The sequence below is a fragment of the Trachurus japonicus genome, chromosome 21 (genome assembly GCF_045865225.1).
Source record: "Trachurus japonicus isolate A0001 chromosome 21, Traja_1.0".
Lineage (NCBI taxonomy): Eukaryota > Metazoa > Chordata > Actinopteri > Carangiformes > Carangidae > Trachurus > Trachurus japonicus.
Window position 1 is genome coordinate 27189284 of NC_140927.1, and position 142691 is coordinate 27331974.

Here is a 142691-nt window from a genome sequence, read left to right on the forward strand (position 1 = left end):
GGATGTGAAACTACAAAAAGGACAAATGGTCTCTGGTTTAGTGGGAGAAAGATGATAATCGATCAAAAATCTCTCATTTGGGGGTAAAAAAAACCCCACAAAATGAAACAAACCCAAAGCAGCAGGATGAGATTTGTGAACTAGTTCACGACGTCATCGCTTTAGGAAGAGGGGTTGATAAGTTTTCCACCATGACAACGGCGGCGGCAGCGGCGGCGGTCGTGGCTGTTGTACACAAGTTTACACGGTGAAGTGATGTGTCACCGGGAAACAACACGAGTGGGAAAGCACCGGCTTGGTCCCAGGAAAACGCTCAAAATAGAGAGAGAAACAGTGATGGGAAATCCCCCCCCTCACAAAACGCACCCACGAAATCCAGGCTGCACACGAGGAGCTACGACTACACACACACACAGACACACACACACACACACAGACACACACAGACACACACACACACAGCACACGCATCATCTACCAGGAAGTCCAGGGTGGGACTCTGGGACAAAAAACTAAAAGAGAAAAAGGCACGACCCCCCAGGAGGGTTTCAAACTGTAAAAGTTGATCATGTGAGGGAGGCGGGAGTTTGTAACCGCAAAGGTGCCGCCGCCGCCGCCGCCGTCGCCATGGAGATCTGGACGGGATTCAGACGAGGACGCCGCCACCGCCTCTGTTGAAACTCCATTTCAGCTGCTGCTTAGTGTGTGTGTGTGAGTGTGTGTGTGGTTGTGTAGCTGTGTGTGTGTGGTTGTGTAGTTGTGTGTGTGGTTGTGTAGTTGTGTGTGTGGTTGTGTAGTTGTGTGTGTGTGGTTGTGTAGTTGTGTGTGTGTGGTTGTGTAGCTGTGTGTGTGTGGTTGTGTAGTTGTGTGTGTGTGGTTGTGTCGGCATCACTGCAGCTGGACTCTGTATGCACAGATGAGGAGCTTCACCTGAGGAAAAGATGGAAAAACAGACACAGAGTTAGAGAGTGGTAACGACAGTTTGACTTTCCTCCGGCGGGAAGCGGCATCGAACACGTCGTGGAGCCTCGAGACGATTCCTGGATTCTTATTGGTGGAAAGTTTGAACATGTTTTCTCTCCTGCACAGTGAATGATCCACTTTCAATTCACAGCTTTCGGACTTTTCTCTATGATTCAGATTTGTCTGAGTTCACAGGTTCCTGATCTTCTCTTCTTGATGTATTACATCCTACTTATGTGTTATGTGCATGATTCTCTTCTTGATAATGTTAATCCATTTGTACTGTGAGTTCGGTTGTCCCATCCAAGGTGATCACAAATGTAATTAATATGCTCAACTTTAACTTCAAAACATGATTAAAATGTAAAAAAAAATAAATATCAAGAGGCGCCTCTATTGTTTAACTTGATTTTTATGACGGCCAGTAGGCCTGATATGTCTTGATCTAATTATATGATGGAGTTCTTTGTATTTTGATATATTATGGTATATTTTCTATATTTCTATATGTATATTTTCTATGTCCTTTTCTATTTTTCTACTTAGCACAGGGTTTTTACCGGTGATAGCATTTTCCCTGATCGGGTGACTCATCATAAATAAAATGTGGCGTCCTATCCACCACTTTATTTTCCCATGATCCATTGCGTTGGAGTCAGTCTGAAGAAGAGCAGCACGCTCGAAACGTTACTACTGATATTGTTGGATGTGCTAAATAAAAGCATATAAAGGGAGCTTGAGTGTGCGGTCTCCTCTTTTCCTTTTTCTATGATCTTCATCCATTAAAATTCATGAATACCATATTTTCCGGACTATATTGTATGTTGCACCGGAGTATTATGGCGCATTTCCACTAGCACGGCTCGGCTCGGTTTGGTTGTGTTTCCATTACAACTGAGTATCACTAGTGCCGCCGTGACGTCATTTACACGGCGCCGAGCAACGCTCTAAACTCTGTAAATATATAACTTTAGCAACATTTGAAACATTTTCAGGCGAGAAAGTAGTCGTTTAGATCCCCAACGTGTTGAAAACCTGACTAAATACCAGCTGTTTACAATTTTGTTTCAACGAAGTCGGCGTTACTAAAGCTAGTCGTAGTGAGCAACGCACTTCCGGTTATTTTCACAAAATAAAACACCCGTAGCCTTTTATCATAAGGAAAGCCATTACGATAGAACTGGTGCTTTTACTTTGTAAACAGGAAGTGAACCTACCCTCGCTGTAGCTAGCTTTAAACCGCCGTTTTGACTGCTCTCGTCCCGTTAACGGCATTTAACCGTTCAATATGCTTTACCGGAGAGTCTTGCCAGCTCTGAGATCGGCCTGGTTCATTGTAAAACATTTATTTATTGATGTAAATGTGGTGTTTTCTGTGCGTACAGACCCCAAGGCAGTGCTGCTCTTGTGTCTCCACCGGGGCGAGGCTCGTAGGCTGACCGGCGGAGCTGCTGCCTCTGTGATGTCGCGGTCGCTGCTCGGACCTGGAGCTTCACTTCTCCGAAAAACATCGGGGCAAACTTCTAAACAGCCGTCGTTTGGATAAACTAACCGCACATGGGGATCTAAACAGTTACTTTCTCGCATGAAAAAATATTAAAACTTAATAAAATCACGTAATAACAGAGCCAGTCTAAATATTAGAAATTCTCTGGTAATAACAGGCTTCAGGCTTCAGCAGGAACATTTCTGTTGTTGGTTGTCGCTTCCAGTGACGACACTCATCGGCCAATCAGTGGAAGGCAGTCGGCTGACGTCACATTTTAGTAACGCTTCGGCTCGCTTGGAACCAGGGCTGAGGTGATACCAAAAGTACCTGGTTGCAGGTACTACGTGCTAGTGGAAACACGCAAATAGCGCGCCGAGCCGAAGCGCGCTAGTGGAAATGCGCCACTAGTCGCATCTGCCAAAAAATACGTCACGAAGAGGAAACAAACATATATAAGTCGCATTGGTCTATAAGTCGCATTTATTTTTGAAACATCCTCTGCTTCAGAGAGGGACGCTTTGCACTGTCGGACCTGAGTCTCTGCTCCGTGTCCAGAGCCCGGTTGGGACCGGAGAACACGCTGTGAAAATGCTCTGATTGACTTGAATGGGAGTGAAGCGCTATGGCGCGACAAAGACAGAGACCCAGGTCCGACAGCGCAGCGAGGAGAACAGCACATTAGGAAGATGAAGATGAGCTACTGAATGGATTTAGAAATAAAAGCTTCCCTGCCCTCTTGTGGTCATAGATGACATAGCGTATATTTTTGATATATAAGTTGCTTCTAAATATAAGTCGCATGCCGAGCCAAACTACTAAAAAAGCGCGACTTATAGTCCGGAAAATGCGGTATTAGTGTTTTCTTTAATAATGCAAGTAAATTATGGCCCAATATGGGATTTTAGGGGGCTGATATTGATCTTGATATTAGGGAGTAAAAGTTATGATAAGGGATTAATCAGCTGATCTTCTTCATGTTTACACGGACAAACATGTTTAGCATCGATCCCTCACTTAAAGTTCAAACACTTCAACATTTTACTGACGACCAATAATATAAACCATTATTATTCCAAATGACCTCAGTGCAACTCTGCATTAAACTCATTGTGAATGAAAATAAAATAAATAACAGTGACTTCCACAGCCTGTCAGTTCTACGGTGTTGTGTGGAGCAAACCTGTAGAAATGAGATAAAACCACAACTTCTCTGGCAGAGTTTGGAGGCACAAAAAAAGTGATTAGACTTGTATCACTTTGTGTGTGTGTGTGTGTGTGTGTGTGTGTGTGTGTGTCACCTTGGCTGTCGGTGCTTCTGACAGACGGATGAAGAGTCTGTTGATTCCTGGGATTGGACTGAAGGAGTAGATGAAGTGACTGTCCTGAAGGGTTGAAGACGAACGAGGACAAAACAAAAACAATTATCAACTAGTGTAAAATATTCAATAAAATAAATGCTGTTTTTAACAGTGACGCTGAAATAAATGAATGTACACAGTTGTTTCCTGAACTGTTTCTGTTTTTTTATTTGTTCTGATGAATCTCTGGAGTTAAATATTGTTTTTCTTTGAGAACACACCAGGAAGATCGGCAGCTGGAACTTGTCGTTGAGAACCACGGCGTGAACGCTGCAGGGTCCGCAGAGCCTCGCCGTGATCTCATTCAGGAAGTTAGCGTGGAAGATGAAGAGGAGGATTCCTGAGCCTGGAGAAGAGGAGGAAGAAGAGGAGGAAGAGGAGGAGGAGGAGGAAGTCGTGGGAGGGGAAGGGTAGAGAGGGTTGAGCTGATTCAATTTAAGACTTTTACTACCATTACACCACACTGCACCACATTGTGGCATCAATTTCCTATTTTAATTGTATGTCTCCTCCAACACACTGAGTCTTTAACTTCACGTTACTATGAGTAGAATTTAACATGGTCAAAGAACGACAGAGAAACTGCAGGTACAAGTGACAAAAATCATCATAAATAAAAACAAAGATACTGAGCATCATGATAATTAATGAGCGTCATAAATACTTAATTAATCTATTGTAGATTGCAGTAATAATAATAAAACAATAAAAATGATAATAATCAGTCATACAATAATCCCATAAAATGATTAAACAGCTTCCTACATGTACAATCCACTGATCTACATTCATTTTGTTCTGACAAGTCGGAAACACGCAGAAATGAACCTTAGCATTAGCGGTAGCAACAAGCTCAGAGATGACATCATCCAGGTCAGAGGTCAGTAGGTCAACCTACAGACCCCGGATGTTGATAACAGCTAACCCCGGACTCAGAGGGGAATAGCACTAGCCTATCAGAACTAAATCTTGGTGAAATGAAGGAGTTTCTCAGCAGATAATGTGTTATTTAGACCCTGTAGACTCCATCATACGGATATACGCGGCTCTCGACTGGAGCTCATTTCATCACAACCACTTGTAATGACACCAAAGTTATCTGGGTGAGTAAATGATCGTATTTCATGCTAGAAATACGGTCCAGATTGTAAAAAACGGCAATTCCCCTTTAAGTTGTGTTTTTTATTTTATTTGCTAGGACATGGAAGAAACACAAAAGCAGTAAGCACCGCTAATGACTGAGGGAAAAAAAAAAAAAGTTTTCCCCTCCGAGGCAGCCGGGGCATAAATGCGCTCATTTATGAGTCATTCTATTATTATTAAAGTAATCAGTTACTCGAGTAAGAGACCAGGTTAGGTTACTCAGTTAGAAAATGACTCGAAGTGCCCATCCCTAGTATTTAGTGTTTTTTACCTTCTGGTTGAGGCTGCGACTTGAAGGCGAACTCCATGGAGAAGTCGGGCCCCTCACAGAGTCTGTGGCAGGCCAGAGGGAAGACGGGCTCCAGCAGCACCAGGCGGGACTCAAAGTACGCCCGGATGGTCTCCTCGGCAACGCTGGACAACCTGAGCAGCCGGGGAAGAACCAACAGGAGTTACAGGATTTATACAAACTGGAAAAATCTCAAAAAAACAAATCTGACCCAACATCTGCTCCCTGTCTTCTCTGCAGGGTCGAGGTGCAGCACTCACACGCTGATGTGGTCCCTGATGAGGTCACACACCACCAGGTTGTTGCTGAGCTTGGCGAAGTACATGGCCGTGTGCTTGTGCTTGGACAGGATGTTGCAGTCGGCGCCGTACTCCAGCAGGAGGCGCACTACGTCAGCGTTCCCTCTCTTACAGGCCTGAGGTCAAAGACAGGAACAGAGACTAGTGGATTTATGAAAATTCAAGATGCAATAAGTGGCCTGGTCTTTTATTCCTGAGACCAGAGATCAAGATCATGTGTCTGATTTAAACTGTTCAGGTTTAATGTTCTGTTTATGAAAAGCAGCTTCACCTTCATCAGCGCCGTCTCTCCGCTGAGCGTCTGAGCGTTGAGGTAGGAGCCCGCCTCCAGCAGGATGGCAACCGTCGTCAAGAAATTCTGATTGGAGGAGAGAAATTTAATTACAGTACATGTGAGAAAGAATAAATCAAAAGTAATGACCGTCTGCATGAATGTGTGCAAAAAAAAAAAAATGATGCAGTCATTCAACGTGGAGCTGAAACTGAAAATGTTTGTGTTGTGTTGGTATCAGTATTATTGCTCCTAATAAAATGCTCAGTGAATGGATTTCTGAAGAGCATGGATTAAAACAATAAAACAAAAGACAAAAGATTCCTTCCATGTTCTTGTTCTTACTTTCTTTCCACTTCTTTTCTCCTTTCACTTTAATACTTTCTATAAAATGAGGGATCATCAACTCTGGTATTTACTTTAATATTATTTTAATAAAAATGTAAAACTAACTGATCACTCATGAGGTTAATATATCTTGTACAGTTGTCCAGTTTACCGTCACATCCAAACATCACCCAGTATTCACCTCAGGAGATTCTCAGCTTCACTGAGTCTTAGTTACATTCTGTATTAACACTTCTTTTTACAAAGTTTATTCTTTCTAATCCAACACAAGGTCCAGATCTTTAATCCAGAAAAAACATTTGGTTTACAGTTAATGAGTCGTTTTTCTTAAAATATAAATATTCGTTAGTTTTTATTGGACTCTCAAAATAAAATCCAGGGGGTGAAGGTCAAATAAAACTCTCTGGTGGTAAGGGAAAATTTGCAAATAAGATTTTTAAGATAATACCATCAACTTCTTTTATTGTAATGTTTATACTGTTTTACTTTAACATGAATTACAGTTTGCATCATCTGTTAATTGTTTGTGTGATGTGTTTTCAGAGCCAGAACCAGTTGTAAGTCAGAAGTCAAACCTCCGTCTCTGCTGTTTTTGTGATTTAATTTAAATTTCCAGATGAAGTCTAATGTAGGTACAGTACAAGTGTCGTCCTCACATCTCGACTCACCTTTTCAGCAGCGTGCATCAGGGCTGTGGTGCCGTTCTTCTGACGTCCGTTCACCCTCACCCCCTTCTTTATCAGCAGCCTGAGGATGTCGTCCTGCCCCCCCGCTGCAGCCAGCATGCTCAGGGACATACCACTAACGTCCTGTGGACAGACACATGGACACAGAGCTACGATGTCACAGACGAAGGCCTGAAAACAACCTGCTTCTTATCTGAAAAGAGTTTGAAGAGTCACCGAAGATTAAAACCAACGTTTCACTAATAGGTTCTTTGTAATCTGATGTTTTACAGAATATACAGCAACCTTTAAAGTTACAATATATGTAAAAGCTGTATTTGGGTAAGATTGAGCTGAGTGAAAATTCAAAACAAATGTCTTGGACTTAGTAAAGTTAAATTATAAATAAATGCAAAAAACAGGTTTAAAAGTTGGACAAAAATGCTGAGAATCATTGATTTATGATGATTTTATAAACGTGTCCAACACTAATACGTGTGCCAGAGTTTATTTCCAACAAAATGTTTTTTCTGAGAGAAGTATCTTGACAACCTGAAACATTCATGCTTTCCTGAGAATTAACTGTAAATACTTTTATCCTCTGACTTTCATCATCGGGCTAAGTATCTGCAAAATTAACAGCATCTCATGAGCCTTCGGGCAAAATTAGGATTATGAACACAGTCAACATTAGACCTACTGCACACTGGTATGTTAGATCCTGACATCAGTATTTTGATCAAAGCAGAGCTGTAACTAGGGACCTGTAACTAGGGACAAAAAAAATCGACAATGTCTTTTTCATGGCAACAAAATATTCAAACTTTAAGCCAAGGAACATTTTATTGTACAAGCAGGAGTTATAAGTTCCTTACAATACTTAATAAGAGGCATTAACTGAAGGCAACATAATTACAACAGGATGAGGAGTAACACGCATGGTGTATACAAGGGTAATGAAAGAAAACAATCTACTATAAAAGAACAAAAGAACAAACTTTGCTTTGCAACACCAAACAGCAATGGTAGTGTCTCAATGCTCTCTACGTCTCATTTGTAGAACTTCCACAATTATTTATATCTGGAGTGCGACTCTTAATGTACATACCCTAACACAGATAAACCCCGTTCACACTGAAGCAACGGCACAAGAAAAAACATTGGTGTGACTGGTTAAAATGGGTGAAGAGGTTGAGGGTTGAAAGGGGTGAACACTGGTTTAATCTATAGCTGCTACTGAGGAAAAAACACAAAAGCTTCACTCTTTGACAAATAGCAGCAGGTTTGTCTGAAGGACTCGACTGTGAGTTTTTCTGCTCCGTCTGACTCTGACCACAAAGAAACTTCTGAGAATAAACTGTACACTGCAATTTTCTTTTTCAGACAACTACAAAGTCGACTGATCCAGCCAAACAAATAAATAGTTGCCAGAGTAAAAATCAATACTGCAACTGTGACGAAATCACTTAAGTTGACTGGACGTCTGCTTTTGGTGAAAGCAGGTTCAGTTTTCAGTCTGTAAGGGACAGTTCATCACTTTGGCCAATTCGCTTAGGGCCATAATCCCTATTAGGCGGGGCAGAGACGCGAGCTGCTCAGCTAACGCAACGGAGGCTAAAACTAAATACACAATCCAACAACTCCAAAACGCTCTCATGGACAAGTTGTGACCTGCACATTCACCATGCTATGATGTAATAACGTATAATTATGTAACATTCCACACATGAAGGAAATACTCTGAACTACTTTTGCTTTTGAAGTCACTCCGCCCAGCAGGCGTGTCTGGGATGAAGTTCTGGCTACGCATTTGCCTCGAAAACAAGTCCGTCTTGTAACGCTCCATTAGTTGTAGTTGTTGGATTGTGTATTTGATGAGTTTGATGAGGGAAAGCCGGAAATACTGTGCACCGTACAGAGCTCACTTCTCTGCCCTGCCAATCTAAAAACAGCTTGCACCGACAATTAAAAGTAATAATAGAGACTATAGGGATTATGGCAATAGGCGAATTTGCCAAAATGTTGAAATATGCCTTATAACCTTCAAAAAGGTTTGCAGGTAAAAGATATAAAGTAACTTCTACTTAAATTGAAACATGCAAATCTGAATTTAGTGAATCATCTTATTTCAAAGGGAAGTAACTAAACTTTTCATCCACTAGCATGTGTCTGATGTAACTAACCCAAGTATAAAGGGCATACTTTTAATGGCTGTAACTGTAATAAATCTTGTTTGTTTTTACCAGCCCAGGTTGTTAACCGAGACTACCAACTAACAAGTATCAATATTGTACTTGCTATGTCATTTGTGAGATGCAATAAACACGAATATATAAAAATCAAAATAAGGCAACATGATCTTGGCAAATGGATAATCAAATGTCATAATCATTCAGATAATAAAAGCTTAAAACAAAGTAAAACAAATGAGACCAACGCAGTGTATTTTACCTCAATTTAGAGTACATCAAATACAATAAAATACTAAAAAAATGTCTATACAGTTGCAGTATAGAGATACAAAAATACAACCAAACCTTTCTGCAGCTTATCAATACACATGAAAAAGAAAACAAAAAGCACATATAAATGAGGATAGAGATGAGATTTTAATATTTAAGTTCCTAATACTCTAACATCCATGATGAAGGTATGGCATTACTGCTGCAGGCTATCAGGGGCCCATCTACAATTTAGGCTACTGGCTAAAGCAAGAATATAGTACACTTGGGTCAGGCATTCAGGAATCATGAAAAGCAAAGTCTATCGTTGGAGGGATTGGCTGCAAACAATTGCTGGTAGGTTTCTGATCATCAAATTAAAAAAAACAATGCTACTGAAAACAGAGCAGGCAGAAAGATTGATGTCTACGTAGATTTTGAAGTTAAGAAGATTAAAAATCCCTCAGGAAATGTACAGTCACCGAGGCTACCTGTGCTCAGTGCAGGGTGGGTTACTGGAGTCCAAAACAATTCAGCTGTCACCATTTTCATGAACACTGGGTTAAAAAAAAAAGAATAAAGCTTGTTTGGATGCCACAGCCCACAGCCAATTACTGGTGGCGGGGGTTGCTTATCCTGCAAAAATGAGGATCACGTTTACTAAATGGTTCACGTACTGAATCTAAATTAAAACACTTCCTAGAGATAACCTGTGATGATCGGACAAACTGACAATTATATAATCAACTGTGTTACATACCCACACGTAATCTAATCATATTAAACATTAACATCTGCTTTTTCTGACCCAAAGCTACAGTACAAATATCCTTAGTTCCACCCATTTAGTGTATATTCATGCAACAGAACACCAATAGCTTGGTCTGGTGAACTTATTTCGCAATACTCCAGGGTCTTTTTTTAAAATGTGTAGTTTAAAGAAAGGCCGGGGAAGTCTGTAAATGTTGTCAAGATCTGTATAGCCACAGTACATTTGACAACAATTTCTAAGTGCTGAATTTTAAAGCCCCAAATAATATGAGGTTAGAGCTTCACACACCTCCAAAGTCTGGTTTTATAGCATGTCCATTACAAATATTTACAGGGACAAATAAACAGGACCATCCCAATCCGGGTTGGGGTTATGAGTCTCTGGTTCTTGTCCTCCACTTTGTTTGGAGGCAACCACCTGCCCTCTTCTTTTCATTGACTGAATTGAGTTATGTACAAAATACTTGACTTCCCTCCACGTCCTGCTGTTCAGGGCAGGTTCAGCAGCTAAACATGCATCACAATCCTTTTTTCCTGGCACTTTCACCAGTTTACAGAAGTCTCCGAGCTGACGCCTCACCGCTGCCTGCTCCTCCTCGCTCCACAGCCTCTTGTTTCTCTTTTGAGGCTTGGCAGCTTGAGTAGCTTGTTTTCCTGCAGGGGACATGGGTTTACCATCCTGTCCCACTGGTGCTCTGTCAGGAACATTAGGTCCATGGATTGTTGGGACAACTTGTGCAGTAGTGGGGGCCCTAGGTGAGCCTGTGGGGTAAGCTGGTGTGCTTGAATGGTTCAGGGGTGTGAACGAGGAAACAATAGGCCGAACTCTATCGTTAAGTGGAGAAAACCCAGGGAGCATTGAAGTATTTAATGTTGTGAATGTAGGAAGCATTGAGGTACTAGGAGCATTCAGTGGGCTAAACGAAGGAATCATTGCCGAACTTGTAGCGTCCTGTGGTGCATACACAGAATGGGGTGGCATGGCTGTGACATTCTGCACATACGAAGGAGACATTGACAAAATTTGGTTGTTCTCTGAAGTGTATGCAGGAGGCATAAGTGCATTTGTAGTGTTGTGTGGAGTAAATGTAGGAACCACTTGTGTATCAGTAGCATTCAATGGTGTGAAAGTCGAAATCAATGGTTGACTTGCATGGACCATATTTGCACTGGTGGAACACAAGGATGCGTAAGTGGAAGTCATCTCGTGGGGGAATGGTGTTGATGATTCTCTCAGGTTTGTGGGCGATGTCATTGTCATACAACAATCTGAACTTTCTCTGAGGTGATCTGGATCCACTGTCGTGAGATTGCAGACATCGTTTGTATCTTCCAACTCTTTCTTTGTGGTTTGGACTCCAGCTTTAGGACTCTTTGGATTCAAAATGTTTACATTCCCATCAGACTTCAGCTGGTTGCTTCTCCTCCGTATCGTCTGTAGTGTGTTGTGCACATAGTTTTTGACATCTGTCCAAGATCTTCCACACAGATCTGGTTCAGCAGCTATGCAAGCGTTGCACTCCTTTTTGCCAGGAACTTTCATACTTGTGATAAATTCGCACAAATAACGTTTCACTGCAGCTTGCTCCTTCTCACTCCAAGGCCTCCTCTTTAGGGCGGTCTTCTGTGTAGATCCTAAATGATAAAAGCGTAAAGAGCATGGTTATATTAAGAATGCTGTAGTATCTCAATTAAAAATGTCAAATTCAAAATCAAGGACAAAGGTCTTGAGTAGAGATTTTTTGTCTAACCTGGTTTCAAATGTCAAAAATGAACCAGGTTTAGAAAAACAGGAAGTATGATCATCTCTTATCCCATGACAACTATGAAAATGTAATACACTGATAAAGACTGTGTAGAGGTGAACAAGTAGAGATTGGTTTCTTCAATGTAATCAGTACTTTTATCCAATTTCTAACGTTGAAGAACCTATCAATGCAAACGTGATCCAAAGGAACAAACAATACTCACCATCCTTTGCAGTGACGAGTGGACTCGATGGTAGAGTTCGTTCCATTTTGAGCAACTGTTTACTCACTTCCTCCAGCTGTAAAGCATTTTGTGAGAGTGTGTAACACTCTTCACTGGTTTGTCCCACTAGCTTGGCTACTTGGTCCAATTCACGCTCACTTAGGCTCATTAGCTGCCAACAGCAGGCAATTTGTTCTCTTAAAGATGAGGACAGGAGTGCTTCTGGGTTTTTTACTCCACATTCCATCGCAGCCCTTCGGAAACAATCCAGTCCTCTGATAAAAGACGGGCCTTCAGTCCGTGCAAACAGGTACGGGTTACTTTTTGACACACCTGCTTGTTCACGATTTTCAATGAGTAAGTTGATTGACAGAACCATCCTTTCTGTTAGCAGAACCAGCATGTTCCTTCCATACTGACCTTCTAGTTCCAGCCTGGTGAAACTGGCACCAAGGTCCAGCTCCAGTTTTGTGCTTTTTCTTATCTGATCTGCAGAGGGCACAAAGGTTCCACTTCTCTTCTTGCAAGTGTAAGTTTGCAAGAGCATTCTTCCAATATTTCCTACCCTTCCTCTGTTAAACAGACAAACATCTGCTAGAGTGGCCTCACTGAGCTTTTTCCATGTCGATAAACTAGGACTTTCTTTCAGCTCCTTCCTGGCTTCACCTTCTTCCCCTGTGATAAACCTGTGGAGTTTTATCAAATCTTCTGTCACAGTTGATTTGTCTACCTCCTCTTTTTTGACATCTTGCTTGAGAGACAATGCAAGAGCTTTACGAGAAAAACACCCAGTCCATTTTGTATCAAGAAGCTGTATGAACTTTTTCACTTCACTTTCAGTTTCACAGTCCTCTGTCATGCGACTTTCCCCAAAAGCTATTTCTGCAGCTCGTTTCAAGGAATAGCCAATCTTTGAGACAAGAGAAACCGTTTTAAACTTACTGGAACTGGGATCAAAACCGCTAACTTTTTTGGCTCCTTCAACAGCCAAATCAAATTTGGAAGGTAGACATACTTCATGCAAATACCTCACACTCTTGTCAAGCTCATTAACAGCAAGTACAAATCTACCTAGCTCCCGCATCTTTTGCGCAATATATGCAAACTGAGACTTGTCATGTTCATACTTGGCAGACAAGGCATTGCCATATTTACAAATAAGTGGGTCATTTCTGATATGTCTTGAGATGTCATCTTGATGCATGATGTGAATGATTTCCTCACAGCCTCCAGTTAGGAACTCTGACATCGGAAGCAGCCGGGAGGAGGCGGTATAAACTCTACCTCTTTTCGTCCTGTCAGTGGATTTCTGATCTCCCTTTCTGGCCTTACATGACCGCTCGTGCCTCCATAAATCTGTTTTGCGATAAAAAGCAAAGCAGTGCTGGCAGGGTAGGAAGTCACGAACAGATATACTGGGGTTTTTCACCTGTTTCTTAGTCACAATTTCACCCTCACCACTTTTGAGAACCTGGCAGTTATGCTCATAATCTCCTTTATTTCGAATTTGATCAAGCATAGACTGTCTGACTTTGGAACCTTTGGGAAAGTGTATTGCATGGGCAACATCTGTTTCCTCTGCGTGTTTCCTTTCCAAGTGCTTTGTGAGTTGGGTGAAAGCCATTTTACAGTATAAACAGAAATGCTTCTTGCATGGCTCCTTTTTCTCCTCTTCCACAGGGCTTGGTGGCATTTCAAGTACTTTCTTACAAGTCCTAGTACTGGATCGTGTCGGCTCTTTCTTCACCACGGTCCTCTTGTGGCGCCACGGTTGCCTTCTCTTCTCCATCTCTTTCAAGGCCGATTCAGACAGAACTTGATCTTTGCTATCTGAATGACCTGCCGCCACATCCACTGCCTCATCATTAGAGTCCTTTGCTTCCCCGGGGGAACTCTGTTTGTCAGCTATGTCCTTTTGCTCCATTCTTTCATCATCCCTAGTCAGATACCCTTCTGCATCCGTGGTTGGATTTGAATGATCAAAGTTCAAACTCATTTCACTTGACAAACCAGCTCTTGTGTAATCTGACATTGCGTCGTCTTCTGCTTGCCTCTGGTCTTCCTTTAATCTACTTTCCTGCTCTGAAGCTGAATCACAAACAGTATCCTTCCCACCTTTTAGAATGTTTTCATATTCACCCATTGTCACTTGCTCAGTGTTTGTACTGGCAGGGAAGAATGGCATTTTTTCCATTTCTTTTGGACCATCCAAATCTTGCGGGATATTCAGTTTCTCTCTTGGAGTACCCTCTTCATTTCTTGCACTGTCAAGGTTAGAAGTCAACCTAAGAGCATCATTCGAACTCCTCTCTTCAATCAAGCTCCTCTCTCCTTCAAATGACCTCTTCTCACCAATAGTACATGCCTGTAAAAGAACAAGTATATGTAAGACTCATCGCCAAATCAGATCTCATGAATAATTTGATTATATAAGCTTGAAACACACACCAATTAGGAAATAAATGCTGGGGTAAAAAATAAAAAAAGCTAAAATTTGGGTTGAATTTTAGTTGGCAAGTAGTGGTGATAGGTCAATAATTCATTTTTTTTTTAACACTCTTTTCAACTCAATAGCACCTTGGTAATGCCCCATCAAGATCCAGGCTCATTCAAACAAATGTCAATGTGATGGCCACACATCACTTTTTAGCCCAACGTCGGTTTGAATAAAAAACCCCTGACATCTCTGAAATGTCCAGTACAAAAACCACATGTGACCCATTCAAGAACAGTTAATGGCTTTATTGGATCAAGCAGCGTTTTGACATTGTAAATGTCTAACCAAGTATATGTAGTCATGGGGTGTTGGATGAAATGCTACATGAGAACAGAATATGCACCGACACTAGACCTACATTATTGTCTTGCAATCAAAAGAAATAATATTGTAAATTTTGATGTTATATACAAAAAAAACTATGGTTTAGCATAGCAGTATTTAACAGGAAAATCTCTGAAAGTGGTAATTTAACACAACATGCTCTCAATGTGGCTGAAAAACCATCTAACAGTGTCTAGGACCAGGCCAGATGAAGAGGCATAACATAAAGGTTTTAAATTAGATGTTATATATGCTTTAAAAATATTGATGGTATGATTTGAAAAGTAAAAAAAAAAAAAAGATGTTAAATAGATAGTTAACTGGTGCATGCTGCAGGCTGCACATGTTGCTATGTTGGTATGACAATGATGATGATACATGTTCTGAGAGCATTTACAGTATGTACCTGCTTGAAAGGTTTCATCTTGTTCCATAGCTTCTTGTTTTCAGTGTCTTCTTCCGTTGGTTTGTTCTCTGCAAGACAAGACGACACCATGGTCTCTAATGTGCACACATTATAAAGAACATATAGTTATGAATTAATAAAATGTCCATGGTACCAATGTACAATCACACGTAACATTAAAGAGCCATTTTAAACTTAGGACAGTAGCATGCACAAAGTGTGTGAATAACCAGGACTTTTACTTTTTAGTTTGGCTATGCTATAAAAGCACTAATGTATTTATTTATTTTTTGTATCATTTCAATATAAAACAATGTCAGAATAATTAAATAGTATTATTTCCAATCCCAATTCTGATGTAAAACAACTGAATGATGGTTATGGTTAACACAATACAGTTTATATTCAACATGAGAAAAATGGCCCTTTAATTCATAGTATCTATTACATAAACAACTGCTTCTGCTTCATAGTACAAAATCATTGAATACATTGAATTAAATTACTGTATTAGAAAAACACATATTATATACAACAGATTATTTTTAATTCCATAAATCTAAGTAAGAAAACAGTTAATGTCACACTCTTACCTGAAGTTGTTGGAAAAGATGCTTTGGAGATGCGAAAAAGATCTTGAGGCGATGGTTAAGTTATGAAACAGTTAAGTTTATCGGTGTAGATCTTGAGGAGAATACAGTCCTTAGTCCAAAAAACTTGAGCTGTTCATTTATCAATAATGTATGGGTTACCAGTGGAGAGTCTTTAAATGCATTAGCTCTGTCATGTTGCCCTTAGGAGCCTGTGTCCTAGTGTTAAACTGCACATTTAGTTAAAGGTTCTCAATAGAGATCTACAGATCCTGAATTTAATTAAGTAATTAAACAGTAATGTATAATATCAAACATCACCAACAGCTCTAACATTTTGCTATAAACAGATAATGTATAAAACAATAACAGCAACATTATTTATGTCAGATGCCTTACCTATACCTATTTCTTACCATGTTGCTTTTTCCGTTGGCAAAATGAAGTGTAATTTTTTTTTAATGCATTTCGAGATGCAGAGGACAAGTATTCATATTCACAATACTCTGTTAAATTGCTCATCCACACTTTTCTCATACCTGTTCACACAATTACTCCCACACAAACACACTGGGGCAACCAAGGTGCAAACTGTGAAATTTGATTTTGTCTCAGAATCAAAGCAATCAAAGAAAATCTTCAATTAAAAATAAATACAAAATGAAACATGTCAACAGATAGTAATTGGCTGTTGTTTTTGTTTTAAATAAATAGATTAAAAAAGGTACCTCTTGATCCAGATTGTAGTCCTCTTTGGAATTGAGTGCCAGTTTTACAGCCATGTAATCTCCACTTTTCACAGCGTCTCTCAGCTCACCTGAGAGGAACAGAGCAGAGCCAAGACAAGCTTAGACAAGGCACAGTTTATAACATAAATCTTATCATCAAACACATTTTACTAAAATATTGAAAAAAGTTAGAGAAATAAATGAATACATAAATATAAAAGGCAACATTTTTTACTCAAACAATCGAATAATCTTGATAAAAAAAAGCAAAAAAGGTTATGATGATGATGCAAAATCTGTCTCGCTGCTGTGAGGGTAGAGTTGAAACTCCAAATGCTCCTGGTGTGTTGATTGATGTTTGCCCATCAGCTCTGTGACAGCTTCTGGGTGGCAGTGATACTGAGTGATTAAGACGACAGTGAGTTAATGATCCGAGGCGTGAATGGAAACACTCACTGGGTGACAGCGGTGGACCCGACAGGATCTCATCCTCTCCGTTCAGATGTTTCTGGAAGTCGTCCAGACTCATCCAGTCCAGGTTCAGGTCCATTCCCAGGCTCAAAGTGGCTTGGCCTCGGTCTGACGGACAAAAACAACACAGAGAGAGGGTTCGTTTATTAGCTGGCTGGTTAAAACCCTGAACCTTTAACACCTCTTATTGCGAGAAAAAGGGGGTTGAGGAAGCGCTGCGTGGACGTTAGAGTGGAAAACTGAAAAAACAGGTGCTCTTTGGTGAGGGTGTCGAAAAACTGAATGATTTGAAAAATACCATGGCAGCTCTATTTTTACAGAAAATTAAAATGCCCTTATTCAGGATTCCTACACATTTGAAATTTCAAAATTGCACACTTTTTCCAGACCCTAATTTCCAGACTTCTCTGTAAAAAAAAAAATCAAATAATTTGTGTAAGTAATTATAGATGTGTATCATGTAAATAAATTATGCAATTAATCATTTGTTTTCATTATTCTGAATTTGTATGCCACTATATCACCAAATAATTTCCAGGAGATTGTAGCTAGGTACAATAGCTCATACAAAATAATTAACCCAAATAACTTCAGATAAGACCAAATCCAGGTAAGTATTATTAGAAATATATTTCTATACAATAGTTTCGATTTTCCATACTTTTCCTGCATGGCCAGGTACTAATATAAAAGAAGAAAAAATAAGAAGAAAAAACAAAGACCAACGTGTTTCAGCTCAAATGAGCCTTCATCAGGGTTGGAATCAGCAACCTTGATCTTTTAATCTTTTATATTTGTAATAAAGGCTTTTTAATTTTCTGTAAAAACAGAGCTGCCTTGGTATTTTTCAAATCTTTTGTTTGAACATCTTATTTCAAACCACAATTGAACTGTGCAGAAGAAACTCCATGAACAACCAGAGTCCAGTGTCCCGTCAGACACCTACCAGATTTGTCAGCGCCCTCTGGTGGCTCCTGGTTGTCTTGATTGTCATCACAAGCCATGAAGAGTTTGGGCTCGCTGTCCTCTCTCCTCTTCCTCCTGTCGTCCGTCGGCGTTCTCCTCTCCCAGCTCGGCCGCTGCGCCTCCTCCGGCCTCTCCCTCCGCTCCCGGGACGAATCCTCTCCGCCCCTGGGCTTCGCTGCGCTCTCCTCTCCCTCCCTCTCATCGCTGTCCAGGCTGAAGCCGTAGCTCTGACCCGGTTTGGAGACTTAAAAAAAAAACCCAAAAAGACATGTCATGAAGCCTCTGTCACAGCTGTCAATCAAACTTATGGACATCTTCAGCTGCTTTTATCTTCAGGATTATTCCCCAGTGTTTCCCTTTATAAAAGTGGCCTGAGATCAACTGGTCACGTCATTGTGTTTGGTTTGTTTTCACTTGGTGTTTAATTGAGGATGTAAATGTTTAAACTAAATGACAAAAGTGTTTGATTCCTACCATCTGATTGTTTGGTCTTGTCCGCCTTCTCGGGCTCTGCTTTCTGAGCTGGAGACTCTTTGGTTGTCCTGGGGATCTTCTCAATCTTTCCTATCAGCTAATGTTGGATCAGAGAAAAAGGGAAGGGAAAAAAAAACAGCACAAAACTGTAAAAATATTGTTATTTGCCAAGAAAACTGCACGGAGATTAATATTGATGAAGAAAATGATGCTAAAATGTTCATCATTTGACACAGACAAGTCGTAGTTAATCTAGAGTGAGAAAGAAGAGAGCTATACAGTATAAGTATCTACATGTACAATGTACAATATGCACAAGCACACCTATTCGGTCAGAGATAAATGGAGGAGCTAATGTGTCTATTAAGCTCATTACTTTAAATAGAGCAGAGAAGGTGGAACATAGAAAACAACCATTAGCCTACAGGCAGAAAGAAAGCCGGTGAATCAGATCAATAAAACTTTATTTTTCTGAATGTTTCACAATGGTTACGTTCAACAGTACAAATAAACTCCACAGCTTAAAAATGGACATTAGGGTTTTGTTTTGTTTTTTTATGGTTTGTTTGGAACATTTGTTAACGGGCAAAATATAAATTCCCAACCTGAATTATTGTCCAAAAAAAAACAAAAAACAAAATAATTGTGAGTAATTTGCTCCAAGTTATTTGGAAAGAGAGACAGAGAGATTGCTGTTCTGTTTTTTCTGGTTTTCATCTATTGATATGTCAGATGTTATGCTACATTTTAACACAAATATTTGTGCTTTCTGCTCCTTATATTTTCCATAACAGGCTTCTAGAAAGATGAAGTCAGATGAACTGCGCCTCGTCATGTCAGACAGTTTTCTGCAGCTTTCAAAGGAGTTTTACATTAAAAAAAAAGAAAAAAGATGGTGACGTTATGTTGTGTTGAAATAAATAATCAGAATGTCCCGGCAGTCAGTCTCCTACATTCAGAATCATAATCTGATATAATTCTATTTACTGGAATTCAGACTTCCCAAAAAATATATGATATGTACGTGGTACATGGTTCAAATACAACGTTTTTATTAAAATAATCAACAGGTCTATAGTACAGTGCGGTGGGATATTTAAATCGGAGTGTGTCCCTGGGTACATTTGCGTGGTGTGCGCAGGAATTCATTGATCTTATCAATGCAGTCTTTCAAGTCCTTCATCTTCAGCCCAGGAAATCTTTGCTTCAGTGATTCAACCACGAAGTTCTTTACATTTCGCGGCAGTTCTTGTTTGCCCCTTGATCCATCCCAGTTGGTGGTTTTGGTCCAGGCTTTGTAGTTCTCCTCCGAAATGATTTTCCTGAAAAGCAGGCATCCATATCTGCCCACTTGGCCGAAGCTCAGTCGGTGGAGTCGAACATGGTCATCTGGTCCGACATAATGCAACCTCACGTCTGAGTGTTGATAGTGTTGACGGCCGATACGGATGCTGTCGTTAAGGGGGCAGGAAAGGGCCAGTGGAGACATGTGTGCTTCTGAGGAAGACGATTCAGTCTTCAGAGTTGAGGGGCATCGGGGGATCACAGGCGTAGCAGAGACCTGGGTTTTCTGTCCACGTAGAGCCGCTTGCAGTTCTCCGAACCCAGCTCTCACCTCTTCCATAACGGCGAGTCCCCCTCTCTGGCACTCAAAGTGGTTGGTCTCTCTGAGCATTTGGTTCTCCTGTCTGAGGTTGTCGTTCTCCGCTCTCATGGCTTCCAGGTCAGCTTTCAGACGCGCAATCTCGGCGTCTTTCTCGGCAAGCAGCAAATGCATCACGCTGGCCTTATCGTCGCACTGCTCGTCATCGCGCGGAACCACATTGGCTGCCTCTACTGCCTGTAATTTGAAATATTAAAAATATTTTCATTTCTTCTTTAAATGTAAAACTGCTTTGAAAGCTGCAGAAAACTGTCCCACATGACAAGGTTGTTCATCTGACTTCATCTTTCTATAAGCCTGCTATGGACGTTGTTATGGACGCTCCATTCACGTGAATGCAGCATCAGTGTAACGCTCCATTCCTCCTCACTGCGTTACCGCGGTGACTTTTCACAGACGCCACCTCCACCTGAGCCGACAGCTCCGGTGAGTTTCCATGGTTTCCTACCACTGAAGGTAAAAACATGGCCACACCACATGGCAGCCAGCACCGAGCTTACCCGCTCCATGTATTTATGAATGATATGAACGGCTCATTCAGAGCTTACCCGAGCACTTCAGTTTGTTGATGGGGGTGATTACACTGATTAATGAAAAACAGACTTTTGAACCAAATAATCGATTTTCGTGAATAGATAACAGAAGGAGAAGTTACACAATGTCCTTTAAGTCATAATCATCACAATTAAAAGAGATAAAGACATGAAATACTTCAGTCTGTGTGTAATGAATCTATACAATATATATATATTTCACTATATGAATTGAACTACTGAAAGAAATCAACTTTTCTGTGATTTTCTAACTTATTGAGATGCAGCTGTTTATGGACACAACGCCTGTTATTCTGTACTGATGTTAGACCAGAACAAGATGGTGGATCTGTTGTATTGAAGCTGTGATGCTGGAGACATGTTCTCATCAAAGATACTGAACTTTATCACTACACTTTCTATGTGTGTGTTTTTTATCTGTGTTTGTCGACCCTTGACTGTTGTTGCCTTTCAAAGCTACTTTCATGCTCTTTTTAAATTGCCTCCTGGGGACAAATAGAGTTTTTTAATATTATTATTTATATACATTTTATAAAGTGAATTGAACTGAATTATGTTTGTGTGTGCACATCTGTACAGCGGTGTGTTTATAGATATATAGTGTGTGCATGTCCCTCTGAGCCGTACCTTTGTGGGTTTGCTGTTGGTCTTCTCTGCAGGGGTCTGGTGGACCGGTTGGCGGCGAGGGGCCCGGTCCTTGGCCTCGCAGTTGAGTAGGAACTTCTCAAACAGGTTGGTGGAGCCCGCGGCGTCTTTCTGCCCCAACACCTCGTCTTTCACCACCACCTCCTCCTCCTTCACCTTGGCGCTGCTCCCGGCTGCTGTCACAGAAGACGAGGACGAGGACGACGCAGAGGAAGACGGGACTTTGGGTGCTGCTGCGGCGGCGGCGGCTGTGGCGGCGGCGTTCTCCTGCCCTTTGCTCTTCCCTTTCTTGTGCAGGGTGGAGCTGTCGCTGGAGTCGGAGTGCGGGGCGTTCTCCTCTTTGCTTCTGGAGGTGAGGCTCTTCAGTTTTTGGAGGCTGCTCTCTTTCTGCGCCGCATCGGGCTTCTTGCTCTTTTTGTCGTGGATGAGGTCCTTGATGCCCTGCAGCTTCACCTCCCAGTTGCCCTTCCTCTGCTTGGACTCCACTCGAGCCTTGTCGGCCGACTTCGTCAGCGTCTCCGATGATGTCGTGTCGTCCATCTGGGACTCTGACGGGCCGTCGCTCGTGTATTCCTCCACAGGTGCGGCGGCCTCATCTTCAGAGGTTTCAACTTTCCGCTCCCTCTTCCCCTTCTTTTTCTTTCCATCCTCTCCCTTTTCTTTCTTATGCTTTCCTCCCTCTTTTCCCTTTTCCTTCTTGTGTTTTTTGGTGGGAACGGGCTCGTCGTCCTCCTCGTCAGAGTCCACCACCCTCTTTTTTGTGTCAGTCTTTTTCTCCTTGACGAGTGAGGATGGAGTCGGAGGCCTCTCTTCTTCCTCCTCCTCTTCGTCCGTCTCTGGCGCCGGTACAGGCCTCACCTCCTCCTTCCGTTTCTCCTTCTTCTTCTTCTTTTTGTCCTTGGCAGGCGGCTCATCCTGTTCTTCTTCCCGGATCTTTTTCTTTTTCTTCTTCTTGATCGGCGCCTCAGTCGGCCGATCTTTGTCGCTGTCGCTCTCTGAGTCGGCGTCGAACACGTCGCTCTTTGTAGGAAGCAGTTTCTGGCAGGAGAAGAGGACAAGCAATGTCACATTTTAAGATTAAATATTGTTTTTCTTGTCTAAAGGTCTGATGGTTGATTCTCTGTGCAAATAAACAAGTGCATTTATCTCATAATCCTGAGCTGCAAACACAGACCACTATAGATTTGATTATTTGAACTTCAGCACCGTTTCAAGGGAAACTGAAAGTTTTCTCAACACACACAAGACAGCGAGATAAACGGTAAGTGCTGGAACAGATCCAATTTTGCTAAGTCAATATTTTGTCTACTGCAGATTTATGAAGAGAGGGAACTATTATCTTATCTAATACCTTGTAGTTTTTGCACTGGGGAGTTGAACACTTGATATCTCACTCCCATTTTTGTCTGTGCTTTTACAATCAATCTGTGATCGACCGTGAGTTTTGCAACGATTCAGCTGCAGTGAGAAAAAGTTAAACTCTGCACAGTTGCTGTAAAAACACCGTTTTTTATTCAGTATTATTCTGTAAACCTGTCAATTGTCATTTAAACTCACCACGCTCTTCTTGGCCTCGGCCTCTTTCTTGGCCTTGGCCTCGGCCTGAGCCTTCTTGAAAGCGAGGAGGACTTCTCGACAGTCCTCCAGATGGGCCTCGGGCTCCCAGGTGTCGTCGTCGGAGCAGTAATTCTTCCAGCGGACTCTGTAGAGCACCTCACCCTGAGGACAGACAGGAGGTAAAACAGAGGATGAAGCTCAAGCATCATCATAACCACCACCTGATATGGTGATGGATGGCTGCAAACATGGCTGACGGACAGCAAAGTAAAATTGATAAACATGTTTTGAATCGTGGATGTTTTTCTATTTTTCTGCAACAAATAGATAAATAAATAATAATAATAATAATAATACTGAACATGTGCAAAGAAACATCAATCAATCTGCAGACAGGAATACATCAAAGTATTGAAACTCATTTCCTGTTTCCAGCGGGCGCTGTCACTCTGACTGAATACTGGTCTGCACAGATGTCCTCATCTTACATTTTTACACTGGACTGACACAACTGAGCTCAATGTGATGAATTGTTTTGGATGATTTGATTCGTTTCAACGCTCGACCTGAAACACATATCACTTATGATGCATGTGCAAAGTGTATCCAGTTCAATGTGCAAACCTAGCACCCAAAAAAATGCTTGAAGTTATTAAAGCAGACGTGTCACACCCAGGCCAGACTGTAATAACAAATCAAAATACGAGCATTGGTGCTAAATTATAAGGTTTTTTTGCATCCTAAATGTGTCTGCAAAATGAAAACGGATGCACAAAATCCAAAATAGCTGATTTACAGTATTAAAAAATATGCAATATGTGCAGAATGAGAAATCCCACTGTGTTTGCCAGTTTGTATGAGTTTAGGAGCATCCCAAGCACCTCAAAAATGCAACTGTGCAGCAGAATAATAATAATAATCTTTACAACAACAACAACAACATGTTCCTTGCACCTGGCACCCTCACACACATCTACAGTCGCCTCTATAAACACACACATTACTTCAGTCATCACAATTATTACACCCAGCTCAGGTCAGACTTTAGATTATCTATCCCATCCGTTATTCTGACGTGTATTATTTGCATCAGGACACAGGCGCCGTGCCACATCACAGATAGATTTAGTGCATTCCTGGCATCCCGACTGCGATTATCACACCTTTAAACTCTGCTGCTCCATCACATTAGGTCTGTTGCCACATTTCATAATAGTGCACTAACAACAACAACACACAGACACACTTTCAATGGCTGCATCAACCGGGAGAGCTGCCAGCACATCGAGCCGACTTCCCACTAAGTGTGTTGTCACTCATCTCAGTGTCCTGAGGTTTTCTACACAGGTGATACAAACACCACTGAGACTCCAGAGTTGTTTTTTCTAGTGTAAGACCAGAAGAAAGTAAAACAACCTGTGTTGTCTTCGTTTTTCATCCATTACTGTTGTAACTGCTCTGAACTTTGTGTTATATTCACAAGATGTGTTACACATCTAAACTATAGCAATATAAACAAACTAGTTCTCTCTTTGTAGGTCATTCATTTCTCCTGTACCATACATTAGAAAAAAAAAACAATAGGAGCATCATGATGTGTATTTAACTGCATGTTTTCTGCAAGGACTTTAAATGCATGTTAAGTGATGCTGCTTTAATTATGTAGTGACAATTGCTCTGAAGCTGCAGATCAGTTTTCCTGCCACCACCATGAATATGTTCCAGTTTTAAAAATAGCTTACGGTGCAGCTGTGGAAACAAGACTTATTTAACTGTTCCTCAACAGCACTTTGGAAAAGAAAAAAGCAAGATCAACTGTCATGACTTAAGGAGTAGTGCGCTCTCTCTCTCTGTCTCACTCTCTAATACTTTTATCTTATCCCTCTGTGTTTGTGCAATACTCAGCATCATGTAATCATCTATGTTGTCTCTGTTTTTCCTCATCCTTTTATCTCATAAATTAACTTGAGAGTTTCAAGAGCCGGGAATAATCGAATCACTTAAACTGATGTAAACAAACATTGTGAATGAGAGGAACATGCTTTAGATGTGTGTGTAAAAAAAAAAAAAAGGTGAATGGCACTGGAAGGAGGGGGACAAAGAAAACACACACAACTCCATCATTACTCATGTGAAGGGGGCTGGCTGGTCAATATTTAAGTGTGAAAATGTGGCACCATCTTGTGACAAAGCCTGACTTTGTAAACACATTATGAAAGGTAATAAAATGTTGTTGTTGTTGCAAAAATAAAAGTGGTAATCACCTGCCAACAGCACATACAGTAGCACAAGTGAAACGTGATAGTATTAGTATTGATTACAACAAACTACTGAATAGTAAAGTGCATGTTGTGGCTTGGGTTGGGTACAATCCTAGTTTAGCCTCTGCACAATGCAATGCATGCCTCGTAAACCTTTACTGTGTGTGCATTAGTTTTGGGTACAAATCTAGTTTGCCTTTGCACAAAGCATTGCCTCCAAAACCTTTACTTTGCGCAGTAGTTTTCTAACATAAACAACTACGTTTATATGTAAATGCACAGAAAATAAACAATATATAGTTTAGTTAAGTCCGTTGATGCTGTTTGCAGCAGCCACGATGCTATATGGAGGGAGGTTTAGCATGCAGTTAGTAAATCCACATTGTTTACCGCTGCCAACATCACCACCACCATCTGATTGGTTTTTTAAGGGCGCAACCAAACTAACTAGCATCGTCCCCGGATTTCTTTTTGTTCCCCATACCACCGTGATCAAAAATAAATAATTAAATAAACAGTTGCAAGCTTGCAAAGCAAAGCGTCCGTCCTTGGCCTCAGCAGGGGAGAGGAGAGGCGAGCAGCGGAGCGGACATCATGGGAGAAGTTGTTGCAGGGAAAAAAACGATGCTGCTATATATGGACAAGATTTAACAACACAATGTGGGCGATTTAGGCATTATATATATAAAATGCTACTAAAATCTAATTGTACACAGGTGTTTTTAGTCAATTATTAAATTGTGGACGCTGTGTGTGTATGTGTGTGTGTGGACGTCGTTGTTGTAAGGTGGGCTATGCCAGCGTCGTGAGAGTGGAGTGAAAGCAAATGCCAGCCATGTTTGCTACAACTAGCCCAGGCGGCTAACGGCTAAACGGCCAACGGCTGCAGCTACGTTAGCATGTAGCATGTAGCATCATTACCTCCTCCACCCGCATGTCAATGATCCGCTCCACTTCGTACACATCCTCCTCCTCGTCTTGTTCGCTGTCCGCAGGCTCGACCTTATCGCTCTCGGCCGCCATGGCTGTGGGTAAAGGTGGATTTAAAAAAAAAAAAAAAAAAAAAGTCTCTTGTTTTCACTGTGTTCACCGACAGAGACTCGACGGACGCGGACGTGAACGTACCGGGGGCCGTTTGACCGTACTAACCAGGGTTGCCAGGTCTGTGAGGGAACAGCCAGAGACGTACTGGAGCAGCAGCCAGCAACAGCAACTCAAAACCAAAAACAGCCCAATACCAGAACTCAATATATGCCCATAAAAATCCACATATGTTGCTTTTTAAAGTCCAACAGCATCGCTATAACTGCAAATAACGTACCTATACACATCTGAATACAGCATACCTGTGGAAATAATATAATCAAGAAAGCAAGCATGCAGAAACTGCAGGTTGTCTCCAATGATGCATTAGAGAATTGTCTGTTGTGTTGTTGGTCTTGAGTCTGAAATAAACTTTTCCCTGAAACAGTCCTTTCACCTATAGGTCCTACAAAGGCCTCATGTATTATATATTATCAGAGAACTTCAGCCCAGACATTGACAATATTTTTGATCATATAGCCTACGTATAGTAGAAAGTTAGCCTACAAAGTAACTAAAGTAATGGGTTTATGCGAGCAAAAGACGGTACAGCTGAACACTTTAACCTAGGCAGCGGCCAAAATCACCCAGGCAGTGAAAACCTTGCCAACCCGCGGACATATTTACCGGCGACAACCACTTATAAAGTTGCCCAATTCCGCCGGAAAACAGCGGAACTGGCAACCCTGGACAGTACTCGCTGCTGCTGCTGCCCGAGCCCGCAGCTCGATCCAGTTACCGCCCGCTGTCCCGGCGCCGCGTTCAAATGCTGCTGCTGTCGTCAAAACCTCGAACTACTGGATGACATCCATGTCATTCAGATATTAAATTAACTCTGTTTAAATCATGCAATCAGATATTATTTACGATATGTGCTATTCACGATATGAAACACGACGAACGTTAACAGAAAGCGATATTATAAGAAACAGTGTGTAACATCGGGAATTTGATTTAACCACCTGTGGATGTTATGTATGTATGTATATATATTTATTTTATTTTATTTATTTTTAAGTTTTACGAAATACATTTAAGACAATAATAATAATAATAATAATAATGCAATTGAAAATCATGTTTGGTTTTTTTTGGACGTGTGGATTTTATTGCCGCTCTACTCTACTGTGTCGTTAATTTAGACATTGAAAGCCCAAATTCCGAGGAATCCTAAAGGCAGCATGGGTGTGAAGCTACCCTGTGGATGTGGATTGGGAAGCAAAGAAAGGATGGACTGCACGGAAGTGAAGGGAGGGATAAACCTAATCCTAAACATTTGGACATAAATATATATTTACAGTATATTTTTAAAAAGAATATATTTTCCCCTCCTGTATAGGGTTAGGTTTTAGATACAAAATTATATTTTTTCCTCATGTAGTTAGATGGTAGGCTAATAAAGTACTTTTATACATTACAATAGACACACATGAAATGTATTTCAACAAACATGCTCGGAAATTAAGCTGTCATTGATCTTTAAAAGTATAATATGAGCAACATCTTTCCTTTGCAGCTGTGGCTGTAAAATCCCTAAAGTAAATTATATCTTTCTTAATCTCCTACACTTTTAAAATGCACAAATCATTTCACTTTAGTATGCAAATGACTTTCACATGAACGCTGATGACCTGAATTTATTAAAAAGCATCATACCAAATACACATAATGGAAATAATAATAATAATAATAATAATAATAATAATAATTGAAAAAAAGAAAAAAAAAAGAAGTATGAGCAAATATTTGCTTTACTCCACTATGTAAGTTACCTAAAATTAACAATAATAACCATTATTATTAATAATAAAACATATGCATACCAACACAGTCTTAAATAATTGGTGGTCACACTACACACATAAAAAAGTGCCATTGTAAACCACAAGAAGCTCCTCACCTGTGTGTCTATGGCATTTGCACTCAGATGAAGGTGATACATACATCTGTAGTTGTGTCTAGAAGTCACATGATGATTTTAGTGTGCATGTTTCAAGTGGATGGATCTGATTTCCAGCTGTAAGTAACAGCATCTTTATCAACAGTTTTGCATTGGAGCAACAGATCAGCATCTATTGAATTACAGAGTGAATTTCACATCAACTTAAATACTGTTGAAATAAATCAGTTCAAAGCAGCAAATATCTGAGTAAACAGAGCTAATAGTCCTTAACTGGTGGAGGAATAATTACACGAAAGGAAAATAAGAATTAAAAAAGGCACATTCAGCCCAATAAGTTTAACACCTGTTGGAGAATGAGCTCTCGTGTGCCCTGAAGGTTGGATATGTGCATGAGCAGCTGCGTTGGTATTGTAGCTGTAGCTGTAGGTTTGTTTCCTCCCGTTCTCTCTCGTCTCAGACACCAAAGATGATTCTGAGATCAGCCAGTGAAAGTTTGGTGAAGGTGCTTCCTGTTCCCGACAACACGTTCTGGGCCAACTCCTTCTTCTTCACCTGCAGCGCTGAAATCTTCTCCTCCACCGTTTCCTCACACACAAACCTGGAAACAACAACAAACACAAAGGTAATCAGTAAAACAACATTTCAATGAAGATGCAAACAAATTAAGCTCTGTTAAGATTTATATGACCCAAATATGTACCATAAACAAACCTCTGGAAAACACTGGCCCATGAATACATTGATTTATAGTTTTCATTCCTGCCTAAAAATCTGCTTTATGTAACCCTTAAGTGTACTTTGTTGTGTTATTACATGTATTTTTCCTGATGATGGTATAATAAGACATAATATTAAATTTTTTTAAAGTCATAACTGATATTTATCCTGCTGATTTATTACCTGTGGATGGTGACGTCTCTCCTCTGTCCAACTCTGTAGATCCGGTCACAGGCCTGATCCTCCAAGGCTGGATTCCTGTCAGGGCGTTCATGGTCCACAGGTTAGAAACCCAACCATTGTTTTAAGTGAACACGTAGCACATCTTCTACTATATAATCGCTACTGCTACTGACTAGCTGTAGATGCTGTAAAAAGGTTGTAATGCAGTGGTTCTCAAACCTTTTTACATCAAGGATCCCCCTAAACTGACACAAATTAGACCACAGACCCCCCATTGGACAAAATTTTGAAACAAACTGAAAAACGTTACTTTTTTTTTTTTTTAGTCAATGTACGTTCAGATTACTGGGAGTGGTGTGAGTTTTTGGAAAAATGTCAAGACATTTCTGGCAACAAATATAATATTTCTGGAAAAAAATGTGAGAAAAACTTAAGAACCACTGTTGTAATGTATTAAAATCTTAATTATTTGTTTCCCTGTAAATGTTGAATCGAGCAGTTAAAGTGAAGTTAAGGAAGTGGGTCATGCTGCATTTGAACTGAGAGCTGAAGGTATGTTGATGAGCTGTGGTAATATTAAGTATATAAAATGTGAAATCCAGTCCAATATCACTAAAGAAACAACATGCACTGTACATACAGCTGGTTACATCAAGCAGAGGAAAACAAACACCAACTTGTGTGTGTGTGTGTGTGTGTGTGTGTCTCTCACCAGTGCATGTCAATGAGGAAGAGGTGGTTCCCTCCAGTGAGGTTGAGTCCAACGCCTCCAGCACAGAGAGACACCAGCATCACCTTCAGCAGAGAACCAGGATCAAACATCAATATTCACATGTACGCACAATATGAAAGTCCAGTATGAATCCCCTCTTCTCTGGAGAGAATTTCATTTTCACAGTCTGTGCTTGATGAGTTTACTTTAAACCAGAGGTGGGTAGAGTAGCCAAAAATTGTACTCAAGTAAGAGTATAGTTAGAAAAACAAAAGAAAAATTCCAAGGCACTCTCTTAACTATAAAATGCCTTTATTAAATTATGGCATGGTCAAAATGACAATTAAAAAACTCTAACGCGTTTCGGCGTCTAGCCTTCATCAGGGAGTCAAATGGAGTAGGACAGGAACAATGGTTCTTTTATACAAGTGTTTATCCAAAAGAGTATAGTTACTTTAGAATAATTTAACTCAAGTAAAAGTAAAAAGTAGCCATTCAAATATTTACTTGAGTAAGAGTAGAAAGTACTTGGTGAAAAAGCTACTCAAGTACTGAGTAACTGCTGAGTAACCTCTGATTTGTTTGTTTAATGATCAGCGCGTAAATGTAACGTTAGGCCTAATCAAATACACAGAAATATAATAGCAATGAAAAAATCCAGATATTACCAAAGAACAACATTTAACAACTAGGAAAATAGCCTAAATTATATATTTTTTTACAAAGTAACATAAATGAAGACAAATTCAGCCACAATAACTTACATAGGCCTATCTATGATATGTCTATGAACTGTCCATAAGCTGTTTGTGTGGGTGTGTGTGTGTCTGTGTGTCTATCTGTGACTGTGTGTGTGTGTGTGTGTGTGGGGGGGGGTCCTATGATTGGTTTCTAGTGAAACCAAAGTCACATGACCACACCCCCGAGACTGGAGGGGTGGTCATGTGACTCCAGGTGTGTATGGGGTTTAAACTTCCTGGGGAGGAAGAAGAATAAGACGACCTGGATGATGAGAACCTTCACCAAAGACGGTTTATATTGAATATCTTTGCCTTGACGGACATTATCCACTATTATCCCCGACATCCCAGGGCTGACGTCATCCTAATCATTTACTAGCAGCAGTTTCTCAAATTTGAGGCGGAGTGGCCGTCCTGTTTACCGCGGAGAGTTTGCGTGCGGTCATGTGACTGCCTGGCTCTGTCTGATTGGTTAAACGGAGGCAGACGTGGCGAGTGGCTACATCTGATTGGTGAAACACAGTCATGTGACAGAGGCTCAGCAGTATCTCCAAGGGGGTAGATCGGACTACACACAGGCGTAGCTCACAGTCGGCCATATTGGAACGGGCAACTGTCTCTGACTCTGGATCACCTATCTACTGCACTGTAACTGCAGCCAGTCATCTGCACTAAAAAAACGATTCATAACTCTGTGAAAATAAATCAGTATGTAGCTATTACTTTAACTATTTGCATAATGTCACTATAATGTTACTTTTACAAAAAAAAATACATTATTAAAATGATCCGTGATTCTAAATATGCTGCATCATAACTGCATAAACGTTCATAAAAATCAAACCGTTTTGAAATCGGACAAAAACTGAGTAAGTTGTGGTCGTTATAGCAGAACATGCAGCAGAGGCTTAATGCTCTGAGGGAGAGAGTTGACCTTACCAAGATGGCCGCCGTACTGGCTACGCTTTGTCATTGGGAAACAGCTGCGGGTGAGTCATCTAGTTCTTATATATATCTATGAGTATCTCCATTTAAACATAAACAAACAGATCGCACATTGGATCGATAAGAAAAAGTAGCGAGTAGCGACCGGAATGAAGCTCAATGTAACGGAGTAAAAGTACCGCTTCTTCTGAAGAAATGTACTCAAGTAAAAGTAACAAGTATGCTGCATTGAAACTACTCTTAGAAGTACAATTTATCCAAAAAGTTACTCAAGTAAATGTAACGGAGTAAATGTAGCGCGTTACTACCCACCTCTGCTTTAAAGGGATAGTTCACCCTAGAATGATATTTCGCTCATTATCTACTCACCCTCATGTTGACTAAGGGCTGGAAGAAGTTTCAGAGTCCACCGTCCCTTCTCTGAGTTACAGGGGGTCTTGGCGTAGCAGTGCATGTCCATATAACGGTTGCAAAGGGACACCAGAGCTCTTCGTAAAAAAACACACACAAAAAAACATCCAAATACCTCCATGCTGCTCGTATGTAATGTCCGTCTTGTGCTGAAGCCCCAAATTGCGTAATTGTCCCGAAAAAAATTAAATAAGTCTATATTTTAAGCTTGTTTGTAGCGGAAGCTTCTCGAAGCTCCTCTTCCTGGTCCGTCCAAATCTCGCGTGATTCGCAGTAACCGCACTGACGCCGGCGCAAATCACGCGAGATTTGGACGGACCAGGAAGAGGAGCTTCGAGAAGCTTCCGCTACAAACAAGCTTAAAATATAGACTTATTTAATTTTTTTCGGGACAATTACGCAATTTGGGGCTTCAGCACAAGACGGACATTACATACGAGCATCATGGAGGTATTTGGATGTTTTTTTGTGTGTGTTTTTTTTACGAAGAGCTCTGGTGTCCCTTTGCAACCGTCATATGGACATGCACTGCTACGCCGAGACCCCCTTTAACTCAGAGAAGGGACGGAGGACTCTGAAACTTCTTCCAGCCCTTAGTCCACATGAGGGTGAGTAGATAATGAGCGAAATATCATTCTAGGGTGAACTATCCCTTTAAACACATCAAAATAAAACATTACAAATCAACATTTTGTATCTGTCCAGAGCTAGACAGGATCAGGAAACAGGAATGTAGGAATAAGAAGCCGTCGTGTATCTGTGGTGGTGGTGGTGGTGGTGTGGTGGTGGGGGTCACCTGTGGTCCTTTGGGGTTCGTGTTGAACTCTTCCACCAGGTCCATGCGGCGTTTGGGGTTGACCGTGCCGTCGATGACGCCGTACCTCAGGCCCATCTGCTGCAGGTGAACGGCCACGATGCGCAACATGCTGGTCCACTGGGACACGATCACACTGCACATCACCAGACACCAGGCAACATGGGGTTAAATGCAGTAACTGCTTATATATTAACAGATGTCCAGGTGGTATTTCAATGTATAATCCTTTAAAAGATCATATGAGACTAGTTTTTACCTTTTCTGATCGTCGTCCTTCTGTCTGATTGCCTTCAGCTCAGAGACGATAGCAGCAATCTGGAAAATCATAGTTGAAGTATCAGATAATTTGTTGCTAAAATGTGTTAAAGCAGAAGTCAGGTGAATGTTTGTGTTAATCTAAGTCTTAAATAGTTGTATCTTCCGACAGCAATCACTTCTATAGAGTGTTTGGTCTGAAACACGGGTCTGTCAGTCACTCTGCTCTGCTCTGAGCCCAGGAGAAAACTTTCCTTGTATCCTACAACCTTTATCCAATGAGGAGAGAGAACGGCATAAAGGGGCAGTCCTCTCTGTGTGTGCAGCCAAGGGATGCGCCTGAATGTGGTGACGTAGGGACGAGGACCAATAGATCCATGACGAGGGCGGGGGCTGCTAACTCCATCTGCTGACAGGAAGTTAGACAAAACCACCGGATCGCTGACTTCTGCTTTAAAACATCATCGGTGATACAGGAAAACAAGTCGACGTGGCGCCGTTGTCTACTGGGATGTTACTGAATTACAGTTCATATTACAAAGTCTTGTTTGCAACTCAGCAAATAAGCAAATAAAAACACAGGACGTGTGTTTTTAAAATAACTATCGTTGCTTATTATTTATTTACTATCATTATAATATCCAGTCCCTCCAGGAATTCGCGATGTTGCGATCGCAACAATTAACGCAAATTCAGCCAATCCCCGCAAATTTTTGCGATCTTGCAATTTTGTACAATCACCGCAACTTTTCCGCAAATTGGACCAATTGTCGGTGCTTTCCGCGAGTTACACAGCAGAGAGTGCGAGTCTGGACGGAGCGGTGGATGAAAGTGAGTCCACGGAGGAACCCGACCACCCGAGGCTGTGTGCCCCCCCCCCCCCCTTCCCCCATCCTAGGGGGCCCTGGCCCTGGACTTGAGTAGCCACCCTCCCCTTTTTATTCAAAGACTGGACTGTTTTAATGGCATTTTAAAACAGTTCTTTTACCACGATTTTTAAACAGACATTTTAATTAAAAGTAAAACAACTTTCAACTCTATGCTTAAAGGACAATTCCGGTCGAATTCAACACGGGGGTGTATTTTCATATCATTTTAGGTCTAAAAGAATGAATCTGAAGATTTTCAGTTTAATCGCTCCTGTTTTGCGGTAGCTGCGTATGTCCGCGCATCGCCACGGCAGCAATGAATGGGAGTGGATGTAAGTTCTGCTGTTTAGGCTGTTTCCAGCCCTCAAAGCCGCAATTTTTTTCCACAGACAGCGTCAGATGGAGACTCAAACATGCACCCAGAAGTTTATTTACTTCAAGCAAGCCGACATGTTTGTAAAACTAGATCTAATTCAAAGTCTCCCGGAGTCTCGCGCGAGACCCAGTTGCCGTGCGCGGTGTGTTCAGGTGCAGTGGGAAAAGCTACCGTTGTGTCATAAACACAGGAATATCAACTCTTGACTTGCTTCAAGTAAAAAAAACTTCTCGGCGCATGTTTGAGTAGCCACCTGACGCTGTCTGTGGAAAAAAATGTACACTTCAAGCAAGTAAAGAGTTGATATTCCTGTGTTTATGACACAAGCGGTAGCTCCGACTGCGCCTGAATACACCAGCACTGCAACTTGGGTCTCGCGCGAGACTCCGGGAGACTTTGAATTAGATCGACTTTTACAAACATGTCGACTTGCTTGAAGTAAATAAACTTCTCGGTGCATGTTTGAGTCTCCATCTGACTCTGTCTGTGGAAAAAAATTGCGGCTTTGAGGGCTGGAAACAGCCTAAACAGCGGAACTTACATCCACTCCCATTCATTGCTGCCGTGGCGATGCAGGGACAGACACAACTACCGCAAAACAGGAGCGATTAAACTGAAAATCTTCAGATTCATTCTTTTAGACCTAAAATGATATGAAAATACACCCCCGTGTTGAATTCGACCGGAATTGTCCTTTAACAAGTGGAAAATTGCTGGTATAACAGGACCTCACATTATTTTGTGACATTTCAAAATTTTCAATTTTCCTTTGATTTTTAATTATTCAGAACAAAACTGCAACTTTTTTTTGCAACTTTAGCCGTCTCCCGCAATTTAATCGCAACAAAAGCGCTTAAAACATCGCAACATGCACCGCAATTTTTTCAAAATGTGGCCGCAAAATCAGGCATTTTAGGCCGCAACAATCACAAAAAAAGCCCGCGAAATCCTGGAGGGACTGAATATCATGTGGTAATTAACTGCTCCTCCTAATGAAAATAAAATTCATGAATAAATTTTAAAAAAGAAAGAAAATCTATCTATTTCTCCATCTCTTCCTCCTTTTAATGTTTTCTAAACCTTATAAAACTGAAGTGTAAAGAGATCCAACACCTTCAAATAAACCATCTATTGATATATTGATTCTGTCTTTCTTTTCTCCTGCTGAGCTCGGTCCTTTACTTTTCCCACCTTGGTGCTCTGGCCGTTCTCCTGGAACAGCTCGGAGGGGAAGCGGGTGCCGTTGAGGGCGACGGTGTGTTTGGGGTCGGGGCCCGACGGCGCCGGGCCGGGGGAGAGCGACAGAGCGTTGAGCTGCTCCTCCAGAGACAGGACGACCCCGTCGCCCTGCAGCTCCGACTGGTCCAGAGTCTGAGACCAGGAGACATCTGTTAACCCTTCTGTTTAAATGGTCCTTCTCTCCTCCCTTCCTCCTTCCTTCGCCACTCCTTTCCTTTCTTTGTTCCTCCCTTCCTCCATCCTTCTTTCCCTCCTTTCTCCCTTCCTCCCACCATCATTTCCCTTCCTTCCTTCCTTGACCCAATCTGTTCCCTCTCTTTCTTTCCTCCCTCCCTTCTTTCCCTCCAGCCTTCCTTCTTCTTCCTTCCTTGACCCAATCTGTTCCCTCTCTTTCTTTCCTCCCCCCCTCCCTCCCTTCTTTCCCTCCAGCCTTCCTTCTTCCTCCTTCCTTGACCCAATCTGTTCCCTCTCTTTCTTTCCTCCCTCCCTTCTTTCCCTCCATCCTCCCTTCTTCTTCCTTCCTTGACTTAATCTGTTCCCTCTCTTTCTTTCCTCCCTCCCTTCTTTCCCTCCAGCCTTCCTTCTTCCTCCTTCCTTGACCCAATCTGTTCTCTCTTTCTTTCTTTCCTCCCTCCCTTCTTTCTTCTTCCTTCCTTGACCCAATCTGTTCCCTTTGCTCATCCTTCCTTCCTCCCTTCCTCCCACCATCATTTCCCTTCCTTCCTTCCTTGACTTAATCTGTTCCCTCTCTTTCTTTCCTCCCTCCCTTCTTTCCCTCCAGCATTCCTTGACCCAATCTGTTCTCTCTCTTTCTTTCTTTCCTCCCTCCCTTCCTTCTTCCTCCTTCCTTGACCCAATCTGTTCCCTTTGCTCATCCTTCTTTCCTTCCTTCCTCCCTTCCTTCTTCCCACCATCCTTTTCACTTCCTTCCTCCCTTCGTTCTTATTCCTTCCCTGATCCAATTGTTCCATTCCTCCATCTTTCTTTCCTTCCTTCCTTCCTTCCTTGACCCAGGAGGGTTAAATTAAGGACAAAAGTGACAAAGCTGTGTGTGTGTGTGTGTGTGTGTGTACCTTCTGGAGGAGGGACAGGTGGCAGCAGCACTGTCGGAGGCGCAGCAGCAGGGACAGGATGTGGACGGTGCTCGACGCCTGCTGGGTGCTGGACACGACCGGGTCGGACTGAGACACACCGAACTCCTGGGCCACTGGAGAGGGAACACACACACACACACACACACACAAAGAATCAATACACAAGCAAGCAATGTCTTTCATGAAAAGGACCCTGTGCAGCCCCTTATAATTAGGGGACAAATTGTAGAGGTAGTAGACAAGTTCAAATATCTAGGTACATATATTGATTGTAACCTAAATTTCAGTGAAAACACAGACCATATTTTTAAAACCTGTAACCAACGTCTCCATCTACTGCGCAAGCTCAACTCCTTTAGAGTGAGTAAGCACATTATGGAAACAGTTTATAAGAACCTGATAGAGGGCATTCTAACTTTTAACATGGCAATGTGGTACGGTAATCTAAATATTAAAGGAAGAAGCAAGCTGCAGAGAATAGTAAACCTTGCCTCAAAAATCATAGGGACAAGACAGAAACAATTAAGTTGTATTTACGAGGAAGTGCTAAGGAAAAAAGCTGTCAAAATAGCAAATGATCCCTCTCATCCACTCAATAGGGAGTTTGAACTTCTTCCCTCTGGTAGACGTTATAAAGTACCAAGGGCAAATCGTAATATTTTTAAAAATTCCTTTATTCCTAATGCAATTGGGGCACTGAACACCATGCCCCGTTGATGCGTTGATGCGATGATGTGTTGTAATGTAACTGCCACTGCTGTCCTGCTTTTGCCATGAAGATGTCTGTGTGTAAGTGTTGTTGATGTTTTTGTTGTTGTCCTGCTTGTTGTTGTTGTTATTGTCTTGCCTTGTTGTTTTTTATGAGACCAAAAACAAATCTCCACATCGTGGACAAATAAAACTAACTAACTAACTAACTAACTAATCATTAAGCAAATGTACAAAATGGAAAATGTGACATTTGATTTGATTTTATTTGGATCCCCATTAGCTGATGTAGTTTACATCAACTATTCTTCCTGGGGTCCGATCAGTGTAACAATAAAAATAATAAGATAAAAAATAAAAATACAATTCAGAAATACACAATCCAAACATAACAAAAGATTTACATAGACAACATACAGTATATACAATCAACAGCATATAGTCAATAATCTAAACATCTAATCAGATATCAGATATAAGATATAGGGACACATGTGATTATGTGAGGAATCATCACACATACAGTGTCAAAACACACACTGAGATACAGCGACACACACAGGAAATAGATCATTTATGGGTACATTACAACCTTTAGTGAGCTGTCATTAGGTGTTTCTTCACCTGTTTTTTGAAACTGACCTTGCTCTGGGTTTTAGAGATGTGACCCGGAAGAGAATTCCATTCAACAACGGCTCTGTAGAGCACTGTTTGTTGTTTGAAGTTGGTTTTTGCTTTTGGAACACAGTATTTACCACTAATTGCATGTCTGGTGGGATATGAGTGTGTATCAGCACTGAGTGTAAGTTGTTCATATAGACAATCAGGGATTTTAAAATAATAAATGTCTCTCACAAAGGAGATTAGAGATGATTTTAACCTTGCATCTACTTTCAGCCAGTCAACATAAAAACTTGAGATGACATTTGACCTGTCTGACCCATCAGGACCTGAGGCTCTCACCTTTATTGAAGGGATTGGAGCCGGGGCTGGAGCTGGACTTGTTCGCCTTGGTCGCGTCATTTCCCTCGTGTCTCTTCAGGTAGTTCTGCAGAGTGGATCTAGGAAAAAAAAATCACTAGTTACATATACTGTATATCTATATTTTTTCAGTTTTGAAGATTTGGACCTAGATCAAAGTCAGAGTAGCTGAAAGAATTCATAATAGTTCATTATCGTCCTGTTCACATTTAGCAGCTGGTCATAATCATCAGTCCTGATTTCATTCACACTTAAGTATTAAAGCTCGCGCTATTTTTCCCTGCTCATGGAACTTGCTTGGAACATTTAGCGAGCCAGAGAGAGAACTGTCTTCTTTATTACCGCCGTCATGTTCTCTGTTGACAAACGTATGTAATGTGCTGCATTCACGTGTTGACGGAAGTTCCCAGTTCCCGGTTTGCGAGTCGTTCTTCCGACCTTTTTATGTTCATATTTCTATGGTTTATGTGTAACATGGGTAATGGGTAAAATACTGTGGATAAGACGTTGATATCAAGTTAAGTCGGCAACTACCAAAATCATGACTTGAACGCAGCATTCACTGCAGGCCGTTCAGGTCTCATGTAGGAGTGAGTGCGCTTGATTAAAAAAAACGACCCACAATGCAGTGCTGACAAAAATATATACTAAATCTTATCGGGCCAATAAGTTAATGATATCGGACTTTTCAGAATGACGTCATAATTTCCTGATATCGGGCCGATAATTATCGTGCATCACTATGCTGTGTTGTGGTGTTTGGTCTTTCTTGTTTTGTGCTGTGTCATTTGTGTTTGTCACTTGTATTGCACGAAAAAAAAAGGCATTCGTTTTGTAGTGCAGTTAGACTAATTAAAGGGATAGTTCACCCAATTCAAATTTCACTCATTATCTACTTACCCTCATGTGGACTAAGGGCTGTGAGAAGTTTCAGAGTCCTCCGTGGCTTCTCTGAGTTACAGGGGGTCTCGGCGTAGCAGTATTTGTCCATATAATGGTTGTGAATGGATACCAACTTTCTTCGTCCAAAAAGACACACCAAAAAACATCCAAATACCTCCATGCTGCTCGTCTGTAATGTCCCTCTTGTATTGAAGCCCCGACATGAGAAATTGTTCTGCCGGTCAGTGCAAAGCAGTGAACTGAGACACTGGGAGCTTCCGCTACAAACAAGCTTGAAACATAGACTTATTTAATTTTTTTCGGAACAATTTCTCATGTCGGGGCTTCAATACCAGAGGGACATTACATACGAGCAGCATGGAGGTATCTGGATGTTTTTTGGTGTGTCTTTTTGGACAAAGAAAGTTGGTATCCATGTGCAACCATTATATGGACATGCACTGCTATGCCGAGACCCCCCGTAACTCAGAGAAGCCACGGAGGACTCTGAAACTTCTCACAGCTCTTAGTTGACGTGAGGGTGAGTAGATAATGAGTGAAATTTGAATTTTGGGTGAACTATCCCTTTAAGGCTTTAAAGGACAATTCCGGGCGAATTCAACTCTGGGGTGTATTTTCATATCATTTTAGGTCTAAAAGAAGGAATCTGAAGATTTTCAGTTTAATTGCTCCTGTTTTGCGGTAGTTGTGTCTGTCCCCGCATCGCCACGGCAGCAATGAATGGGAGTGGATGTAAGTTCTGCTGTTTAGGCTGTTTCCATCCCTCAAAGCCGCAATTTTTTTCCACAGACAGCATCAGATGGAGACTCAAACATGCACCGAGAAGTTTATTTACTTCAAGCAAGCCGACATGTTTGTAAAACTAGATCTAATTCAAAGTCTCCCGGAGTCTCGCGCGAGCCCGAAGTTGCAGTGCTGGTGTGTTCAGGCGCAGTCGGAGCTACCGCTTGTGTCATAAACACAGGAATATCAACTCTTTACTTGCTTGAAGTGTACATTTTTTTCCACAGACAGCGTCAGGTGGCTACTCAAAGATGCGCCGAGAAGTTTTTTTTACTTGAAGCAAGTAAAGAGTTGATATTCCTGTGTTTATGACACAAGCGGTAGCTCCCACTGCACCTGAACACACCGCGCACGGCAACTGGGTCTCGCGCGAGACTCCGGGAGACTTTGAATTAGATCTAGTTTTACAAACATGTCGGCTTGTTGAAGTAAATAAACTTCTCGGTGCATGTTTGAGTAGCCATCTGACGCTGTCTGTGGAAAAAAATTGCGGCTTTGAGGGATGGAAACAGCCTAAACAGCAGAACTTACATCCGCTCCCATTCATTGCTGCCGTGGCGACGCGGGGACAGACACAACTACCACAAAACAGGAGACATTAAACTGAAAATCTTCAGATTCATTCTTTTAGACCTAAAATGATATGAAAATACACCCCGAGTTGAATTCGCCCGGAATTGTCCTTTAATGGGAAACATCAGAAAGAGGAAGGGTGTTGGTTGTGTTACCTGGACTGGGCGAAGACGACGTCGTACACGGCCTTCTCATCCTCCGACAGTTTGAGTTGATGCACCTCACAGGTCCGGTCAGGAAGAGACACCTGGAACAGTCAACGTTTCACTTCAGCCTGAGACCAAGAGAGAGTCCAGTGTGTGTGTGTGTGTGTGTGTGTGTGTGTGTGTGTGTGTGTGTGTGTGTGTGTGTGTGTGTGTGTGTGTGTGTGTGTGTGTGTGTGTGTGTGCGTACCAGTGGTCTTCCTGCAGAGTCTGTCTGGGTCTTGGTTCGTCGCAGCAGCAGAGTCCTGGTCAGGATGTTCAGCCTCTCTCTTCCTCTCTTGGAGCCGTTGTCCACCTGAGCTTTCCACAGTTTGTACTCGTCAAACGGAGAACAACGAAGAAACCTGAGAGACGGGACGGAGGCGGTCCAGTTAGTCGGCTCGTCTCCACCAAACCATCTTCACCGATACAATGTTTATTAATGTTTCACTGTGGCAAAGCGTCATTTTAACTGATCCGTGTTTCTTCGTTCTGCAGCACGAGACGACGTGAACTCAGAACAACTGATTTTAAACGCTCTCTTAGAAATGCACTTCAAAGTGGAGAGTTGACATTAAGCAATAGCGCCACCTTGAGGCCTTTTCTAAAACATTTTCAGTGTGGATTTAAATAATATGTCGAATGAGGCGGACAAGGCGTAATTATCAGTAGTCCTCTGCAGTGTCCTAAAATAATTTCCTTTTCTGTTTATACTTGATTTCTTTATTCCATGTGAATTCTACATTTGAGTTTGTATCTTTGAACCATGAACAATATAGTGAAATAATTTGGGCTAACCTTTAATAAAATGTATTGTTTTGGTTGTTGCTGCTTTTTTGCTTTGTTTTTTTCTCTTTTCTTTATTTGATTCAGTCAGGTCATATACTTTGTACTTTATGTTTTCTCATAAATAAATGCAAAGAAGGACGTTGAATTGAACATTTGAATGCTGGACAATAATCTAGCTACCCTTGACGTTTCCTTCGATGTAAGAGAACTCTTATTTCTGTATATCATGGGAAACATTTTGAAAACTCAATAAAGATAATGTTGGAAAAAAAGAAGAAAAAACCCAACACTTTTCATTCATAACCCTGCTCTCCTGGAAGATGATTCATCGGTTTTAACGAAGCAGATTTCCTCCTGAATAGAATTTTCATCATTTCTTTTTTCTTTTATGGGGTTATATAACAAGTTTAAATTTGTACTAATTAAAAAAAATAAAATGGTACAAATGTAAATAAAACACCAGCTGGTCACTGCGTGTGTGTCTTACTTGAGCAGCGAGTACATGTCCAGCAGGTTGTTCTGGATGGGCGTCCCGGTGACGGCCCAGCGAGCGCGGGCCCTCAGCTGACAGACGGCGATGGACGTCTGCACTTTGGGGTTTTTGATGTTGTGAGCTTCGTCCAGGATCACGCGGGCCCAGGCCACTCGCAGCAGAGGACCGGAGGACGCCGGCTGAGGGAGAATCACATGGGGACGGGGGGGTGGGGGGTTATCATCATTTAACTGAGGTCAAACTGTTAAAGCAGAAGTAAGTGATATATTTGTGTTAATCTAAGTCTTAAATAGTTGTATCTTCCGACAGCAATCACTTCTATAGAGTGTTTGGTCTGAAACACGGGTCTGTCAGTCACTCTGCTCTGCTCTGAGCCCAGGAGAAAACTTTCCTTGTATCCTACAACCTTTATCCAATGAGGAGAGAGAACGGCATGCAGGGCTGTGTGTGCAGCCAAGGAACGCCGTGAATGTGGCGACGTAGGGACGAGGACTGTTATGGTGCGTTCAAGGCAGCTCGTAACTCCTGTTTTTCCGACCTGTGAAGTGGTACCAATTCGATCTGGTACGACTTCACGGGTCAGAAGTTACGAGTGGTCGTTACAGTGACTTTCACAGGTAAAACAGGTCGGAGAAACACGAGTGGGTTGCCTGGAACGCTACAAAGTCGTAAGTTGTGACTTGAAGCTGTAATTTACAATTTCAAAAGCCTGCCTGGAACGCAGCATTAGCCAAAACGACCGGACCACTTACTTCTGCTTTAATTTACTTCTTTAATTAATAAATATTCCTCCTCACCACGACATCCGTCTCCTCTGTGGGTTTGTCGCTCTCCTCCTTCTGGACTGGAACCTCCTTGGAGACCAGACTGTACGTGGTCACCACCACGTCGTAATCAGACAGACTGAGGGACACAGACACGGGACATTTAACTCAGTTTGACTGTTCTTGTTGGAGCCTCACAGGTTTTCATGAATCCTCTGTGTGTTGTGTGATTCCTCCAGAGTGGGAGTCATTTTGACTTTTCTTATAATGTGTCATATTATTTATGTGCAAGAACGCCATAAATAAAGTCACAGAGAGTCCAGTAAACAGCACAGTGGGGCTCAGCTGTCTCTATGTTTTCACTTTCCCACTTCAAAAAGCTCAGCTCTAGTCACCAGAAAAATCTGGGATTACAAGTTTTCATTTTCAAAAGTGCTTTGACATAAGTGAAATTGATTTGAGGATAAAGACGTGACAGGAAACTAAGCAATATGTCTAATTACTGTTCAGTTGAAGTGCTGTTAACCCATTTCCATTTTCATGTTTTTCCATATTCTGTGTTATAAACTGTTTTCTTGTCTGTAACAACATCTATTGCACATCTGGGTGAGGGATCCCTCCTCTGTTGCTCACCCTGAGCTTTCTCCTGGTTTTCCCTGTTAAAAGGGTTTTCTATGGAGTTTTTCCTCAGTGGATGTGAGGGTCTAAGGACAGAGGATGTTGTTATGATGCCATGTGAAGCCCTTTGAGACAGACAGTTTGTAAAAATGGGCTATACAAATAAAATTGTCTTAAATTGTCTGTAGTAATAGTTTAACATCAGTGTTTGATTTTCAGGTGAAACTACTGTAAATTCTTTGACGGTTCTGACTCCCAATGGGGTTTTGTTTTGTTTCCTTGCAGCTGCATTTTCTCTTATAACTGAAAGACCAAACGGAGTGTGTGTGTGTGTGTGTGTGCGTGTGCGTGTGTGTCGCACGTCTCCCTCACACTTTGGCGCTCCTCTCCCGGTTGGGGCCGTGGTACAGATAAACCGTCAGCCGGCCCGACTTCACGTGCCGCTCGATCTCCTTCTTCCAGTGGTGAATGAGGGAGGCAGGACAGATGATCAGAGTTCCTTTAGACGCCACGAGGCTGGAGTCTGGATCAAGAAGAAAAACACACACAAACAAAGAAAGATGGAAAATAAATTGCATAGACAGAACTGAGCCTGATAGAATAAATAAATAATAATAAAACCCTCCTTCTTACCAGTTTTTGAGATCCACTTTTCCAGTTTCTTCTCCTCCTTCTTTCCGTCTTCGTCTTTCGCCTTCACCTTCTTGTTCAGTATGAGAGCGATCATGGTCAGAGTTTTCCCCAGACCCATGTCGTCCGCTGAGTCCAGAGGGAGAGGAACAAGAGGAAGAAACAAAGAGATCACAACAATTAATAAAAAAGCTTCACTGACAGCATAACATAATAAATAAATTGCCTTTGAGACCCTCATAACAAAACACGTCTCACTGGCTTCTTTCCACTGAGCCATTTTCCATCCCTGTCCAGCATGGTCGAACATTTTAAATAAAGTTCACATTGAATGGTTCAACATACCCAGAATTCCTCCACAGGGATTCTGGGCTTCTCTCCAGAGCAGCCAGGCCAGCGCTCTCCTCTGATGGGCCAGGAGCGTCACCTGACCACAGGACAGGGTTATTAGAGTCACATGATGGATCGGTCAGAAAGAAAAGACATAGATATATGAACTGCAGATGCTTCGTTTCCATGGCAACTTGCCAAGAGCTTCAGGGAATACAATATCAGGTTTCCCACTCCTTCCTTGAAATCATTTTTTCAGGACATTTTCAGCTGCTACAGTCTGACAGACATGTTAACACGGCAAACGCTGACACATCCTCCATCCCATTCATGCTTTGGAGAAGTTTTCTTTTCGACAGTTGTACCTTATTTTGTACATTTAACCAGTTTGTTTCTATGTTTATTCCACTCTCAGCCCCACGAGTCTGATTTAAAGATATGTGTGGCTCTAACTTATCTATGAAATAATCTCTTACATGCTTAGAAAACAAATGTATCATAGAACAATGCAAACATGTCGTTTTTGTTCAACATTTTGACAAATTGGCGGAGACAGAGTTGTTTTGGAGGTAAATTCATGCAAAACAGCTGATGTGCGTTCCCGTCAGGGGCAGTTTTTCATCAACAGTCTCTGTATTTCCCTCTAAAACAACTCTGTGTGGTAACGTTGTGTTACTATCTCATAGCGTGGTGAATGTGCAGCTCACAACTTGTCCACCAGAGCGTTGTGGAGTTGTTGGATTGTATATTTGATGAGTTTGATGAGGGAAACCAAGAAATCCCATAATGAGCCTCCGTAGCGTAGCTCTGAGCAGCTCACGGCTCTGCTCCACCGTTCTAAAAACAGCTTGCACCGACAATTAAAGGTAACGAACCTACTGCTATGACTATAGGGATTATGGCAATGGGCCAATTTGTCAAAATGTTGAACTATTTTAAGCATTTCCAAGACATATGGCTTTTTTTCTCTAATTTTCCATGTGTTTTCCATGACTGGAGAACCCTGAATACGGCCTGCAGTATGAAGACATTTAGACACAGGCCTGGTGGTCGAGGCGGCAGCAGAGCGTTATGATACCTTGATGCCTTTGGGGTCGGGGACCTCGGCCTCGGGGTCGGGGCAGGTCTCCAGGGATTTGTGGAGATGGTCGATGGCCTCGCAGGTGGCGTTCTTCACCGCCAGCAGACGGTCGTCGGTCATCCTGCCGCCGTAAAACGCCTGAGCCTCTGGGTTCGCTGGAAAGAAAGAAGCGAATGAGAAAATGAAACCAAGAGAATCACAGAAATGCTTCTAAAAAAACATCAACGGAGCTCCGCCCACCTCCGAACGCCTGGCCGTAGACCTGACTCATGCTGAGCCCCAGGGAGCCTCCAGAGGCCTGGTGCTGGGAGGGGCCGGGGGCCGGAGGGGCCGGCAGCAGCACGGTGCCGCCCTGTCGGCTGAAGGGGTTCACCTGACTGGTTCCTGGAGAAGCGCTGCTGCTGCTGCTGCTGCTGCTGCTGCTGCTGCTGCTGTGACCTCCACCCTGAGGCTCTGTGGTGAGGGATTTAAATATCATAGTGAACAAACTGTGACGTGAACTCAAGTTGTTTCAGCAAACTTTTACTGTTCTCTCACATTTTGTTACTCATCTCTTGCTTTTATCTTTTATTTTGTCCCTGTATTGTTGTGTCAATGTATAAGAAATATAAGAAACACAGTAAATTCATAGATCATTGTTAATTAATGCGAGAAACAGAATAATTTGTAATAGAGGGTATGCGTTTACGTCACGTTCGATCGGACTGAGTGGCAAAACAAACCTCCCTCAACGTGCTGGCGGATAGCGGTGGACTCATAAACTGGATAAAATATCGTATATCAAAACAAATTGATGTCAAAAGGAATCGACAACCAGCTCAACACAACCGTCTGCTCCACGGACACTTCCTGTAACCATGGTAACACACACTGACAATCCTGTAACCATAGTAACAGACAGTGTGACCGCGGTGCCTGCAGAGTGACTGACAGGCTCTGTTACTGTGCAGAGGGACCAGATTACAGCTGTTACTGTCGTCCTGACACTTAAACCTGCGCGCTGCTTTTATTCTGAAAAACTCTGACCAGTCAAACTGTAGGATGTGTTACAATTTACTTTCCGTCATTGAGAACAGGTTGTTGAATGTAACTCGGTCAAATTCAGACGTATCCTCTAGATTTCTAGCAGCTCTGTTAGGTCATGCTGCTGTACATGCTGGTAAAGCTAGACATGTCAGACTTGTGTGGGCTCGGAGAAAATCCCTTCGTTACTTGCTCGTTTTTTTAAACTTTGGCGGCTCTGCCACTCGTCTTTTTGCCGCTCAGTGGACGTTCCACAGCGACTTCCGAGTACCGTGACGTAACGTGCATACCCTCGATACTGAAATATCATTTAATAACACAATGATTTACATGTTAAATGATTTAAAGATACATGATTATGTTATACAGTATGTTTTACTGTAGAACAGGGTTTGGTGCCTGATGAGTGATGTGAACTCTAAAAACACACTTTAACAGTATAAAACCATTACATGATGGGTAGATATAATTGCTCCTGTGCTGTACTGGGTGAAGTGAAGTTACCTGGCTGAGCAGCAGCAGTGAGGCTCAGAGACTCCAGAGCGTCCTCCAGCTCCTTCACCTGAGTCCGCAGCCTCTGTCCTTTGTCGGGCAGAGCCGCCACGTTCACCACAGACAGAGTGGCCTGGCCAGGAAACAAAGGAGAACCTCCGTTTCATTCACGTGACAGTCAGAGAGTTATGTTTGCAAACTCCACTGTCGACTGGACAATTATACTGACAGTTATATTATCTACCAGTGACTAACCCTAGTTTTAAAGGGATAGTTCACTCAAAATTGAAATTTCAAACTCATTATCTACTCACCCTCATGTGGACTAAGGGCTGGGAGAAGTTTCAGAGTCCTCCGTGGCTTCTCTGAGTTACAGGGGGGCTCCGTGCAGCAGTGCATGCCCATATGACGGTTGCAAATGGATACCACTTTTCTTCGTAACAAAAAGACACACCAAAAAACATACAGACAAGCAGCATGGAGGTATTTGGATGTTTGTTGGTGTGTCTTTTTGTTACGAAGACAGTTGGTATCCATTTGCAACCGTCATATGGACATGCACTGCTACGCCGAGACCCCCTGTAACTCAGAGAAGCCACGGAGGACTCTGAAACTTCTCCCAGCCCTTAGTCCACATGAGGGGGAGGAGATCATGAGTGAAATTTCAATTTTGGGTGAACTATTCTTTTAAACTAACTGCAGCAGGGAGGATGCAGACCTGTGGTAGGTTTGCGCTGCAGCTGAAATAATACGTCATGTTGCATATATCTATATATATATATATATATATATATAGATACAGACAGACATATTTTGGTTTAAATCTACCAACAAGTCACAAGAAATTGCACCAATGAGATGCTGCACATATGTGTGAGGTTCATATTATAATTCTTGATAATATTGAAATTCAGTGTTTGTCCAGCTCTAATCTGCACCATAAAGCTGCAGCACCTCATATACAGTATGATATGATTCAGGTCTTCACTCACCTTCTTCTGTTGGAGCTGAGCAGTGAGCAGACTGTGCAGCCCTCTGGGATCCTGCTGTTGACCTTTGACCTTAGCGGCGCCGGCTGGCTGAAACCCTGGGAAGGTGGTGAGTGGTTTCTGTACAGCTGTAGTAGGAGGAGTTTTCTGAGCAGGAGGCTTCACCGACACCAACACCACATCATCATCATCATCATCGTTATCACTGTTGTTGTGTTGGTGGTTTTTGGTTCGACTGGACTCTGACTGTGTCGGTTTGTCACATGTTGGACTCGTGGTTTTACCAGAGTCTCTGTAAGCTGCCGTGCTGCTGCTGCTGCTGCTGCTGCTGGGTGTAGACTTGGAGCCGCTCTTCCTGACAGTAGGATCAGCGTCTGTCACCTGACGGGCTTCAGCTGCAGTCGGTGTGTGGGGCGAGTGTTTGTGAGGATCCTGTGAGGTTTGATTAGTTTTCTCAGAACAAACAGCACCGACAGAGGAAGTAGAAACAGCTCTGTCTGTTGGACTCTGCTCTGTGTTTTCCTCTTCTGCCTTTTTCTCCACACCGACACCGTTCCCTATGGGACTTTGCCTCTCTTCATCTGAAACTCTCTTCTTCACCTTCATCCCTGGTGGAAGTTGTTTTCCTCTGTATGTATCTCCTCCCTCTTTCTCTTCTGCTGCTCCTCCGTTCTGCATGTTTTCTTTCTGGTTACTTTCTCTTCCGTCAGACTTCTGACTCCTCTTACTGTCTTTCTCCTCTCTTCCCTTCTCTTTATCTCCACCACTCTGCATCTTCTTCCACTCAGACTCCTTGTCCAGTTTGCTCGGGGCCTTAAAAGGGTTTCTGACAGGCGGCAGGCAGGACGGCTGCAGGTGTGTGTCAGACAGAGGGTTTCTCTTTTCCTTGTTTGGCTACAATGATGAAAGAAAACAGATACTGACTGTGCAATGAGAACAAACTGAAGAGATAAAAGTCACAGATACTGTTGGAACAAACATATTTCAGATGTATAAATAAAAATGTGCATGGTGAAATCTGTGTGAGGTGATGTCTTACTTCAGTCCAAGGCACGTTTCCACACCACCTCTGGCCTTCTTTTTTACCTACAACACATCTGTAGAATAACCTGTGGAGAAAAAAAAACACAAACAGAATGAATAAAGAGTCAAAGATCCAATGTGTAGTCGCCTACAAACAAAATTTCTAACCCTCTAACCCTTTTTCATCTTAAACTGAGATGAAGTGGTGCTTTCATTTTGTAAAAAAAAAAAAAAACTCATTTGCAGTTAATATTAAGATATCATGAAGTGATATGTAATAATCAAGATGTATTCTGTCCAGAAAACCTAAAGTCTAATTTAGTTGTATCACTAAGTTTAATGAACCTCAGTCCACCTGCAAACCTACTTGTAGCTTTGCTGTTGTTGACTGTAGGTGAGAGCTTGGAGTTCAACCATGGAGTCGTCATGACGGAGGCAGTGGGATGGTGAGATGCTGGGAGGAGAGGAAAAGAATAACACAAATCAAAAATAGAAATTAAAAACATTAATTTGTGCACATTTGTGTTGGTTTCTATCTTAAATATTTTGACGATGAAGATGCTCAGACTCATTTACAAACTTGAGTGTGTGCATAACTTTGGATGTGATTCTGTGATCTAGTGAATAAATTCAGATGTTTTGTTAGAGGAGAGTGGTGTCATGAATTTCTGCTTTGAGCTACTTGGCTTTTAGGATGGACTGCAGTGAAGAAGAACCTGTAGGTTTTCCCACAGAGATGATGATTCATAAACCGTGTCTAGTCTTGCCATGTTTCCATATATTAGACAGCATTTTTGCATGTATAACAACATCCTTTCTGAATACATTAAAATCAGTGAGTAAATAGTGACCTTAGTGATGTGAATACCTGGTGGTTTGACTGAAGTCGCAACCTTGCTTGTCAACGCAGACGTAGAAGCTTTTTCCTTTACTTGGTCCATCTTTCACGCCCGTTTTCAACATACACACGCTTCCTGTTGTGAAAATACAGATACGTTGTTAAACTTTCTACTCGGTGCAAGTTAGCCAAGAAAAAATAGGTTCAGAAACAGAAGTAAACGAAACTGCATTGTCATGTGGATCTCAGACAGAGTGACAACGTGTAAAACACAACCAGGATTTTACTGAAACTCAGCACAACATCTAATCACCGGACAAAACAAAGTAATAAACTTTAAAAAAGTACATTATTTCGACTCACCGTGGGCGTCACATATAATCTTTTCCATTGTCCTGACACTTCCACCTCACTTTCAGTTGCAAGAACATGAACCTTAGTATTTTCGTATCAACCAATCACTACCGTCAAAAAAGCACATCCGGTAATGAAATGTCAGAGTAATAGCTCACGTCAAAATTAGTTTGTTAAAATCACATTAGAGTTGAAGGTTTGATCATACACCTAGCAATATTTCGTGTATTTCATAATGAACATATAAAATATTACTACACAAAACGAAAACCTAACGATTTGTCAGATTTCATTTGCTCGATGACTTTTATTTTGAAATATTGTTGAGACTCGTCGTTGAACCGGATGTCATTCGAAACATTTTTTTCTTCAAAAATATTATTGGATTAAAATGCCACTTTTATTCATTTTAAACGTATAATTCATTCATAATCCAGGAATTTTTGTGTATTAGAGACGAAAAGAATAATTTATATGAACCAAGTGAAACCAACGAGAAAAAAAAAGGAAAAAAAGCAGAACTCCATTACCCATAATGCAACAGCCACATTTGTTGTCCTTCTCCTACTCTCGCGGGCTTTGTTTTGATATGGCGGCAGGCTTCGAAACTTTTGTCTGTTATGTTTCTAATCTACAACGCAGAGTTTTCCCTCCGTAGCGCAACTTTTCTCCTTCGTTACAGGTAATTTCACTGGGTTTTGACACTTTTTGTTAATGTTGTTGATTTATTCAGCTTGTCACCGCGACGTAAGACGTAAAGAAGTAACTTTCTTTCCGACACAAGTTGAACGCACCCTGCTAACGACGACACTCAGGTTATCACTGATGAGGAGGACGAGCCTTTTAAATGTGTCGAAAATAAACCATTTAAAAGTGACAAAGAGCAACATTAAATTATTCGTTGATGAGTTAAATTGATGTTAACAATGTTGTAATTTATTCAGCTGTGATTTAAGTTAGTGACAAACAGCTGTGGTTTAGTTTGCTGTTGCTAACCAAACAAACAGTCGTTAACAGTCGTGCCGTGATGCGTTCACGGTCAATCAGGTTTCTTGATTAAAATAGCTGACGTTATTTCACCTTAAACCTGTTACTATATATAGTTTTCCTTGGATTCGGGAATCACCTGGAGTGTATTTATTCACGGTGTGATTAACCCCCCTTAACCTGTCACTGTAATCTGTTGTTCAAATCCCCGGATTAGGGCGCTCTCCCTGCCTGCCTGACAGACAGCGCGGTCAACATGTCATCTCCAGCCGGGCTGCAGCGGTACTCCTCCCGGGCAGACTTCCTGGCCCGCTGGATGCCAAGTAGCAGCAGAGCCGGGGTGATCCTCAGCCCTAACCCGGAGCTGGCCGTCGGTTCCCTGGAGCCCAACGACTCCTTCAGCTCCGACTTCGCTCCTCTGCCGCCGGCGTCTGCAGACAGCAGCTGCCTGGGTGTCGATGGGTTTACCCGGCTGCCTGGAGGAGAGAGGGCCGCACCACTGAGTCTGAGAGGTCCTCTTGACTTTGTTCCTGCTGCGAGACATTTAGATGGACATTTGGATTTGGATAGTTTGGATGAGATGGCGAGCAAAACACAGGATCTGCCACTAACGGCGAGGCTGGAGGAGGTAAGAACATAGTTTCATCTGTGATAATGACAAATGACAAATATTAATTGCCAGTCAATTCAATGTGGAGATCAAAATGAACTATTGTATTGTATTGTATTGTATTAGCACATAAAAGATATATAAAACAGCATATTAAGCAGTGGAACAACAACTACAAAAAGACATACAAAGTATACAGTAAATAAAGCAAATGTGCAGGAGAAACCAAAAAAAACCCCTAAGGGCTTGTCAAGTGGTCCTCCAAAAGACAAACATTAAACATAAATTTAATTTACAGAATGAAAAAACAACATAAAGCAATTAAAAAAAAGAGATGCATGTAAAGTCAGATTTCTCCAACAACAAAATCTGAAAATCTTTGTTCATTCCCACTACATCAACTTGAGAAATTCATTCCTGTTAAACAGATATTAAAATAACTTTTGTTGATATTTTCTTTTTGTTTTAATGATTTGAGTTCACTTTTTGGTTTTGGTTTTTAGTTTTGAAATGATGCAGGTCACGCTTTGTAGCTATGCATATAACATTTCAAGTTTTAACAGATCAACATATCAGCCAATACAAAATGAAAATGAGGAGAAGAAATGTAGTTCTTTACTAACATTAGGAATGTGTGTTAGTGTGTGAACTTCACTGTTGATTATATCACTGCTTCTTGTTTAAACCCACCTTCAGCCCCCACACACACACTGTGCCTCTTCTTGCTATTCTTAGTATTTTTTCCCCTAAGACTATTTATGTCTGGAACGGCTGTAATAGTGATGGGTACATGAGTCAGTCAGTTTATAAACATGTTGATTTATCTGTATATGAGGAGTGCAACAAACCTTTTTAGTGAAGAACATTGATAGTAAAGTAGATTTATTTAAAACATTACATGTCTGTCCTGCAGAACAGAAAGATTCAGATCTTTAATTCCTGCTGCCATCAAGATGCACAACACCATTTGTTAGGCTATACACTTTTACTTTGTATTTATATCAGTTTAGATTATTTATTGCTCTGTGTGTGTGGTATCTATTTTGTCACATGTTCTTTAAGCTGCTGGACGACTTGAATTTCCGTCCTAGGGGATAAAATAAAGTATTTTTCTATTCTCTTCTCATCTAAAACACTCCACACTGTGATGTTGTGTGTGTGTTTGTGCAGTTGAGGAAGTGGCAGCAGCACATGCAGGAGCAGCTGAAGGCTCACCAGCTGGAGGAGCTGCTTCGGCTCCAGGAGGAGCAGCAGAGGCTTCTGGGAAAGATGAATGAGTCCCCGCACCGCATAGGAGGTAACAGAGAGTGATGTGACTAGAATAACTGCACAAGTGATTATTTATTCACTCAACTCACAGTTGCACAGTGACGTATGTAGTTTTCCCACTTCCTGCATTTAGTCGTCTCTTCTTTGTGTTCATGTTCATCTCAGGATTCACTGTGTGTTGTACTCTACAGATGATTCAGAGATCTCAGGATCAGATTGGGAGACTTCCCTCCAGGGAGCCTCCTGTCAGGGCGCCATGATGAACGGGTTTGGGATCCCGCAGGGCGCCACCTTTTACCCTCGACAGGGGCAACAGCTCTCAGTCGGAGGGAAGAGGGGGCAGCTGATGCGGGGTCAAAATCATCAGGCAGAGGACGATGAAGAAGAAGGTGAGACAACTAGTTGTCATGTTGTGACGATGCCTGGAAGTCGACGGCTTTTGTATCTGCACTTTAACAGAGTTTGTGTTTCCTTCAGACCGGTGGGACTCCACAGACGATGAGCAGGGACAGAACGGCGCTACAGGACGTTTTCAGGCACACGAAGACAACTCAGTACAAAGTAATGGAGCAGCCGCCACTGAAGCGCACGGGGGAAAAGGAGATACAGCTTCTCAGGACAGGTACAAACTGCAATCAACCGGCACCTGCACCTGAATATTGGCTCTGTGTATGGAGAGTTTTGTTCTTTCAGTTTTTAGTTGTGTGTTTATTGACAAACTTCTCTGTATGGTTGTATTTGTCCTCACCAGACCCATTAAACCGGGCATTGGAGGTCACAAGCAGACGTTTGAGGAGCTGTTGGAGGAGCAGCTGAGGCTGGAGGAGCAGAGGCTGAAGTCTGCCCGACAGCAGGTAAGAACACAACAAAGATTTCCTCATAAAACAGGAAATCATCTCTAAAATGCAAAGAAGCTGATTGCTGAATGCTTTTGTATCTAAATCTTTGGAGTTTCTTGTCTTTTAATACAACGACACACTTTGTTTCCTCGCCTGAACAGAGCCAAGATGGAGCTGGAGCTGAACGGGCTCCTCCTAAGAGGACGTTTCTGAAGCGTGGCGAGGGACTTTCGAGATTCACCAACAATCGTAAACCGTCGTTAACAAGAAAAGAAACAAAAAAAGACTCCAAACCACCACAACCTCAGAGCAGAACCATCTACCGCAGCAACTCGGAGCCCACGGCTTCGCTGAAAGGAGGCGCAAACTGCGTCCAGCGGCTTCCCGTCCAGCGTAAAACCGCCATCCTGAACAAGGAGAACCGGCTGAGAGGTCTCGGTTCTCCGCCTCAGGACGTCAGAGCGGAGAGCAAAACGGCACGGATGAAGGTTTTGGGAAGTCACCAGAGGCAGAACACGGAGGGATCAGAGACTAATGACGCCGAGTCGGAGTGGAGACAAACTAAACCGGGTCAACTGAAGGACCAGAGCGCGAGGACGGTCGGTCTGATGAAACCTGAGCAGCCGAACCCCGTCACCAAGCAGCTGGGCGTGTCGGCAGGAAACTATACAGCTAAAGAGAAGAACTGTGGAAGAGTGGAATCGGGAGAACGGAGAGCAGGAGGAGGAGGAGGAGGAGGAGGAGGAGTCGTCGGCGCTCCTCTGGACCCGTTTGAGGTGTCGTTCCAGGAGAAGCTGCAGAACTGGGAGTGCGACCGGCAGCTGGAGAACATGGAGCTGGGAGAGTTTGAGCTGCTGGAGCAGGCGGCTGAGGAGCTGTCCTTCTCCTCCAACTCCTCCTTCGTCGTAAAGGTGATTCATTCAACTTCTTTAGGGATTAGTCCTCCTCTTGCCCCTTTTGTTCATCTCAAATTTAGCATAATATTTTCTCTACGGTGCTCATCTCTTCATATAGTCTGCAGCAATGCTTCTAAAGTCCATATAATCAATATCTTTAAAAAGACAATCTATCACATGATGGCTTGGGTGTGAATATTTCTTTTCTTAGACTGTCCATCCTGCGTCGTTTCTGCTTTGATTCACTCTCGTGGAAGATGAAATGATCTCCAAAAGGCATAAAGTTACAGATGACATATTCCCTTTACTTTTGAAACAATATAGCCTAACTGTTTTTATTGTCATTTTTTACATTTTCAAAATGACAGAAAAGCAAAAAGCCCCACAGCAAAGGTTTAGCCCCCTGCATAGTTAGTAGCTAGTAGCCCCCCCTTTGGAAACTATCACAGTGTGTAAATAGTAAAAATCTTGTCTGATATCTTGGCCTTTCTTTTGCAGGCTGCTGCTTTGTTTCCCTTTTTCCACTGTAGAAAACTAAAATAATACACTGATATTGATTGAAATATTGCAAAGCGTTTCATGTTTAACTTTATGCCTTTTGGAGATCATTTCATCTTCCACTTGCTTAAAGGGATAGTTCAACATTTTGGCGAATTGCCCATCACCATAATCCCTATAGTCATAGCAGTAGGTTCGTTACCTTTAATTGTCGGTGCAAGCTGTTTTTAGAACGGTGGAGCAGAGCCGTGAGCTGCTCAGAGCTACGCTACGGAGGCTCATTATGGGATTTCTTGGTTTCCCTCATCAAACTCATCAAATACACAATCCAACAACTCCACAACGCTCTGGTGGACAAGTTGTGAGCTGCACATTCACCACGCTATGAGATAATAACTCAACGTTACCACACAGAGTTGTTTTAGAGGGAAATTCATGCAAAACCGCTGATGCATGTTCCCGTTGGGGGCAGTTTTTCGCCAAGCAGTCTCTGTATTTACCTTGGGGTGCCCAAACTTTTGCATGATGCCACTGTATGTATATTGAATGTGTTTGTAGGTTGTTGACACCACCCCCAAGTGGTCAAACGTCTGTTACTGCAGTTTTACGGCGTCCACTGAGAGCAGCGGCAACAACACAAATATTATTTTTTTGTCAGTTCCTAGTTAATTGACCCTTCGCCAACTCCTCCCACCAACGGCTATTGTCCAATCCTACGTTAGCAACCGTAACTAATAACTATAGGCCTGGCAAGCTTTCCGCAGTTGAGTCATTACGTTTGCTTTTGTGGACACATTTTGAGACTAGGACGAAAAACATTTGTTTGTAGAGAAGGATGTTGTTGTTGCTGCTGCTACTACGGCGGCGGCGGCAGCAGCAATATAGAGATGTTCAGATACGAGCGGACTTTTTTTTCGACTTGAGCAAGTGTAAATATGGGGATAACCTATGTTCACCTCTGACATGACAGCTGTACTTTTACCGCGTTTACCTGGGCTTTTAGGGCTTTTACCTGGGCTTTTAGGGCTTTTACCTGGGCTTTTAGGGCTTTTACCTGGGCTTTTAGGCGAGGGATCCTCCAGGCAGGGACTGCTTTCACTGACTGATACAGCGGTGGGAGAAAAAAAAACAGCAACGAAAGCTGTATGTGGTTCACAATCGCCCAAAAACTTTTAGTTTGACAACGTTTCATGACCAGTGAGATGAGCTAAGTCTTGGTGGGTTGATAGACGGTAAAATGACCGGCCCTTACTGCTGCTCTGTACATTGTCCAGTCGTGTCGTTGAACAGATGTTTTATCCTCCTGCGCGAGTCACGTCACTGAAAACTCTGAATGATCTTTGTGACTTCTTCTCTCTATGATCTCAGAACAGTTTATCCAGAAATTTTCTGATATTTCCTTTGAAATCGATACCAAATACTGCCAGGAGCATGGCTGGGAGTGAAAGCTTGCCCGCCGTAGCAACAGTAACCAAGGGGGCGGGGCTTACGCGAAGGGTCAATTAAAGTGTCTCTCTGGCAGAGTCGGTCGGTCTCGTCCCGTTGTTCCCATTCTCTGTTCTGTGTCTGCAGGTTCTCCAGATGGACCGGCACCACCGGCAGCTTCGTGGCGCTCAGGACCGCCACCAGCGCCGCCTCTCCTCCACCCCCATCAAGTCTCCTCCTCATCCCAGCCCTGCGCTCCAGAGGTGCAGCAGCGAGAGAAACGAACAGACGAGGAGCAGAGTGGACGTAGAGGAGGAGGAGGAGGAAAGGAAAGGAGGAGCGAGGGAGGACGACGACGTTTCATCGTGTGAGTCTGAAGAACAGGAAGTGAGGTCAAAGGTCAAACCGCCCGTGTTTCCCTGCGCCTTCGCCTTCCCGGCGCCGTCCAACCCGCAGCCGTACGACAAGCGGTCGTATCAGGACGAGGACAGCTGCCGGGACTCGGACGTCAGCGCCGACGGGTCCACGCTGATCGAGTCGGACCGGGACGGGCGCCAGAGGAAGGTCGTGTTCGACGACGACGACACCTGGAACGACCCGGAGGAGGAGGAGGAGGAGGAGGAGGAGGAGGAGGAGACTCGGCCCAGAGTCGGCCCCGTCTCCACGGCAACAGCAGCCAACGACGACGTCTCGCCACCGCAGCGAGCTCTGTTCAGGAAGGTGGCGGTCGTTGGTTCGGCCAATCAGGAGCCAGATCCTCCTCCTCCTCCTCCTCCTCCTGCCTCCCAGCTCATGACGAGGTTGTTCCCCTCGCTGCAGCCAAAGACCCAGAATGCACCTCTTCCTCCTCCTGCTCCTTCTGTCGCCCCAGAGAGCGAGACAGGTGAGACGGATGGAGACGGGTTTCTGTTTTCTGTTTTCATTATCAGTATTTGTTTTTAGGTTCAGTTCCACATTTTTTGTATGTTTTTGTTTTTGCAGCTAAAACCTGAGCAGATCCACTAGTGGCGCCAAAAAGAATCGTATCAAAGACGATTCTGAATCGACGCAGTTATGTCACATAATCGATGTTAAAATTCAAATAATTCATTCAACTTTTATGATGTCGTTCGCACACAGAGACAGTAATTTATTTAATTTTAAAGCACAATGCCAAGATTTACGTTTTGTTTTTGAGAAATTAACAAGTGCACCTTTAAGTTGGCTATAGGCCTTTGTGTGTTCAGACTCCAAGGATGTTGCTGTATTGTGGAAATGCATTTAAATGATATTTTCTATTTTATTTTATTTAACTAAAGAGTTATCATATTTATCTGATTATTTATGTTAAATAATGAAAAAGCCGCGTGTGGCAACGTAGAAAATTGAGGATAAGATGCATCGTATAATCGAATCGAACCAAATCGTAGACTGATGAATCGTAATCAGATCCCATTTGTGTGTGTGTGTGTGTGTGTGTGTGTGTCCTCGTCTCCAGGTCAGCAGGTCCAGCAGGTTCAGTCTCGCCAGCTGAGGGAGCGACTGGCTGAGCTCGAGATCGAGATCGAGAGGTTCAGGAAGGAAAACGCCGCCCTCGTCAAACTCCGACAGGAGAACGAGAGAAACCAGGAAAACCTCAGGTGATTCTATTTGTTTGCACCTCATGTTGGGTTTTTTTATTGATGTTTTGGTCAGACAAATACAAACATTTTACATTACAGTTACATGAATAAGAATAATATACACTGAGTCATTTTTCAGTCTTTTTGGGTTGTTGTTTTTTTCTGTACAAACAAAAAAATAAAAGGAGTCTGCAGTCCAGCAACAATGTACAAATCAAGCCAGACCTACAACACAAAACATAGATCCAGAAAACAAAAAACAAAGCAAAAACACATTGGAAGTCTATTATTATATATTTTATTTTTATTCTACTATTTTTATACTTTTTGTGTCTGCGTCTGACAGCATGACAAATTCTTTGTGCTGTAAAGTGACATCGTGATCTTTGCTAATATGTAAAGCACCTTGAGTTGTCTTGTTGCGGAAATGTGCTATACAAATAAACTTGCCTTTGCCTTTTGCTGCTCTTGGCAATAAAAAAAAAAAGTTCAGATTGTGATTCTAAGATGTGTGATATTAACGTCCCGCTCTGTGGTTGATTTTTGTTTTGTAGAAAAGAGCGTTTAGAGTTTGAGCAGAAGAAATCAGAGGAACTGGCCAAGTTCGAGGAGCACAAGAGAGAAGAAAACAAGAAGCTGCTGAAGGAACGAAAACTGTTTGAGAAACACGTGACGGCAGCCAGAGCCGTTCCTGACAAGAAGGAGAGAGAGGAGATCCAGGTGCATTTTACATTATGTTTAAGATTTAAAATTAATACTAGTGAGAATAAGTTGGGTTTGATCAAAATTTAAAAGATGGTGTCACACTTTAATATTGTTTATTTGGAAGATGTGATTATTCTCAGATTTTACCTTTAGAAAGTTTTATATTAACAAGCAACCGTTTCACCTTCACTGTAATGTTACGAGACAGAGTTGTTTTAGAGGTAAATTCATGCAAAACCGCTGATGCGCGTTCCCCTTGGAGGCAGTTTTTCATCATCAGTCTCTGTATTTCCCTCTAAAACAACTCTGTGTGGTAACGTTGTGTTATTATCTCATAGCGTGGTGAATGTGCAGCTCACAACTTGTCCACCAGAGCGTTGTGGAGTTGTTGGATTGTGTATTTGTTGAGTTAGATGATGAGGGAAACCAAGAAATCCCATAATGAGCCTCCGTAGCGTAGCTCTGAGCAGCTCACGGCTCTGCTCCGCCGTTCTAAAAACAGCTTGCACCGACAATTAAAGGTAACGAACCTACTGCTGCTATGACTATAGGGATTATGGCAATGGGCCAGTTTGCCAAAATGTTGAACTATCCCTTTAATTATGATGTACATGTGTAGTTAACTGCCGTGTCGTCTCCTCCAGGCGCTGAAGCAGCAGCTGAGCTCGCTGCAGGAGGAGCTGAGGAGGAAGGAGAGTCGCTGGAGCTCCACACACAGTCGGCTCAGACAGCAGGTGGAGTCTCTGAGCCAGGAGAACGGCTCGCTGCGGGAGGAGGTAACTGACCTCTGACCTCTAGTAGGGAGGGTAAGCGACGTTTGACTTCAAGTCATGATGCAAAGGTCCCCTTTGGCATGGAAGTACCTTAGGGTCGTACAAATAAATCTATCCTAAGACACAAGTGAGATCACACTTTGTATCCGAAATAAACACGTTTTTAAAATGCCTTTTTTTAAATTGAGAAAACGCATGTTAAAAGCACATTACATTTAGAATGTCCATATAAACTACAATGTTTTCAGCTCCTGGATGTTATCTACAGCTTATTTGTGACATGATTGCAATATTTCAGGATTGTTTCTCAGTTTGAATGATGAACAGGGATCTAATGCCTTTCAATCTGTAGGGTGGACTGACATAGGAAGCCTTAGGTCCAGTCAAGACATTACATTATGGCTAATTTGAAATAAGTATCAGATTATATAAGCCTTAAATAATGTACAGGGTCCAATGTGACCCATGTTTACATTTGAGAACAGTAAAAACATTTTTCCTTTGACTTTAAGTTGACTTCTAATGTAAATTCAACTTTTTTAAATCAACATACACAAGCAGTAACTAGTTATAGGTAGGTCATCCAGGAGCTGAAGGCATTAGGGCATCTGCCTGAGTTTATATGGACATTCTAAATGTAATGTGCTTTTAACATGCGTTTTCTCAATTTAAAAAAAGGCATTTTAAAAACGTGTTTATTTCGGATACAAAGTGTGATCTCACTTGTGTCTTAGGATAGATTTATTTGTACGACCCTAAGGTACTTCCATGCCAAAGGAGACCTTTGCATCATGACTTGAAGTCAAAGGCCTATTTTTTGGGCTTAACCTCCCTACTACTCTGACCTCTGACCTCTGATCACCTCACTCACACCCGGTTTTAAAAACACACGTCCAGTGAACACAGCTTGTTGTTGTTTTGTTTTTTTAAATTCCAGGTGCGTGTGTTGGAGAAGCTTCGTCTCAGCTCCTGGAAGAAAAACCCCGTCGCTGCAGAGAAGGACAAAGAGACGAGAGACGCTCCAGGAATGTTCCCAAACAACGTTTCATCTGTGACCAAAGGAGTGAAATTTGCTGTGAGCATGATTATATTTTATCATATTTACTTATTATATATATTAATGCTCTCTAGGATGAAGTGTCAGGACTCAGTCAGTCTGTCATTACAGATTCTAATAGGTTGATCACAAAGAAACAATATCATGCTTTCATCAGACCTTCATATCCCTGTTTATTTAAACATTATATTTCTTCTATGCGGTTCTATTCTATTTAAATTATATTTTTATTTCTTAGTTTATTTGAAAAGGGACAGTATATGCTATATAGATTAATCAATCATTATTTCAGATTCAAATCGGTCCTTATATAAAATACACTACAAGAGACGGATACACATGACAATAGCATTAAAAAAACTAAAAAGACACAAGATCAGCACAAATAACAGATCAGAGGCACATATAGGTACAAAAATACAGCATTTATAAGAAAATGAGCAATCCTTGAGTAAGAATCATAAATGACAATAAAACAAAATTATAAGATAGGACAAAAAAAACACCAATGAGTTCAGTTCATTGTTTGATCCTTAAAATATAATATTAATATGTTTCAGTTACAAAACATGTTAATAATCTGTCAAGGTGGGAAACTGAGGTCCATGACACTCGTTTATGATTTTTAACGAACAGCTTCACCAGAAAGATATTATTTACCGTTTTTATATCTCTGTGCTGTAGCTGCTCTGTTAATCTCCTCAGTTTATTTTCTCACCTCAGTTTTACACTGAAATCACAATAAAACTGTGTGTTTACTTGTTTACTTCACCCTCAGAGCCCTCTGGACTCCCGAGGCTCCGGCAGCAGCAGCAGCAGCAGCACGAGTCCTCCACAGAGCATCACTGCTGCAGGGCGACGAGGCTCCGCTGTGGTGACTGAGACAGGTAGAGTGGAAACATCCCAGAGATTTAGTTTCAGACTTTAAAGGGATAGTTCAACATTTTGGCAAATTGGCCCATTGCCATAATCGCTATAGCCATAGCAGTAGGTTCATTACCTTTATTTGTCGGTGTAAGCTATTTTTAGAACGGAGCAGCGGAGCGGCGAGCTGCTCAGAGCTACGCTATGGAGGCTAAAGGAATTTCTTGGTTTCCCTCATCAAACTCATCAAATACACAATCCAACAACTCCAAAAGGCTGTCGTGGACAAGTTGTGACCTGCACAATCACCACGCTATGAGATAATAATGGAACGATACGAAACGGAGCCGTTTTCGAGGTAAATACGGAGACTGCTTGTTGAAAAACTGTCCCTGAACGCAACGCGCATCAGCGGTTTTGTATGAATTTACCTCGAAAACGGCTCCGTCTCGTATTGTTCCGTCATTATCTCATAGCGTGGTGGTTGTGCAGGTCACAACTTGTCTACAAAAGCGCTGTGGAGTTTTGGGATGTTGAATTTGATGAGTTTAATGAGGGAAACCAAGAAATTCCGTTAGCCTCCATAGCGTAGCTCTGAGCAGCCAGCTGCTGCGCTCCGCCGTACTGAAAATAGCTTACACCGACAATTAAAGGTAACGAACCTACTGCTATGACTATAGGGATTATGGCAATGGGCCAATTTGCCAAAATGTTGAACTATCCCTTTAAATAGTTATATCCTCCGACAGCAATCACTTCTATAGAGTGTTTGGTCTGATTTACTTCTGCTTTAATAATCAGTATTTTATATTTTTAAGAAGTTTTGTTTTGTGTTGGTTGTGGTCAGGAGGGATGAAGAGCAGCCTGAGGAGGCCGTCAGCTCCCAGCACCACCTCCTTCTCCTCCTCCTTCTCCTCCTCCTCTCTGTCTGGAGGCCGCAGGACGGAGGAGAAGTTGACTTCTGCCAACAAGAGTCAAGACAAAGCTCCGAACCAGGAAGCGCCAGACAGCAGCTCCACGGTGAGAGACGCTGTCAGCAGACGATGTGTTCACTGACCGATACCAGAGGAGGAGAGAGAGGCGGTTTCCCTTTATATTTAGTATAGTTTAGTTTTAGTTTATTTATTTATTTCATTCATTTATCAAGCATAAAAACAAAAATAAAACTCATTAAAAAAAATGACAATACTTGAATGAAAGGAGGCAGGGAGAAACAAACTTATATTGTCTATTCCTTGTTACAAGAAATTAATTCACAAATAATAATAATATGCAACAAATTAGATAATATGCAAATATAGATTTTACCTGCTGTGATAAGTTGTGTAACCTAACTTATCAGGAGGCTGTGGTCAGTTCAACAAATCACAAATCAAACCACATATATTTTTATATTACATAGATTTTTCTACCTTCTTATCTTCTCCAAATGTGAGACGTTGTATGATTTGTTGTTTTCTGGTTTCCTGTCTCTGTAGAAAAGAGATTCTCTGCTGCCAGAACCAAAGAGCAACGAGACACAAGAGGCAGAATCGTCTCAGGAGGTCATCACACATCCTGACGGGAAGGTTAGAGACGTGTTGTGTGTTGAACGTGACCAGAATGTGAAATCCTGAAAACTCAGTGATTTGATGGGAAACACAAGATTTGTTTTCAACATCCCAAGACTTCGCTGAGTAAAACTGCAGAGTTTTTAACAGTAAAAAGCAGAAAAATTAGAAGCTGAGGAGTCGAATGTCTCATTTTCATCTTGAGTTTACAAGAATAACAAAAACGTGAATGAAGGGTTTTTGCTCCTGAAGTAAAAGAACTAAATGTTCCCTGATGATGTGAGGTTTCTGGTTCTTGCAGGTTGAGAAGGTTTTGGCCGGAGGCGATCGTCTCATCGTCTTCCCCAACGGGACCAGGAAGGAGGTTTCAGCCGACGGCCTGACGGTGAAGGTCACCTTCTTCAACGGAGACACCAAGCAGGTCACCGCCGACCAGAGAGTGGTGAGTTGTTTTTACCGACAGGACGTCGACACAGACCGAGGATCTCAGAAACATCTGAGCCAGTTGAAATGTATGGTTTAATAACTCAACATATAGTCTACTTGCCAACAATGAGTACCCGGAAATGTTGAGTACCCCAAAGTTTTATGTTAGAAATATATAGTATGGGTCCCCAGTATTCAGAAACTGCCGGATGCTAACTTATATATATTGGGCAATTAGCACAATTGACATAATTAGCATAAATTAGCATATTTTGCCTATATGGGCAATATTTAAACAAAATTGACTTGGCTGATCTGGGCAATATTGGAGTGGTTTTAGGGGTTATTGATGATGCTGAATCCATTTCTGACATTTTCAAAATTCAAAATGGCTGTCTAAACCGGAAGTGACCAGATTGAAATCCATCAAAATCGGCCCACTGGCGGTTAAAATCTGGTCACTTCCGGTTTTGATAGCCATTTTGAATTTTGAAAATGTCAGAAATGGATTCAGCATCATCAATAACCCCTAAAACCAGTAAATATTGCCCAGATCAGCAAAGTCAATTTTGTTGAAATATTGCCCATATAGGCAAAATATGCTAATTTATGCTAATTACGTCTGTTATGCTAATTGTCCAATATATATAAGTTAGCATCCGGCAGTTTCTGAATACTGGGGACCCATTCTATATATTTCTAACATAAAACTTTGGGGTACTCAACATTTCCGGGTTCACAATGGGGCCCTATGGGCTGGCAAGTAGACTAATATGAGGCGTTTACCTTTTTATCTGCATCAGAAAACCTCCTGTAACCCAGGGTTAAAAAACGGTTGTGTAGTCTGTCTGGTAAAATCAGTAATGATACAAAACAAAGATGTGAAAAGATCAAATTTAATGTTCCTGTGAGAACACAAAGGAGAAGAAGCTCTGTCATGTTCTCCATCTGCTCCTCGTTCTCAGATCTACTTCTACTCCGAGGCTCAGACGACACACGTCACCTACCCAGACGGCATCGAGGTCCTTCACTTCCCCAACAACCAGACAGGTGAGGATCCAACTGGAAAACTACATTTACCGTGCAACTTCTCTTTATGTGTTACGGTTTTTATTGTTTTGAGTTATGGAAAGCACTTGTACAATTTTTGCGCATCAAATAAAGTCATAATTGTGTTTTTTTTTCTCTTTCGTGCTCCAGAAAAACATTTCCCAGACGGTCGTAAAGAGATCACGTTCCCCGACCAGACGGTGAAAAACCTGTTTCCAAACGGCAGAGAAGAGAGTGTGTTGACGGACGGGACGGTGATCCAGGTCAACACGTGAGTAAAACACAGCTCCAGCCTCTATTATTGACTCTAGTTGAATAAGAAGTAAACTTATCACCAGACTAAACAGTGACATCTTCAGAGAAATCAAATATAATCAGTTCATGTTTGACTCAGAAACACTGAATATGAACATTGGAGAAGGTTGAACCAACAAATTTACTAAAACAATTATTCACCTATTAAAACTGCTTTGATTGATGAATAGTGGCAGCATTAACTTACCTGGGGCCTCATTTATCATTGTGGATACACCTTTTTTTACACCATTTTCCCCTCGTTTTGTGCGTACGCACTTTTCTCCGCCAAATTTGGGATCTATCAAACCAAAACCTGACGGGGAAAAGTGTGGACATTTACACCCATTTTGACCCTGGCGTACCGTGATTTACACCTGTTTTGAGGAACAGGAGGAATTGGCGACACCGTTGCTGAGTCAGAGAACTGCAGGGTGAGAGGGAGAGAGGAGCGGAGTACATTTAGAAGAGCACAGAGGATTTTTTTGAAGTAATTGTGGTAGTGGTGGACCGCTGATGCTGGCAATCCAACCCGCTCTATAATAACACTAGGCTTTATGTTAATTGATAAACAGAGCGGATTGAGGATTTTGCTTTTTTGCTTTTACACACTCTAGTGTGACGTCCGACAAGGATCAAACTCACCAAGTTTAAAAACACACCGGCAGCAGCGCACACTGATCTGCAGCTACTGAGACTGTTATTATTCTGTCACCTGAGTTAACGAGGTGCACGTGAGTTTGGAGCTGACGAGAGAATAAAGACTGAGACAACGTAACGTTAATGGAAAATGACCTAAACCGAGTCCAGTAGAGCTGTAACTGTGTAGTGGAAAGGCGTTCAAAGTAATGGTAACTATCGTGGAAATCCTGCTTTACATTGTTTTAACATCTAGGTGTAAAAAAAAAAAAGTTTTTCTGGGATAAACGGGCAGATTACATAAGATTCTTCTTCTTTCTGCTCCTGTTTGTTGAGATTTGGGAGGTTTTGGTTTTTATTGTAGCTTATTAAAATGCAAGATCATTTTTCTGACTGATTTATTGTCCGATGTCAGCGTGTATGTAGTTCCGCTTCTTTCCCCCGCCCTCCGCCCGTTGTCACTTTGTTGTCACTTTGTTGTCACTCTGTTGTCACTTGTTGCTGCTCCACAGAGCACATGGCTAATTAAATATGCACGTGCTGACCATATATAGTTGTATATAGGCGTTCCGGGGGCGGAGTAAGAGGTGTGTTCACGTGTGCACCATTCTTGGGTCCGGTGTGATTTATCAAAGGGAAATGCGGAGAGTTGTGCTGCGTACGCACAGTTTGATTGATCTGAAAAAGGTGTAAATATTTCGGGTGTGTGCCATTTTTGTCTTTTCGCTGTACGCAAAACTTTAGTAGCAGTTTTACACCCTCTTTGATAAATGAGGCCCCAGGTCTGTTAACTAACAGGGTGTGTGTGTGTGTATGTATATATACATATATCTTTGTTTATTTTATGCCTATTTCTCTATTTTACTGTCTTTGTCCCCTTCTTTTTCATTTTATATATAATTTTCTTCCCGTTACCATGAACTTTTTAATTTTTATCTCACTACAAAATACATACATTTTGTGGGATCGCTCCAATGTCTAAAAGAAACATGTGTAAGGGAACATGAATCAATGACTTGTGCAATCCTGCAATAAAGTGTGTATATGTGTATATACAGTATATATATAAATATAAAAAAGACTGAGTGGGTGTAAATGTTTGCTGTGTGTCTCAGGGACGGCACCAAGGAGATCCACTTCAACACGGGTCAGAAGGAGATCCACACGGCCGCCTACAAGAGGAGGGAGTATCCAGACGGCACGGTGAAGACCGTCTACGCCGACGGGCGGCAGGAGACGCGCTACCCCACGGGACGAGTCCGGATCAAGGACAAAGACGGGAACGTCGTCCTGGACCAGAGGACGTGAACTGTCAGAGCTCATCTGGTTTGGATTTAGACACAAACCTCTGTCCATCGCCTCGTCTTTGTAGCGTTGTCGATCACTGAGGTTGAACAAATGACTTGAACACAACTAGATTTTTTTTAAAACCCTGCAGTGTTTACATGTTTTCAAACTCAGAGACTTTGTTGAGCCACTTCTCTTTCATTCACAACAGTAAATGTCACTTTGTTTTGAGGAAATTCATTCAACCACCACAGGACAGCTGAATGTTTTTAGTCTAAGATGAAATCTCGATGTCTTGTTTGTGTTTGGATGAATCTGACCTGTGATCTGTTGGTTGTGAATATTTTTAACCGACTGAAATACTTGAATCAACTCATTGTTTACAGTCCAACCTGCAGAATAATGAAAAACTAGAACAGAGGTGCTTCAGTTCGTCGTGTGCTGTGCTCGTTTGCATTAATTTTAACTTGTAAAAATGTTTAAATACGTATTTATTATTACCTTAGCCAACTGTACATCTTTTGTAAAATAAATTATATCTTCTTTGTTAACTGTTGTTGTCCAGATGTGACTGTGTTAGTGTTTACAAAGAAAAACTCTGCAGAGGTTTTTGACGACATCAGACTTTTAATCTGACAGGAACTCAAAGAGCCGAGTTGACAGAGCAACAGCCAGGCAAACGTTAAATAAAATCACTGCTCCACCGGAAAACACTGAAAGTAAAAGACGAGTGCAAATGTTTGTGCAACATGTTAAAAAAATAAAAATAAAACAATAACTAAGAACAGCACGAAAACAAGACGATCACAAAACAGGACGTCGGAGTAAAACCTGGGGACAGAGGAGAGAAACAAACTTTTACTATTCATTTAATTATTGTTGTGTATAAAATATAAAACAATAGAGATACAAGTTGTCATAGTTTTCCACAAATGTTGAGTAATGAAACAGAAAAAGCACCAAATCTTCACAAAAGGAGAGACTAACAGAAGGCCTTTTACCTTGATAGATAACCTACTGGATTAATTGATTATTAAAAAGATTTGCTGCTGGTTTTCAATTGATCAACTGATAAATGTATCAGTTATTGTCAGTAGCTCAGGCCGATGTGATCTGGACTTAACTGTAGTGAACTGTCCTGTCACGTCGTGTGATCTTTTAAAAGTCGAACTAACGGTGCAACGACATAAAAGTTTCCAGGATTTAAAGGTTTGTTTTTTTTGTTTGTCGTGTCCATGTTTGATTTGTGAGAAGAAGCGGAGGAACTCACATGAACCTGAGGAGTCGTGTCTTCACTCGAGCTCGGCCAGTCCTCTGCTCACCAGAGGTAGGTGGACCAACTCTCCGTCCTCGTTGTACAGCAGCACAGTGAGCTCTGGTTCCCGCGCCTGGACACAACAACAACAACAACAAGGACAAAGACATTCAGTACATTTACATGTAAACGCATTAGTCTGACTAAGACTGGATTTCTCCAGATCCGACTATAGTGATTGTTCTGCATGTATTCGCCTTCATCTGACTGAAACTGGACAATTCATGTGCACATGCTTCACGAGGTGTAGCAGAGGAGCTGGTCCAACCCGGCCAGTGGCCCAACATAAGTCAATGGTATATATTTTGCAATATTCATGCCGTCTAATCAGCATCTTGATGTGCCACACCTGTGAGGTGAAGAAAGGAGAAGAAAGTTCTCACTAACACAGATTAGACAAGATTTGTGAACAATGTTTGAGAGAAATAGACCTTTTGTGTGCAAGAAAAAGTTCAGCTCATGAAAAATGGGAGCAAAAACAAAATTGTGGCGTTTATATTTTTGTTCAGTGTATATCCAGTTATGTACTAGGCGACAGAAAAGTCGACCTGAAATAGCCTCGCATCACCAGGCTCTTGGTGTCCGTTACCTCTGAATTACCAATTACGTTACCAAAATGTTAACTTAATGGCTCGGGGACTTTCTTGTAAATTATGTTCCTTAAATTAAAGAGTTTTACAGCATTTTTTTAGCTTGGTGCTTTTATTTTGAAGGAAAGGTCTGTCTCTCTCGCCCTGGATCCGTTTCCTACCAAAACGGGGTCAACGGCCCCAGACTAACCTGAAAGGGCTGCCTATTAACCCGCTGAAACGACGCATATCGCCACCTAGTGTTAAGGAGGCGGACACTGTCAATCATTCGATTTTACCTGCAGGGCTCCAGACTAACTTTATTTTTTTACTCGGAGCACAGTGGCCCCCTGAAATTATTTAGGAGAGCAAGCAGAACATTTAGGGGTGCACACTGTAAACTGACTTGCAAAGCAAATATTCACATTTTCTTTTCATTCATGATCCTCACACACATCAGCCTGACACCTGACAGACATGACAGATACCAGATACTGTCAGTCGCCTCTTCCACATTTTACCAGGGAATAAAAAACAAACAAGTGCAAGAGCAAGTAGATGAAAATTTACTTGCGCTGTCTCAGATTTTAGGGGCAAAATACCTCAGTTTAGGGAACAGTCTGGAGCCCTGCCCTGTTGCATGTAAACTGGGACAAGGACCAAATTCTGACGAGACACCCAAACTCCAGCTGTGGCACAGTCAGACTTAACTGTGCATGTAAACGCAGTGACTGTCGGAGAGGACGTCGTGTCTCCTGACAAGTGTCTCTGACGTCACAGGTCAGATAATAAACCTGCGAGTGTCCTGAGCAGTGTTGTGCTAGTTACTGAAAAATAGTAACTAGTTACAGTTACTAGTTGCTCCATTAAAAAAGTAACTCAGTTAGTAACTCAGTTACTTAAACCAAAAAGTAATGCGTTACTAAGAAAGTAACTTTTTTCGTTACTTTAAAACGTTTTTTTCCAATGCTCCCATTAAATAAAGGTTGATTGAATTCCCCTCTAACCTCATTTCAGTTCTGTACTGATGCTGATGAAAAAACATCTGTTTTTATCTGTAAAATGTTACCATCATCATCATGCTGCATGATGAGCAAATACAGCAGCTTTGACCTAACAGAAGTGCAAAAAAAATCTTGAGGATACGTCTTGACCGAGTTACATTCAAGAACCTGTTTTCTGTGACAGAAAGTAAATTCACTCCAGCGGTATTTTTTTCCGATCGATCAGCTGTGTTTACCCGGAGCGATCAGCTGTGTTTACCGTTTCAGGCGTCATAATTGGAGTCCGTCTGTCGGACTCTAACCGCTGCTGCTCGGTGGAGTGGGTGCTTGTGTCTCGCTGTGACTCTGGAGCTGTGTCCCGGTTCAGGGGCTGCAGCCTGAACTGGGACACAGCTTCGGTCTCGGATGCTGCGTTAGCTACGTTAGCTTAGCTCGCCGTCATGCTCTGACCTGTCCAGTCCTCTTCAAGGAGCGTGTTTGATTACGTGTGGGACGCTAGAGGGCGGCCACCAAGCGCTTTGTTTTTCACAGTCACACAGTGTCAGTGTGCTCTGTCTTTCAATTCAATGAAACTTTATTGATCGCAAAAATGTTATAGGAAGTGTGTGCCGCTGTAAAACCTCGCCAAAAGGAACGGAGTAACGCAGCGTCTGGTAACGGTAACGGAGTTACTGATTTTAAAAAAACAACGCGTTACGTTATTAGTTACTGAAAAAAGTAACGGCGTTACTAATAACGCGTTATTACCCAACACTGGTCCTGAGCTACTTGTGTTTGGACCTTGTTGACTTGTGGGTTTATGCTCAGACTCACAGACTTAGATTTTCCTCCAGTGCTGCATCATTACCCCCGACTCTTCAACCCTTCATCAGTGAAACATGATTCAACTCTTTGTCATTGTGCGTCTCTCACCACGACCGAGGCCTTGATGTTTCCGTGCAGCAGGTCGATCATGTCCATGGCCGCCTTCACGCTCCAGCCGGGGCTGTAGGGCAGCACGCTCTCCTCCCGGCTCACGCTCGGAGCCTTGAAGCCGGCCACTTTCACCTTCAGAGCCCGAGACGGAAACCTGAGCAGCTCGGCCGGCATCTGACGCAGCCTGACGGGACATGACGGGAAGTGACAAAAAAAAAAAACCCCAACATAAATTTAAAGGGGATACGGCAACAGTTTTTTTTTTTTTTTTTTACATGTCTTGCCTCACTCCCGAGTCGATGACCAGCAGATAGACACCATCCTTTCCACTGTGCGTGCAGTAACAAGGGAGATAGAGCCGTATCGCCTGTAATTAGCTTAGCTCAAACACTGGAAGTGTATGGGTAATGTAGCGCCGAATTCGTCCGAACAAAATTGTAAACAGCTGGTATTTAGACAAATTAACGACACACTGTTGATCTTAACGGCTACTTTCTCACCTAAACATGTTTGAAATGTGGATAAAGTGATATATTTACAGAGTTTAGAGCTAAAATGAAATCAGCTTCTGACTGCTGATTTCAGCTCGGGTAGCAGGCAGGCTAACACTACCCATACCCACTACCCTTTAAAGTTTAACTTGATAAATCTTGACGCCGCCGTGTGGTCGTCTCTCACTTGCTGACGGGTAAAGTGTCGTCGGAGCCAAAGTCGACGTGTTGGACCAGGATCATGACGGGCTCCACGCTGGTGATCTTCACCAGCTGGGACCGGTAGTACTGTCCGTCACTGTACTCGGCCAGACACGGGGTCCCTGAGGAAACACACGCACTGTTAAACTGATTTTAAAAAGAACTCATAAAAGACATTCATGAGACGGAAAGACAGACTTTTCTACTCAGACGGAGAAAAATCTTTTATCGCGCAAGATTGACAAAATGGACAATGTTTTTGTTGAATGAGGAAGGTAGTTGTTGACCCCCCACCTTATTTTTGTTCTTTTTGTGTCACTTAAACTCAGTTTAAAGGGGTATTAAAATGCCATTTGCCTATACATGCTGTATAAATTCAGTGCTACTGTGTAGAAACCCCCTGTCCAAAATCCACACACATTCTATTGATGAAGAGTATGTCAAGTGCCTGGCTGTGATGGGTTACATTTTGTACTGTGCTGTTATTTTTGCCATTAAAACTAATGCAGGGTATCTGCAGGTTTCAGCAAGTCAAATTTAAGACTTTTTAAGACCTTTTTAATGCCACCTTGAATGAAATTTAAGACCAAAAAAAAAAAAAATCCTATAAATATAGGCTAAGCAATGGTTGGGGATCCCACTGTACTACAACCTCAATGCCAATCAGTCAAGTTTACTTATTGTCTGTTATTAATAAACAAACTGATAATCAATACAAAACTAGAAAAAGCACCAAGGAAGAAAGGAAGGAGTCTGCACGCGACTGACACTGAAATCACTCACACAACTTTTACTCAAGGACAATGGAAAAATTAGCAGAGTATTGAAATGAGTACCAGACCAACAATGACCAAACCACTGTAGGAGGGCATACAGGTGCATGAATGAATTAGAATAAATGTAGACAAAATGTATAGAAAAAAGTTTAAAAAAGCATTTTTAATATGGAAATGTTTGCTTTCTGATAAGTTGTCCATGCAGCGGTGCGCCGCGGACATTCACGAAAAAACAAACAAACAACGAAACCGAATGCGCGCCGCCAAGTCCGCTCGGACCGCGGCCACTCGGTCCAACGTCAACGACGGCAGGAGACCCAACGCGATTTGGCGTATCACTGCTATCACTATTGACAATATTAGAAGTTCTCTGATGTAGGTTTTATCTGTACTTTTAATCCACCTCACTTAAAAAAAGACAAATCTAGTGCTTTTGATTCCACCTTTCTTCTACGAGTTACTGAAATCAATGAGCCGTTACCTCGGGTGAAGCTGCAGAGTCGAGGCAGACTGTTGATGTTTGTGTTGACTCTGTTCAGAGCTTCGTCCAGCGTCTCTCCGTCCAACTCCACCTCTGTTGTTGCCTCCAGAGGCCACAGGAACAACTGCACACACACGCACACACACACACACACACACACAGGACAACATCAGTTCAGCTTCACAATGATAAAACTTCAAGAGTCCAAACCGTTTGCAGCCTCAAAGTTTCTCCAGTTAAAGCTCGAAAACAAGAAAACAGTGAATTTAGAGTTTGTCATTGATGATTAAAAACTGTTAATAGTTCACATCACAACTTGTTTTCATAAGCACCTGACCACCACCACCTCCTCTCAGTTTTAAATCACTGTGTGAAGTCTAAAATAAGCGTTTCATGAGGTGACAGTGAGCTGTTCACCGATTCCAGGTAAAAGTTTCCATCAAATCTGAAGAAATCCCCTCAAAGTGTCACATTACTGTACTGACACTGAACCAGGCTTTGTGAGGTCACTAGTTGGGTTTCCATCCAAGTCGTATCGAATTTAAAAGCGGATTTTGTGAAAATGCGCAAAAAGCAAAGCGAATTTATGCCCGTTTCCATTCATTAGTGTTTTGCGATTAGGAGGAGTGCGCCATGAGATTACACGTCATAAGAGAGCGTGAATGTATCCAACAGTTGACACTCAACATCATGGACAATTTACGTACTTTCCGGACTATAGACGCACCTGTATAAGCCGCACCAGCTACATTTTAAAAGAAAATACTGTACATATAGGCCGCACTTGAATATAAGCTGCATGTTTTCATGTTGTAACATGCCACCGCATGTGTTGCGGTGCAGAGACGAGAGCTGGGACACCGGGGCGTTGTTCTCCATTTGTTTGAACGTCGCTGGGTGAAGTCCAGCAGCTTCACCCACAAACTCTGGCTCAATTCGCATAATCTGTTCCCATCACAAAAACTCGCATTTCCTTTAATCGATACGCTGACAAATCCACCCCCTCCAAGCGTATAAACTTTTATGCGCATTTACTGCCTTTTTTCGAATTTCTGGCGTTTCCATTCAAGTATTTATTCGCAATTTTTGAAAATGCGAATAAAAAAAGGTGGATGGAAACGCAACTACTGACACCTTAACCTCAGACCTTTAGCCTAATTTAAAATATAATCAGTTCATCCTCGAGTCCTTGTGAATGTGACAGAGACAGAGTTGTTTTAGAGGTAAATTCATGTAAAGCCGCTGATGCGCGTTCCCGTAAGGGGCAGTTATTCATCAACAGTCTCTGTATTTCCCTCTAAAACAACTCTGTCTGGTAACGTTGTGTTATTATCTCATAGCGTGGTGAATGTGCAGCTCACAACTTGTCCACCAGAGCGTTGTGGAGTTGTTGGATTGTGTATTTAATGAGTTTGATGAGGGAAACCAAGAAATCCCATGAGCCTCCGTAGCGTAGCTTTTCAAGGACCTAGAAACTGCATTTTCAATTTCCATAACTTTTCCAGGTTTTTCATGACCGTACGAACCCTGTCTTTATGTTTTGCGAATTTTTTCATTCTCCTGGGTCGAGCAGTCCACTGAATAACTCCACAGTCACCTTAACATATTTACTTTACAGTATTTTAAACGCAGCTCCGTCTGTGTTGAGTCTTTTACCTCGTTGGGCGTCCACAGGTGTTTGACTCGGACCTCAAACTGCTCTCCCTCCTGAGGAAGGTCTGGGTAAATATAAGGCCCCAACACCGGCTCCTCCAGGTCACTGAGACCCTGGAAGACACAGCGTGAGGAATGAACTTCATTCACCTGGACACAACGACATGTGGCGGTCTGAGTCACGACTTAGATTAGATCTTTCACCTCCGTGCTGATGTCCCAGTCGTCCAGGAAGGAGGCAGGAGACGTCACACTGTCTTCCTGCAAGGGGACAAAGATGTGTTACTGTGGTAACTATGGCAGAACAACACAACACACACACACAGACACACACACACACAGACACACACACACAAACCTTCTGAGCTGAGATGCTCCGGTCCATGGAGGCGTGTTGAAGCTGACACAAAATCCTATTGAGGTTCAGCCCGTCCAGAAACAGCTCCACGGTGAGCGGCTCTCTGGGGTCGGTCGGCAGCTCCTGCACACACACGCACGCACGCACGCACGCACGCACGCACGCACGCACGCACACACGCACACACGCACACACACCATTATCATTAATCTACATTATTTTCAATGATTTTATATTATATCAGACATTGTAAAAGTAAAAAGCAGAAAAATGCAAGTTAATTGCATTTTTTGCAAGTGTTGCAAAACGACTAAATCACTCATCAACACAGACACTGATTAATTTTCTTTCACTGCAGATCTAAAAACGTTTCTCAGTGCTGTCGACCACGGACAATATGATTCGAGCCCACATCCAGATTTACTGTAGGTATTGTGTGAGACTAAAGCTGCAACAATTAATCGATTAATCAAACAATAATTGATTATTAAGTTGATCATCAACTATTTTGATTGGCGTGAGTAGTTTTTTTTAAGAAAAAACGTCCAAATTCTCTGATTTCAGCTTCTTAAATGTGAATATTTCTGGTTTCCTTGTTCCTTTATGACAATAAACTGAGCATCTCTTTGGTTTGTGGACCAAACAAGACATTGAGGACGTCATCTTGTGGTTTGAGAAACACTGACTGACATTTTCAACATTTTTTTTTACATTTTATTGAGATTAATAGTTTAAATAATCGACAGATTGATCGATAATGAAAGTAATTGTTAGTTGCAGCCCTATGTGAGACAGTGGCTTCCAACCTGTGAGACAGGAAATCATTTTAAAAATAATTTTGAATGATATTCAGAACTTAATGTTATTGTCAGTATCAAAAGAGAGGAAAGACAAAGATGTGACAGGACACTGAGCTGCTTCCAGTTCAGCCCTGAATGTCTCATGATTAAAAATGATTATAAGATAATAAATGAATAAATAAAAATGTGCTCTGAGGGTTGGAAAGCTCTGGTAAATAAATGTTTCAGGGAATAAATCAGACGTTACCAGGACTTGCATGTCCACATGTTGATTCAGCAACATCTCTCTGAGCAAAGCCAAAGCATCTCGCTGCCACCGGCCTCCAACCTGAGACAGAGACAGAGACGGAGACAGAGCAGTAGGAGGTCACTTGTAATGTTCATACGATGATCAACACTGTTGCAAATCCCCTCAAGAATCTGACGGTCCTGTCGAGGTAAAATCCAATTTTACTTCTCCTTAATGATGGTTCTCGAATACATACAAGTGAGAAACAGCACAAACTATTGCTGAGCAGCCTCACAGCTGCCAAAAAACTTCTAGTGCAAATATGGCTACCACCTCCTGATCTTAGTACTAGGAAATGGTTGATTTATTTTCGCGATATAGTGTTACTTGAGTTGTCTACTGCACGGATTAATAATGCTAAAGCCTCCACTTTTGAGACGTGGTCAGGTGCAGCTGTGCAGATAAAGGATAAACTTCCAAAGGGACACCACTCACTACAATGTACTGTTGACACTTGATGATGTTTGACTGGTCCAGGGGAGACCTGGGAGGGGCAGGATGGAGGGATGCTGCCAAGGGGGTGGGAGGTGGGTGGGGGGTATTATGTTAAAAAAAAAATAGTACGGATTTTGCTGTATTCGCTGTGCTTCAATAAAAAAAAGTTCTTCACAAAAAAAGACGGTCCTGCCCTGCAGTGGAGACACGGCGGCCGAGTAGGAGGACGGTTCTTGTAAAAGTTCCTACCCCCTCTCTCTTTACCAGGAACTCCTGCAGTGGAAACGCAGCTACTGATTGCAATGGATGCACCAATACACACACACACACACACACACACACACACACACACACGGTCTTACAGGGTTGATGCCGTGCAGCTGACAGGGCATACAGAGCTGAGGAACGTCCTCACACAGCAGCATGGGGTGCACATGGACCACAGGGATGTTCTCCACCAGGCCGTAGTCCACATACTGCACCTGCACACACACACACACACACACACGCTTCATCATTACTGAACTTGTTATAGCCCTATGTTTATTAGTGGTAGGCTGTGTGTGTTATGCTGTGTGTGGTGCCTGTGTCTCTCTGTCTCCCTCTATGCAATCAGTGTGTGTGTGTGCAGGTGTGTGCTGCAGGACCACATGGCCGAAGAGGATTGCTGCTGATTGGTGGATGGGGACTATTTATGCTGCCTGGTTCCGGCCTTCGCTCTCTCTCCCTCCCTCATCCCCAGCCAAGGCCTGATGTGTGTGTCTCTGCAACCTTTTGTTAACCCTTATATTAAAGTAGTAGCCCGTAGGAATGAGAAGCCCTTTACTTTAACCCCTTTTTCTCCTGTTTTTGCACCTTAGTTAGGTTAGATCTCTGTATTTTGGTTTTCTTTGTTTTGAGTAGGTCAGTTTAGGGAGAACTGAGTTTTGTTTGTTGTTTTGGGCCGTTTCTCATGTCCGAGCAAAATAAAGGCTACTGTATAGAGTGAAAACCCTGCTTTTGGCCATTTTTCTTGGGGGATGGGAGGAGCGAGGGGGCTCAGGTCATGTTGCATCCAGTTCCCCTAGGCTGGGACGTAACAACTACAGTTGTGGTTGTTGATCACAGCTGAAGGGTTTTTATTATTGTATGTATATATACAGTATGTGTGTGTGTGTGTGTGTGTGTGTGTGTGTGTGTGTGTGTGTGTCCAGACCTTGACGTGTCCTCCCAGCACCTCCAGCAGCTGTCCTCGGTACCACAACATGTCTGGACCAATCACAGCGCAGCCGTGGACCGACCTCCAGGTGTACGGCTTCTGTCTGGGAAGAGTCTTCATATTCTGCTGGATCCGCTCCCTCAGCTGCTCCAACTGGCACTCTGACACACACACACACACACACACAATAGTAGTTATGATATATTATAGCTTTTTTTTAAATCCATGTTCTACTCTCCTTTACAGAACTGCAGTATTGTTTATGACACATTGTGATTTATTATCTTTTTACAGCCGCTTCATTTTTCCTGAAAGGTGAAAACTATCAACTTCTGCTTCATCTAAAAGTCTCTCTGGTCTGTTCATGTCACTTAAATCTATTTTATTCCTGTTAAATGTCATTATCAAACAGTCAGACTGATCAATACAGTCATTAAAAGCACCACAGTATTCTACTGCTACATGCCTTTAATTTGCATTTGCAATTTACAAAACCAAAGATATGTATATGTGTATTTCTGCATCTGTGTTTCGATGCAATACCGCCTCACTACACTATTTGTTTTCCTCCAGTGACCCTCAGTTCTTGTTTGGGCCGAATTTCCCTAAAGCCCCTTGAGGTGTAGTGCCACATTATGAAATAACGCCACATTGTGTAATAATGTAATAATTTTTCGCCTCATGATGATGATGTAATAATCTGCTAAATTTTGCAATAAAATTCTTGAACACAATCTGTAATAAACTTTGCCGCATTTGTACTAAGTTGTTACATAATGCACCAATTTATTACATTTTCTTCGTTAAAAAAAAAGTGCCATACTCACTTTTTGTAATAACTGATGCAATATGTAACAATTTATTACAAAATGCTGCAAAGTTTATTTTACGTATTGCGTTCAAGAATTTTATTACAAAATGTAGCAGATTATTAAATAATGTGGTGTTATTACGTAATGTGTCGCTACTATTAGATGTAAACATGAAAACATGACGCTGAGGCGCAGAAACAAGTTCATCACTGCAGGAGTAAACCCATGATGATGATGATGATGATGATGATGATGACGTCGTCCCGTCTGTGTTTACCTGCGAACTGCGTCCTGGTGTAAATGACACCGTCCTCTCCGACCGCAGAGACACTGATCTGAATGTGACCGAGACACGGCAGCTCCGGGGGCTGATACAGCTGAGTCTTCACCTGCTCCACACACACACACACACACACAGAGCTGTTACACAACAATAATAAACTGGACAACTACACAATCACACACGTGTTACTAGTTCCAGTCAGAAGATCTTCCTCAGGGTTTTGAAATTTTCTCTGTTGATCTAGAAAACTTTGATGGTGCTGTTGATTTACCGCTTTGTGTGGTAATGGACATTAAAGCAGAAGTAAGTGATATATTTGTGTTAATCTAAGTCTTAAATAGTTATATCTTCCGACAGCAATCACTTCTATAGAGTGTTTGGACTGAAACACGGGTCTGTCAGTCCCTCTGCTCTGCTCTGAGCCCAGGAGAAAACTTTCCTTGTATCCTACAGTTTTTATCCAATGAGGAGAGAGAACGGCATGCAGGGCTGTGTGTGCAGCCAAGGGACGCCGTGAATGTGGCGACGTAGGGACGAGGACTGTTATGGTGCGTTCAAGGAAACTCGTGTTTTTCCGACTGTGAAGTCGTACCAGTTCGATCTGGTACGAGTTCACGGGTCGGAAGTTACGAGTGGCCGTTATAGTGACTTTCACCGGTAAAACAGGTCGGAGAAACACGAGTGGGTTGCCTGGAACGCTACAAAGTCCTAAGTTGTGACTTGAAGCTGTAATTTACGATTTCAAAAGCCTGCCTGGAACGCAGCATTAGTGAAAACGACCGGACCACTTACTTCTGCTTTAAGCTTGTAACGACACCCGTATTGAAACCAAAATTGTGACACTCTTAACTAACCCACGAACCTGCATCACCACAGGGTTTCCCGCGGCCGCCTTAACAACAAAGAGCTGCCACCTAAACTAACGTCTTAAAAAAATTAAAATGTAGCGATATTCGCCTATCGCATAAAAATCATATCCAAACTTTGTTTATTAATATTAATATTCGAATAAATTTGAATATTTATTGATAATATTTTGATATTTTTTAAATGCCTGTACAGTGTTTCCTGTAGGATTTTTTTAAGAAGTAGCGCCTCCGAGATGTAGAATGTGTTTTATAGGAGAGAAACACACATTTCAGGACAGAACAGACAAGTCCTGTGATGAACCCGTGGGTCTGAAACCGAGATACGAATCGGATCGTGACTTTGGTGCATCGTTACAGGCTTAAAGCTGAAGTCAGCGATCCGGTCGTTCTTGTCAGCCGATGGAGTTAGCAGCCCCCGCCCTCGTCATGGATCTATTGGTCCTCGTCCCTACGTCACCACATTCAGGCGCATCCCTTGGCTGCACACACAGAGAGGACTGCCCCTTTATGCCGTTCTCTCTCCTCATTGGATAAAGGTTGTAGGATACAAGTAAGTATACAAGACGTTTTCTCCTGGGCTCAGAGCAGAGCAGAGTGACTGACTGACCCGTGTTTCAGACCAAACACTCTATAGAAGTGATTGCCATCGGAAGATACAACTATTTAAGACTTATATTAACACAAACATTCAGCTTACTTCTGCTTTAATGGACATTAAATCAACTTCATACTGTATATTGTTAATAAAACTGGTTTCTTGCCCACAGTAATTGTGTGTGTGGTCACCTTCTCCGCTGACATGATGGTGCGTGGAGCTGGTCTTGGGGGGTTGGGGGTGTTGGGGGTGCAGGGGGAGGGGCGGGGGGGCAAAGGAACGGGCGGCGTTGGATGAGGAGACGTGTTTTCTTCTCCTGCGCTCTGAGCTTGTGTCTCGCTCACTGGAGACTGTGCGTCAACGTCTTTAGGTTTCTCAGCAACAGGAGCTCTGCACAGGAACACAAACACAAACCAACACAAGAACGGTTTGTCTACCACATGTGTGAGATTTATTTTAAGATTTATTTGTCATTATTTGTTTTATTGCTGCTTTTAATTTTATTTCATTCTGACTTTGCTCTATTTTATGATTTTTAAAGTGTAAAGTGTCTTTGAGCATTTGTAAAAGCGCTTACAAATAAAATGTATTATTTTTATCATGTAAAAGTGTTCTTATGAAATCAACATGGACTCAAGTCTTCGATCACTTGCGTCCAACTGAGTGTCTGTGCATTTTATTTTGAAAGGATCAGAGCAGGAGAGAGAAGGAAAGCTGCTTGTGTTGTTAAAGACTTTAGTAAAAGTTAAGTAAAATTAATGTGTTTGCTGCAAGTACACACCTTGGTTTTCTTTCTCTGAGCGCGAGTCCCTCGCTGACCAGAAAGTCTGCGATGCTGACGAACTGTCCCATCTTGTTGGAGCAGAACAGAGTGACAGGAAGTGGACGCTCATCTGTCATCTCCTGGTAGACGAGGAGAGAAAGAGAGAGAGGTGGTGCATGTGGGAGAGCAAAAAGAGTAAAACGGGTTGAGCAGCAGCGATGTGAGGAAGTTAATCATCTTTTTAAAACTTCTGTCTGTGCAACAGGAAACAGAGGTCATGAGGAGCGACGGCCATGACACCTTGATGGTCATTAGAGCCGAGGCTCCCGTCAGGTAGTGGGAGAACAGGTCGCAGGCCGTGGCCGTCCACGTAGATCGCCCTCCTGCTGGTCTGAGAGAGAGAGAGAGAGAGAGACGAACCATCAACTAAAACTAAACAACAAATGCACAAAAATAAAAAAAATGATAAAAAGATGTTTATCTGTTTGTACTGTCATCATTTAGTATATGTTTTTGTTGTTGTTGTTTTTCATTGTTATGTTAGCCTGACAAGCCAGACTACATCATTAACATGTCTAGTCTGGCAACGACCGGTAGACCTCGGCTCAATCCAGGGGGCGGGATGAAGGCTGTCTTTCAAACTGCCTCTGCACCAGTAGGGTAGCGCTACGACCAATCAGGATGACAAGCCAATTAAAATGTATGTCGTCATGGCGTTAAGCCGCCCAACGACTCTCTAAACAGATAGAGCGCTGTGATTGGTCAACACAATCGGTGTTCCAGACTCAAAAAGTTCCTATGGCTCGTTTCTAGACCCACCTACGGAGCAAAGAGATTTGCTGCCGCTAGGGTGCAGCTAGATTTCTAGGCTATTGTTATGTAAGTTTAACTGTGAATTTCCTGAGCTGAGGCCCCGTACAGGCCCTTTGTGGCTCTTGTCTCGGCTTGTACCTCCTGTCTCTCTGCCAGTGTATTTTAATGTGCTTCTTTTTTTGGTGCAAACAAATAAACTAAACTAAACTAAATTAAACTAAACTTTTTAAAATAAGAGGACAGAGATCAGACCATGTGATCTACGGCAGACAATGACCACCTGAGTGTTTATGGACGGATACACACTGGGTGAATCTCAGTGTGACATTGGGGGGCACTACGTGTAATAAACATCATGTATGTGCAGACATTGTGATCATGATTTCAGTGTGAAAGGTCATTGCTGTTTCTCATTTTCGCTTTAAAAAATATGAAATTGAAAATGTGTTTGTGTCCCTTTACATCATAAGAATATGATTTGTTGTTGCATCGCGATGTCAACGTGCACAATAAGGTGGCCTGAGAGGCAATGAGTACGTTTTAGGGACACTCATTACAAACACACGGCGGTCAGTTTTCATTCAGAAATTTTATTTAATAGGATAAACTCAAGTCGGCTGGAGAGCGCAGCTGTGTACGTTGTCGTATGACCTTCCTTCACGCGGACTGCGCTGCATTACTGGCACATAGCCTGCGAGTCCTCCTGTGTAACTTTTTGCTGCGAGTGCAAGTCTGCACGTGCTGACACGCCCTCCCCATGAGTTGATGACATGAGCTCCACGCGTCCACACGGCATCGATCGATCGCCATGTTTGTTCTGGCACAACTTCTCCTGTTCAGTCGACTTAAAGGGATAGTTCACCCTAGAATGATATTTCGCTCATTATCTACTCACCCTCATGTTGACTAAGGGCTGGAAGAATTTTCAGAGTCCTCCGTCCCTTCTCTGAGTTACAGGGGGTCTTAGCGTAGCAGTGCATTTCAATGCAACGGTTGCAAAGGGACACCAGAGCTCTTCGTAAAAAAACACACACAAAAAAACATCCAAATACCTCCATGATGCTCGTATGTAAGCTCCTCTTCCTGGTCCGTCCAAATCTCGCGTGATTTGCGCCGGCGTCAGTGCGGTTACTGCGAATCACGCGAGATTTGGACGGACCAGGAAGAGGAGCTTCGAGAAGCTTCCGCTACAAACAAGCTTAAAATATAGACTTATTTAATTTTTTTTCGGGACAATTACGCAATTTGGGGCTTCAGCACAAGACGGACATTACATACGAGCAGCATGGAGGTATTTGGATGTTTTTTTGGTGTGTGTTTTTTTACGAAGAGCTCTGGTGTCCCTTTACAACCGTTGCACTGAAATGCACTGCTACGCCGAGACCCCCTGTAACTCAGAGAAGGGACGGAGGACTCTGAAAATTCTTCCAGCCCTTAGTCAACATGAGGGTGAGTAGATAATGAGCGAAATATCATTCTAGGGTGAACTATCCCTTTAATAATGTTTGCATTTACAGTAGCAGCTGTCCACTCTTCTTCTTCTTCTGTGTGTGTACTACAGCAGCGTAGTGAGTCGTCAGAAAGACACCGTATGCACACCTGAATATTTGCTTATTTATCGCAAGTCATATCGTCATCACGATATTAAACAGCGTGATCGCACATCTTCCTGATATCGTGCAGGCCTAGTGCAAGACTATATACAGTGTGTTTGTGTGTATGTGTGTGTCACCTTATGTCAGTCAGAGTGCACTCCAGTGCCAGAGAGCCAATCAAAGAGGTCGGCAGCGGCCGCAGGTTGCTGACGTGGAGCTTTGTCTTGTTGCCGTGATCACAGCGAATCACCTAGAGGAGAGAGAGTCGTGATTATTCACTCAGAGCAGCTGCAGGCCTCAGGACCAGACAAAGACACAGACACAGACACGTGTCAAACCTCCGACTCAAAACGCTGCAGTACAAGGTTTGTTAGAAGTTTTATAACAGGTGTCGGCTCTGATACCTCTGCGATGCCGCTGGACATGACGTCGGACAGGACCTGTCCTCTCTCCCACACGCCGTTGATCTGAGCAGCACAGTACATGTCGGCCTTCCACACCATGTCCTCACACTCTGTGGGCGCACACTCCTTCTTCACCAGCGTGCATATCCTGACAGAACACAGTTAAAGGATCACAGGGCAGGATTCGTGAGAAAATACCCATGCGTTTTACGTTTTTTAAATAATAATGGGTGAGGAAGCGTTCAAAACCAAAAAGAACGAGCCCACCCGCGTATCTCTCCATTGCTCTGAACGGGGTCTGTGCTGCAAAATGCGCTGCAATTCAGGGGGTGAATTTCGCGCGCTGGCCGGCGGACCTGACGTCAGCGCGTCCACGACTGCCTTCGAATGGATCCATGGAATGGAGACATGAAGAGGGCAACCGGGCAGAGCGACTGATATAGTAACAGAGTGGCGACACTCCCTGTTATATCAATCGCTCTGAACTGCCAGCAAACGACCCAGCACAACTGAAAGCCCTGTTAACCCCCCCTCTCCCCCCCGCCGCCACTCTCTCTCTCCCTCCCTTCACACACGCACACAGCAGCAGGCAGGTCACTAAAGCCGTTTTCCCACTAAAATTAGCGGGTCGACGCGGGTTTTTTAAACGCGGGTGGACCCGCTAACAATCGGCATTTGGCCCCTTTCCCATTGACCAAAATGAGCCGAGTCTGACCCCCGCTGAGGGATCAGACAGAGCATAAACCAGTCGCCCCGCTCTCATCCGCGGTGCAAGAAACACAGAGTCATGCCACAGCCGCCCGCCGCGGAGTGTCCGTCCGCTGAGGCAGACTCTCTGGCTGGCCGACCTGGAGCACCAGGACCGCGGAGGACAGGGAGTCTGCTGCGGCCGGATGACGGACGTCCGCGGCAACACGTCAGTTAAACAGACTGTCGCTTCTTTTCTTTTCTTTTTTTCTATCGTTTTTGGTCAGTGTTCTCTGATCTTTTGATCCCAGTCTCGGATGAGAGCAGAGCGGAGCAGAGCTTTGTTTTGGTGATATGAGACGCGACCGGCGCGATGACGTAGCCTCACGTAACGTTCAGTGTCATCACGTAAATTAGCGGGTTGACGCGGGTCTGGCGTTCCTACTGCAAGCCGTTCGGAGCCGAGCCGATTAAAGGCGATTTTAACCCGCGTCGCTTGCCGAGTCGTTTGACCCGCGTCGACCCGCTCGGTGCGCCTTTCCCACTGCCACCAAAAGCCGATTGTTAGCGGGTTTAAACGGGTTTTTTGGCCAGTGGGAAAGGGGTATAACTTACACACCCTCTCCCTCATCACTACTGTCTTATTATTAGCCGTTAGCCGCAGCTAGCGGTTAAAAGCCGACGTTATAACTTTAACAACGTTATCAGGCAGGTGGACAAACGTCCTCTTTTGCCCGGACACGTCCACTTTTCACGTCCTGGCCGGCGTGTCCGCGACGCGTCCGTTTTTTTTTTATTTTTATGAAATCATGAATATGTCCGGTGTTTATTGGTTTTCATGGGACTGCGGACCCTGACAGATGCGGCCCGACACCCGGACCCGGCGCGTTAATTCTCGGTACCGGCCTGTAGGAGCCCATACAGATCCATGCATAGGAGCTCAGAGGAACAGACAAGCAGAGAGAACCTACAGTAAAATACCCCCCCCCTCCTTGAGAGCAGATAGGAAAGACTGTAAAAAGTAAAGTAAACAGTGAAGAACAATAACAATAAATAAATAAATCTGGCCTCTGCTATTTCCAAATCGTGGTTAACCCGCTGACCTTTTGAGCTGAGAGTCGTACTGTGTGAGCTGCACGTAGAAGCTGCTCGGGGAGTTGACGTGGCAGACTCTGACTTTCAGGTCTTTGAGCTGAGCGGGGAGCCGCGGGTGAGGCTGACACTCCAGCAGCTGCTCGTCCTCCGCTTCGGGGGCTTTCTGATCCGGGGAATCGACGCTGTTGTGGGATAGGTCGAGGTCAAGAGGAGGGTCCCACACGGCAGAGTCATCGACAGACGGCGACTCCGCTGTGGCCTCGAGTCTGAAGGTGGAAATGGTGGAGAAGGAGGTGAAATGGAGAGACAGCATGAGGTGGAGCAGATAAGAAGTGAAAAATAACCTGTAATATCCCAAAACTGAGCATCTACAGATGTGAATCTTTTACATTTTTATTTATAATTTCTGGAGGTTTTGTTCTCATAAAATCTGAGGGTGTGTTCAGATGTGAAAACAGACATCGTGTTCGGATGTGGGATAAAACAAGCAGGTCCAGATCGTTTAGAAGAGGTGGTCTCATCTCGGCTCGCTTTAATTCGAGTCCTGGAGCGGTTTGTTTGCAGTGAGAACGTAATCGACTCAGCAACCAACACAACACACAACACACAACGCCCTGCTGATGTTCCACGGGTCTCAACGACCTGGCGTGCTTGTCTGGGCTAAAAAAATACCGTAAAACTTGGTGTATAAGTCGCACTTCTTTTCTCCCACACACACACACGCTATATTGCTCTAAATGTACAGTATTTAAATTACTCCGATCTCTTTTTTAAAATTTAAAATAACATGAAAGAGCTACAATGCAGCACAGAAACTTCACGTTGGAGACCTGTGGAATGACTTGTATAACTTTTTTTATTAAAAAACAGGAATAGGAAACCTTGTTTTCCCAGTTTGAGACCCTCAAAAATAGACTGCGACTTATATTCCGAATTTTATGGTATATACCTAGTATGACTAGAGTCGGCTTTCTTTCCTTTTTTTTTGCCATGTTAAAAATCTACACAAATTACTTGGTTCGAGTCTGGGCTTCAACCACAGTTCAGACCGGGACAGATTTAAATTTTCAGGCCCATCCAGACTTCTATTCCATGTGTTTGTTTTTTTCCCAGGATAGCCTCCTTCTCCTTCTAGATAAGATTTCTGACCAATGACAGAACAGTTGCTTCATGCATGGAATTTCGTTTACAACTTTGGACCGCTTGGGACTTGCTACCGTGTGAACACAATCGACCCAAAAGAAAAATGCAACAACTGCTTCGGTTTAGCTGCTGAGTCAGGACGAAGCAAACGAGCCACAGGTCAGAAAACACCCTTAGAAATACAAGTAGTAAAAGCAGCTCAGAAGAAGCCGACCTGTCTCTGGAGTGGGCCAGCTCCTCTTTGACCAGCAGGTCTGCGATGCTGGACAGAGGCCCGTTCAGGCTGCTCTCGTACAGTTTGACCGGCAGCGGCTGAGTCTTGGGGACTCTTTCTAAACACAGAAAAAGAAAATACAACTGGTGACAAAACACAGAGATTGATGCACACATTTAAAAAACACGAGCAGAGTAAAGTGACACACAGGCAGAATGAAATCATCAAAAACTGTCAAAGCTACCTGTAGCTTTGACAGTGACCAGTTTTTGATGAGCCACGCTGATGAATCTGTTGGTGCAGGCGTCGCTCCACGTCTCTCCATCCAGAGGAATCACATCGGACAAACAGCAGTGGATCGCCTGGACACACACACACACACAAAAAAGTAAATAAATGTTTATATTATATAGACAATTTTTAGAATAATTTCACTGTTTTTGAAGCTTTTACTGACATACAGTTCATACAGAAATAGAAGCAGAGACACACGAGGCCTCTGCCACTAAAAATTAGGGCTGTCCCAATACCACTTTTTCACTTCCGATACGATACCGATATTGCAGCCTTGAATATCGGCCGACACCGATATCGATCCGATATGATATCAGCACGAATCATATATACTTTCACTACTTATTTTGTAGTGTGGAATGTTAGAAAAGGCTTTGTCAAGTGATATTACTCAAACAGAGAACAATAGTCAGTAAAAAATTACCCATTTATTATTAACAAATCAAATAGAATGAATAAAAAAATGAATTAGGAGACCCTGAAAAATAAACTCCAGTGTTTCCCATACGTTAATTTATTCGTGGCGGCCCGCTGCAAATAAATTACGTCCGCCACAAATAGATTTTTCGGCTCGACCAACGCAATATCGTTCTGTTTATTGATCATAGCGTTCCTTCTCCGTTATTGGCTGAAACTCATACGGTCCGATCTTCTTTGGCGGGCGACGCACCAACATTAAGGTGCATTACCGCCACCTACTGTGTTCGAGTGTGAACCAGAGTCACCTATTCATATAGGACAGAAGTGCTGGAGGGGGAATAATGGACTGCTTTTGTGTTTATATCGGAGATTTTAAATGCAGCCCGATATAATACGATATTCGTATTTTTGGCTGACAGTCCTACTAAAAATATTAGGAAAAATAATCAGTTGATCAATGTTGATTTCTCACCATGGAAGGAAGAGCGAAGAACTCAGCTTTGATCTTCTTCAAGTCGCTGACTGACAAGATTGTCTTGTTGCCAAAGTCGACAAACCGCACCTCCACTTTTCTGCCTCCTGGGTGACCTGCGCACACACACACACAAATACACATTTATAATTTAAGTTTTTGAGGCTTTTATGCTTTTATGACAGTGACACTGAGGAGTGTTGAGTCAGACTGCAGCAGAGCGATGACAGTGACTCTGAAACTGGAGGTTCAAGGTTCAATTTATTGTCATTTGCATGCTTATACATGACATTAAATTTGCGCTCAGAACCAGCAGCGTACAGTAACAGTTAATAAAACAAAACAATAAATAAGCATAACTAACAAATACTAAGTTGCAGTGAATTAAAAACAGAGCGGCATGTTATTAAAACAGAGCAAAGCAACACATTCAACTAAAATAAAGACTCATCTTCACTCTGATTAAACTTTAATCGGATTAATTCTCTATGACTGTGCAGTAATAAAAATTACCAACAGGTGAAGCACACGTTCACTCTCACCTATGATTTGAGCTCTGTACCACAGCTTGTCGTCGTAGCGGGCGACGCAGGCCTCTCCGATCACAGGACAATAGATACAGAGATCTTCTTGTCCGGGCGCATTGTAACAGTCCTGGAGTTTGGCCGAGAGCAACACGGACTCCATGTTGTCGACCTGAGTGTGAAAGGAGAGTGAAAAGATAAAGGAAGTGATGAAAAAGCAAAGTTGTGGTTGTTTTTTTTGGTAACCCTTCAATTTACAAGCCGTTAATTACGCGATAATGTCAAGAAAAATAATGAATTGCGACATAATGTCTAGAAATAGCCTAGAAATAACGGTCAATTTCATAGTGTCGAGAAATATAGCCAAGAAATAACAATTGATTGTGTAGAAATAACGGCCAATTGCAAGGACTTGGTGGAGAAAAATTCTGGCCTTTCCCAAAAAAGCATGTGTAATCTTTAAACTCTACCATTACTATTAAATTGACCGTTATTTCTAGGTTATTTCTTGACGTTACTACGCAATTAATTGTTATTTCTTGACATTATCATGTAATTAATGGCCTGTACATTAAAGGGTTACCCTCTTGTTCTTCTAAATCAGGGATTCCCAAATTGTGCGTGCATTAAAAAGGGTAATGGCGATGCTATTATGGTGTTTTATTTTACAAATAGATAAATAACTCATACATTATTTCAAATGGGGTTTTCACAGTGTAAATATTGAAATTCAAGAAAATCATTTGTATTATTATTATATTATTGATTAAAAAGTTTGGGCACCGCTGATCTAAATGATCTCCCCTGTCCTTTAAGGATTTTATAAAACATACGGTGTTGATGTGTTTATTCATGTGCATGCTCAGTACCAGCTGGATGTAGAAGTCACCGGGGCTGTTGATGTTGGAAACCACCGCGCTCAGCTGTGTGTTGATCCTGGGATAGACGGGGGGGTAGTAGAGCAGAGGACTCCGGGTCGACGTCACCGGAGAATAAAACCTTCCAGCACAGACAGGAGAGATTGTTTTGATCTGATCCTATATTCATTAAAGCAGAAGTAAGTGATATATTTGTGTTAATCTAAGTCTTAAATAGTTATATCTTCCGACAGCAATCACTTCTATAGAGTGTTTGGTCTGAAACACGGGTCTGTCAGTCACTCTGCTCTGCTCTGAGCCCAGGAGAAAACATTTATCGTATCCTACAGTTTTTATCCAATGAGGAGAGAGAACGGCATGCAGGGCTGTGTGTGCAGCCAAGGGACGCCGTGAATGTGGCGACATAGGGACGACCCGTGAAGTCGTACCAGTTCAATCTGGTACGAGTTCACCGGTCGGAAGTTACGAGTGGCCGTTATAGTGACTTTCACCGGTAAAACAGGTCGGAGAAACACGAGTGGGTTGCCTGGAACGCTACAAAGTCGTAAGTTGTGACTTGAAGCTGTAATTTACGATTTCAAAAGCCTGCCTGGAACGCAGCATTAGCGAAAACGACCGGACCACTTACTTCTGCTTTAAATTAAATTGGACTGTTGATCATTAAATTGTGTTTTTTTTTTCTTCTCCTTGTGACTCAGATCGGTACCTGGCCACTTCGATGAACACCAGGTACTCTCTGACGGAGAACGGGACGTCGCTGGACTGGTCCATGGGGGCTTTCCTCAGGTCGACCAGCAGAGCGTCTCTGTCCTGACCCAGAGGCCTCATCTCCACGGCCGCCGAGTTCACCACACTGAGGAATTCAACCTGAGCCTCTTTACTCCAGCCTTTTGTCTGCAAACACACACAACACACAACACACACAGATATTCTTGCAATGAGAAACATATTTCCAAAATAAAATATGTTGGTCGGTTGGTGGGTATGGTGGAAGTTTGTCATCAGAAACACTGACACAAGTTTAAATTTATGCTTGTTAGAAAAAATGTGCATGCAGCCAAGCCCATCAAATCTAATCAGATCATTTATCCTTATGGTGACATTGTCATTGCAATTTACTCATAATTGAGTTCATTAGCTCATTCAGTAGCAAATATTTTAACCTGTGTGCTAAAGGGATAGTTCAACATTTTGGCAAATTGCCCCATTGCCATAATCCCAATAGTCATAGCAGTAGGTTCATTACCTTTAATTGTCGGTGCAAGCTATTTTTAGAACGGCGGAGCAGAGCCGTGAGCTGCTCAGAGCTACGCTACGGAGGCTCATTATGGGATTTCTTGGTTTCCCTCATCAAACTCATCAAATACACAATCCAACAACTCCACAACGCTCTGGTGGACAAGTTGTGAGCTGCACATTCACCACGCTATGAGATAATAACACAACGTTACCACACAGAGTTGTTTCAGAGGGAAATTCATGCAAAACCGCTGATGAGCGTTCCCGTCGGGGGCACTTTTTCATCAACAGTCTCTGCATTTCCCTCTAAAACAACTCTGTGTGGTAACGTTGTGTTATTATCTCATAGCGTGGTGAATGTGCAGCTCACAACTTGTCCACCAGAGCGTTTGATTCTGTGTCTGTACGGATCTCAGCAGTCTTACCAGGTCGTATGGGACCAGGTCTTTGAGGGAACACCTGATGGCCTGAGGAGAAAACTGCCCCAGCACCACCTTCACAGCCTCCGTCATCTTCCTCAGGAGGTTGTTCACGCACTTCAGCAAAGACTCAGCGCCCCCCTCCCCACTGGAGAAAGAGCAAGAGAAGAGTGGATATGGTCTGTCTGATGCAAAACAAAGAGCACACACACCTACATACTATATACCTGTGCAGGTAAACATCTTCTTTAGCAGAATTAGACAAAAGTTTTTCATCACTGAGGTGTGAGAGTAACAGAAGGGAAACGCTTCTGACTGCTGATTTAACGAGCACTGCAAAAACTCAAAATCTTTCCAAGAATATTTGTCTTATTTCTTGTCATGTGTATCATTTCTAGTCAAAACTAAACTCTTTCCACTTAAAATAAGACTCCTCACCTAAAAACTAACTTGTTTTTGGATAATTTTCACTAGTTTCAAACAAATTTTCACTTGAAATAAGTACAATAATCAGCCAGTGAAAGCAAGTTTTTTGTGCTTGTTATAAGAAAGAAAAACTTGCTCCACTATCAGATTTTTCTACTTATTTCAAGGCAAGGCAAGGCAATTTTATTAGTATAGCCCGTTTTTACAAACAAAAGGAGAAAGCTCAGGGTGAGCAACAGAGGAGGGATCCCTCACCCAGGACGGACAGAAGTGCAATAGATGTTGTTACAGACAAGAAAACAGTTTACAGTTTATGACACAGAATGTGGGAAAAATATGCTTGAAAGAAGTAAAAAGTGTCTAAAAACAAGCTACTTTTTCTGCCTTAATATTTTAAGTAGAATTTGATTTGTTTTGACTAGAAATTACATTTTGACTAGAAATAAGACAAATATTCTTGGTAAGATTTTGAGTTTTTGCATTGAGTTGCTGCTAGACAATTAAAGGGATAGTTCACCCTAGAATGATATTTCGCTCATTATCTCCTCCCCCTCATGTGGACTAAGGGCTGGAAGAATTTTCAGAGTCCACCGTCCCTTCTCTGAGTTACAGGGGGTCTCGGCGTAGCAGTGCATTTCAATGCAACGGTTGCAAAGGGACACCAGAGCTCTTCGTAAAAAAACACACAAAAAAAAACATCCAAATACCTCCATGCTGCTCGTATGTAATGTCCGTCTTGTGCTGAAGCCCCAAATTGCGTAATTGTCCCGAAAAAAATTAAATAAGTCTATATTTTAAGCTTGTTTGTAGCGGAAGCTTCTCGAAGCTCCTCTTCCTGGTCCGTCCAAATCTCGCGTGATTTGCGCCGGCGTCAGTGCGGTTACTGCGAATCACGCGAGATTTGGACGGACCAGGAAGAGGAGCTTCGAGAAGCTTCCGCTACAAACAAGCTTAAAATATAGACTTATTTAATTCTTTTCGGGACAATTACGCAATTTGGGGCTTCAGCACAAGACGGACATTACATACGAGCAGCATGGAGGTATTTGGATGTTTTTTTTTGTGTGTTTTTTTACGAAGAGCTCTGGTGTCCCTTTACAACCGTTATATGGACATGCACTGCTACGCCAAGACCCCTGTAACTCAGAGAAGGGACGGTGGACTCTGAAAGTTCTTCCAGCCCTTAGTCCACATGAGGGTGAGTAGATAATGAGCGAAATATCATTCTAGGGTGAACTATCCCTTTAATATTTTAAGTAGAATTTGATTTGTTTTGACTAGAAATTACATTTTGACTAGAAATAAGACAAATATTCTTGGTAAGATTTTGAGTTTTTGCATTGAGTTGCTGCTAGACAATTAACAGAATTAAATCATCCAGTTTGTTACGGGGAGGTTGTGGTCAGATTTGATTGGACACATCAGTGTAAATGGTTCCAGCACAGATGTTTCCAGTCCGTCCAGCTGTCCACCCACGCACCTCTGTACGCTGACGGTCTTGGTGAGGCCGTAGTCGAGGAAGAAAACTCTGACGCTGGACAACTGAGCGACTTTACAGGTTTCAACCGCCTTGGCACAACCAGACTGAAGCAGCTCGACCACGGTGGCTCGGTACCAGAGGCCCTCCTTCCACCGGACGAAGACCTGGGAGCCTGGGGAGGAGGGGGAGGAGGAGAGGGGAGGAGGAGAGGAGCAGAGGGGTAGAGGAAGATAGGAGATAAGGAGTAGAGGAGGACAGGTGAAGAGGAGGAGCAGAGAGTAAGAGCAGCAGAGAGGGAAAAGGGAGGTGGAGGAGAGGAGAGGAGCGAGGGATGAACCACATGGGATTTACTCCACTCAGAGGAGAAGTGGTGTGCATGAGAGAGCTGCTTATTATTTCTTTCAGTTTTGTTTTGTATAGTTTGAATCATTTTTTTGTCGTCATATTATTTGTATTTTCATAATCTTGAGATATTTCAACAGGATCTGGGTGGACGCTGCTCTCTTCATTATGTTCTGTGTGTTTTTAACTGTACAAAAATAAATAATTAAAACTAAATCTGTTTACATAATCAATCATGAAGTTAACAACCAGTCAGTCAACTTCTTCCAACTTTCTTCATTAAGTGCACAAACACACACACTAATTAATCCAATCATCAAAAGTTTGCAGTCGCAAGAGACCTAAATAACTTTTAATTTAATTTGCTAATTAGGTCCAAACTTTAGCACACACACACACACACACACACACACACACAGACACACACAGACACACACACACACACACACACACACAGACACAGACACAGACACACACACACACACACACACAGACACACACAGACACACACACACACACACACACACACACACACACACACACACAGACACAGACACAGACACACACACACACACACACACACACACACACACACACAGACACACACCGGTCTCCATTGTGTCGCTGTCGGTGAAGAAACACGTGTCTCTGCTGCAGAAGTAGTTGACCTTCTTGGACAGGTTGCTGCTGTCCCTCTTCTCCGCCACGTAGCGAACGTAGAAGTGACTCGGATTCACGACGTGCGTCACCACCACCCAGTGGGTGACTGGGAGGGGAAGTGAGAGAGAGACAAAAAAAAAAAATGATATAAATACAAACATGAACATAAAAAAAAAGATACACATGTTTAGATGTAAATATTGTACATGCATGCACAATATTTAACAGTTCCTCCCCATCTACCATTTCTCTTGTTGCCAAAATACTGATTCCTCCCTCTGCGGTGGATTCTCCATTTGTCGTTGGCCAGCTCCGGTCCGGTGGGTGGAGGAGCTGCAGGAGGAGGACACAAAATACTGATCAAAAACGGATTAAAGGACAATTCCAGGCGAATTCAACTCGGGGGTGTATTTTCCTATCATTTTAGGTCTAAAAGAAGGAATTAGGGATGTCCCGATCCGATCACGTGATCGGAAATCGGGGTCGATCACGTGGTTTCAGACTCGATCGGAATCGGACGTTACATCCCGATCAGGAATCGGATATATTACATATCTACATGTCAGGGTTTTCCTATCTGTCTAAAGCGAAGACGGGCCGCATGGGGGGCGTTCAGATGTATCATCTTTTGCACTCTCAAACACATTACTTTTACTGTAGACGTTCGTCATGTGCGCTCATTACCCAAAGCGACGCGCATTCGGTGCAGCGTGCTTGTGTTTTGTGCATGGTCTGTGGCGCACAGCTCCACGGTGTGTGTGTGTGGCTGCGTCGTCGCGGACAAGTAACGATATGAAATGACGGCGCTTGCTGTTTGTTTGTGTGCGTGTGGCTGCGTTGTTTCACTGCTGACTTCCAAGCAGCTTGTTGTTGATGTTTGAGCGCTACACACACCTGCAGCAACAACAGTCACTGCAGCTTCTACTGAGAGCGAGTCCGACGTAACGCACGTGAGACCGACACACGGAGCGACCGCGCAGATGTCGCGGACATTGTTAAACTTCTCATGTTGAATAAAAAACTACCGTTGTGTTGCGTGATGGCAGATACAGAACCAGGTATTTATTTAAAGTTAGAGAGGGAGAAGGAGCAAGGTGAGCTGGGTGAGGGAGGGAGGGAGGGAGGGAGAAGGAGCGGAGTGAGTGAGGGAGGGAGAAGGAGCGAGGTGAGGGAGGGGGGGAGGCAGACAGGCAGGAGAGGGTGGGATCAGGGGAGAGAGGCTGGTGATTGAGAAAGACATGATAAGCTATTTTATTTTTGACCAAATGTTCTTGTTGTTGACTTATGGATAACGGCATTAATATTATACTGTGGAGCTACTGTGCTAATATACATTGAGAGTTTACAATACTGCAATAAATGTCATGGGCTTGTTATTGAGGTAGAGTATTATTGTGAGATTGTGATATTGTTACATCCCTAGTAGAGCACAAAGAACAGAAAAATAGTGGGATGATACAGTTGATCTACATTAAAAACTTTACTGCATTGCCAAAGTATCGGATCGGGACTCGGTATCGGCAGATACTCAAAATCAAATGACTCGGACTCGGACTCGGGGGCAAAAAAATGTGATCGGGACATCCCTAGAAGGAATCTGAAGATTTTCAGTTTAATTGCTCCGGTTTTGCGGTAGTTGTGTCTGTCCCCGCATCGCCACGGCAGCAATGAATGGGAGTGGATGTAAGTTCCGCTGTTTAGGCTGTTTACAGCCCTCAAAGCCGCAATTTTTTCCCACAGACAGCGTCAGATGGAGACTCAAACATGCACCGAGAAGTTTATTTACTTGAAGCAAGCCGACATGTTTGTAAAACTAGATCTAATTCAAAGTCTCCCAGAGTCTCGCGCGAGCCCGAAGTTGCAGTGCTGGTGTGTTCAAACATGTCGGCTTGCTTGAAGTAAATAAACTTCTCGGTGCATGTTTGAGTCTCCATCTGACGCTGTCTGTGGAAAAAAAATGCGGCTTTGAGGGCTGGAAACAGCCTAAACAGCGGAACTTACATCCACTCCCATTCATTGCTTCATTTTGTCTTGGAAATGTATTCAAGTAAGAGTAATAATAAGTACCAAAGAAATCTAATACTCCAGTAAAGTACAAATCCTCTGGATATGTACTTAAGTACAGTACTCAAGTAAATCTACTCCGTTACTGTCCACCGCTGGATAAAACAGAGGAACACTCACGGTGCTCTTGTCCGTCCTCTAAAAACTCCTCAACAATCACGTCTGGAGTTCCCACGTCGGAGCCTGAGCTCAGACTCGAGGCGCTGGACCGGCGGCGAGGTCGTGGGCTCGGGGAGGAGCCTCGTGACGAGTGATTGTTTGCTCCGGGGCTCCGTCGCTCCGGCCTCTGAGGGGTCGGGGGCGGTTTGCTGCGACTGGGTGACAGACAGCTCCTGCCCTCTGTACGGTGCATGGCCGACTTCCTGTTGGAGCTGCCCGTCTGGTGGCCGCCGGGCGGAGACTGGGACAAGCTGACAGGAGACAACAAGACACAACACGCTGCAACTGAAAAAACACAGCTAAACAAACAAACACGAATCAATTTGAGACACACATGCACCATGAAAAAATTAAAATTAAAAAATTAAATGAATCAAAATGAGTGAGTAGATGTTTATTGGGGAGATATTTACTGCTTTGGACTTCCGACTTTCATCTTCAGAGACAGCGTCAGACTCTGGTTCAGACTCTCTGACTGGAAAACACAGCTGAAACACACACAAGGTAAAAACTCATCAGGTTCCTCTGCTTCATGTTTCTACAGCAAAAAAACACAAATACAGGAGATGAAGAGCGAGTGGTGAGTACATGATATTAACTCAGTGTGGACTTATTCCTGTTCCACAGGTCGCCAGAACCGAACTTGAGGTCTAAGATAAACACTGTAAATGAAAAATTGAATTTGAATGTATTTATTCAGGATAGTCCTTTGAGATGAATCATCTCATTTTCGAGGCGGTCCTTCCACAAAATGATACAAATTATACAAAGTTGAGAAGAAAAAAAAGAAATACAGTGAAACACATTACAGGACAGGCACAGGCAAGGCTCTCCATATCCATGCTTACAAAGAAGAAAAAAGAAAGTCACAGAAATGTCGGTTTATGTGATAAATATATAATAAGATACAACAATGATGTGAACAAGAAAATAAATGAGAAAAATCAGGGGACAAACCTAATTCCAGATCCCAGAGTGACACATTCCATATTGAATGAATGATCATTGACAGGAGCCTGCAACGTCTCCAGGACCTAACACACACACACAGTCAAGGTTACAGCATGGGACTCTACACTGTGAATGGTCAGTATTGTAATGTAACAAAGAACAAGTTCTTCATTACAGTCAGTAGTAATTTGGTATTTCTATTTCTGACGACTTTTACTATTTCTCCTACGCGTCTTCGTCATTGTTCTTAAAAAATAAAGGCTGGCGAATAAGTTCTCCTAGACTGCAACTGAATGCACAAAATTGGAGTTGGTGACGAACTTCCAATTTCCTGAACTACACAAGAAGAAGAGGAGGAAGGACGGAGCCAAAGCTTTGCCGTAAGGAAGGTTTCCTCAAGGAGACACAGTTGTCCCAGCTTTCCTCTTCTTCTTTCTGTCTGTCCGTTCACTGTCATTTTGTTTCCCACTAATGTCCCTGTCTCTGTGTTTGTGATCCTGGTCAGTGCACGAGTATAAAGTAACGCTTCTTACCTTATCCAGGGTGCAGTACTGCTCCAGGAAGGGCACCCGCCGTACCTCTCTGGCCATCTGCATGGCGATCTCCAGGGCCTTCACCCTCTCCTCGATGTTCAACACCTCAGCTCGGCTGGTGGAAAACCGACTCTCCACAGCCGACAGCTGGTTGAACTGCAGCTCCCTCCTGTCGATCGGTTCAACACAGAGCAAATGTCACTTTCCTCATAGATGTAAAACTCACCTGAACAGAAGCAGGAGCGGTGTGCTCTCAGGTTTCTACTGTCCGTACCACTTCTGGACGGCGTGTAAAGCCTTGTCTGCCGTTTGCCTGATCTCCACCTCCAGCCGAAGTCGCTCTCTCTTCACCTGCTCCGCCAGGCCGGTCGTCAGAGTCTGAACACACACACACACACACACACATATAGAAGACTCTCACTGTTTTCCTGACATAGCTTTCAGGTTGTGAGAGATTTTTTTGGATCTAGTGCAGGTTTCACCTCGTGCATCTGTCTCAGCTGGGTTAGATTTTTTGCTGCCTGGACCAAAGCTTCATCCACCGTCCTCTCAAGCTTCTCAATCTTCTCAACAGCAGCAGGCTGAATAAAACACAACCAGGATTTAAACCATGGCGTCTAAAATCATTGGCTTTCAGCTTTGTCCTTTTGACTGAATTTAAAGCATCCTGAACCAGAAAATATATACATCTGGGAAAGTGAGTATTGAACGCGTCAATAGACTTGCATGGTGAACATGCATAGAGGCCATCGCGGTTGAGTGCATTACTCATAGTTTTTTGGTTTTTTTTAATAACTGTACCAGCTAATTCCAGGTCTGTCTAAAGCTCTCTGTCAGGGCTCCTTGGCTCTTGGACGACTCTTCTTAGTTTTCTTTTGACGCTGTCAGAAATCTTGTGAGAAGCTCCAGGTCGTGGCCAGTTTATGGTGAAATGTTCTTTTCACTTCTGGATTAACGGCACTAACGGATAAAACGGTGCATTCAGACTCGTCTGTAACCGACGCCATCAGGATGTTCTGCAACATAAGTTTCTGAAGCTCTTTGCCTTTTACCCATCATGATGAGAAACCTTTTCATCTGCGTCAGTTTGGACTAAACCAGCTGATGTTACTTTGTACTAGCAGGGGACAGGATTACTTTCTAAATACTGACAGACTCCAGCTGCTTTCTTGGCTTTCCATTCCTTTCTGCACCTCCTCCTTTTCTTCATGTGTTCAATACTTACTCCCTGTGTCATTTCACTTTATTACACATTTCTTAATTTATGGACAGAAATGTTTGGATTTCTTTGTATGTGTGCATTACTCGGGTTGTTGCCGACATCTGGTGAACATTTCATGTCAATAGCTCGATTGGAAATATATTTTCTGAGTAAAATGTTGATGCGTTCAATACTGATTTTCCCCGCTGTAGATATTTTAAATCTCTTTATTACTTGATGTTTATGATTAGTAATGGCAGTTAACCCTGTGATCACCCAAACACACCTGATCAACATCTGTTCTGGCATTGCTTTCTGGAGATGATGATAATTTGCCTCTTCTGCGAGTCCTTGATCTGTCGTTCTGATGGCTTCAGGAGACGACAACAAAGACACGATTTAAACTCTGATCTGGTCTCTTTAGAAAATCAATCACACATTCTGATTAAACGAGGAGCAGGTCAAATAATCAGAAACTGTTTGTTTTTTTTACCTTTTCTTGTTCATTTTAGCCGTGTAGATGAGGCCGATGATTCTGCTGTCCTCCTGCAGACAACACACTCCTCCTGCAGGCAGGGACGACTTCACCTGCACAAGTCGGAGGAGGATCTTTATTATATCATCATCACCCTAAAATCACTCATTCAAAAGCCACACTGCAAGATTATGAAAACGATCGGCAGGTTACAACAATATTGCGACAGCACAGTACAGAACAGCTTAGGCCTGCTGTATCTCATGATATTAAATCAGAATCGACAGTATAGCTTCATGTTTATACCATAATATATTAGACAGAGTACAACTCTTTGGTTTCTTTCTGCAGGTAAACATAAAGTACAATGGCTCATTTCATATCGTTACTATCACGATAACATCTACAGCACATTTCTCATCTTGCATCATCATCTTGTGCTGTTTATGCCTCAGATACGTCTAGGCCACTGGTCATTTTTACCTCACACTCTGGACATGTAATGACGTCGTCTAACTGAATGGACCGTAGACAGTAAGTGCAGTAGATGTGGCCACACAACAGCACACGAGGAAGATTTCCTTCGACTTCATCCTCTATAAAAGAAAACAAAATCCAAACACACAAAGAACATCACATACGATACTGGCAAGTGGTAATCAGTATTAATGTGATTGCAATGTAATGATATTTTCAAAAGCAAGCAAGGCTGCACAATATGATTATATAGGGAGGCATATGTTGCAATTTCAGTGTGAATGGTCATTTTTATTTTTCATTTCCATTTAAATTAATATTAAATTCATGATGTGGTGTTTGATGGGACCAAACAGATATGTCCCTCATGTAGGGTCCTGAGAATGTGACACATTTTGCAAAGAAATTGCAGCTCCCCTAGGAAACATAATCACTGCAATTACATTGCAATTATTTTTGTGGAGCCCTGTTATGAATGGTCACTGGTTCCTACATAAGTATATCAAATGCTAGAAAATACATAAGCTTTTACTGTAATAATTGTTCATATAATAAGATCTGAGCTTCATCTAAGTCACATGTGTGATGATAAGAGCACACAGTTATAATCTTACAACATCTTATATTATAGCACAGAATTTTAAAATTAACACATTTTCATAGACATTATGTCTATTTTGATATCTTTTTTGATAGAGACAATGTATTTTTGCATAGTTTCTAAAACAGCTTTTGAAACTAATGTGATGCACAAAGACTTAGTAGATTTTACTAACTCCTCAAATTCAGAAACTTTAAACTGAATCAATACACATGTTTCCCTGGACTCAGCTAGTTGCAGCCTTATTAAATAATGAATTAAACATTGCTAAACTTATTTTAAGTTGTAGTGAACATGTCTGACTCTGGGTTTGTACTTGTGGCTGAAACAGGTAAAACATGACCACACCTGTTTAGGCGCCACATGCTCGGTCTGTGCTCTAGTTTCAGGTTTTAGCTCCACTAGCACAAGAAACGACAACCTATAAAGACTTTAAAAATGTAAATACATTTTCATTAAGTTGTATTGGCCACGTTATAACATTTATGTCAAACTTCTTATATTAAAAAAAAAAGCGTATTTAACTCATAAATAGCTACAAACAGGTGAGCTAGCTAAGTTACAGCGCCGCCATTAGCCGTTAAAACACGGATCGATAAACTGTAAAAAAGAAAAAGAAAAAGGAGGTTAAAGTCTTACCAGGCAGCGTGAACGGCTCTCCACAAAACATGCAGATGACAGCGCTGGGGCTGTTCATCGGACCGTCCATTATTATTAATACCAGTTATGTTTTTTATGTGTGTAATCTATTTTTCCTTCTTTAGTTTCTTGAGTCGACGTCGTCGCGTCAGTTTTTGCGTTTGTCACGTGACGTCACCGCGCAAGTGCGTCCACTGGTTCACGCGGCCGCCTGAGAAAACCATAATACATCCATGGGCGAGCAACTTCCATTGAAATGAACGGCGGCCATTTTCCGGTCCGGTATCCAGTTACAATATAATACATCCATGGAGAAAACCCGAATGAAACCACAGCTTCCTCTGGTGGTCTTACTAGGCAATATACATGTGTAGAAAACTCAGCTCCAATTTAGAAATGTTTATTTTTTATTATAATTTTTTTTTTTTTTTAATTAATGTCATAATCTTATATAACTGAGAAAAAAAATGAATTTCTTTTTTTTTGTAACTTATTTTTTGTTCAACAATTACAGTGTCAGGTTCACATCATACATAGGCTACATGGTTAAACACTCATCCTTATATCAATATCCTTATTGTTACAGTAATTGGCAATGGTGGTGTCCTCTTCTCGTCTTATGTAATTAGTCCATTTTTCACATTTATCCTCAAATTGTGTCTCTTGTAGTCTCAGTTTATGTGTGATTTTCTCCATTACAAAAATCTCTTCCACAGCGCACATTCACTGCTCCTCAGTCGGGGGTCTACTTTGTAGCCTACCACATTCTGGTAATTGTTTTTTTACTGGCTGACAGCAATACTTTAACAAGATACTCATCCTCTTTTTGTATTATATCTTGTGTTAGATTCCCCAAGTAGAGTATATCTTACATGTTTTTGGTATCTCATATCCTATTATTTTTTGTAAACCCCTCCATATTTTTTAATCTTTGGAGTTATAAAAAATCTGACCATATTCTTCCAGTTGAATTCTCTCCACATGAATGTAATTTCTTTTGGCTGTTGTCTTAAAAAGCCTCTTCTTGGTTTGATTCCTGCTTATCTATGCACTTTCCTTCAGAGAACTTAAAGCCATTATGCCTTATGATCGCATGATCAAATGACATTTTGTACCTGTCTGCTGGTACTGAATTGGGAAAAAAGCATTCAGTTTCTCTGCCCCCTCTTTTTTTTCTTTTTTTTTTCAGACTCTAGCATGCTAATTTGGTCTGGGTGGGCCACACTCAAGGTCAAATCTGCAGTTTTCTATCTGAAAATAAATTTACCTGGAGACGGTTTCATGCTTTGGTCATGAAATACAAAAATAACCTCTTTTACACAAGCAGCAAGAAGTTTATAAAGTCTTGAGTAATTATCATGTTGCGTATTTTGGAAGATCTATGTGGTTTTTAACACTCAGCCAACGGATCTAAGAGGTTATGTTATAAACCGGGACGGTCACACTGAAAAACCAAACCTTTAAACAGTAGTTTCAGAGAATGACACAGTGAAAAGGCAAAGATACAAACAAGCAGGTTCTTTATTAGTAAAGAGTAACAAACCAGCAGGTTGTACGGGGTAAGAAGAGGCAGCCTATACAGGAGTGTGCTGCTTCACACAGCCACACGAAGCCATCAGCATAAGTAACGTTTCTCTATGGACAAAGCTCAGCATGGACACAGGGTCAGGAAACAGCGTGGAGGAGCGTTCACAACAACAGGGTGGAGCCACCACGGAGCTACGTGGCTCCCCAAGCCATGACAGATGCATTGTGGGGACTGGGACTGAATCGACGGCGCTGGGCTCCTTGGACTTGAACTCTTTTGGGAGATGAAGGTCGGTCTGCAGCAGCAGGACTCGTCTGTTAGCAGGTTGCGCAGACATGCAGGTTCATAACTCTTTGTTTTGTCCTTGTTCTCTGGTCTGTGAACGCAACACCACCGGTACAAAACCTCCAAGGAGGAGGAGGAGCAGGAGGAGGAGGAGCAGGAGGAGCAGGAGGAGCTTTGATTGACATTTTTTAATGGATCTCAGGTGCATTTATATCAACATTTCTACATGAATAATATCTACAATATATCTGGATATGATCAACATACTCAAAACAGACAGAGACCGGTGTGAATCCTTCGCCGATGATGTTCGACTCAGTGTCTCTTAAAACCTTGGTCATGTTTGACAGTGACTTTATTACAGAGGGGCTCCTGTCCCAGTCACGTCTGACAAAAAATACCCACGGCTCATTGTCCTGGTTTGGTCAAACACCACAAAACATGCAGCTGGAGAGTCAACGCAGCCTCCTGTCCTGACTGTAGAGTCGTGATTGGACATCTGCCTTGTTAACTGAGCCTACAGGTGGGTGAGGGAAGCAGTTGTAGCCTACACATGTGAACCAGAGACCTCAGATGTGTTTTTGTATCATTTAATTCAGTAGTGGACTGACTGGAACATCCTTTCTCATTGTTTAAACAAACCAACAGATTGTTAGTTTATAGCCCGAGGCCTTTCTGCTGAAATGTCAAATTAGGATGTAGTTAGGATGTAATGTACATACATGTGTGAGACTTGAGAGTGGAGATTAGTTTCTTCCAGCGAATCCCGATTGTCCTGAAGTCCCTCAAATAGCAAACTGACTGCAAAACCAGTGTCCTTAATCTGAGGATCTGATGTCCTATTGCTCAGACGACTGTGTCTCCTGGATGTTTCTTACCTAAAACCTCAACTTGAAGGATTACTTTGACGTGTCCAAAGGATGCAGAGCCGCTGTTGAGAGGATGAACAGCACTCAGTGGTACCTGAATAGATCTAAACACAGACTACTGTATTACAGCTGCAGACTTTGTATGGATATTGTTGTTGTAGACATCGAAGGTGAATTGCTTCTACCGAACAGTGGGTTGCTTCGATTTGCACCAGTCTGCATCCGAACCTCCAGGAAAATAAATGCTTACCATTGTAGTTCGCTAAATGCTTATTGGTTTGGAATTGGGGGATGCAAAATAGCAAGAGGGAGGGAGGGAGGGGTGAGGGCTTTGACAGCATTTGGTGAAAGCAGAGGACAGCACTTGTAATGTCAGAACACATTCTACAAGAAATTACATTCATCAATAGAAACAGGACGAACGAAACAAACTCCTCTGTCAGACACTAAATCCAACAACAGGTCTGCAGCCACACAGGTTGTAGTTGTTTTTTTTTGTTTTTTTTTACAAGCCAAATGAATGAGATCCAAACACATCCAAACAGTTGGTGATTGACCACAGCGTCTGTCTGGGAGACGAATGTACAGACAAAAAGAGTCTCAGGGTGGAGTTCATCTCCCACCTACTGTACACACACCAAATGTCTCTGGTATTAGTTCTACAGTAGAAACAGACTGATGATGATGATGATCTAACCTGGTTTCTAACCCGTCCCTGGTGGTTTTTACATGCAGGTTCTCCCTGATTATTCTACTGGTTTGTAAACTACCTAAGCAAGTTGGTTTTTTTTGTAAACAGAGATACAAACAAATAGTAGCTAGTGTGTTCAGTTCTTCAGGAATCCTGCGGTAAGTCCTGCAGACAGTCCTCAGGTGTTTTTTTTCCTGAAGCGAAGCAGTTCATTGTATTTGACACAGACCAGTTCAGCACAGTTTGATGTAAACTCCAGCAGTTCACACTACGATGTGACGTCGCCTCAGCTCAGTGTGTTTGGGTTTTTTATTTAATCGTCTTATCTTACAGACCGGATCGCTCCAGATCGGTCGGTCGTCATTCAACCTCCGTCATGAAATAAATAAACATTCAATAATTTAAAGGTTTCACAGCAACGTCCAATGCTGATGTGGCATCCAGTCCAACATCACTTCATGTGTCAGGTTAGATCGCAGTGAAAGTTCATAGGGACGTCAGACATCCTGACACCTTGTACCAAACGGACGGACAAAGAAGAACAAGAACATCCGTTAAGGTCCCGGTGGCTTCTTCTTCTTCTTCTTCGTCTTCGTCTTTGCTGCTGTGTAGGAGTCGGAGACACTTTAGGATCTTTACTCTTCAGCTTTGTTTGGTTTTTTTTCTGTGTGAACAAAGTTCCCACCAGTGACCAACAACGATCCTCAACAACTCATCGTCTAGCTCTCATCCCGCCAGGTCTCTAGTCTGAACCCTTGTGGACGAAACGTAAACACACTTAAGGACGTTTTCTACAACAGTCTAAAAAATGGCTTTGTTGAAATTCCTATTCCTCACACTCACTAGCCTACTCCTAATTATTATTACTGTTTGGACAGTTAAGCTACAGACTAATGATGGTCCGAGGTTCAGTCTCAATCCTGTCAGTTACGCACTAAAGCACCAACATGAGAGGACACATGTTTTCTAGCTACTCTCTAACACATTGATCTCTATGGCAATCAGTCTGATTTCCATCCAGACTCTTTAATTTTCTTATGATCTTTTAATTGATTGACTTCAAACACATCACTAGCACATCTGTCACAGTGTATGATGATTATTATCAGGGACCGGCTCTTTGATAGTCAGGCTAAAGACCCTTAGTGGCCAAAACCTTTCACTGAGCATGGCTGGTAAGATGCTCCACAGATTGAATCGGCCAGTTGGTTGGTATACGTGAGGTCCCTGAGGCCAGAGCATTGGGATAAAAGACTTAACAATTAGCTGCTCCACACTGGGTTTAAACATGCAGGACAGGTGCCTTTGATAAATATATTTTTCCCCCTGTTAAAAAATAAATACTTCAATGTGAACAGAACCAAATCCGTTGTTGGTCGTCCTGTCCTTGCTCACAGTGGTCGTTTTTTGAGTCTCAACTTCGATTGAGATCTTTGGGTTCTCCTGCCTGGGACATCTAGATGTTAGCGAGGTGAACAAAGACCTGATGACTTATTAATGATCAATAATTAAACATTTCTTTGACTTCCAGAAGATTTGATGATTTGTTTCTGCTTGTAAAGGTTTGGTCTGGAGGTGACAGATATTAAATCTCATAGCGATCACAGGCATCGACTGCTTTTCCTCTTCTTCTGTCGAACCAATAATTACTTAAAGCAGAAGTAAGTGATCCGGTGGTTTTGTCTAACTTCCTGTCAGCAGATGGAGTTAGCAGCCCCCGCCCTCGTCCTTACGTCACCACATTCACGCGCATCCCTTGGCTGCACACACAGAGAGGACTGCCCCTTTATGCCGTTCTCTCTCCTCATTGGATAAAGGTTGTAGGATACGATAAAAGTTTTCTCCTGGGCTCAGAGCAGAGCAGAGTGACTGACAGACCCGTGTTTCAGACCAAACACTCTATAGAAGTGATTGCTGTGGGAAGATACAACTATTTAAGACTTAGATTAACACAAACATTCACCTGACTTCTGCTTTAAGATAGGCTAATAGGCTATAACTGTTTAAAACATACTGTACTGTTGTTATTGGTGGTCACAGGTGGTGGATTGATTGATATTGTTATTGATCTGATCTGATCAGTCACAGTGTGTTGCCCATGCTGCTGCTCACCAGCCCTTTGATATTGGTGATGGGCCGGACGTCGTGCAGCTGCCTGCGCCGGTCGATGAACGTGGCCAAGCGCGTGGTGTCCAGGGGCGTCTTGGAGTGGTCCCCTCCGTGCGCGCCCCCGCGGCCCACCCACGGGTGCTGCAGACACGAGGTGGCGCTCGGCCTCTTGCGCTGGTCCTGCAGCAGCACCGAGGACACGAAGTCCCGCGCCGCCTGGCTCACGTCCCGGAAGTACTCGTCCGGGAAGCAGAAGTCCAGGCGGCAGATGTTGACGCAGGTTTCCTCGGGAGACTCGTCCAGAAAGGGGGACACGCCGCTGAGCAGGACGTAGGCCAGCACGCCCACGCTCCACAGGTCGGTGGCCACGGACACCGGGGTCCCGCGGATGAGCTCCGGAGCGGCGAACTCCGGGTTCCCGAGCAGCAGGTGGACGTAGCGGCGGTGGGCGGAGGAGAGCTGCACCGCGTCCCCGAAGTCGACCAGCTTCACGGCCGGGGTCGGAGCGTGGAGGTCCACCATGATGTTCTCCGGCTGGAGGCGGAGGAGAGAGAGGAGGTGAGTCGGTCAGTGGATGGTAAGAAGGATTGATATGTCCCACAATGGGACATCCAGGCCCGGCCCTAGGATGTTGGTGGCCCCCTAAACAAGGTTTTTGTTTGTGGCCCTGCACTCTAAGCACAAACACCAAATCACTGCTTCAAACTGAATACAGACGTGTTTATCCCTCTGAGGTTTGAGGCCATTTTCTCCACTTTTACATATTTTCTTAAATGTATCTTTTTAAGATACTTGCAGATGTAACAATACTCAAGTGTTTTATGTCTAAATATTAGAATCTCCGCTGTAAGCACACTGAGGCCAGTTTGTCCTAGAACACTGTAGAAAGAAATAATTTAGGACAAATGCTGGAAATTTGAGGTCTGCTTTTTGAAACATTTCAAATCCCTTGTGAAAACACTCCTTCAGTCATGAGAATGAACTGTTTTGGTGCTTGAAATAGGATATGAATACAGTAATAGATAAGTGTAGAAAAAATGAAAATGGAAATGAAATTTTGTAAAATCGCTTTTTGAGCACAAATGTTGTCATTCTGCCGTTCTATTTTCACCAAATGTCTCAAAAGTGAGATAAAAGAAGCTGAATATTGACTTAAAATTACATATAAAGCTCATAGCTGCACGTGCAGACCTCAGGATGTTTAAATGACTTTAATTGAACCCTGGTACCTTTCTGATCATGTGGCCCCCCACCTAACGGCTGTGGCCCTAAACAACCACATAGAGGGTTTATGCCAGGGGCCGGCCCTGGGAACATCATATTATAACCCAGGACCCCCAAACTGATGGAGAGATGGAGCAGGGACCCCTACCTTATTATAAAAAAAAGTGTATTAGGCTATATTAAACTGGGCCCAGTGGGCTACCAACATAGTGTAGTGTATTATCCACCTGAACATTTTTGCTTTAATATCTTATGTTCTTCATGGTGTTTTCTTAGCCTAAAAGTTAAGGGATAGGTCAGAGGTAAGTCGCCATTTGGATAGGAACTTCATTTGTGATAAGTAACAGTTTATATTCAAATAGAATAAATATAAATAAATGTAGATCATATAAGAGAGAAAGGCACGCACATTTACAGCAAGATGTTTAGATTAGGTGTCCTAGATTAGGTGGAATGTACCCTGAGAAATGTGTTTCTTGTCATCTACCCATCTCTGTGGGTCATAGTTTTTGGGGAAACTTGACACTGTATCTATGTTTAAGTTAGCTTGGTCAAGAGGTTAAATGTCAGAAGGCATAGGTTAGATTCTGTTTTTAGATCCTGTCTTTGTCTGACCATCCTGGTCAGTTATATCCTTCTGTGGGAGAAGGTAGAGAATTAGAAAACGTATATAAGGTTAGAGCTTTAGGCCAAGAGAGAGAGATCTCAGATTGGACCAGAGATGCTCCACGATTCGGCATTTTTGATTTTTGACACTGTTCTTCTTCTTGTAATAAACTCATTTTTGAATGCAAGAAAAGACGTGTCAGCGGTGATCCCTTCTTTTCATCAACACATCAATATACCACAATAGCCTGTTATTGTGCATTCAATACTAAACTATTTAAATAATACACAGGTTGATAGGCTATATTCTTTTTTTTTTTCTAAATGTGTAAAGGTACAGTCAGTAAGGGGCTGTCCCTCTCGAAAACAAGATATATCAAGGGGTTTTATCCAAATAAAGAAATTTCAAACATTTATAAACAGACCAACTGAATGATAATCATGCAGACAAGCTATTCAAATTGACGTTTTTATTTGAAACATAAATGTGGAAACTAAAAGATATAAAAATTGTCTAATCACCCCCGAGGGGTCACGGACCCCCTGTTGAAGACCTCTGTATATAGGCTATTTAAAGGAGACATATTATGCCCCTTGTCCACAAGTAGCCTATAGTTTCCAGGTGTCTTAAATGTCTGTGACATACTTACGTAAAAATACCCCAAGGATCAAACATCCCAACTCTTTTTTTTCAACCTCAGGAGCCTGAAAATTGCAGATCTACATGCCTGTGATATTTACATATGTCCCCTTTAAGTTAGGGGTCTTCAACATTTTTCGGGCCAAGGAAGCCCAAACCAATGGAGAGATGAGCAGGGACCCTACTAGAGACTATAGACTCCAATTTTTCCCTGTTAAAAGGGTTTTCCCGGGAGTTTTTCCTCAGTCGATGCGAGGGTCTAAGGGCAGATGATGTTGTTATGATGCCATGTAAAGCCCTTTGAGACAAACTGTTTGTAAAAATGGGCTGTACAAATAAAATTTCCTTGCCTTGCCTATAGATTATATAAAATAAAATTAAAATTGTGTTTTATATTAAATCGGGATAGTGCCATAAACACACCTTGTTATTGTGCATTCAATACTAAGCTATTTAAATGCACATGTTCATGTATTTTTGTTGTTTTACATGTTTTTATTGTAAACAAGGTGCAAGGTGATTATAGGGTGGCCTGCCACTGCCACTTATAATCACATCCAGTTTCACCAGATAAAAACATGATTCAACAGTGTGTGTCAGTTGCATGATAATCATGCATACAAGCTGTTCAAATTGACATTTTTATTCTAAACATGAATCAGTCAATGAAAAAAATATAAAAGAAATTGTCTAATCAACCAAAAATTTAGCAAATTTCCCGGGCCTCCTGTCGAAGACCTGGTAGTTCTATTAAGTCGCTGCTCACCTTGAGGTCCAGGTGAGCCACCCTGCAGGTGTGAAGATGCTGCAGAGCCTCCAGCGTTTCTCTGATGAAGAACGCCACCTTCTCCTCCATCAGCTCATCGTGGGCGACCAGGTAGTCGAGCAGCCGCCCGTCCTCCAGCCTGACGGAGACACAGTCAGACAAGACGTCAGATCAGTGGTTCCCAACCTTTTCCAACTCACTCAGGGCCCATTTGAATAAGTCAAAAATGTCGGAGGCCAAATGATGCAGACAAGAAAGAAAGGGGCAAGTAGGAAGCTCCACAGTCCCTGAGAAGTTGAAGGCATTGCTATGTAGTAGACAAATGAGGGGACTTTGCGTCAGAATCTGAGAGCCCGACCATGAACACTCTACAAGTTATAGGAGCCGAGACAAAAAGAGTTACAGTCATCTCCCCTATTTTTATGGAATTACATTTTTATTTATTTCCACAAAAATTATACTATTTTGAAAATGATTTGATTGCCTTATTGCAATAACTTTGCAGCCCCCTGATGAGGTTGGGAATCACTGCTTTAGATGATGGCTACACATCATTCTACCTGTTAGCAGCATGAAGGCAGAGGTGCAGTTTGGTAGCAGAAAACAGAAACTTTCTTGGGTGTAATATCCCTAAAAAAGTACGGTCATAAACTTTATTTCATATTTCTTGCAGCTTTGTTATCCAGCTGGTTCGTAGCTACTATCTAATAGTTCAATGTTAATACATTACAGTAAGGAGATTCAGGTTTAAAGATGCTTTGACTTGTTCAGACTTACAGCTCCAGGATCAGCATCAGGGAGGTCGGAGACTCGTAGGTGTCCAACAGCGCCACCACCTGGTGATTCTGTACATGCTGCAGGATGTCGGCCTCGTGAGCCACCTGCTCCTTCTTCTGCATCTTCTTACTCACGTACTTCACTGCAACCTACAAGAGATAGATAGATAGATAGATAGATAGATAGATAGATAGATAGATAGATAGATAGATAGATAGATAGATAGATAGATAGATAGATAGATAGATAGATAGATAGATAGATAGTGAACAATAATACAAAAATCACATAACTTACAAAATTCTTTACATATTATACATAGAGCAAAGAAATTTGCCCAATGTCTGTGAGAGCCTGCATTTCCCTAATGCTGCATTTACTGCACTAGGAATATAGGCTACTTTAAAAAATCGGTAACTTCCTTAACCTGAAAACAAAAACAACAGAACTAACTTGTAACTTAAAAATAAATGTCACTGTAAAAGAAAACACCAAATACATACAGAAGACACCTAAATAATTTAAAAAATCTTAATAGTTTGGTACCTTTTCAACTTAAGGAACAAAAAAATGAATTCACTGCAACATGAATTTCAGATTAACATTTAAAAGAACTATTACCCTTAAAGCATACATTACAAATATGAAAATAAGCTTATTTAGCAGACTTTTGTTAAATTACATATGAACATTAACCTACTCTAAAGAAAAAAACAGCAATAAAAACACTAAACACACTCTAATACGTGAAGTGAAAAGTGAACAACAGAAGAATCTCCTCGGCTTTACCTCTTTCTTTGTCGACTTGTTGAGACACTTTCTCACCACTGAAAATCGTCCCCTGGAAAAGCAGCAAAACTTCGATTAAAAACCCCCCAAAAGCTGCAACATCTGTAACAGCAGTCAACATCTGGACTGAAAGTCACTTCACCTTCCAATCTCAGAGATCTCAGAGAAGCTCGAGTCAAAGTTTTCTTTCCACTGGATTCCCGTCCCGTCACAGCCAGAGTCTGGACACACACACACACACACACACACACACACACACACACACACACACACACAGATCAACACATCAACTCTCCAGGATTTAGACCGAGCCGAGTTGCTTCATGTTTCACTGACTTACTGCTGCTGGGCAGAGTGACCATGTTGGAGGGCTCGGACGGCGGGCCGACCCCCCAGCGGTTGGAGGCTCGGACCCTGAACTGATAGTGACCTCCTGGGATCAGAGAGTCGATCTGAACGCACTCCTCCCGGCTGCTGGCCGCCTGCTGCCATAGTAACGAGTCTGTGGAGGAGACATTCATTCATTCATAACCTTTATTTAAACTCGGAGATATATTGAGGACGGAGCAACCTCATTTACAATCTAGCCGAGATGAAACACAGAACATATAAAGACAGAAGACAAAACAATTGAGACATACATAAATATAACAAACATACATAAGCATAAATAAGCATGAATACATATAAGTGTAGTTAAAAGCAGGAGCAGTTAGAGGTAAAATATGATGTAATTATGGATTTAAATTGCCCTATTGGTAAAAGTGAGGTAAGTTTCAGATGATTTTGCATAGAGTTCCAGGTTGAAGGTGCAACAGTAAGAAAAACTAGTCTTTCCAAGTTCGGTGAACCTGCAGTGTGAGCCAGTCTTTTGAGCGTGTGCAATGGGAACCTGCATTAAAAGATACTAGCGAGTTAATATAAGATGGTAAAAGACCAGTGAGAGCTTTAAAAATAAATAAAATCCAGTGTCGATCAGGCCTGGTGGATAATGAGGGCCATCCAACTTTGGAATACAGGTCACAGTGATGAGTGTTGTAGCTGTCGCCAGTAATGAACCTCAGGGCTGAGTGATAAACGCTGTCAAGTGGATGTAAGGTTATAACTGATGCATGCTTATACAAGATGTCTCCATAGTCTAAAACTGACATAAAAGTTGCTTCAATAAGTTTCTTCCTGCAGTGAAGAGGAAAGGATGATTTGTTTCTGTAAAAAAAAGCCTATTTTTTGTCTTAGTTTAATGACCAGATTAGATAGGCTATATGATGTTTGAAGGTGATTTTGTCGTCGATTTTGTTGTCGAGACATGGAGATGTGATGATGATGATGATGATGCTCAGACTAGGTGTGGTTTAATTATTTCAAATCCAACACACAGACACAGACACACAGACACACACACACAGACACACACCTTCCTGTCTGTACTCCACTGTGTAGCTGCTGACGGCGCTGTGAGCGGATGAAGCCGGCGGCGGCCAGTGGACCATCACCGCCGTGCTGCTCGCCTCCTGAGCCACTGGGCGTCCCGGGGCTGCTGGGATACCTGCAACAGCCAGGACAGGAAGACAACTGTTAAAGGGATAGTTCAACATTTAAATTGGCCCATCGCCATAATCCCTATAGTCATAGCAGTAGGTTCGTTACCTTTAATTGTCGGTGCAAGCTATTTCTAGAACGGCGGAGCAGAGCCGTGAGCTGCTCAGAGCTACGCTACGGAGGCTCATTATGGGATTTCTTGGTTTCCCTCATCAAACTCATCAAATACACAATCCAACAACTCCACAACGCTCTGGTGGACAAGTTGTGAGCTGCACATTCACCACGCTATGAGATAATAACACAACGTTACCACACAGAGTTGTTTTAGAGCTAAATTAATGCCAAACAGCTGATGCGTGTTGCCTTCAGGGACAGTTTTTCATCAACAGTCTCTGCATTTCCCTCTAAAACAACTCTGTGTGGTAACGTTGTGTTATTATCTCATAGCGTGGTGAATGTGCAGCTCACAACTTGTCCACCAGAGCGTTGTGGAGTTGTTGGATTGTGTATTTGATGAGTTTGATGAGGGAAACCAAGAAATCCCATTAGTAGTAGCGTAGCTCTGAGCAGCTCACGGCTCTGCTCCGCCGTTCTAAAAATAGCTTGCACCGACAATTAAAGGTAACGAACTTACTGCTATGACAATATTTGCCAAAATGTTGAACTATCCCTTTTAAAAACATGGAAGATCATTTTAACACTAAATAATAGGGTTCATAATTAACTGTGATGCTGACGAATGTTTTTATGCCCCAGGTTTATTATATTCAGTTTGTCTGTCCCGTCCTTATGAAAACGACGCCTCAGTAACACATTCACCGAACTTCTTTAAATTGGATACAACCATTCACTTGGACCCAGTGATGAAATATCTAGATTTTGGGGGTCAGAGGTCAAAGATCAAGGTCGCTGTGCCTTGTGAATGCAGCATCATAAGGACTCCCTATAGGAATCTTAAACTTCCAGACATTGGAACATTAAATTCGGATCGGGACTTTCTCTGACTTGGGACTAGTTTGAGCGGCGGAGGCAGACTAATGCAGCAGCAGACAGTAGCTACCTTGGACTTTAATGGAGGCGGAGGAGGAGGCGGAGCCGTGGTCGTTAACGGCAACACAGGTGTAGATCCCCGTGTCCTGAGGCATCAGGTTACAGACCTTCAGCAGGATGTCGCCTGTGTCCCTGCAGCAGGAGGAGGAGCAGATCAACTCAGTGTAGTAATCACAGTGTGTGTGTGTGTGTGTGTGTGTGTGTGTGTGTGTGTGTGTCAAAGTCAAAGTCAAAGTGTCTTTATTTGTCCCAACAGGGAAAATTGGTTTGCAGCCGGGAAGATCCACACATTCAACACATACACAAATAGACAACACCAAATAACATGTAACATATAACGTGTCATCATGGGCAGATTAAAAGGACCTACTGCAAGATAAAATATGATTCAAAGTGCCAATAATGTACACTGTACAAACAAATAAATAATAAATAAACAGCAGGGGCCTAAAGTGCAAATGCAACAGGTTACACAGCCATAAACAGTCTGTATATACATACAATTAATTATCTACTGTTTAGAATGGCCGTGGGGACAAAGGAAACCTTAAATCTCTTGGTGCGAAGAGCAGGCACCTTCCACCGACGGCCTGAGGGCAACAACATAAACTCAGACTGGAGGGGGTGATCCACACACTCCAGAATCAAGGGAGCCTTCCTAAGAACTTGCCTGCTGTACATATCAGTAAGCTGCATTTGACTCCTCCCTGTAACCTTACTGGCCACTTTAACAAGGTTGGCAAGCCTGTTTTTATTGGCCAGAGTCAGGTTTCCATACCAGGCAACCACACAGAACATAAGAACAGATTCAATGAAGCTTCTATAAAAGTGGACAACATCACCAAAAACAGGCAAAATAAAATCTCCATCTCTCCAGACACCAACTCAACAGCAATTGGGACTTAAAAGGTAATTAAAATCTAGCCCATGTGAGACGAACAGTACATAAAAAACACTCAACCACAGGAACAAAGGATCCTGCTGCCGGTCGCCACATGAGCAGCGCCCCCCGGTGTGTGTGTGTGTGTGTGTGTTACCTGATGTCGATGGTGAAGCGGCTGTTGCTGGTCACTGGGTTCTGGTCCGGTCCCTTCAGGGTCACCGTGGGTTTGGGCCGTCCACACACTTTACAGCAGAGGACCACGGTCTCCCCGAACGCACACACCACGTCTGACAGAGGGACGAGGAACTCTGGAGCCACTGCACACACACACACACACACACACACACACACAAACACACACATATACACACTTTATACACAGTCCAGATCCTCAGTTTCTGATTAGTTTTTGCTCCTGAGCTTCACTGTGTTCAGATAGATCAGCATCAACTCTCTGCTTTAATTAGATTCATATCAGTGTTTCATTTACTGAGCTACGGGTGTTTTCATCTCATCGAGGCGTCTCTGCTTCAGTCTGGTCTTCAGTTGCTCATCTTAAAAAGTCTTTGTTTGCTTCGTGACCTTTGACGTGTCTTTGACTTATCTTTTGTTTTTGATCCTTGTTCTACAACTCTTCTCTCCTCACACTGACTCACAGCTCCTCTCCAGCTCTTCTCTACCAGTCGGCCCTGGTTCGAAACCCCCAATTACTGCTGAAAATGAAGCACCTAATTTCCACCTTTCGGATTGTGCAGAGATTAGATAACTCCATTGTTTGCATTTTATTGAAGCTTAAAATTGTGTATAATTGAGAGTGTGGCTGCTCCATCTTTAATTACGATCTGTGGTTTTAAGCTGCACCCTTTGGGTTTCAAAAGCTTGACAGAAACTGCTCAAATAACTTGAACGTAAAAAATGTTTTATTGTCCTTATGGCAATTTGTGCTCCACAGCAATTAGACTGGGACTTGCTGCTTCAATGTCTAGTTCATTTGTTCATTTCATGTTTAACTGCCCAAGTTGCACATTTTATTTAGTTTAATCTAGTTTAAATACCCCATGTGACTGTCTAAGTCAAATGATGATTAAATGTTTCCCTGCTCTGCTGGATTTGACCTGAAACTGAGGCTGCTGCAGGTATTGATCATCACTGGTAAGGCCGTTCTCATCGATCAGACTCAACCTTTATCATCATGTAGCCTGTATATAATAGATAAAACTATCTGGGTCATCCAGTCTGTGAACTTTAGTTTCAGCTTCAGACCTTTAGTTTATTACCTGCTCTGTCTGTAACATCAACTCTCACTAAAACTGCATTTATGCAAATGAGATAGCATACTAATGAGCAAGTGGCATCAGTTCTTCATGTCTCTTACCTTCCTGGATGAAGTTTGGGTTGAGCAGCTGTAAAACAGATGAGGTCAAAGTTAATACAGTTTTCTACTGTGCTAAATTTCTCTATTTTATTCCGTTTCATGTTTTTTGACATTTTATTTTCCAGTTTTTCTCCACTGGTTTGGCTCATTTCTTGAAACAGAAATTACATTCTCAAAACAACATGGACAAACCTCCAAACCACTTGGCACCTGTTCACTACAGAATTGTATTTCTCATTCATTTCATCACATTGCAAATGATTAAGTACAGGTAGCCTACATTTAGCACAGCTTCCAAGTGAATAGATCTTATTGATCTAAACTGATTGATTGATTGATTCTCAGTCTGATGGTTGTTCTCTCCAAAACGTGTCAGCCTCATTTCATTGTATAAGTCATCACATGCAAAATAGTCTGTTCAATGGGCTATATGCATAGCTCCACTACTTCCTGAAATAAGCCAGCTCCTTTATTTCCTGTCTTACATTATTGGACCAACTAATTAATCCAGGTGTGCCTGACCATTGGATTAAGGAAATAAAGGAGCTGGCTTATTTCAGGAAGTAGTGGAGCTGTGCATATAGCCCATTCTCAAAATTAGTCAAGAACATAATACCATGAATATCATAGGCCTATATTTATTTACAGCACTGTAGGCTACTTACTTACTTTCCTTGTTTTTTGTTATGTTTTATGTTATGCTACACAACATTTATGTATTCTAGTAATATTCCAGTATATTATGCTGTATACATTTTATTTTTACTCTGATGAATGGAAGTTACATTATGTGTGTGAATAAAAATGGTTACAATTTCCTTGGATACTGCAATGCAATGTGTGATGTCAAAGCTTGGAAGTTACTCCGTAAAAGCATTTTATACACAATTGTATTTTATTAGCTAGACAAAACAAACTAGTACAGTAACTACTGTCAATGAAGAAGTGGGTTAAGACTGAGAGGAGGACATGAGGGATATTTCAATGCTCCTCTGCCATAGTGACAAAACATCTAAACATTTTGACTTGCAGAATGCCAAAGGGACGATGCATTTTGGGGGCACTGACTATTTATATGTGAAGGAGAAGTTTTGCCTTAGTTTTGACAGTGAATTGTTTTGATATGAGCTTTTGCAAGTGATCTATGGTGTTGTGCTGAACTGTAACAGCGTTTTGCCAAATGATCTGAAGAGTTTTGAGAATGTGATTTCTGTTTTGATAAATGAGCCAAACCAATGGAGGAAAACTGTACGACAAACTGATGCGATGTCATGAACTCAGAGTCGTCCCAGGTCCATGTGCATCACCGTACCTCCATCCCCGTCTTTGGGTCGAGGTCGTCTTCACAGTCCGACTCATCTGACGTGTGAACGTCCTGGTGGAGAACGGAGCAGGGAACAGAAGGAGACAGAGAGAGTGGGATGGGACGTGTGAAGAAGAAGAAGAAGGTGTGATTGGGGGATCAGGGAGGAGGAGGGAAAGAAAAGGAAAAGGAAACAGAGGAGTAATAAAGAACCAAATGAAAAGAGAAAGAGGGAGTAAAAGAAGAGGAGGATTGAGAGAAGAAGATGAATATCGTCACCAAAGGAAACCGTTCTCCTGATACTCACCCGAGACCTCACCTGACGTAGTTTGACTCCGAGCATCAACAAACCACATAGAGTTGAACTGTTGTCATAGCAACATCAACATCAACTTCTTAAGAATCCGTTCCCTCAGAATTCAGACCTCAAACGACTGATTACAACTGTTTTCAATCAAGACACACTGCAAAAACTCAAATTTTTTCCAAGAATATTTGTCTTATTTCTTGTCAAAATGTATAATTTCTACTCAAAACTAATCTCTTTCCACTTAAAATAAGACTCATCACCTAAAAATTAACTTGTTTTTAGATAATTTTCAAACAAATTTTCTCTCGAAATAAGTAGAAACTGTTTTTGTGCTTGTAATAAGAGAGAAAAACTTGCTCCACTATCAGATTTTTCTACTTATTTCAAGTGAAAATCTGTTTGAAAGAAGTAAAAAGTGTCTAAAAACAAGCTACTTTCTTATGTGACGAGTCTTATTTTAAGTATAATTTGATTTGTTTTGACTAGAAATGACATTTTGACAACAAATAAGACAAATATTCTTAATAAGATTTTGAGTTTTTGCAATGCAATGATTGATCCCAACAGGATTCATCAACTTCCCCCTCTGGGTATCAGTGATGCTGCAGAATGTAAGGACTGTTTTTCCTTTAGGTTTAAGCTGCTGCATTAAAACCTCACTCTCATATATATAATTTTAAAGTTTGAGGGAGATGAAAATAAATTTACTATAGCCTACCTGTCAGGTTTAGATTCAGGCGGATCTTCACATTTTGCAAACTACTAACACATTTTGATTAAAAAACATGAAAAATAAATGAAAAACACTTATAATAGAAATAAATACTGAGAATGAGGAAGTTGTACTAGTAAATAAATACTGTCCCAAACCAAAGGATTAGTTATTAAGAAAACAAAATAACCTTAGAGAGTTACAAAAATAGTAACATCGTAAACCTGCTGCTTTACACTGATTTCAATATACACAGTTATTCCACCTTTATTCTGCTGCTGTTTCTCTAAGTTCAATTAGTTTCGACTGATTTAATAATCCTCTTCAATATCAGCTTCATATCACAAAACTGAGAAACGTCTACAAACCCTCCGATACTGGACCGCTGCAACAAAAACAGAAACTCTTGTCTTTGTTTCTGGTGTGAAACCTGTTTCTCTTCAGAATAAAGACTGGATTTTTTTTTCATTTATATCATTCATTTCATTCACAGGATTCAAAGGCTTTAAATATAAAAAACGTCATCATGTTAGTTCACCACAGAAAGAAACACTAGTTAACACAGATCAAACCATAAATCACTGATTCTACTTCTACCCATGCACAGGGAGGGAAAATAAACCAAACAACACAAAAAGAAATCAGAGTTTATTTTTCAAACAGTGCAGTCGAGGTTTTGGGGCAAAAAACATAAACATAAGAAGAAATTATATTAAAGGGATAGTTCAACATTTTGGCAAATTGGCCCATTGCCATAATCCCTATAGTCATAGCAGTAGGCTCATTACCTTTAATTGTAGGTGTAAGCTATTTTCACTACGGCGGAGCGCAGCAGCTGGCTGCTCAGAGCTACGCTATGGAGGCTAAGGGAATTTCTTGGTTTCCCTCATTAAACTCATCAAATTCAACATCCCAAAACTCCACAGCGCTTTTGTAGACAAGTTGTGACCTGCACAACCACCACGCTATGAGATAATGACGGAACGATACGAAACGGAGCCGTTTTCGAGGTAAATACAGGGTAAATACGGAGACTGCTTGCTGAAAAACTGTCCCTGAACGCAACGCGCATCAGCGGTTTTGTATGTATTTACCTCGAAAACGGCTCCGTTTCGTATCGTTCCGTCATTATCTCATAGCGTGGTGGTTGTGCAGGTCACAACTTGTCTACAAAAGCGCTGTGGAGTTTGGAGATTTTGTATTTGATGAGTTTAATGAGGGAAACCAAGAAATTCCCTTAGCCTCCATAGCGTAGCTCTGAGCAGCCTGCTGCTGCGCTCCGCTGTACTAAAAATAGCTTACACCTACAATTAAAGGTAACGAACCTACTGCTATGGCTATAGCAATTATGGCAATGGGCCAATTTGCCAAAATGTTGAACTATCCCTTTAAGAAAAAACCAAACACCTGCGGCGTTCTCAACCGTCTTATGTTCACGTGGGTTTAAATTAAAGGTTGCTTTTTAAACATTTGTGTGTTAAGTTTCACCACCTCAGCTCCGTCACAGCATGTAGGCTACTGTAACACCTTGATAGAAGGAGATTTATGAAACTGGTGCAGAGTTAAAACTGAACGGATTCTGTTGTTGTTGTTGCTCCACTTCACGACCGACACAGATCCAGAGAAGCTGCGTGCACCAAACCAAACACTGGCGGCCATGTTGGGGCAAATACGTGTTTTTAATAATAATAATAATAATAATAATAATAGTAATAATAATAGTTGAAATGGTTCAAATGTGCGTCTATACGTTCCTGCAGGTTGAGAATCACCGCTGAGTCAAACTGAGACACAAAACGACTGTGTGTGTTTGTCGTTCTGCACAAACACATGCGCGCACACACACGGGTTAGGAGGAGGAAATAAAAACCAAGTGGGAGGGGGGGGGGGCGGGGGGGGGGGCAGGTGAGGGAGGGAGCTGTTTTTTGTTGTTGTTTGGGCACACAAATATGACATCACCAGCGTGCGCCGTCGGCCTGCTTTTACTCACTTTGCCCGTTGCCGCGGCGGCGGCGGCGGCGGCAGCGGGGGAGGCGAGCGGGGGAGGGGGCGTGGTTTCTTTGGGCTTACGCAGGAGGCCGTTCTCGTGACCTCTGACCCCCGCAAAGGTGACGACGTCCTTGGCTTCAGCGCGCTTCCTGGCACGCAGTGTGTTCCACGACAGAGACTTCCTGTACGGTACAGCAACGACAGCAAACATCAAGCAGCCAATCGGAGAGAAGCTCAGAGGCCCGGACCAGTCTGGCTGCAGGGGCGACGCGGTAGCTATGATGTCATGTCTCTGTCGCTATGGATACAAGTCTCTGCTGCCCGATGCACATGGGCCGTCTAGATACATACTGATTATATATCATCTATATTATCAATCGGTTGATTAAGCTCAAAATGAAGCTAAAAAAAGTATTTGGTAACCCTTTAATTTACAGGCCCTTAAAGGAATAGTTCACCAAAAAATGAAATTCAGTCATTAGTGACTCCCCCTCATGCTGATGAATACTCCGGAGTAGTTTTTTATTCCTCAAAGTGCAGCTGGAGACCCGGGAGGCCGGTTCCTAGTCCAATATAGTCTCGTATAAGGATTTCGTTGGACTAGGAACCGGCCTCCCGGGTCTCCAGATGCACTTTGAGGAATAAAAAACTACTCTGGAGTATTCATCAGCATGAGGGTGAGTCAATAATGACTGACTGAATTTCATTTTTTGGTGAACTATTCCCTTTAATAACCTGATAATGTCAAGAAATAACAATTAATTGCGTCATAATGTCTAGAAATAGCCTAGAAATAAACCTCAATTTTGTAGTAATGTCGAGAAATACAGACCAGAAATAACGATTGATTGCAAAGGACTTGGTGGAGAAAAATTCAGGCCTTTCCCAAAAAAGTCAAAACATGAAAAGCATGTGTAATCTTTTGCCTTTATGAAAAGCATGACATTACGATGAAATTGACCGTTATTTCTAGGCTATTTCTAGAAATTATCACGTAATTAGCGGCCTGTAAATTAAAGGGTTGCTGAAGTGGTATTTATGAATTTGCATTTAATGAATTATTATCACATTAAGTTTTACAGTCCTCGTAAGAGTTTAAAAGTTTTTCTATCATGATTCTTGTACAGTGTGTGTGTGTGTGTGTGTCTCTACAATGTGTGTTGTGTTGTTGCCTGCAGCTGCAGCCAAACTGTTCTGGTTCCTACAGGAGGAAGGACAGAGCGACACTGGTCCGACTTTATTGAGAGAGAGAGAGAGAGAGAGAGAGATGAGTTCAGACTGGAAGAGAGCGACAGAGAGAAACAGATCGTGCAGCATCTTCTTCCAAAGCAACAAAACCTTTGTACTTTTCCACTTCTTGTGCAAATCAGTTGTTTTACCAATGATGAAGTGCAGATGTAAACTGAACATTTGTCTGTGTTGTACATGTGAAGCACTTTAATTATAAAGTGTTTTATAAATAAACTTTGAATTGAATGTTAAGTGTCATATTTAATCTTCAAATGAACGTTAATCAAAGTTGTAGAATAACTCATGAGACCTTCATCATCATCATCATCATCATTATCCTGTAGATAAACACTTAGGAAACCTCAAACCTTCACAAAACAGACAGATGTTGTTTGTCGGACAAAGTCTGAACCAAACAGCAGCAGTTTCTCAGTTTTCATGTTTGTGGAGTGTCAAACCGTTGGTTAGTAAAAACTCAAAAAGGTCAAAATCAACTCAACTAGAACTAGAAGAAGAACAAAGTTAAAATCAATCAGAGGGGAAAAAGGTGCAGACGAGGTCTGAGACTTGAACCCTGACCCTCCGTCCGTTCATCAACAACTTGACTGATTTAATGTTTGTCACACAGAAGCAGCCACGCTCAGTCTCACGTTTGCTGTTGTAGTTTATTTACAAATATTAAAAACTACAAACTGTCAATCATCTCCAGCCTAACGCAGAACAAAACACCTTCACCTTCACGTCGCTTTTCTAACTCATGCTCAAGTCCAAAAGGTTTATTTTACATATTTAAAATACATTTAAAATCATTATCATTAGACTACCAACAGTACAATGCTGACCGTTGCCATTAAATGAAACATATTGCACAGCCTGACTTCATTCATATTTTTTCTCATCTTTAAATAGTGCAAAAGGGATTTTTTTTTCTTCTTAACAGGAATGTTCGAGAGCCTCAGTCGAAAAAACCAAAATTAACTTTGTACAGTGAACTGCCGACACAATAAACAAAATCAACATGAAGGAGGAAATGAATCCCAACTTTGTCCGTGAAATAAAATAATAATTACAAGGCAGAAAAACAATAACAACAATAACAAGAACAACAACAAGAACAGGAACAACAACGAGAGGAATAAACACAAAATTTCTGTATAGATTGCCACAGACAACAAAATAAATCTTCTCCATGTGGAGAACGGGGCTGAGACCACCTGAATGCCCCAGGTGAGCTTTTTTTTTCTTTTATCCCAAAAACAGTAAAAAGAAGAAAAAATACAAAAAAAAGAAAAGTAAAAAAATGAAAGAAAAAAAGTAAAACAAGAAGCAGGGTGTTAGGAACTGAAATAAGAGTCCGGTTTTAGCTCCACATGAGTGTCAACGGTTTCTCAGCTACAAGTTACAAGATTTTCTATCCAGTCTATTTCTGCAGGAAACTCCTCAGTACTGGTTTTACATGGAGATCTATCAGTCAGTGTGTGTGTGTGTGTGTGTGTGTCTGTGTGTGAGAGTGCATGTGTGTATAAGTGTGTGTACTGTATGTGTGTGTGTGTGTGTGTTTTAGTTCATGTGAAAGCCAGAAATCCACTTTCATGTAGTTGCCACGGAGCCGTCAAAAGTGACAGTTAAAAGTGGCTCAGAAAAATCAAACTGTCAAACTGTCACTGCAGCAGCTTGATGGGACAGTGAGAGACACACACACACACACACACGCACACACACACACGCACACACACACACACACGCACACGCACATGCACACGCACACGCACACACACACACAAAACAACAAAAACAGTCTCCTGTGAGGTCCAAAAGTGAGTTTACAAGGGAGGAGGAAGAGGAGGGGGAGGAAGAGGAGGGAACAGGGGAGTTAGGAGGAGGAGGAGGAGGAGGAGGAGGAGGAGGAGGAGGAGGAGGAGGAGGAAGAGGAGGAGGAGGAGGAAGAGGAGGCAGTGAGGAGTTAGTGAAACAAAAAAAAAAAACACCAAAACGTGTGGACGGAGGTTTTTGTCGCCTCGGTTCTTCTGAGTCTCTGGAGTGTGAAGTGGGAGGAGGAGGAGAGTTGGGTTTTGGGTTTTTGGGTTTTGGTTTTGGTTTGGGGGACTTACTTGATGTTGTTGGCGTCGGCCACCGCCGCTGAGAAGGAGGAAGTGGAGGAAGAGTCTTTGATGGACCTGGCGGCGGCGGTGGCGGCGGTGGCGTTGCCGGCGGCGGCGGCGACGGGCGGGCCCAGCACGTTGCCGGGCACCCAGCCCTCGGCGGCCGGCGACTGGCTGTTGGCCGGCCGGTACACCAGGTACATGTTCTGCTGGTTGGTGGCCAGGACCTGCACCGTCTCCCCCTGACTCACACACACCTCGTTCTCCTTCAGCGCAGAGTAGTCCTGACTCACCAGCATGGTGGACGACACGCCGTTACAGCCACCGCCCCCGTCCTGCAGGAGGAGGAGCAGGAGGAGGAGAGGAGGAGAGGAGGAGAGGAGGAGGAGGAGGAGAGGAGGAGGAGGAGGAGAGGAGGAGGAGAGGAGGAGGAGAGGAGAGGAGGAGAGGAGGAGAGGAGGAGGAGGAGGAGGAGGAGGAGGAGAGGAGGAGGAGGAGGAGGAGGAGAGGAGAGGAGGAGAGGAGGAGGAGAGGAGGAGAGGAGGAGGAGGAGGAGGAGAGGAGGAGAGGAGAGGAGGAGAGGAGGAGGAGAGGAGGAGAGGAGGAGGAGAGGAGGAGGAGGAGGAGAGGAGGAGAGGAGGAGAGGAGGAGGAGGAGAGGAGAGGAGGAGAGGAGGAGGAGAGGAGGAGAGGAGGAGGAGAGGAGGAGGAGGAGGAGAGGAGGAGAGGAGGAGGAGAGGAGGAGAGGAGGAGGAGAGGAGGAGAGGAGGAGGAGAGGAGGAGAGGAGGAGGAGAGGAGGAGGAGGAGGAGAGGAGGAGAGGAGGAGAGGAGGAGGAGGAGAGGAGAGGAGGAGAGGAGGAGGAGAGGAGGAGAGGAGGAGGAGGAGGAGGAGAGGAGGAGAGGAGAGGAGGAGAGGAGGAGAGGAGGAGGAGGAGAGGAGGAGGAGAGGAGGAGGAGAGGAGGAGAGGAGGAGGAGAGGAGGAGGAGAGGAGGAGGAGAGGAGGAGAGGAGGAGGAGGAGGAGAGGAGAGGAGGAGGGGAGGAGAGGAGGAGGAGGAGAGGAGGAGAGGAGGAGGAGGAGAGGAGGAGGAGGAGGAGAGGAGGAGGAGGAGGAGAGGAGGAGAGGAGGAGGAGGAGGGGAGGAGGAGAGGAGGAGGAGAGGAGGAGAGGAGGAGGAGGAGGAGGAGGAGAGGAGAGGAGGAGAGGAGGAGGAGGAGAGGAGAGGAGGAGGAGAGGAGGAGAGGAGGAGGAGGAGGAGAGGAGGAGAGGAGGAGGAGGAGGAGGAGAGGAGGAGAGGAGAGGAGGAGAGGAGGAGAGGAGGAGAGGAGAGGAGGAGAGGAGGAGAGGAGAGGAGGAGGAGGGGAGGAGGAGGAGGAAGAGGAGGAGAGGAGGAGGAGGAGAGGAGGAGAGGAGAGGAGGAGGAGAGGAGGAGGAGGAGGAGAGGAGGAGAGGAGGAGAGGAGAGGAGAGGAGGAGGAGAGGAGGAGGAGAGGAGGAGAGGAGGAGGAGGAGGAGAGGAGGAGAGGAGGAGGAGGAGGAGGAGGAGGAGAGGAGGAGAGGAGGAGGAGGAGGAGGAGGAGGAGAGGAGGAGAGGAGGAGGAGGAGGAGAGGAGGAGAGGAGAGGAGGAGAGGAGGAGGAGGAGAGGAGGAGGAGGAGGAGGAGGAGGAGGAAGAGGAGGAGAGGAGGAGGAGGAGAGGAGGAGAGGAGAGGAGGAGGAGAGGAGGAGGAGAGGAGAGGAGGAGGAGAGGAGGAGAGGAGGAGGAGGAGGAGAGGAGGAGAGGAGGAGGAGAGGAGGAGGAGGAGAGGAGGAGAGGAGGAGGAGGAGGAGAGGAGGAGAGGAGAGGAGGAGAGGAGGAGGAGGAGAGGAGGAGGAGGAGGAGGAGGAGGAGGAAGAGGAGGAGAGGAGGAGGAGGAGAGGAGGAGAGGAGAGGAGGAGGAGAGGAGGAGGAGGAGGAGAGGAGGAGAGGAGGAGAGGAGAGGAGAGGAGGAGGAGAGGAGGAGGAGAGGAGAGGAGGAGGAGGAGGAGAGGAGGAGGAGAGGAGGAGGAGAGGAGGAGGAGGAGAGGAGGAGGAGGAGAGGAGGAGGAGGAGGAGGAGAGGAGGAGGAGGAGGAGAGGAGGAGGAGGAGGAGAGGAGGAGGAGGAGGAGGAGGAGGAGAGGAGGAGAGGAGGAGAGGAGGAGAGGAGGAGGAGGAGGAGGAGAGGAGGAGAGGAGGAGAGGAGGAGAGGAGGAGGAGAAATGAGGACAAGGTTAAGGTGTGACTCGTCATGTGGGCTGGACGATGACCGTCCTGCTGGCTGTGATCCCCTTACAGCCGACGCCGACCTGAGGAGGAGCAGAGGGAGGTCAGGAGGAGGAGGAGGAGGAGGAGGAGGAGGAGGGTTGTCACAATACCAGAATTTCAGAAGTCGATACCAATACCTATGAGTTTCCACGATTCTCAATACTAATTCGATACTAAAAAACAGAACCCATGTACTTTTAAATTCACTACTTTATTGAAAACTGTTTCAAACTAGTACAGTATTTAAAGGGACAATGAGGAGTTTCTATTCGGTTATAAAAAAGTCTCACGTTAATGTGGATGAATCTCCGTTACCACTTGCTAATGGGCCCATTTTAGATAAATATATCGTTCTGTCTCTATTGTTATTTTGTTATTATTAGTGGTGGCGGAGATGCTGGGCGAGCCGACCAGCGTTTCTTTACTTTCAGTTTCGCAACGAGTCATGAGAATAACGTAGCTGAATCTCCGTTTATGGTGGGAACTACGACGGTATGTGAACCTCTTTGAACCTCTGACTTTAATTATTGATGAATGAAAACATGAGTCTGTCTTGCGCCGGTCAAAAGAATTTTACGGTGCGGAGGCTCATAAATGTCGTGTGAAAACACTTCGCTTTTCCAAAACTCCTCGTTGTCCCTTTAAAGCAGAAGTCAGGTGAATGTTTGTGTTAATCTAAGTCTTAAATAGTTGTATCTTCCGACAGCAATCACTTCTATAGAGTGTTTGGTCTGAAACACGGGTCTGTCAGTCACTCTGCTCTGCTCTGAGCCCAGGAGAAAACTTTCCTTGTATCCTACAACCTTTATCCAATGAGGAGAGAGAACGGCATAAAGGGGCAGTCCTCTCTGTGTGTGCAGCCAAGGGATGCGCCTGAATGTGGTGACGTAGGGACGAGGACCAATAGATCCATGACGAGGGCGGGGGCTGCTAACTCCATCTGCTGACAGGAAGTTAGACAAAACCACCGGATCGCTGCCTTCTGCTTTAACATAACGGTGCTTCTACATCTTTTTGCACAGACTTTAATAGGGCTGCCCCCAAATGGTCGACCAAGCAAAAAACATTTGGAGCCCCGTCTTGTCAAAATTAAAGCAGATATCATCGGCACGGCCGTTTCGGCTAATGCTGTGTTCAAGGCAGGCTTTTGAAACCGTAAGTTACAGCTTCAAGTCACAACTACGACTTGGTAGCGTTCCAGGTAACCCGTAGCTCGTGTTTTTACCGTCCTGTTGTCTGTGAAAGTTCCCTATAACGGCCACTCGTAACTTCCGACCCGTGAACTCGTACCAGATCGAACTGGTATGACTTCACAGGAAGGAAAAACACAAAGTACGAGTTTCCTTGAACGCACCATGAGTTAGCAGCCCCCGCCCTTGTCAGGCATCAATTGGTCCTCGTGCTACGTCACCACATTCACGCGCATCCCTTGGCTGCACACACAGCCCTTCATGCCGTTCTCTCCCCTCATTGGATAACACTTGTATCCCACAAGGAAAATTTTCTCCTCGGGTTACAGCAGAGCAGAGTGACGGAGAGACTCGTGTTTAGGCTGAAATACTTCATGTAAGTGATTGCTGACGGAAAATAGGACTATTTAGGACTTATATTAACAAAAACATTCCACTGATATCTGCTTTAAGTCAAAATAATCGGGGTACTTAAAAAACCCGATTGAAATCGGGGTACTGAAGTGCATGTAAACGCAGTCATTGTGACTGAACTGTATGAAAGGCTATGGGACTTTTGATTTGAAGGGCCAGATACAGGAAGTCGTGACACTCACTCGATGTCAGTTTTTGTTGTTGTTTTACACGGCTCGCCGAGGGAAAAGTTGTATATTCGGTTCTGACGGCACCAGAAAAAAGCAAGTATCGATTTATTTTTTTCATGTCGGTACCGAAGTATCGGTTCTTGTGACAACCCTACAACACAACACAACACAGCATCTCTTCAGGTGGTTTTCACAGCAGCAGAAAACACAAACACACATCCACCTCCTCCTCTTCCTCCACCTCCTCCTCTTCCTCCTCCTCCTCCTCCTCCTCCTCCTCCTCCTCCTCCTCCTCTTCCTCCTCCTCCTCCTCCTCCTCCTCCTCCTCCTCCTCCAACAGGTCAGAGTCAAACTCCAGTTTTTAGTTTATTCCTCTTTGCTGAAGGCTGAATGTTTGTTTGTTCTGATGACCTGTGGTGTAGTTTAACAACTGCCCTGAGAAGAAGTGAAGGCAAAATAAGCATGAGATTCAGCCTACACCTTTTCAATTAGCTTCATCCCTCATTGTATTTAGTTTATATTGGACGTAAATCTCTTTTTTTTTTTTTTTTGGAGGGGGGGTTAAATGCTAATCAAATAAGCAAAACAAAACAAAAAAAACGGATTCAAAACAAGCTGTTTATCAGTTTGGATCAATAATTGATCTGATCAGAGCTCAGAGTCAGACCGAGGCTTCAACAGTAAAAAATATAAAAATAAAACAAGTGTTGTGATCCTGTTGTGAGCAGAACTGAGTCACATTACACCTGTAAACACAACCAACAGTGATGTCACCGCATCCTGGAGTTCACCTGTACGTCACGGTGGGAAGGTGAGAGATCTGACCAGAGGAGGAAGTCACTGCTCCTGCTTCACTCACTACAAAACTAAACTAAACAAGCTCCTCCCAACCAGATCATTGTTTTATTTAATCATTGTTGACTGTCAAACTGATAAAGACATAAAAAAAACCCATCTAATGACCTCGTTAGGTGTTCACCTCTACTACTTGGTCCTGGTTGTTGTGGATCATCTACAGATGTTTTTTCATCAGGGCTGCAACTAACGGTTATTTTCATTATCGACTAATCTGCCGATTATTTAAACGATTAATCGATTAGTTGTTTGGTCAATAAAATGTTAAAAAATGTTCACAAACCACAAGATGGCATCTTCAAATGTCTTGTTTTGTCCACAAACCAAAGAGAGACTCAGTTTATTGTCATAAAGGAACAAAGAAACCAGAAATATTCACATTTAAGAAGCTGAAATCAGAGAATTTGGACTTTTTTTTCTGAAAAAAACTACTCAAACCAATTATTCGATTATCAAAATAGCTGACGATTAATTTAATAATCGATTATTGTTTGATTAATTGATTAATTGTTGCAGCGCTAGTTTTCATTGGGATCTATTTCCTGCCGTAGTAAAAAAAAATGGTTTTGAGGTTTTCACACTGTACAGCCTGAAACTGTGACGACCACAGAGACTGGTCTGCTTAGCTGTAAATCACTGGGCTCCTGAAGGCAGCACGAGGCGTTCAGGTGAAGTAGGACAGAGTCAGAGCAGCTGACCGTCTGCAGTGTATATACTGTATGTAGATTTAAACCCAAACAGTGTGATGCTACATCTGCAGTAGCCCAGATTTTAACCTGGTTTGATTTTATTTTCTTCTTTAGGGGACAGGAAGCAAAGTGTCAGACGGAGCAAAGAGGAAACACACGACTCATAGTCACTGGATCAGATGGGAGTGTTTCCGAGGAACTCACCCTGGGGTCGAAACACGACGAGCCCCCGTTGGACGTCGACATTTTCATCTGGCTCCTCCCCCTCTCGGGCTCCTTGTCTCCGAGGCCGACGGCGGACGACGGGCGGCTGTGGGAGGACGCGGCGGGCCGGGTCCCCGAGGTGGAGCGGTTCCTGGTCAGAGACGAGCTGCTGCCTCCGCCGCTCTTCTCCTTCTGGTACTCGATGGGAGACTGGAGAGCTGCGAGCACAGACGGAGAGTTCAGAGTCGGTTTGTCCTTATATGGTCATGCTTTACATCCTGTTTGTTTGTTTGTATATATACACATCTTATTTTCCTGTTGACCCGTTTCCTGTTGGTCTACATTTGCTGCTTATCTTCTTAAAATAGAAGTCAGTCAAGTTCACCTTTTCCTCTACTTAAAGGGATAGTTCAACATTTTGGCAAATTGGCCCATTGCCATAATCCCTATAGTCATAGCAGCAGGTTCGTTACCTTTAATTGTCGTTGCAAGCTATTTTTAGAACGGCGGAGCAGAGCCGTGAGCTGCTCAGAGCTACGCTACGGAGGCTCATGGGATTTCTTGGTTTCCCTCATCAAACTCATCAAATACACAATCCAACAACTCCACAACGCTCTGGTGGACAAGTTGTGACCTGCACATTCACCACGCTATGAGATAATAACACAACGTTACCACACAGAGTTGTTTTAGAGGGAAATTCATGTAAAACCGCTGATGCGCGTTCACGTCGGGGTCAGTTTTTCAGCAAGCAGTCTCTGAATTTCCCTCTAAAACAACTCTGTGTGGTAACGTTGTGTTATTATCTCATAGTGTGGTGAATGTGCAGCTCACAACTTGTCCACCAGAGCGTTGTGGAGTTGTTGGATTGTGTATTTGATTAGTTTGATGAGGGAAACCAAGAAATCCCATAATGAGCCTCCGTAGCGTAGCTCTAAGCAGCTCACGGCTCTGCTCCACCGTTCTAAAAATAGCTTGCACCGACAACTAAAGGTAACGAACCTACTGCTATGACTATAGGGATTATGGCAATGGACCAATTTGCCAAAATGTTGAACTATCCCTTTAACTATCTCCAGCAGCTGCCTCTCAGATCACTTCCATTTGGGTTTTATATCTAAAATGTGCAAAATAACAGATGAAATATGACTAATCATATCTGCAGAAGAGATTCAGGGAACATCATCATGAGTCTGTTTGTGTTTTCTCACCAGACAGGAAGTTGCTCTGCGCGTCCAGAACTTCCTGGATGTGTCGGACCCAGACCTGCTTGATGTCGACGTTGGCGGCCTGCAGGGTGAAACGCTCCGACGAGCCGCGGCACGACAGGACGAACTTACAGGGGTCGTTGTCCACGCTGTCCTCCAGACCCAGGAAGGACACCTGAGGACGACGGGAGCAGCTTCACTGTGACAACTGGTTTTTATACATGTTGTTTTCTCCTTTTACAAAGCATTTTATATAATAACACATATTAGTTAGTCTGAGCAAGGGCACTTGAGCCTGAAATGTTTCTCCCTTTGGGTGATAATAAACTATTTATTGCTCTGGAGCTTTTTGCTGCTGTGCGGATTTTTCCTTTTTTCAATATAATAAACACATAAACATGGGATGTTTTCTATTATAATAAAACAAGGAAATAAATTATTCATCAAGTACATCTTAATATTTAAAGAAAAAATCGTATAGTAGTTGAGCGTACAAGCCGCCAAAAGAGGTTCCTCCCAGTTCAGTTTGTATTTATGTTTTATGACGTTAAACTAACATCGTCTTGATGTAAACCCCGTCATCGCCTGCTCACCTTGATGCTCTTCTTGAACTGGTATCCCGGCGTGGACGATCCTTTCCTGAGCAGCTCGCTGAAGATGACGATCTGCTCGAAGAGGAAAACTCGTCGTTCTTTGGAGCGCGACAGAACGCCGGCGTCCTGCTCCGTCACAAAGAAGGTCTCCTGCTGCAGCAGTTTGCCCTGACTGGTCAGTTTACCCTGAGGGGGGGAAACGAGGACCATCAACAACCTCGGTCAAGTCTCACACCTCGGCTCCAGAGCTACTTTACCTCACCCCTCAGAAATGACACCGGTCTAATCCCTCAGTGTGTTTCAGATGCTACATTGCACATGGCATGTACTAAAGTTACTACATTTTGGTATGATATGTGCAACACGCTGACTAAAATCATGAATATACAGATTCCATTAGATCCAGGACTCTTGTCTTTTAGGAAATGTAACAAACTTGAAACTAAGGAAATTTATTTACATAACTTTTACTGTTTCCGGAAAATATAATGTGTTAACCTGGAAGTCAGATTCCTCCCTCTCTATATCAAAACGGATATCAGAAATGATGACCTGTTTGCCCTTAGAGAAGATCACCTACTGTATGTCATGAGAAATAGATATGAAACCTTTCTAAAGATCTGGCAACCTTTTTGTTGAATATACAGTATAGAAACATTATCCCCAACAGCTGTTTTGTTTCAACACTAGTTTACATCCAGGTACAATGTTCAAGATGTATTACTGACACATATGTCACAATTGTCATTTTTTATTGTCTTCATGTATTTATTTTAAAAAGAAAATAATTTTATTATTATTCTGATGTCAGTTTAGTGTACAAAATAATCCATAATGTTGCTCCTCCCCCATTGAAAGTCTTTGTTAAACTCCGTTCTGAAAACACCATCTCAAGTGGAGATTGTAACGTCCCTAAGCGTAGCGGTAGCTCTGCCTTTGCTCAATCTGCTTTTTCTTTTAAAACTGTCAAATCATGGAACAATCTCCCAACTAATCTGAAACTCTGTACAGACTTCAACGTTTTTCCCGTGAAGTCAAAAAATGGATCCTAAGAAACCAGTCATGTCAGCATCGATCTAAATCTCCTAAATTATTTTTAACTACGTCAAAGCATGAAGTACTTTAATAACTGTATGTTCCCATTTCCTTTTGATATGAAATATGTTCTATACCTGAGTGTTTGTGAGGTGTGAGTGGGTGTATATATGCACATGTGTATGGATGTTTGGTTTATTATGTAAGTTGACAATTTTTATCCTTTATTGTTCTTACTCACCTGCCCAGGGACCACGGATGGAAAGTAGCTAGTAAGCTAAATCCAGTACAAAGCCTCTCCTCATTTTGAGAATAATGTTATTTTGTACATTGTCCCTGATACAAATAAATGTATTAAACTAAACTAAATTACCATTATTATTTATTTTTTTGTCTTTATTATATATACTACTTTGTCTGTGGGAATGAGTTGTACCGTACCTCGTATCCCTGCAGTCGGCCCAGATTCATCATGTCGTTACACAGTTTAGGAACCTGAGACATCAGACCTACAGCTTTCTGTGAGACGGAGAGACAGAGGGAGAGAGTTGAGTTCAACCAGCTGCTCTGAGATCAGTTTAACCGTGTCATTAAACCTGAGCAGCTTCTTTTTTTTTTAATCCAGTCGTGTTTTCACCTCGATTTCTTTGCAGTCCATTCCTGCCTTGGAGCTGTACTTCAGGAAGTCCTGAGGGGAAACGTTTAGGACACGGTTCAGCTCAGTTCACTGCATCACCACCACACAGAGATATTTTCTGTTTGATATATCGACAGCACATTTTCTTGCAGGAGCTGAGGAACCGTCTCCATGGAAACTTCAGATCTCAGTTTGAGTTCAGTTACTTATAAATATCCTCATTTTTGTACAGTTTAACTTCAATGTTCTTCCCTCAAGTCTGATGGAAATGTTTGAGTCAGGTCAGTTTCACAGCTTCGGGTTAAAGTTGCATGAGATTCTCACAACTTTAACTTTAACTGTAGCATTTTTAACAAACTTTAACAGTCCAAACTGCATCTAAAAAGACATTTCACTGCGAGATAAATGAGAGAAATGATTATCAGTTGTAATTTTGTAAAGAAAAAGACGAATTCTTCACTTAAACTCAATAAAAATGAACAATCTCTTTTGCTTTTTTTCATAAAAATCAACATCTTTCTGCAAAGTTATAACCACATAAGCCTGATGATCTCTTCTATAATTTAATGAGGTCCTTTGTGTGTGTGTGTGTGTGTGTGTTACCTTCAGGAGCAGCTGGTATTTGGTGATTCTCTGGATCGGTTTGATGAGGAAGTCACTGATGCCCAAACGTGACTGGATCTCCTGCTGGATCGCCTGCAAAACAAACACCATGATGCTTCTGTATCATCCGTTTATATCTCTTATATGTCTGGGCAGTTAATTATAAAAACACACACAGAGATAATAATAATAAATAATATCTTAATGAAAAACCAGAAAACAAAGACCGACAAAGTAACTTACATCAAAGAACGTGTCGTATTCTGCTACGATGAACTCTGACTTTGGTTTATTCTGACAATAAACCACGTACATGTGGAGCCGTCTCTCCTGTAACACACACACACACACACACACACACAAGTTGTTTTCAGACAGTTGATCACAGTAGATTTTTCCAGGTCAAACACACTGTAATGACAGAGTCACTCGGCTCCACTCACGTGTTTGATGAAGAGCTCAGGCAGGTGTTCGTGGTCCTCCAGACATTTCTCCAGCTCTCCTACAAAGAAGCTGACGGACAGACAGAATATCTCTCTTTGAATATGTGACAAATAAAACAACCAAAAATAAAAATAAAAAACAAAAAAAATAAATAAAAGTGGGCATCTAACCATAAACAACATAATATGCATACATTGTACATATACACACATTTCATATTCAAAAGGAGTGGGAAGAAGTATGAACTTTATTTAATCCCGTCCCCTAATTACAATACTGCCTTTCCTCTTTTTAGCTTCCTGGTTACTACTGTATATCATTATGCAATAGGTTTCTACTATGTAATAATAACTAATTATATTAATAATATTTCTAATTTAGGTCTAAATTCATGTACATACTTATTATATTCAACATACACATACAGTAAATGCCTATGCCTGCTATATACGCTATATAGGCTACTGCCATTAGAGACAACAATAACACGAAATTACGCATTTACGTAAGAGATAACTGAGAAAAAATTAAAAATATGAACGACAAACAAACAACAAAAGGAAACATGTGGTGTTTGTCAGTATCCCTCCTCCCCCCCCCTCTGACTCTGGACTCACTCTCTGTGCCAGTCGTAGATCTGGTGGATGTTCCCAAAGACGATCTTGTCTTTTCCCTTCATGTCGTCGGGGACGCCCTTCTCCTCGATTCTCTTCATGAAGCCCTGCGAGGGGGGGGGGGGGGGGGGGGGGGCAAGAGAGGACGACAAAATCACATCATCATCATCATCATCCAAAACCCAGCAGGACAATCAGACAGGAATCAAGGCTTCACCTCCACCACGATGCCCAGGTCTTTGACGTAGTCCTTCTCCGTCTGGATCAGCTCGTTCAGAACGAACCTGAGCAGAACAAACAGACAACAACAGTGTTATTATCATGCATCCTCGTCCTGCTGCAGAAAGGAGGGACGGTAGGAGAGAGAGTTAAAGTAAAGCAGCAGACGTCGCACTCACATCCGTCCTCTCATGGCTTTGGCTCTCTGCTCCAGCTCAGGGTTTCGTGGCTGCACAGGAGTGGTTTGTTCAGGGGGAGAGAGGGAGGAGAAGCCGGGGTACGCTCCTGGTTCCAGAGTCTGAGGAGAGAGGGGAGAGGATCAGAGTTTAATGGAAAAGCATTAGGGCCAACAACGGAGATTTGTTTTTTATGATTCTGAGATAATAACTCAGAATTTCTGAGAAAAAAATCTGAATTTCTGAGAAAAAACTCAAATTTCTGACTCTTTATCTCAGAATCTTAAGAAAAAAAAATCTCGGTTGATATATAGATGGATAAATAAATACTTTATTTATCCAGAGGGAAATTCAGTTTCTCAGCTGCACAATCAATCATCATTCATCAACAACAAAATAGTGCATAGAGAACAAAAGAATAATAAAAATTAAAATAAGGAGTTCGAGGTAATAAATAGTAAATAAAAAAGGAGCGCCCTTATGCTCTTCTGTAGAGTTTACAGGTGCATTAAATCTTTGTCCATTTCCACAGTTAGTTTGAACATTAAATTCTCTTGGAAAAGTTTTTGGTTTTATAATATGTGCAGTAATCTGCAGCTTGTACCTTTACATGCTCAATAAGCAAATGTCCATGTAAAACAAAACCCCGCTATCATCAATGTAAAGAGATGAGTCATGACAGCAGAGGGCAGCACAAGCTCAGTGTCAAACAGCCATAAGGAACAAGTGGAAGTTACAAGACACAGTGACAACGTCCCAACTCTGCTTTGTCTGATATTCCAGTGTGTGTTTTAACTTCACAATAATGACATAACATAGTAGTGTAGGTCCTCAAACACTTGAGACTCCTATCATCTATTTTATCTCACAGTTGCTCCTAGTTTTACTTCAAGCCTTCTTCTGTTTCAACTCTTTTATCCTGTCTTTTCTTATCTTATTCTATCTCCATTTATGTATTTTATCTAATTAACTGCATCCTGTATTTTAATTCGAATCCTCCTGGTCTCAATTTGTGGTTGGGTTCTCGTATCGCCTGTGTTAATGTTGTTTTGCTTGGGCGGTCCGTTTTATGGCACTTGTGACTTGTCTCTTATATGTTGTTTTGTCAAGCACTTTGTGAACTTGTGTTTTTACTTCACACATTTTGTTATTTGCAAGTAAAACCAGGCAGATCAGAGATCACGCTTTTGGAGTCTTTAAAAAAAAATGATGCAACTATTTTTCTTTTCTTTTCTTCTCATCTGCACAATAACAATAAAAACCTCAGTTTCACCTCTTTTGTACCAAATCCTCACATTACATCACTGCACAAACTGTGTGTGGGCACAAAGAAACACACGTAGGCACAAAGCACGGCCGAGCCAACGACACAAACACTACTAGACGAACATGTTCACATCTAACTCAACACAAAACAGATGAGTTCCCCGACATGCACCATGACAGCTGACACGACACGACACACAATCACAATTTGTGTGACATGAGCGCAGAGCGACTCACACATGATGTGTAGGCCCGGTGATGGAGACGGAGGGTCTGCACATCATGTATTTTTGTTTGTCACACGATGCACGCACACACACTCACACACATACACTCACCATCTTTGTTTTAACCAGTTTTTCTATGGCGCTAACCAGCTCTGCAGCGCTGGGCACCTCAGAGGAGGACTGTAGGGACGTTAGCAAGGATGAAGACTGAGAGAAGAGGAAGAGGAGGAGGAGAGGAAGCAACAGCATGTTAGAGGGATTGAAAGTGAAGGAGAGAAGGTGTAAAGGAATCATACCACACTGCAAAAACTCAAAATCTTACCAAGAATATTTGTCTTATTTCCAGTCAAAAAAAATCTCATTCTACTCAAAATAAGACTCATCACATTAAAAAGTAGCTTGTTTTTGACACTTTTCTTTTTACTTCTTTCAAGCATATTTTCACTTAAAATAATCTGATAATGGGGCAAGTTTTTCTTTCTTATTACAAGCACAAAAAACCTTCTTTCACTGGCAGATTTTTCTACTTATTTAAAGTGAAAATTAGTTTGAAACAAGTGAAAATTATCTAAAAACAAGTACATTTTTAGGTGATGAGTCTTATTTTAAGTGGAAAGAGATTAGTTTTGACTAGAAATGAGACATTTTGACAAGAAATAAGACAAATATTCTTGGAAAGATTTTGAGTTTTTGCAGTGCAAGGAAATAAAAGGAATAAACAGCAGTGAAAGAGAATAAAGCTCTCAGTTAGCATGTTAGCGCTGAGCTACGTTCATCTTCATGAAGCAGAAAGAAGAAGCAGCTTTGACAGACGTTAATGAAACAGAAGGAATGAAGAAAATCTATTTTAACTCTCCTGTCGTCCATCTGTTCCCTTCCTCAATCCTTCCTTCTTACCTTCATTTTTCCCTTCCTTCTTTCCCTTCTTCCTTCCTACAACAAATTTGTTCCCTCCCTCCATCTTTCTTTCCTTCCTTTTTCCCTTCCTTCTTTCCACAATCCTTTTTCCCTCCCTCCCTCCCTCCCTCCCTTTTTTGACCCAATCTGTTCCCTCCATCCATCTATATTTCCTTCATTTTCCCTTCCTTCTTTCCCTTATTCCTCCCTTCTTCCTTCCTAGAACAAATCTGTTCCCTCCCTCCATCTTTCTTTCCTTCCTTTTCCCTTCTTTCCACAATCCTTTTTCCCTCCCTTCCTTCCTTCCACTTTTGATCCCATTGACCCTCCATCTTTCTTTCCTTCCTTTTCCCCTTCCTTCTTTCCCTTCTTCCTTCCTAGAATGAGTCTGTTCCATCCCTCCATCTATCTTCCCTCCCATCTTTCCCTTTGTCCTTCCTGCCTTCCTTCCCTCCCTCCTTCCTTCTTTCCATTTGTCCTGCCTTCCTTCCTTCCTTGACCCTTACCTTCCTTCCTAGAACAAATCTGCTCTCTCCCTCCATTTTTATTTCATTCCTTTTTCCCTACTTTCCACAATCCTTTTTCCCTCCCTCCCTTCCTTTCTTCCTTCCTTCCTTTTTTGATCCAATTGACCCTCCATCTTTCTTTCCTTCCCTTTTCCCTTCCTTCTTTCCTCCCTTCTTTCCCTTCTTCCTTCTTAGAATGAATCTGTTCCCTCCCTCCATCTATCTTTCCTCCCATCTTTCCATTTGTCCTTCCTTCCTTCCTTCCTTGACCCAGGTGGATAACAGGACGGTTAAAGATACAGTAAATAAAAGTTGAACATTAATGTTTAGAAAAAGGACTTTCTCTAAGAATCCAAGTCAAACACCCCCCTCTCTCCCTCTCTCCCTCCCTCCCTCCCTCCCTCCCTCCTCCCCCTCTCACCTTTTCATCCTGAGCTGAGGGGTCCTTGATGATCTCCATGGGGGGAGGAAGAGGAGTGTGGGCCTCTTCGTCCTGCTCCTCCTCGCCGCCGCTCTGCATCCCGGACGGCGTCTTAGAGAGGAGGTGACCGTCCTTACCGATGACTCTCTGCTGGCGGAGAGGAGACAGGTCACACACACTGTTTTTAGTAAACTGTCAGGTTAATCGTTCTTTCTTTTTAAAGGGATAGTTCAACATTTTGGCAAATTGGCCAATTGCCATAATCACTATAGTCATAGTAGTAGGTTTGCAAGCTAGACGGAGTCGTTTTCAAGGTAAATACAGAGACTGTTGATGAAAAACTGTCCCTGAAGGCAACACGCATCAGCGGTTTTGCATGAATTTCCCTCTAAAACAACTCTGTGTGGTAACGTTGTGTTATTATCTCATAGCGTGGTGAATGTGCAGCTCACAACTTGTCCACCAGAGCGTTGTGGAGTTGTTGGATTGTGTATTTGATGAGTTTGATGAGGGAAACCAAGAAATCCCATAATGAGCCTCCGTAGCGTAGCTCTGAGCAGCTCACGGCTCTGCTCCGCCGTTCTAAAAATATCTTGCACCGACAATTAAAAGTAACGAACCTACTGCTAATTAATTAATAGCGATTATGGCAATGGGCCAATTTGCTAAAATGTTGAACTATCCCTTTAAATGAAGTGATAAAGTGGAAAATAAAAAACAACCTATTAAAGGATTAGACAGGGACAAATAAACAAAGACAAATGCTATACTGTCCCGAACAGTGGTGTACATATAGATATGAGTTGATGTTGTGGTGGAAGGTGGTCTACTGTGTGTATTTAAGTATGTATGTGCATGTGCGTCACACACACACACACACACACAAACACACACACACAAACACACCCAAGTGGATAAACTCTCCTGCAGGTTTAAAAAAAAACAAAAAAACAAAACAAAAACATGGCAACAGCTCCTGGAAACTTTGCAGTTCCTAGAAACTCTTCACTGAATCTGTTTCCAAATCAGCGTGAAATAAATGAAGTGTGATGTCATGCTTCATTTTCTATAGTTTTGGTGAAGAGCTGAGGAATCCGAGATAAATAAATAAATAAATAAATAAATCGCTCCTAGAATAAAACTGTCTGAGCTGAGAAACTGTCTAAGTCCATGTCTGTTCAGTGAATGTGTGTGAACGGTGGAAGAAGGATGAGTACTAATGCAGACACAACTCAAACACACACTGTCACTGTCTGACTGAGGTGCAGTGTTATTATCAGTAATCGGTGAATGATTCAGGAGTATGTGATCACATGTCTGTCTGTCTGTGTGTGTGTGTGTGTGTGTGTGTGTGGGTGTGTTTCTGTGTCATGTCATTTGTGGGTCAGGGAGTGAGAAACATTTACACATGGAAAGAGGAACTTCCACTGTTTGACTGTCCATCAGATGTAGATAATGTTAATGTACAACTCCATGACACGGCCAGGTGCAGCTGCTGATCAATAACCTTTAAACTTCACTCTAACAGGAACACACGCACCATAAATTCAGGGATTGGTGACTCTGTCTTGTTTTGTTCATGTCAATTTTGTATATTCAGATGTTTGACATATAAATTGCCATATTTAGTGTTTAGAATCTGATCATAATTGGCTGTATAGGTTTGTTTTCTTTTAACAGCTAGTTAGCAATTGTATTAAAAGACCATTATTCTGATAGGTTCCACCTCTCATTCTGTGTTTTGAGGTTGAATGTTGCGTTGTTTGTTTAAAGGGATAGTTCAACATTTTTGCAAATTGGCCCATTGCCATAATCCCTATAGTTTTAGGAGTAGGTTTGTTACCTTTAGCGAGCTGCGAGCTGCTCAGAGCTACGCTACGGAGGCTCATGGGATTTCTTGGTTTCCTTCATCAAACTCATCAAATACACAATCTAAAAACAACTCTGTGTGGTAACGTTGTGTTATTATCTCATAGCGTGGTGAATGTGCAGCTCACAACTTGTCCACCAGAGCGTTGTGGAGTTGTTGGATTGTGTATTTGATGAGTTTGATGAGGGAAACCAAGAAATCCCATAATGAGCCTCCGTAGCGTAGCTCTGAGCAGCTCACGGCTCTGCACCGACAATTAAAGGAAACCTACTCGTAAGACTGCCAAAAATGTTGAACTATCCCTTTAAATTCATCTCAAAGACTGACTCTATTAAAATCAGTGCTTTAAGTGGGAAAAAATAAGTGCCGGTACTCCCCTTTTCAGCTGTTGGCTGGTAAATTAGGCGGTGGGCGGTCGATACCAGCACATCATTAAAGGGATAGTTCAACATTTTGGCAAATTGGCCCATTGCCATAATCGCTATAGTCATAGCAGTAGGTTCGTTACCTTTAATTGTAGGTGTAAGCTATTTTTAGTACAGCGGAGCGCAGCAGCTGGCTGCTCAGAGCTACGCTATGGAGGCTAAGGGAATTTCTTGGTTTCCCTCATTAAACTCATCAAATACAAAATCCCAAAACTCCACAGCGCTTTTGTAGACAAGTTGTGAGCTGCACAACCACCACGCTATGAGATAATGACGGAACGATACGAAACGGAGCCGTTTTCGAGGTAAATTCATACAAAACCGCTGATGCGCGTTGCGTTCAGGGACAGTTTTTCAGCAAGCAGTCTCCGTATTTACCCTGTATTTACCTCGAAAACGGCTCCGTTTCGTATCGTTCCGTCATTATCTCATAGCGTGGTGGTTGTGCAGGTCACAACTTGTCTACAAAAGCGCTGTGGAGTTTTGGGATGTTGAATTTGATGAGTTTAATGAGGGAAACCAAGAAATTCCCTTAGCCTCCATAGCGCAGCTCTGAGCAGCCAGCTGCTGCGCTCCGCCGTACTGAAAACAGCTTACACCTACAATTAAAGGTAATGAACCTACTGCTATGACTATAGCGATTATGGCAATGGGCCAATTTGCCAAAATGTTGAACTATCCCTTTAAGTGACAGGCTACTTTACATTCAAATATGATGTTGATTAAAAAAAGAAAAACGTTCAATTGAACTTTCCAGAAAGATTTTTAAAAAGTATTTTCTTGTTAAAATCCATCTGTGAATAATGTATGACGACAAATGAATCAGTATTTGTTATTTTAAGTTTACCCACTTCATAAAGTATCTCTATCCTTCCCTAATTGCTGTCCTAAATTATTGCCAAATTAAAATTTTCACTAAAATCAAGAAGTTTTTGTGATTTGTGGCCAAATAAACAGCCTCCACAGACAGCTGTCATTGTTCTAACAAGCTGACAGCAACAGTTTCACAGTGTTTCTCAGTAAGAGCTTTCATTTTACTCTGCTCTTGTTAACGAGTAGTGTTAAGCATTTTGGGAAATATGACTCACATTTAAGCATGTTGAATACAGTAAGTGGAAGGCTACTTATTGGTAGGCTACCACTGGAAAGTCATGTAAATGGCTTTACACTGTAACTCACGAAGGTTTTAGTCGCTCCACATTCACATCTCGTCTGGACACATGGAGTTATACTATGACGAGGCAGCGGCGTGCGCTCCGTACGTGCATGTGAGAGAGTCATGGATGAGAGAGCGCACAGCGCGGCAGCCCCGCCCCTCAGTGAGAGACAGAGGAGCAGCGGAGAACAGGGCAACAGAACCGTGGCGCTCAGGGTGAAAGAGGCATCACTATCACAAATCGGTCAGAGAGAATGAGAACAGGACAGAGTATGTCCAGACTCCCGGTACTCCCCGGTACGCCGTAAAAAGTCCCGGTACGCCGGGGGTTAAAATCTAGAAGTGCCGGTACTCCGTACCGGTGAGTACCGGCCCACTTAAAGCACTGATTAAAATGCTATAAAAACAGAGACAGTAACAACTTCCTGCCAGAAGAAATCATCCAGCTTTACAGTTGGAGGGTGTGTTGTTGTTGTAACTCTGGGTACGAGATGGAAAATCTGATTTCCCAAAATATTCAGCTGCAAGAAAGTAAAAAAAAACACAACAACTACAACAACTCAAACCAGATAAAAGGTACAGTGCGGCCGTGGATCTTAAAAGACGACAGAGATTTTAATTATTTATGTGAATGCATTTGTCCGAGTGTTTACCTCATCGATGACGTCATCCTGCAGGGCGATGTCAGGCTGCCCCAGGTCAATACTCTTCCTGTTCTCCTCTCTTCCGCTGCCTGGACCTGTCAATCAATCAGTCAGTCAGTCGTTAGTCCATCAATCAATCACATAGATGTGACAACACGCTGTGTAATTATTGATTCAAGGACGTATTGATATACTGTTAGAAATCCCTACTACTGTACGTCTTTCTGTATGTGACACTAATCCATTTTCACATTTAGCCCATAAATTACATTAAATCTACGTTTCTGCCACAGTTAAAATGTGTATTTTTGTGTTATATACTGTACAAATGTCAAATTAATC

At 42.6% G+C, this 142691-nt stretch overlaps 5 protein-coding genes across 6 annotated transcripts in view; 1 reads left to right on the forward strand and 4 right to left on the reverse strand.

Moving 5' to 3' along the window:
- Positions 1–444: 444 nt before the first annotated feature.
- Positions 445–26297, reverse strand: mphosph8 (M-phase phosphoprotein 8). Of its 2 annotated transcripts, XM_085764313.1 has the most exons (14): positions 26066–26290; positions 22884–23045; positions 21309–22364; positions 18465–18561; positions 17971–18234; positions 17010–17132; positions 16554–16642; positions 6829–6969; positions 5813–5899; positions 5503–5657; positions 5225–5376; positions 4032–4156; positions 3751–3834; positions 445–930 (listed from the first exon to the last, which is right to left on the reverse strand). In XM_085764313.1, exons 1-14 carry the CDS (start codon positions 26165–26167, stop codon positions 889–891), a joined length of 2679 nt encoding a protein of 892 aa, XP_085620439.1. In that variant the 5' UTR covers positions 26168–26290; the 3' UTR covers positions 445–888. The 2 variants fall into 2 exon arrangements, with proteins under 2 accessions (XP_085620439.1, XP_085620438.1); XM_085764312.1 differs by lacking the exons at positions 445–930; positions 3751–3834; positions 4032–4156; ... (2 more) ...; positions 5813–5899; positions 6829–6969 and adding exons at positions 8859–11672; positions 12009–14373 and having other exon boundaries at positions 26066–26297.
- A 1482-nt stretch (positions 26298–27779) lies between these two features.
- Positions 27780–50144, reverse strand: ttf2 (transcription termination factor, RNA polymerase II). Its single transcript, XM_085765337.1, has 23 exons — positions 50052–50144; positions 49719–49824; positions 49218–49304; positions 48867–48936; positions 47831–48721; positions 46851–46971; positions 45564–45776; positions 45321–45478; positions 44258–44339; positions 43916–44041; positions 43655–43805; positions 42698–42803; positions 41895–42079; positions 40830–40983; positions 40592–40683; positions 38160–38257; positions 36468–36601; positions 35347–35526; positions 32912–32970; positions 32635–32788; positions 29743–29825; positions 29031–29105; positions 27780–28728 (listed from the first exon to the last, which is right to left on the reverse strand). The coding sequence occupies exons 1-23, from the start codon at positions 50077–50079 to the stop codon at positions 28584–28586; spliced, it is 3498 nt and encodes a 1165-aa protein (XP_085621463.1). The 5' UTR covers positions 50080–50144; the 3' UTR covers positions 27780–28583.
- A 1131-nt stretch (positions 50145–51275) lies between these two features.
- Positions 51276–66873, forward strand: cpap (centrosome assembly and centriole elongation protein). The gene is made up of 18 exons (XM_085765251.1): positions 51276–51657; positions 52810–52936; positions 53100–53297; positions 53386–53530; positions 53660–53762; positions 53909–54658; positions 56714–57449; positions 58044–58185; positions 58722–58887; positions 59517–59648; positions 60583–60720; positions 61481–61616; positions 62414–62586; positions 63045–63134; positions 63418–63558; positions 64508–64592; positions 64743–64863; positions 66641–66873. The coding sequence occupies exons 1-18, from the start codon at positions 51286–51288 to the stop codon at positions 66831–66833; spliced, it is 3948 nt and encodes a 1315-aa protein (XP_085621377.1). The 5' UTR covers positions 51276–51285; the 3' UTR covers positions 66834–66873.
- Positions 66874–67444: 571 nt separating this feature from the next.
- rnf17 (ring finger protein 17) lies at positions 67445–100998 on the reverse strand. Its single transcript, XM_085765252.1, has 38 exons — positions 100825–100998; positions 99591–99703; positions 99126–99220; positions 98919–99003; positions 97914–98012; positions 97706–97809; positions 97432–97600; positions 96905–96981; positions 96361–96435; positions 95909–96198; positions 93968–94057; positions 93672–93830; positions 92723–92894; positions 90823–90964; positions 89865–90052; positions 89150–89279; positions 88299–88452; positions 87757–87872; positions 86815–86932; positions 86571–86688; positions 85222–85479; positions 83432–83579; positions 83165–83277; positions 80920–81010; positions 80638–80759; positions 80048–80246; positions 78387–78498; positions 77295–77458; positions 76462–76581; positions 75623–75703; positions 74576–74698; positions 74422–74478; positions 74221–74331; positions 72565–72688; positions 71294–71429; positions 70613–70799; positions 68083–68200; positions 67445–67643 (listed from the first exon to the last, which is right to left on the reverse strand). Exons 1-37 carry the CDS (start codon positions 100892–100894, stop codon positions 68105–68107), a joined length of 4806 nt encoding a protein of 1601 aa, XP_085621378.1. The 5' UTR covers positions 100895–100998; the 3' UTR covers positions 67445–67643; positions 68083–68104.
- Positions 100999–106186: 5188 nt separating this feature from the next.
- kalrna (kalirin RhoGEF kinase a) overlaps positions 106187–142691 on the reverse strand; it is a 205466-nt gene continuing 168961 nt past the window's right edge. The window contains exons 42-68 of the mRNA XM_085766061.1: positions 142359–142444; positions 138255–138401; positions 136542–136637; positions 134941–135059; positions 134760–134826; positions 134546–134649; positions 133928–133997; positions 133728–133814; positions 133485–133577; positions 132882–132932; positions 132686–132763; positions 131210–131395; positions 130620–130791; positions 129409–129626; positions 123614–123939; positions 120295–120454; positions 117271–117333; positions 115959–115986; positions 114738–114900; positions 113711–113832; positions 112523–112654; positions 111449–111610; positions 111251–111329; positions 111109–111160; positions 110320–110468; positions 109543–109681; positions 106187–106840 (exon numbers count right to left, since the gene is read on the reverse strand). Of these exons, the coding sequence (XP_085622187.1) occupies positions 106280–106840; positions 109543–109681; positions 110320–110468; positions 111109–111160; positions 111251–111329; positions 111449–111610; positions 112523–112654; positions 113711–113832; positions 114738–114900; positions 115959–115986; positions 117271–117333; positions 120295–120454; positions 123614–123939; positions 129409–129626; positions 130620–130791; positions 131210–131395; positions 132686–132763; positions 132882–132932; positions 133485–133577; positions 133728–133814; positions 133928–133997; positions 134546–134649; positions 134760–134826; positions 134941–135059; positions 136542–136637; positions 138255–138401; positions 142359–142444 (3710 nt within the window). The 3' untranslated portion in view covers positions 106187–106279. The remainder of the gene's footprint in view (positions 106841–109542; positions 109682–110319; positions 110469–111108; positions 111161–111250; positions 111330–111448; positions 111611–112522; positions 112655–113710; positions 113833–114737; positions 114901–115958; positions 115987–117270; positions 117334–120294; positions 120455–123613; positions 123940–129408; positions 129627–130619; positions 130792–131209; positions 131396–132685; positions 132764–132881; positions 132933–133484; positions 133578–133727; positions 133815–133927; positions 133998–134545; positions 134650–134759; positions 134827–134940; positions 135060–136541; positions 136638–138254; positions 138402–142358; positions 142445–142691) is intronic.

What these genes read in the sequence shown, in the direction of transcription:
- mphosph8 (XM_085764312.1), bottom strand. Translation starts at nt 26,167, where the DNA reads ATGGCGGCCGAGAGCGATAAGGTCGAGCCTGCGGACAGCGAACAAGAC. An exon ending in CCAACAGCAAACCCACAAAG is followed by an intron (nt 18,562 to 21,308) that starts GTACGGCTCAGA and finishes ATCCAACATTAG; the next exon opens with CTGATAGGAAAGATTGAGAA. An exon ending in GGGTCCACCGCTGTCACCCA is followed by an intron (nt 16,643 to 17,009) that starts GTGAGTGTTTCC and finishes TGTTCCTCTCAG; the next exon opens with GTGAGCTGAGAGACGCTGTG.
- ttf2 (XM_085765337.1), bottom strand. Translation starts at nt 50,079, where the DNA reads ATGGAAAAGATTATATGTGACGCCCACG. An exon ending in CTCAGCTCCAACAGAAGAAG is followed by an intron (nt 46,972 to 47,830) that starts GTGAGTGAAGAC and finishes TTTCCTGGCCAG; the next exon opens with GCCACTCTGTCTGTGGTGAA. An exon ending in CGGGAGAGGAGCGCCAAAGT is followed by an intron (nt 42,804 to 43,654) that starts GTGAGGGAGACG and finishes TGTGTCCCTCAG; the next exon opens with TCTGTCTGATTACGACGTGG.
- cpap (XM_085765251.1), top strand. Translation starts at nt 51,286, where the DNA reads ATGTCATCTCCAGCCGGGCTGCAGCGGTACTCCTCCCGGGCAGACTTC. An exon ending in GATACAGCTTCTCAGGACAG is followed by an intron (nt 53,531 to 53,659) that starts GTACAAACTGCA and finishes TGTCCTCACCAG; the next exon opens with ACCCATTAAACCGGGCATTG. An exon ending in TCACCGCCGACCAGAGAGTG is followed by an intron (nt 63,559 to 64,507) that starts GTGAGTTGTTTT and finishes CCTCGTTCTCAG; the next exon opens with ATCTACTTCTACTCCGAGGC.
- rnf17 (XM_085765252.1), bottom strand. Translation starts at nt 100,894, where the DNA reads ATGGACGGTCCGATGAACAGCCCCAGCGCTGTCATCTGCATGTTTTGT. An exon ending in AGAGCCGTTCACGCTGCCTG is followed by an intron (nt 99,704 to 100,824) that starts GTAAGACTTTAA and finishes TTTCTTTTATAG; the next exon opens with AGGATGAAGTCGAAGGAAAT. An exon ending in CACCAGGACGCAGTTCGCAG is followed by an intron (nt 77,459 to 78,386) that starts GTAAACACAGAC and finishes TGTGTGTGTCAG; the next exon opens with AGTGCCAGTTGGAGCAGCTG.